The sequence below is a fragment of the Ornithodoros turicata genome, chromosome 7 (genome assembly GCF_037126465.1).
Source record: "Ornithodoros turicata isolate Travis chromosome 7, ASM3712646v1, whole genome shotgun sequence".
Classification (NCBI taxonomy): Eukaryota; Metazoa; Arthropoda; class Arachnida; order Ixodida; family Argasidae; genus Ornithodoros; species Ornithodoros turicata.
The window spans coordinates 17,264,310-17,396,935 of NC_088207.1; the positions used below are offsets into that span (position 1 = coordinate 17,264,310).

The 132,626-nt window shown below is 45.7% G+C and overlaps 1 protein-coding gene across 3 annotated transcripts; it reads right to left on the minus strand.

Moving 5' to 3' along the window:
• Window positions 1-19,299: 19,299 nt before the first annotated feature.
• Window positions 19,300-101,224, minus strand: LOC135399604 (phospholipid scramblase 3-like). Of its 3 annotated transcripts, none has more exons than XM_064631328.1 (7): window positions 101,149-101,224; window positions 94,016-94,096; window positions 84,831-84,893; window positions 76,060-76,214; window positions 60,173-60,343; window positions 38,755-38,877; window positions 19,300-19,477 (listed from the first exon to the last, which is right to left on the minus strand). In XM_064631328.1, exons 1-7 carry the CDS (start codon window positions 101,177-101,179, stop codon window positions 19,370-19,372), a joined length of 732 nt encoding a protein of 243 aa, XP_064487398.1. In that variant the 5' UTR covers window positions 101,180-101,224; the 3' UTR covers window positions 19,300-19,369. The 3 variants fall into 3 exon arrangements, with proteins under 3 accessions (XP_064487398.1, XP_064487400.1, XP_064487399.1); XM_064631330.1 differs by having other exon boundaries at window positions 101,113-101,220; XM_064631329.1 differs by lacking the exon at window positions 84,831-84,893.
• Window positions 101,225-132,626: the final 31,402 nt, after the last annotated feature.

Below are 132,626 nucleotides of genomic sequence, written 5' to 3' on the forward strand. Positions count from 1 at the left end.
ACCAAAATACCGGAAAAAGTATTTAAAATACTGTACTTTAAGTACGTACTCAAGATACGTACAAGTCTGGTATCATCCCAGTGGAATTAGATATGCGGACAATGAGACACGTTCCCGATACAAGATTTTTCAGTTTAAATGGAGCAAAATGGTTGTGTACAGTTTGCTATGTTTGCTTTTTGGAAAGATCCAAATGGATATCTACATTTGAATTAATTAGCCACGAAACAGTAATCATATGAATTGTCGTTTATTATACTGATCCAGGATCCCAGTGCAAGTTTGTTTTCTGACAGACTTACAGGGTGCTTTTGGGTGTCACAATAAGAAAATTCTGTGTATTTTTATATTCATCTGTTGCAGCTGATTGCACTTCTACATACTCATGAAATGCGTCGGCTCAGTCAAGAGGTACTGAATACTCTGTCACAGCCCCTGCGACCTTTCATACCTCAAGCTAACTTACCGATGCGTACCGGATAACCCGAAAGTTTAGTTCGCACATGCACTCATCCGTGCACAGTAGAAGTAATTGTGAAGAGGTTTTCATTACAATATACAAGGTATAAAAAAACAATGCGTCACAAACTAAACGACAAAGCAGTGTCCTAGGTAGAAGACACCTTTGAAGGGGGGGGGGGGTTTGTCGAGGCATAGCACCCAGGCGTGGATCTGGGGGGGGGGGGTCCAAGTGTCCGAAACCCCCTTAATTCCAGACTTGAACATACGGTTCAGCGGACCAACCCCAGCATGCACCAGCAGACCTCCCCCCCCCCTTCCTCGGGAAAATCCTAGATCTGCCACTGGTAGCACCCTAATATATTCCATGGCCAATACCTCTCAATGTGGTGGTCAATAATTTATGTGTAACTCTTTTGCACAACCAATGTAATATGCAAAATTACTTTCACGTCGGGCAACAACGGTTAGGACTTTTTGGTCGGCCATCTTGGTGGAGTCAGGATTTGGGAGTTGCGTATGGGACGCCGGCCGGTTCAGCTGGCGGCCGAAATGACTGAACTGCGACCTTTCCCTATGTATGATGACAACATGTGGAAAAACGACTTAGGCGCCCTGCCACACCTGTCAGAGGACACGTTACAGAGTTTTTGTGCTCTTTCGGCACCGCCGTGACGGTATCAAAAGAAGTCCTACCCCTTTGCCGTGGAAGCGTACACACTGCCTTCTTCATTACTCACGAACAACTGTGACTCGAGATACGTGAACTGCTGTTTTGTAGTGGAGCACCTTGTCCACAATATTGAGTAGCACGCGCAATCGAGCTCGAGCAACCGCCCGGTATTCGGTGTTTTAGTGCATGCGCCATTCACGTGTGTTCGAAGTGACGGCTGTTTTCCTTCTTCACCACTACGGTAAAATGTGCGTCCGCCGAAGTTTCTCGACACACTTTTGTGTATCGTACGCTATACGTAAGCGCTCTTTCTATGACGTTCTGAGTTTACAAAAAAAGAGAAAAGCAAAATAAACACTGTGCTATCAGCGCAAGGATGTGAAGAGTGTGTTGGTTGAAATTACACATAGCTATTAACGAGAAAGACAGAGGTGGGCACGGATAGCCCATGTCCGTCTGTCTCTTTCTGTCATCGTATGCTATGAACTTCGTGTGACTAAGTTACGTCTCGCTTGATGGCAATAATCCACTTTTTGTTTAGTGTCTCACCATTTGAAAAACGGTGAAAGGACACCTACAGAAGACAGAACACTGTTAGCATGTAACATGTTTTGCGTGCCAGCTAGGCTCGAGCAGAACAACAATTGTATTTATTATTTCGTTCTGAATAAGCTGCCCTTGTAGAAGCCCTGTTTGCGCGAACCATCCACAACGAGGTCCGCACATAAATGCCTTAGTTAACACAGCATCGCAACATTGCGCGATCGCAAAATTCCCCTCCTATTCAACACCTATCTTTTCATTCGCGTGCGTCACGTGATACGTGACCGTTATGCGCGATCGCTCGATCATAGCCTCCTATATACTCAATATAAAGGAGGCTATGGCTCCATGAGAGCAGCAGACGTTCTGGGGAGAAGCTCAAGTACATTTGTAAGACAAAGGCACAAGCTAACTGACACACGAGACAGCACGTAACACAAGTACTAGCTGTTTTTCTGGCTAGCCCTGTTTCCTTATGTTCGGTATTATCAACGTACACCACCCTCATCACTAACAAAAAAAAAAAAAAAACGAAAAAAAAAAAAACGTGGTATACTGCGTGCGTACCATTCACTGCATTTCACGGCCGCTTCTTGGGTTACTGCCAGGCACACTGAACAGAAGTGAAGGAAGGGAGTTGCCTCAGGACAGAAGCCATCTGCCGGTTCGCTGGATTTCTACCCATTTCTGAACAGAAGTGAGTGATATATACCAACCCTGTTCCCGTTGCAGTCTTTGGTTCCACGTTTACACAACGGAACGCAGCAGTGCGTGGGCATTCTTGTGTCAATAAATAAATAAATAAATAAAATAACTAAAAAAAGGTACGATCCCGCAGTGTATGTGCACATGCAGGACGATACAGCAGCAGCCTAACGCGCGCGTTTCTTGACTCTACCAATATGGCCGCCCTAGTTACAACCGTTACCATGAGATGGAGCGTCGCATTTTGCATATCGCCTATTGGGCAAAGATAAAAATTGGAAAGCTGCCGGTCATGAGAAGCATCCACCTGAGTCAATTTTGTCAGCACGCGCCTTTGCGTAGCAAACTTTTTTTCATGAAATGAGGAAATCGCAAGTACGTAAAAAGTAATCAACAATGGGACAAGCTTTCTATGCAGTTCTAGTGTGTGCAAAGTACATGAAAAGCAGCATATACCTTAACACAAGGAAATCAATTAAACCTCTGTATGCAATAAGGGGGTAAGTCGAAAAATCCCAAATAGAGAAAATTTAAAGTGAATATACAGGGTGTTCAAAATTAAGCTTTCACTAGCACTTTATAAATAGGCGAAACAAAAGAAAACTGGTGCTATTTTTCTGTTCCTTGAGTAAGAAACAGGTGCTACATAATTAGCAGCACCTGTTTCTTACACAAGTAGCGTAAAGTTACAGTATCATCCGGTTTCCTGTCATTGCTGTGTTTGCGTAGCGCTCGTGAAGGCTTAATTTTGAACACCCTCTACGGAAAAGTACTTATAGCTGGGATTCCTTGAATAATGCAAATGCAAAATGGATGACATATATGTGTGTGGTTATTCTACATGCATGTTCTGTTAGCATGGATTTTGGGTCTGTGACTTAGCACAAATTGAACTAATTTCAGGAACATGACATACCCCCTTTTTCAATGTAACACCACATGCACAGGATTATTGTGTAGAAACAGTTTTCAATGCAGGTAATGCATGGTGGGGTGAAGTCATTAGTATGTAGCGGAGAGGGCTTATCGCACAGCTAAACGAGCACATTCTTAAAAATAATGAGTAGTGGTATATGTACCGCTACTATAATGTCCAGATGACAAGCACAATATGACGTATATCAGAGTCAAGCTGAACTGGCCGTAACTGGAGACTGAAATGGCACCAGTTGAAGCTGGACCAGTCGATACTTTTTGGGTAGTTTCGGTTCCGGTACGGGGACAGGTTTGCAATAATATCTACGAAGATTGCAAGACGAAGTTAGAGGAACGGTTAGAAAGTAACTTTATAGTAGAAAAAATCAGATTTCAATTTCTATAAGGTTAGTTAGCGTTAAAGAAAGCTAATTTGGAATTATATTTGTATTTTGCGCGTTCCTCCTCCCGTGATGGATGATGCGTTTGAAGGACATTATGGTGTTACGGGCGTTTGCTTCGCTCGCTGATGCAGCGTTCGTCATCACCTGACGTGTTTTGACTTTTTGCGTTCGTCTCAGCATGCATGGACTGAGATTTTTGTTCTTTATGTTCTTAGCGTGATCTGCGACATAGACGTTGTATCACCTGAAGGATTTCTCTGCAAGATAGGAGACTGCGTCGATAAAAAGTACAATGAGTATCAGCGGCTTCAGTATACGGACGGGTGTCATGGGATTACAGCTCAGCTACAACTGTGGAGACCGCTTTGCTTTATCATGAGTACAATGCAGAAGTGCTTTTTTTTTTGTATCATTCAGAAATGTTTCCTCCGTGAGAACCTATTCTATATTTGTTCCGCATCACATTCGTGGCATCTGCAAGTGCATGCCGTTGTACGATTAACATCCGGTTCAACTTAACTTACCAAATTATTTTTTTTTTCACAACGGCGTACGTTCATTTTCGTGTTTCAGATCTTTGATACAAAAAAAAAACGAAAAAAACAACAACAACAACAACAAAGACGGATTGCTCTCAAACCAGGTTTGCGCGCCAGGCACGCACTACGAGTTACATGTTTCAATGGTAGATATGCGTATTTATTTGTGTCGTTTCACTTTTCCAGATACCTAAATCTGTTGGGGCTCAAAGAAATATATCTACAGTATTCATCATGTGCTATTCGGAACATGTCAAATACTCTGTTGGACGCAAGATTCAAGATGCGCACAAGGCGATCAAGCCAGGGACCAACCAATAAGTATTATCTATGCCATGTAACGTTGTACTTCCTCAAGTGCTCCCAGTTAATTACGTTATGGTTACGCTATATGTACATCAGAATATGTAATGTTTTGACTCAAATAAGATGCGTTGCAGTTCCTTGGATCTGCCTTTGTTGGGAACAGGGATCCTGCAAAGGGGTGCCGGTTACGTACCAATTGGGCTGGTACATGATAAACTGTGTTATTTTTATTTGTAATACTTCTGGAGTTTGACTCGCCGTGGAAAGAACAGGGGCCACTTAGACAGGTCTCAGCTCAGCAATCAGTTCTGCAACCTGTCCCAGTTTCAGCTGTTACCAGTTGAGACTGGGGCCGGTTGTAAACCGAGGTTAGGTCTCTCTCTAAAAGGAGAGCCTTTTACGCATTTCACGCGTTGGCGAGTGTGTCGGTTCATGTAAAAGGCGCGTCTCTATAGGTTTGGCTACTGGCTTCGTCAATGTTTGAAACTCAGCATAGGAAAAAAAAAAGTGAGTGAGTGTGGAAGTTTATGGCGGAGAGTATATGCGAAATTTCATACTCACGTGAGTCTGCTTGAAACAAAGCATTTTCCCTTGTGCTGTACCAGAGAACGAAGTGAGCAGATTGTCGATGCGTTGTTTTTAGTGCAAACCTGGCTGTGTGCTCTACCGCAAAAGGAACATTTGCCTGGTCCTCTGGACAATTCCGTGCTCATGGAGCCAGTGCAGGGAGTTGTCCTTGGTTTGCAAAAGCACGCCCAACTCTATCAGGTCGATGATGGTCGCAGAAAAAGGACAGACGCGTGCTTGTCGTCTGCGGTCTGCGTTCTTTCGGGTGTTCTTCCTTCTTATTTGATATTGCCACGTATCGTCTTTGGGGCGACCACGCGCAACAACAGCAGGCAACGAGGCGTCGAAAGACGGGCTGGGGCACGCGACACGTCGCGGTACATGGCAAGCGATCCTTCTGGAAGCATCTGCTCCTGCTCCTTCGCTCACATCAAGCTCAAGGACGGGCCGACGACCTTGAGAGGTTTTTGTATTTCCTCCTCTCCACCGACGCGCGCTTTCTACAATGTTCGCCGCTGTGCATAAAAGCTTGTGAGCTCCCAGTCGTAGCATTATTCTTTAGCTTAGCTCTGTTTAAGAGCTATTCCTCTGGTATTATTCAGCTAAGCCGCTCAACAAAGCGTTCGCCGATTATTCGCCGTCTGGCTCGTCTGTTTTCATCCGTGACATATCTGATGGGGGTGCGGGGCAATCCCTGCTCAACGGCCTGGAAGAACAGCAACGACTGAGTCGAAGAAAGCATGGTCTACCTGCGGAATTCGGCCCATTGGGACCCCCAACCCGCAAGATGACGACAGCGGACAGCACGACCCAAACGGCGCAGCCGGTCACCGCGCCTATCGCCCCTGCACGATCGCCGAAAACATTTACCGGAGAACTTTACGACGACGTTGACGACTGGCTAGACCATTTCGAGGGGATCGCTGGGTTTAACAGGCGGAACGGCGACCAGAAGCTCGTCAACATCTACTTCTTTCTTGACGCGACGGCACGGACCTGGTTCGAGAACACGGAAACCTCTCTTACGTCATGGAACGTATTTAAAGGTACTGTAAAGCAGTAGACAAGCATGATATGCCGGTGATGTGACTAGATATTTTGTTGCTTCTAAATACCATATGCGGAACCATACCACCGACAACTAGCTATAAATATTTTTAATTTGCCATTAAAGTTGCGGCGTAGTGGAGCGGTGCGACGCCTGGTGTCAAACAACCCCCTGTACAGCGGGCAACACTGAAAATTGGTATTACACACTATTACATCGGCACTTCGTTATTTTAGTAACCATATTATTAGTTTTCCTGTTTACCTATGCATTCTGTAACCCCTGTTAACAGTGTTTTTTTGCGGAGTATCCCAGCGCTGGCCGCTGTTCGATGGAGGCTCTCCCTACTTCTCTGCTGCGCCTGCGCGCTCCTTCTGTTCGAGGCCTCTTTCGAACGAACAAACTCTCTCTGTGAACCTCGGTGAACAAACAAGTCCCGACGCTGTCGGGCTTCTTGAACGTCTGACACATTTTTTTCAACGGCTCAGCATTTCATTTCAGTTCGCTTATCAGTTTATCCTCAGATGCGGATCGTTGTGTGGATTGCAGAGGCGGATTTTATGGTGGATTGTTATGTCGGGCCCAGTGTTATACGCATGCAATGTGGTTGCCGCCGTATGTGTCAGGAGTACGGATTCATTTCGAATACCTAGTGTTACCCGTAATCTTTAATTGTAATTTTCTAATTAATTGCACCGTCGATTGGAATGAAACTTGCGCAGTTTTTGTCCTAGTGACTTGGACTATCGAATAGCCACACTAAATGACATTTGATCGGTGCTGCTTTACAGTACCTTTAAAGACGCTCCGCGAGGCGTTCACTTTTGAGCAACGAACGAACTCGCCGAACAACTGCTCCAGAGTCGGGTACAGCTACCAAACGAAAAAGTCACCGGCTTCGTTGAAGATGTCCTGCGGCTTTTCAAACGAACTGACCCCGAAAGCCTCCGAAGAAAAGAAAGTTCACCGGCTCATGAGAGGTGTGAAAGAGGAGATTATTCACGCCCTATCCCGTAACCCACCCACGACGACAGAAGCTTTCCTGACCGAAGCCTTCAGGATTGAGAGGGCTTTACTCTCTCGGTCCACCATAGGACAGTGACCTCAGGACTACCAAGCCTTCGCCGCGCTTGCAGCCTTCGACGTACACTCCCTCAGGCAATTGATCGAAGAGGTGGTTCGTGAGGAAGTACGAGCTCTCCGAAGAAACTGGAGCTCCTTTGGCCTCCATCGGGGCGGTAATCAAGGAGGAGGTGCAGCAGGCACTCCATGCGTCGCCACCCGTTGACGAGGTACCGAAGTCAACCTACGCCGCCGCACTACGACAGCCACCAACAGCACTGGGGTACGGCAACAGCTGGGCGCATTCGCGACCCGCTCAACCTCCACCAGATATGTCACGGATGAAAACAGACGAGCGAGACGGCGAATAATCTGCGAACGCTTTATTAAGCGGCTTAGCTGATTAATACCAGAGGAATAGCTCTTAAACAGACCTAAGGTAAAGAATAATGCTCGGACTGGGAGCTCACAAGCTTTTATGCACAGCGGCGAACATTGTAGAAAGCGCGCGTCGGTGGAGAGGAGGAAATACAAAAGCCTCTCGCGGCCCGTCCTTGAGATTGATGTGAGCGAAGGAGCAGATGCTTCCAGAAGGATCGCTTGCCATGTAGCGAGACGTGTTGCGGGCCCCAGCCCGTCGTTCGACGCCTCGTTGCCCGTTGTTGCGTGTGGTCGCCCCAAAGACTGATACGTGGCAATATTGTGCTCTCTACACTAAAGAGGCCGCTGTCGCGCTTCCGGATGCGCAGTTCCGGTGTTTCTGCTCCTCATCAAACATGGCGAATTGTCTTCAGGGAATCGGTGATAATTCTATATGTTTTACAGGACAATGCTCGGGTGTAGTTCCGTATCGGGACCACGCGTTTTTAAAAATTAGTGAAATGGTTAGGAAGGTAAATATTGCATAGAAGTGGAAGCAGATCATATATATCATATCTAACAACGTAATATTAAAATTCTGTGGACTAGAAGTTTTTTTTTATATGCATTTAAACAACCCTATCTGATTCACTTTTAGGGGAGGAGAAACACGGGAATGCTAAGCGTAACGGATTCGAAACTTGCCGTCTTGCGAAAGGTAGGGTCGTTGAAATGGGCTAAATCACCTCACTGCAGTGAGGTTAGGTTAAGTTAGGTTCTACAGATTTGGGGGGTCTGGGGGAGCGCCCCCCCCCCCTAGTTACGCACTAGGCGGTGCGGGCGTCGAGACTGTGCCTCGGGTTAAGTCAGAAGGTTCTCAGCCAAGATGGGGGATCGCGTTCAAGACACCGGCGATAAAATTTAATTTTTATACGTTTCACGCAATATACGAGGGTCATTCCTGTTTAATTTGGTTACTAATTAGCTCCTCTTTCACGTAAATGCGTTTGATTTTTGTTTTTATTCCTTCTTCTGTTGAAAGAGCCAGTGGTCCCGATACGGAGCTACATCCCAAAGCTCCTTTATGTGGTCGTATTTTGTCTCTCATTTTTTGCTGTTTCGAGTAAAAGCATTTCTTTTTGTTGTTTGTGTCCTCCTTTAAAAAATGGCAGTGGTCCCGATACGGAACTACATCCCAAAGCTCCTTTATGTGGTCGTATTTTGTCTCTCATTTTTTGCTGTTTCGAGTAAAAGCATTTCTTTTTGTTGTTTGTGTCCTCCTTTAAAAAATGGCAGTGGTCCCGATACGGAGCTACATCCCAAAGCTCCTTTATGTGGTCGTATTTTGTCTCTCATTTTTTGCTGTTTCGAGTAAAAGCATTTCTTTTTGTTGTTTGTGTCCTCCTTTAAAAAATGGCAGTGGTCCCGATACGGAACTACATCCCAAAGCTCCTTTATGTGGTCGTATTTTGTCTCTCATTTTTTGCTGTTTCGAGTAAAAGCATTTCTTTTTGTTGTTTGTGTCCTCCTTTAAAAAATGGCAGTGGTCCAGATACGGAGCTACATCCCAAAGCTCCTTTATGTGGTCGTATTTTGGCTCTCATTTTTTGCTGTTTCGAGTAAAAGCATTTCTTTTTGTTGTTTGTGTCCTCCTTTAAAAAATGGCAGTGGTCCCGATACGGAACTACATCCCAAAGCTCCTTTATGTGGTCGTATTTGGTCTCTCATTTTTTGCTGTTTCGAGTAAAAGCATTTCTTTTTGTTGTTTGTGTCCTCCTTTAAAAAATGGCAGTGGTCCCGATACGGAGCTACATCCCAAAGCTCCTTTATGTGGTCGTATTTTGTCTCTCATTTTTTGCTGTTTCGAGTAAAAGCATTTCTTTTTGTTGTTTGTGTCCTCCTTTAAAAAATGGCAGTGGTCCCGATACGGAACTACATCCCAAAGCTCCTTTATGTGGTCGTATTTTGTCTCTCATTTTTTGCTGTTTCGAGTAAAAGCATTTCTTTTTGTTGTTTGTGTCCTCCTTTAAAAAATGGCAGTGGTCCCGATACGGAGCTACATCCCAAAGCTCCTTTATGTGGTCGTATTTTGTCTCTCATTTTTTGCTGTTTCGAGTAAAAGCATTTCTTTTTGTTGTTTGTGTCCTCCTTTAAAAAATGGCAGTGGTCCCGATACGGAACTACATCCCAAAGCTCCTTTATGTGGTCGTATTTTGTCTCTCATTTTTTGCTGTTTCGAGTAAAAGCATTTCTTTTTGTTGTTTGTGTCCTCCTTTAAAAAATGGCAGTGGTCCCGATACGGAACTACATCCCAAAGCTCCTTTATGTGGTCGTATTTTGTCTCTCATTTTTTGCTGTTTCGAGTAAAAGCATTTCTTTTTGTTGTTTGTGTCCTCCTTTAAAAAATGGCAGTGGTCCCGATACGGAGCTACATCCCAAAGCTCCTTTATGTGGTCGTATTTTGTCTCTCATTTTTTGCTGTTTCGAGTAAAAGCATTTCTTTTTGTTGTTTGTGTCCTCCTTTAAAAAATGGCAGTGGTCCCGATACGGAACTACATCCCAAAGCTCCTTTATGTGGTCGTATTTTGTCTCTCATTTTTTGCTGTTTCGAGTAAAAGCATTTCTTTTTGTTGTTTGTGTCCTCCTTTAAAAAATGGCAGTGGTCCCGATACGGAACTACATCCCAAAGCTCCTTTATGTGGTCGTATTTTGTCTCTCATTTTTTGCTGTTTCGAGTAAAAGCATTTCTTTTTGTTGTTTGTGTCCTCCTTTAAAAAATGGCAGTGGTCCCGATACGGAGCTACATCCCAAAGCTCCTTTATGTGGTCGTATTTTGTCTCTCATTTTTTGCTGTTTCGAGTAAAAGCATTTCTTTTTGTTGTTTGTGTCCTCCTTTAAAAAATGGCAGTGGTCCTGATACGGAACTACATCCCAAAGCTCCTTTATGTGGTCGTATTTTGTCTCTCATTTTTTGCTGTTTCGAGTAAAAGCATTTCTTTTTGTTGTTTGTGTCCTCCTTTAAAAAATGGCAGTGGTCCCGATACGGAGCTACATCCCAAAGCTCCTTTATGTGGTCGTATTTTGTCTCTCATTTTTTGCTGTTTCGAGTAAAAGCATTTCTTTTTGTTGTTTGTGTCCTCCTTTAAAAAATGGCAGTGGTCCCGATACGGAACTACATCCCAAAGCTCCTTTATGTGGTCGTATTTTGTCTCTCATTTTTTGCTGTTTCGAGTAAAAGCATTTCTTTTTGTTGTTTGTGTCCTCCTTTAAAAAATGGCAGTGGTCCCGATACGGAGCTACATCCCAAAGCTCCTTTATGTGGTCGTATTTTGTCTCTCATTTTTTGCTGTTTCGAGTAAAAGCATTTCTTTTTGTTGTTTGTGTCCTCCTTTAAAAAATGGCAGTGGTCCCGATACGGAACTACATCCCAAAGCTCCTTTATGTGGTCGTATTTTGTCTCTCATTTTTTGCTGTTTCGAGTAAAAGCATTTCTTTTTGTTGTTTGTGTCCTCCTTTAAAAAATGGCAGTGGTCCCGATACGGAGCTACATCCCAAAGCTCCTTTATGTGGTCGTATTTTGTCTCTCATTTTTTGCTGTTTCGAGTAAAAGCATTTCTTTTTGTTGTTTGTGTCCTCCTTTAAAAAATGGCAGTGGTCCCGATACGGAGCTACATCCCAAAGCTCCTTTATGTGGTCGTATTTTGTCTCTCATTTTTTGCTGTTTCGAGTAAAAGCATTTCTTTTTGTTGTTTGTGTCCTCCTTTAAAAAATGGCAGTGGTCCCGATACGGAGCTACATCCCAAAGCTCCTTTATGTGGTCGTATTTTGTCTCTCATTTTTTGCTGTTTCGAGTAAAAGCATTTCTTTTTGTTGTTTGTGTCCTCCTTTAAAAAATGGCAGTGGTCCCGATACGGAACTACATCCCAAAGCTCCTTTATGTGGTCGTATTTTGTCTCTCATTTTTTGCTGTTTCGAGTAAAAGCATTTCTTTTTGTTGTTTGTGTCCTCCTTTAAAAAATGGCAGTGGTCCCGATACGGAACTACATCCGAGGGCAAGTAAAATACCGTTGCCAATGAAGGAATACATATACATGAGCGCGATACTACGAGCATTGGGACGAATTTATCTCTTCTCTAAGCTGAGTAAGTAAGCTAAGTAAAAAATAACCACGTACTTTATGCGTGTCTTAGTTGCCGTCCATGCGTTCCCATTCGTACTTCACGGGCAGCGAACGTTGATAAACTGAGCACTTAAGCGGAACGTTGCCCGTCACAGGAACTTCGTTCTCGTTCACGTTTTCACGTGTAACGCTCCGTTATCTACTCGTAAATTTGGACGACAAATCTTGAACGACACACCAATCAGTAATAACTAGTAATTGGGAGTAATACCCCTGTCACACGGGCATTTCGATCCTTCTCGATTCCGATCTGCATCGAACTTCCCGAGCACGCTCGAGTTTTGACGCTGCTACACGGCCACTTTCAATGCGCATTGAATGGTTGACCTGTGCAAATGAATAAACGGAACTCATTAATTTCGCGTTTCCTATATAACAGCGATATTAGTGGTAATTTATCGTATACCGATGTAAGCATCATTTGTAGCTTCGCGCGCATGTCTGTCTTAAGTTATGACAGTTCACCGGGGTCGAGGATGCAAATGGCGGCCGTCGAGCCGTCTTGAAATTCTCAATCCTGTTATGGGAACTGTCTTGAGTCAAGCAGGATCAAAGTTCGATCCTGCTTGGAAGCGGCCGTGTAGCACCATCCGATCTGCATTGGGTTCAAGCAGGTTCGGTCGAGCAGGATCGAAAATGCCCGTGTGACAGGGGTATAAGATCAGTATCGGCACACAGGGCGGCCCATTCACTACTAACAATTTAAACAGCGGTGGGACAGCCAGAACTAGAATAAGCATTCAAGAGGAACCTTACGGAGACTCAATCCAATCTTTGGGATTACTATACAAAACATAGAAATCAATAATCACCCTGTTCATAGTAAGTTTTCAACGAGAAAACGTATGCTATGGATGACGTGGTGGAAAGCCTGACCAGGATAATCCAACCCAAGCTGCACAATGTACAACATACTGAAAGTCGAGTGCAATTGGAGTAGACTGGTAGTGGAAGGCCTTGAACAGACCTCTGAAACTAAAGAACATTGATAAGACGCATACCGTCCAACCCCATTGCACTCGACTTTCGGTACATTGTGTTGCTTGGGAATGTAATGCCTCTTCAGCAGCCCACTGAAACATCTTATCTCCTCCGCACACGCCGGTCACGAGTTTACGTCGTTTACAACAGGGATCTCTAACTTTATGAAACCTGCGCCTTCCCAAGCAGCACAATGTACTGAAAGTCGAGTGCAATAGGGGTGGACGGGTAGGTGGAAGGCCTTGAACAGACTTGTGAAACCAAAGAACATTGATAAAACACATACCGGCCACCCCTATTGCACTCGACTTTCAGTACATTGTGCTGCTTGGGTTCATTCTTTTTTTTTATGAATTCGAAGCATGTTATTCTAATCGTTCTGGAGACAAGGCTCGTGATCGTGTACTGTAGTGTAAACAAGTATGTGGTAAAGGAGAACGCACTCGCCCTCCTCCAGAATGCCGTGCTGAAATGCGGGGTTTCATTGCGTACATTCATCTGGGTTCAACACTTGACCCAACAGATTATTCTTGGGACGACGAGCGGCATATGGACAAAGAGCTTGGTAACAAGAGAACTATCGTCACCAACGTTTCCACCACTTTTTATTAGCTGCGCCTTTCCAAAAACTCTATGAGAACGGCATAGGAAGATTACGGACAGTAATAACCGCACAGAAGACAGGTTCAACCAGCAACTGGTTTAGGCAAACATTCTGCAGATGGGTTATGTGGCAAGGCGGACATTATCTCGAGGGGCGTATGTAGACGGTTAACTACGCGAAACTCATTAATAAAGTATTTCATTTGGGGATTCCGAAAAGAAAAGTGATACAGATGATTGCGATACCCCGGACGACGCAGGTCATGCGCTCTTGAGACGTGCGTTTTCGATTTCGGTTCATTGCCATTGTAAAATTCCGCGATGGAATTTCAATGTAGGTGCTCGATTCAGGATGCTTTTTTTTAAAAAAACAGATTGGCTTTGAACGAGGATCGCCTCCCACTCTGCTATGTTTATTTTGCCCGATCTCCTAATTATGAAGTTAATGAGTGAATTTAGATAATTAGTCATTTCTATCTACATACACTCTTCGAGAGGATGACCACAGGCCGCATAACTCGAAAACTGTAATCACGAATTCATGTCGAACAACAACAACTTTATTTGAATGATACTGGGCGTGGAATTTCACTTCAATAGAGAGTTTTAGTGACCGTACGCTACTGCCCTTGCGTACGTACGGAATAGCGTTGATGGTTCTGCATACGTCCATAGCTGAGAGACAGTTTCGCGCAGTGCTCTGAACCACCAACTTAGGAAGCTTCAGTGTTGTTTTTTTAAATAATTGTCAGCAATTTATGGAGAAAAAAAAAAGGATACATTTTTGCGCAGGTATGAAGTATGCATAGGCAGCCGCTAAGTGGCTGCTACGCGCCGAGGCTCTGGGCGGACTTTTCTCAGCACATTCTTCGCCATGCCATACTGGCACCAAGTTTGCGCAACCGCATGCACGCCAGCTTTATTAAATGTTTCATTGGTTAAGCCTGCTTTGTTTTTTTTTAATCTCTCTCAGTTAAATCGAAACCACGTGAGAAATTGTGTCATAAGTAGACTTCGCCCGATTTGAAAAAAAAAAAAGAAAGGAGAAAGAGAACGGAAATATTCTAGTGCTTTTTGGTGTTCCGGGTTCTAACACTAGACTCCCGAGGTGTTTGTGATGTGTACGCCAAAGTTGCCCGGTGCGATACCAGGGTGATTCTAGTGTTGTCGGGATCTCCTGATGTGCACACAAGACTGACATGCTGTTTTTGATGTCTATGATTATTGTGCCTTCTACTACTGGTGTAGCGTTTTGGTGTGACCGTTAGAGCTGTTTCTCTGTGGGGTAACTTCGCCCATAACCCTGGTGATTACCGTGGTACAGGGAAGCATTCCAATGAAGACTGCTGAGGGATGCTCGCATGGTTTCTGTGGTGCCGTAAAATCCCAGTGCAAGAGCGTTAGCACACCCCTCTCTCTCCTGTGCCACCATCATCTCTCCCCTCCCTCTTTTACCCTCCTCTATTCTCCCTCCCCCGTACACCGAGCCGCCACACCAGAGCAGGCTCACCGCACCTTCCCCAACATCCCCCCCGCACAACCACGACATTAGAGCTATTTAGTGTGGTTCACATACACCAGACATACTAGGGCCAGATTACGTGCACTACGCGTTGTTACCATGAAAAAACGCAATTTCCAATCATCACAAATAATTATGAGGCCGTTAGAGCCAACTTCTTTTAGTAAAGGAATTATAATTCGCTTCGCAAAGAAGCCCATCGTCTGTGAAAATTTAGACGTTGTCGCAGATTTCAGTCGAGTTTGAAAATGAAACGTTGCACCCTCATTGTCACATAGGATGTGGCGCCGTCGGCATAGGACGTGGTGATGGGCAACACTTTGGTATCTGTTCTTCCTCAGGAAAGAAAGAGCTGTTTGATTCTAGTGGTCGCGGGCATATTGCGAGCTTTTATGGCTCTCCCCAACGCCATTACCCTACGTCGCGAGAAAACTGAGTATGAATACGAGCGATGCCTCAGGACTGCTTTGGCCTAACTTGGCACAATGCAGGCTGGCTTATGCTTGGCAAGTCATTGGTCAGGGTACAGATCTGTATCATGAAACAAGCTTCTTGGCCGATAATACATCAACCGAGGCCGGGTAGGCCAGTCTCGCTATTGCCAAGCTTGGCCCAACCTGTGTTGCTTGGGCATAGTTGGCCCATCGTTGCTGTTAATCGGTGGGCCGCCATCTAGCCGACAAAGAACCGGGCAAAGAAATGGTCTAAGATGGTCGGATTATGCCTCGCTGCAGCATGTGCTCAAATTCGCGCCGGACGATCTGCAGCTTTCCAGGTGACAGTCGACAGGGTCGTGCAAATGTCGGCGGTTCGTTGGTCTCGTTGTGGTAGCTGATATCGTGGCTGACAGGAAGCTCAGTGTTTACAGGACGGGTGAGAGACGGGTACTCTTCCAAGATGTTGGAAAACGTGTTTGAAAGACCAGGACGGATGGTAGTGAGATTCAATGAAAGAAGGCGTGATAGCGCGCCAGGTGTAGTCATAGATGTCATTGAATCTAGTAGTCGATTTTGGCGAATGTCCACTAGTAGTCCAAAATAGCGTAGAAAGTCTACTCCGATGATGGCGTACGGAATGTCAGCAACCACAAAGGTCCAACGGAATGCTCGTCGCAGGCCAATGTCCAAAGTAAGGGAACGCTCACCGTACGTGTGGATCGCAGAGCCGTTCACAGCGTAGAGTTCGGGTGCAGCCGGTTTGTCACGGGATCCGTTGTTGACGCCGGGATGATGCTCACTAGCGTACCTGTGTCGACGAGGAACTGCTGTTTGGTGGCGCGAACCGTGACATGAAAGAGTCGGCGGCGGGTGACCAGCTTCGCTTATCGCCGTCAGCTGCTGGCCATCCCGTTTCCCGCTCACGAGCACGGTGTTTGGCACTGTCTGGCGTTGTCGCCGAATGTTTGGTGATGCCAGCAAAGTGCATTGCTGTTGTTGCTCGGTGCTGGAGACTGTCGTCGGGCTGGCGCTGGTCGGCTACGACTTCGCTGCGTTGGGCCGAGCGACTGCACCATCTTGACGAGGTTGGTCATCTCGGCGCGGAGGTTATCAATGGAGTGGCTGTCACGTGCTGCAAACGTGTCTTTTAGGTCCATGATGTCCTTCCGGAGCTCCATAATGAACGGGGGTTCGTATTGGGGTCCGACGGCAGCGATGACCGGGGAGCCAACGTCCATGATGTTGTCGGCCATGTTGGCGATGTCCGACAACGTTGTGCTCTTCGCTGACGCCAGTATCATACGAACGCTGGCCGGGGAGGCGCTGAAAGAAAAGCTCCCGCAATAAAGTCTCATCAGTGGGGCTGGCATTTTCTCCGAGCAGTTGTTGCAGAGACGGAGAAGTTGAGTATAGGCTAATTGTCGCCTAGCTCCTCCGATGTGAGCAGCTGTTGTATACGGCGATGTTCTCACGCTGATGTCCGGCTGATCATTTGTTCTTTCAGCGTGTCGTATGGTTTTTCAGCTGGTGCCGAAAGAAGTATGATGATACGTTGATAGATATGATGATAGTGTGATGATCCCGAAGAACACACTGCCATCCCCAGGGATATCCTAAGAACACCACGCAGGGACAGGCATAATATCCCCAGGAGGGTCAAATCTGATCCTCAAATCGTCCTCATTGTGTCAACGTGGCATGATTTGTGGCGTACTCAGAATGTCCTCAGACGTTCCTCGAGGATAATTTCAGGACAGAGTGGTAACACATCAGGGACGAAACCTAGTCTCACTTTATTGTATTTTCTTTTCACGTGCTCTGACAGGATAAATGATACGAAACCACATGCAATCTTAATAACTTCTGTTTTTCCATACGTCTTCGTTAACTTTAGCAATAAAGTCTGTCTGTTCGTTTGTAGTACAATCTATAACAGACAAAATGCGCAATGGATTAGAAAGAAAGCAGAGAGAAATATTTAAGACCCAGCAGTAAGTCCGAACTCACTCCGAACGGTACTAGAATTCTTTTCCGAAGCCAAAACAGATACTATTTCTTGCTTATAACGACACCCTTCGTAAAGTCGAGAGTCCTCCTCGCCAGCGACACAAAACGAAGGGTGAGCTGTCCATGTTTCTTTCAATTACGAAAGAAAAAATACTCAAAGCGAGGAATCGATTGAAGTATTAGCTTTAGATCACTGCAAGGTGTATGTTTCTTACTCGTTTTGGTTTGGGACATTCAGGTAGGGCCTTTGAAAGTCAAAAGCAGTGCGACAGAATCGCGCGTTTCTGTCCTTTCCTCGAGAAATGCTCCATGTATCATAGACAGTCACCTCTTTTGAAGCCAGATAATTTTACGCTGGGCCACCCTTTATTTCAGAAAAATGTCAATCAGGTCCCAGGATCGGTCCAAAGTACAAAAGAGAGGGAGCCTGAGCAGGTAAACTGAACAAAGTAATATTTCTGGTCCCGCTAGCTACCCACTGCGACAGGCATAGGGTGTACCTGAATGACTCTTCAGGGACAGTCCGCGAGTGTCATCCTCAGGAGATTCTGTGGTACATCTCGAAGGACGAGGACACGAAGACACTATGAGGACATCCTGAGTATTATGTGTGTTCTTGGGGATATGTTCCGTAGTGCAAACTGTGCCTCCACTTGGGTGAACCATACTTTAGGGTCGTTTGGCCAGAATTCCGGGAGTTTTATCTGAATGGTAGAGTTGTCAGCAGGTGCTTGTTGAGTGGCCATTGATGTAGAGTTGACATAGACAGAAGGCAAGTCCAAAACCGGGTTACCAATATGTCGGGTCGTCACAAGTAAAGGCACAGAGAACACGGAAGCAGTTGAGTGTGTTTAAAAGCAATCTATTTACTTCAAGAGTCGGAGACCCACTGGTCTGTATTTACAGCTTTTTAGCCGCAGGGCGTGAGAGAAGCGTATACGAAGAGGGGAGTCAAGTCCTGTAGATCACATAAACAGAAGCCGACACTGAAGATTTTTGTTTAAGTTTAATTTGTACAAGCTTTCGCGTGGAGGTCCACGCTTCCTCAGGTAGGTAGGTACCTGAGGAAGCGTGGACCTCCACGCGAAAGCTTGTACAAATTAAACTTAGACAAAAATCTTCAGTGTCGGCTTCCGCAGGGCGTGGCAAGGGAAAAAGGGAAGCGAGAGGAAGGAAAGAGAGAACGGGAGAGCAGTGTTTTCTGAAAAGGAGAAAAGAGAAAGTAAAGGTAAAGAAAACCGTTTTACATCTTGCAGTGCGACCGTACTTGGCGAGTGGCTACAGCGGAATCCGTCCTATGGGGCATCGATCGCAACTATAGCGACGGGAGGAGAGGGGGCATCACGCCTCCCCGACCGTCCCGGTGCGACATGTTCTTTGACGTCGCCACTGCTTCACGGTTCTCGGCATAACCAAAATGGTCGACGTAGTCGCTGGCGTGTGCGGGATGTTGTGCCTTGTCCATACCTCTTTTGCATAACCTCCATTGACAGACTCGCCAGACTGAGTCAACCTACGTGACACCTAGTCAATTCACAGTGCCTACACTGGACGTGGCCGCCAGAGCCCTCAGGGTAGTTCGGATAGAAACCAGCATGAGACAGAGTCAAACAAGGTTGTAATAAGAAACTTTACTGTGAGCATGGGTAACCCTCGGGGCAGACATCGCAACGCCAGCAACCACGCAACCCAGAGCCGTAGGCAAGAACCCGGTGGAGCACACCAGCAGCCAGAACCTGGTAGGGCAGACCCGCAGCCAGAACCAGAAACCCAGGACCAGGTGGACGTTGAAACCCAGAGCCAGGCGGTAGGCCGATGACGATGACGATGACCAGACGATGCCGACAGTCAGCCAGGAATCTTCTCTTCCAGAACACAATCGCCCGTGCACCTCCTTCCGTGCCCGTTACGTCACACCTTCACAGCTTGCGCGTTTTCCCCCGAGCTTCTTCTGTCCCCAGGAGTGACCACAACCATGACAACTAGTGGCACTGAATGTCAGAACTTAATTTTAATGTTCCACAGTAAGGAAGTTTCACAGTAGCAGGAGAAACGTCTCATGTGTCATGCTCGTCTAAGTAGTTCGATACAGCACCTGGCGCCAGCATGTAGTAACACCAGCAGAAGAAGTCAAAGGTACAGGTTTCCTTGCTAAACATGTACGACTGTTGATGGAAAAGAGAGTTTGTTTTAAAGAGTTGCTGCTAAATTCATTCCCCTCTAACTCATATATTTAGGTCACAACTTTCGTTCATTCTATCTCTTGTGTGAGCTCAATCTTATGCTCCAATCATCCTTCTAGACTCGGACTTCGATTTGGACACTGCACGTCGCTAACATTCTGTGTTTTTGCCTTGCCTGTTTTTTTGTTTTTTTTTTTGCTTTGCCTTTGCATATGACTTGCCTATTTCTTTGCGGTCCCATCGGAACGACAAGTTTCCAACGGTTCTGTGCTCCTCTGGTTCACAGCATATATAGGTATTTTTACTTTTTCAGCAGTTGGCATGCCACCGGCCCTTTTCCATTATTTCCCTTCCGAATGTCTCCTATTCCTCTTAGTTCATGTGAGTACGTTGGAGCAATCTAGGGCATGCAAGCGGCACTTTCAGGGGTACCAGTAGCTGTTGAGCGAATGCTAACGGAGACGTGCTGGATTTTCACCGACCGCCTGCACTGACACTGGGAGAGGAAGGCATTCCTAGTGAGGAATCGAAAGCTGCTGCAAGAGGGCCCGTACGGCCCTCAAGATACAACATATAATTTCTCATATAGCACATAGCAGGATAATACAGTCAAACCTCGCTTTACGAACACCCCTCGTTTCTCAGAAAATCGTTCGTAAATCGAGGTATTCGTAAATCGAGGTCCGAGGTGTGCAGTGCACAGATACCTCACAAAACCACGGGAAATTGATTTGAATAAGCTTTTTTGAAAATACTGCGTAGTTGTGCTTTGCACCATACTTTCGGCAGGGTCTGTCCTGTTTAGAAGAGATGACAGAAGTCTGACACTTGACTCATCCACCCGGTCCACAAAGTACCGTATCGCGCGCGGATGAGACTGTTTCCAACGGCAAATATCACGCTTGTCACCGGCTCTCAGGACTGAACGCCTTCTCTTGGAATGGCAAGATGTTTCCATCTCGGCTACCTGGTCCAAACTCACAACCGTTCGGCTATAAACGCCAGAATTATTCTTTCAGGGAATGGTGAATCATGTTTGTGGAACCTAGTGGCTTTGGAACATTGTTTGTTTGACCTTGGCAGCATGTACTGAGGAACTTTCATTATCCTCCGGTCCACTAGCCTGTCCTCTGTACATTCATCAAGCCCGTTCGTATATCGAGGTCAGAATGGCTTGGCTACTTTGGGTCCGTTCCCTAATAATCCGTTCATAGTTCGGATATCGAGGGTTCGTAAAACGAGGTCAAAATACACGGAAAAAGTTTGGTTCCCTGTGGAGCCGTTCGTAAGTTGAGGGAATTCGTATATCGAGGGTTCATAAAACGAGGGCCGACTGTATATGTCTAAACATTGTCTAACTTGAGGCTAAGTCTGTCTACTAGACCTCTACGGGGTTAAATGTTTAGCGGATTGCTGCACGAAGACGTCTACTATATTTCTAGTCGGTTATATTCTGTAAACACATCCATTTTGAAGTTTATTCGCCTCTACGGAATTTACCGTAATTTCACGCGTATAACCGGCGGAGTATGCGCAATTTTTTCCCCAAAGGTGTCTTTCGGCTTATCTGTTGACTTTCTTCCCCATGGCAGTTGTAGCCCTACAGTCGTCACTGACCAATGCACGCCTCCGAGAGGAAACTGATCTCCTGTTTTGGTTATACACCGCGCAGTCCCAAGAATGAGTCCTCTTGCGATTCGCCAGCCTAGGTGTTCCTTTTTCCACTTTGCGGGAACTTCCTCGAAATGAGTTCATTACACGTGCCATGACGTTACAAATGCACTACCCAAGTGGCCACCGTCATTTCACGACAAGACAGCACTTCCGGCTAGTTGTCCGACACGGCACTTCAAAGCCGAGGGCCCACTGACGTGGGCCAACAGTATTGTTAAAATGAATAACTAAAATAAATAAATGGAATGATAGGCATTGCCCCAAGGCGGCAGCACAGCTACGACAGCGGCTTCAAGCTGTAAGCTGTGAACTTCGTGCTGCAGTTTGGAAACATGGCAGCGGACAGGGAGTATAGAGTCGACGAGCTCAGCGTCAGGAACTGAAGAAAAATGGCGTCAACCTTGGAGGAGGTTCCGCAAACGACGAAGGCGCTGCGTCGTTGACCTCCTATGTGGCGCTGGATTAAAACCAATGTTGATTTTGTAGTTGCATGAGCTTGCCTGTGGTTCAACATACGATTCAGTTTCGGCATAGTGCACGCGGCTAATCTACTCGTGTGACTTATGTGCAGAAAAAAATGTCAAATCATCCCCCAAAACAGGCGCCATGGCTTCTCTGCGATGTGGCTTGCACGCGTGAAATTACGGCAGATATCTAAAAAAAAATGAGTACTAGACAAGCTTAGATGTTCCATTGTAAAACTCTGCTTTCCGCGACGTGTAAGAGCACGTATGAACTGTAGACCACACTAAGACATTCTCTCCGTGTCGTTAAAATTAGTATGGAGAGGGGGAAGTGGTATGTTGAGTTAAAATACGGCGGAGAGGCGATCACAGTTATGGCTGTACACCAGACAGCTATGACTGCAGGCAGCATATATTCAGGCATATAAGTCACTGGAACACTCGGGTAGTCACAGTCAAACAGTGCCTGGCAACGTCGTGGCGCAGTCAAAGCCGAGAAACCCAACCCATGTCCGTCAGCAATCATAGCAAGGCGTCTATCGCAAAGCGTCCGGATGCTGGATTCTTCCAGGGACATAGAAGAACTTTCAGATGCTTTCATATGCGGGTACTATTTCTTATTTGGAATTTATATTGCAATTGATCCACTATCTCTGGCTATTTCAAGATGTTTCTTATATATACTGCAATTTTCCCACAGGAGAGGAACTCGGGAGAAAAGCTCGATACCTCTCTCCAATGTTCTCTGAGCTTGCGGGACACTGGTGTCGACCAGGACCAGCGAGAAAAATTGTGGACCCCGGGGATGGGTCATACACGGACCCGCTCTCACGTCTCGATAACACTGTCTAGTCTAAAAGTGTTTCTTCTTAATATGATTACGACGGGCCTTGAGCCGTGCGGGCCCCTGAAGCGGCCTGGGCCCCGCGGTGTCATCCCCGGCTGCCTTCTTTCGCCGGTACAGGACTGTCAACAGTGATGTTGTTTAAGATGATCTAGTGGTGCCCATGCCATCTGTATCGGGTGGACATCGCAGATTTTTTTTACTGCGCCTTCCTGCCTGGAGCTCTAATAGTTTCCTCGTATCTTGACGTGTCCCATTCCATTTTCTCCACTTGCAATCTCTTTCTCGTATATTCGTCGGCACGGAATCCGAGTGTGTCCGTTAATGAGATTGTGTCACTTATATGAAATATATGCTATATTTGTTTCTCGGGCACATCCGCAGCTTTTGGCAGATAGCAACAAAATTACGCCATCAACGATAACAATGTAGCTTCACTCCAATCGAGCTGAAAACAGGGTTGAAGCTTGTGCATTGACCTGTCCCTGGAACCCGATAAAATCACCTATGCAGCACTGCGCAACCTTGACGGGTGGTCCCTCAAAGTTCTTGTGCATAATATGTCTTGGCAACAGGGATCTTTACTACCTATCTTGAAGGAGGCATTATTTACTCCCGTACTTAAACTTCACAGAGATAGCAGCATGGAGACCGCAAAATTCGCAAAAGTTAGTATTTGAACCCTTTCATATGTGCCAGTGCCGTCGCCAGGCGCTGGTGCAAAAATTATGATGATACAAAAAAAAAAAAAAAAAACGATGAAAAAAAGGTTTTAAACTTCCTAGAGATTGCAGCATTGGTGGCCGCAAAATTCGAACAAGGTAACACCAGACCACCTCAATATGGACTAGTGCTCTCGTATCGCTGGTGCAAAAGTCATGATGAAAGCAGAAAACGTGCTCAACTTCGTAAGAGTTGCAGCACTAAAGACCGCAAAATTCGCAAAAGTAGCATCGAATCTCTTTAATACGTGCAAGTGCCCTCGCATCGCTGGTGCAAAAATCATGATGATACAAAAAAGTTTTAAACGTAACAGAGATTGCAGCACAGGAGACTGCTGTATTCCCAAAAAGTAGCATCGGATCCCTTTAATATGGGCGACTGCCCTCGCATCGCTGGTGCAAACATCATGATGATACAAAAAAGAAAAAAGAAAAACGTTTTAAACTTCCTAGAGATTGCAGAAGTGGTGGCCGCAAAACTCGAAGAAGGTAGCACCGGAACACCTTAATATGGACTAGTGCTCTCGTATCGCTGGTGCAAAAGCCATGATAAAAAAAAAGAAGAAAAAGAACGTCCTCAACTTCGTAAGAGTTGGAGCTCTGAAGACCGCAAAATTCGCAAAAAGTAGCATCGGATCCCTTTAATATAGACTTGCCCTCGTAGCGCTCGTGCCAAAGTCATAGTCATCAATAAATTTTTAAACTTCACAGGGATTGCAGCAGTGGAGGCAGTAAAATTCGCAAAAAGAAGCTCCGGACCCTTTTACTATGGACTAGTGCCCTCGTACCGCTCGTGCCAAAGTTTTGATGATACAAGAAACAAGAAAGAAAATAGAAACGTTTTAAATTTCACAGGGTTCATAGCAACGGAGGGCGCACAATTCGCAAAACGTAGCACCGAACCACTTAAATATAGACTAGTGCCCTCGTACCGCTTGTGCCAAAGTCATCTTGATAAAAAAAAGTTTTAAACTTCACAGGGATTGAGCAGAGGAGGCCGCTAACTTCGCAAAAAGTAGCACCGGACCCCTTTAACAAGGACTAGTGCCCTCGTAACGCTCGTGGCAAAGTCATAGTGATAAAAAAACGTTTTAAGCTTAGCAGTGGAGGCCGCAAAATTCGCAAAAAGTAGCACCGGACTCCTCTAATATGGACCAGTCCTCTCGTACCGCTCGTGCCAAAAGTCATAGTGACAAAAAAAAAGTTTTAAACTTCACAAGGATTGCAGCAGTGGAGGTCGCAAAATTTGCAAAATGTAGCGATGAACCCCTTTAATATGGACTAGTGCCCTCATATCGCTGGTGCAGAAGTCATGTCCATAAAAAAAATTTAAGCTTCACAGGGATTGCAGCAATGGAGGCCACAAAATTCGCAAAAAAAGTAGCAAATGACTCTTTAATATGGACAGTGCCTTCGTATCGCTGGTGCAGAAATTATGATCACAAGAACAAAAAATAAAAAAAATAAAATGGATGTTTTAAACTTCGCAGGGATTGGAGCAGCGGACCAGCAAAATTCGGAAAGAGTAACACCGGAACCGTTTAATACGAGTATAAACTACCGCCGTCATATCGCTGGTTCCAAAGTCATGAAGATGACAGAAGAAACGGACTTCACACGGATTGCAGCAGTGGAGGCCGCAAATTCGCGAACTAGCCCAATAACTTCACCTACAATGTCCATCAAACTGACCACAACCTGAAAACGCATCACACGGACTAGAACTTCAGAACTCATCACAATACATGACAGACAGCCATTCAAGATAGAATTGCGTAAATGCAGAATAGTTGGTGGATAACCTCAACATCACATCACATCATAGCCGTTCATTCAACTTGAATATCACATCGCATCATAGCCCTTCGTTCAATTTCAACATCACATCACCTTATAGCCGTTTATTCAACTTCAACTTCACCTCACCTCACGTCATAGTGCTTCATTCAACTTCAACATCACCTCACCACACCTGATGGCCCTTCATTCAAGCTCACATCATTTCTCATGATGTGATGGTGAATGGGGTCGGTGATGGCCATCATCAATGAATTCGCCGACCTATGGATGTCCTGGGCTGTGATGTTGAATATGATGTGATGGGCTTTGTCGTTGGTGTGAATGATGGGTTATGATTTGATGGGCTGTGATGGTGATATGAGTAGTAAGTACTGGACACGAGCTGTGCACAACGCTTAACTGTCCTGAACACGATTAATTTATTAATTAGAGCTAATTGGGAGCCCCCACATTAGTCAGCACCCTCCAGGGAGCCACCACACTAATTGGGAAGCATTTAGCTCGTGTCCAGACCAGCTGAGAGATAGAGTGGAGAGAAGGAACGACACCATCTTGAAGAAAGCGGTCCGGAACGGCCGCTGACCATCGCTGGGCGACGGAGCACAGAGGCAGGTTGGAAAGAATCACAGCTGTGACCCACTAGTTCTGGACATCCTGTGACGTCAGCTGTGACGTCATCATGGCATGTCTGGGCAGGTTAGGATAGCTCTGGACATGCAAGGACAGAAACACTCATAATACAGAGGCTATGAAAGCAAGAGTAAATATGCTAACCATTAATAGCTAACAACAAAAGGAATTAGTTCCACAACAAATGAGCCCACCACGGCAGCAGTCACGGGGAGCGCAGAAGGATGAGTTTGCTCCATCCGACAGCCAGGCACAGAACTGAATTGTAATGCTTTTTTCTCCTCCATAAAGTCACACATCTGCACCCCCTAGTGGTTACTTTCTCAACTAATTTCATGGCAAAATTATTAAGAATCACGCCAGCGCTGTTCTCGTTCCCAAGGCAGCTTTTACGGAAGATAGAAAATGGCGGGGATGCCTGGACAACAGCAACCCGCGCCTGACATGCACGGGCATGAAAGCCGCAAACAAAGCGGGGACAAAGCTATCACGTACGAAAGAATTAGTTACACAGCAAATCAGCCCACCACAATGGCAGTCACAGGAGCGCAGAACGATACGTCCATTCCACCCGAGAGCCAGGCACAGGACTGAATAGTAATGCCTTTTTTCCCCTCTGTAAAGTCATGCATCTGTTCCTCTTGTAGTTACTTTCTCAACTATTTTAATCGCAACATTATTAAGAATATTTCTAGCCCTATTCCCATTCAAATCAAGGGTGTGGCAGCACTAGTGTCATCGTCAAGACAAGAACGATAAACATGAATCTTTCTCACCCAAAAAAGAAAAAATACAAAGCTAGATGCGTCAACAGAGGAAAGCATGCAGGTCGGGACATGTCAGGAGATTGGTCAACGAGCACTGTTACACAAGAAAAAATCGCACAGAGGCAACAGAGGAAAGCAAACACAGAAAAACACTTGAAACAGAGAGAAAAAGACACTCACCATCATTTTTTACGTACACCGCATTCCCTCATTGTAAATCTGCCCATCACAAAATCCACCACAATCGTCACACACCATTGAATCCTTGCGCCCTCGGCAGGCTTTGCTCATTGGTCGTGACGTCATCCTATTGTCTCAGGGCTACACTGTTTTTTCCCACTAATGTCCAACCCATCATCTCTGGACAAGGTCCACCTGAAACAATAGAGTCGCGGTATGACGTCATCACCCAAGCATGCAGCTGCGTGGCTCAAGGACGCGTACGCTCTAGACAGGGGACCTGTTATTTATTGAATCACTATCCCACAATTATTTCCTTTATTCTAATATAATGATTGCATAGGAAACAGAAAAACTATCGCAGAAAAGCACCACACATGAGAGGTGATTGTAGGAATTAAGCATTTCATTCTCAAAGTCTTACTACATGAGACTTATGAATACAGGAAAAACAAAATATCCTAACAAGTAAGACCATCATTGGCTACATACAATGAGCTAATCGAGACATGCACGTCCCATACGAGAGCAAGGTAGATAACTGAATAATGACTCTTTGTTCCTCTTGAATAAAGCCACACACCTGTCCACCTTGTGACTACCTAAACGAATAGCAAAATTATTAGGCTCTACTTATTACTACTCTAATTATTAGGCTCTACTAGGAGTTTTAGCTATACTCCCTAAAGCTACTGGGCAGCACTATCGATGGGACATTGGTTCAACTAGAATGTTCCTTGTCAAAAAGAAAAAAAAATACAGCACTACATGTAAAAGGAAGTACATGACAGAACAGGTCTTGGCATGTCAGGACATTGCTTAATGACCACGGTCACGCCAGGAAAAGTCGCATGTTTGTCAGACAACACGGGGGAAAAGAGCGAAGAGAAACACTTGAACAAGGCAGAAAACACACTCCCCAGCATCAAACTATTTCTAAACACACACACACACTCCTCTTATTCAAAAACAATGCTCATCGTAAATCCCCCCAGGACAATGCACACCATTGACCAACCTCCCATTTTCTGCCGCTGAACTTTTCTACAGTAACGGTCAAGGCATTGCTACATGCACCTGAAACACTGCGCCACGTCAGTCTGAAGAAGGCAGTGGCAAAGACAAACAGTCCTACTATTGATTGAATGGCAAGGTTATTTCCGTTGTCCGACTCCCTCATGGCATGTCTGGACTTGTTTAGCAATGCCTTTCTTGTTGCAGTTTTACCAGCCGCTAGTATGTTGTTGCTGTCATGTTGTGTTAGCCATTGAGTTTCGTAGCGATAAGCAGTGATTCTCCGATTATTCCTGTGCGGTTCGACTTAAGCCTTTTCCCTGCTCACTTAAGAAAATTTGTGTACCCCTGTCCAGTGCTCTCTTTATGCAGGGACAATGCAACTGTGTATGTAGCAATATGCGAGAATTATCTGGTGGCAGAAATGTGTGCCTTTTTGTCAGTTTATTAGCGTATACTTCGGTTTTTGAAGTCATACCAATTCCAGCACAAGTGCGTGCAATTTCTCCCTGCTCTTTCCTCAGACCACTGCTTTTGAGCAGAAGAAAGCAGTGTCCAGCCACTTCGTAAAGCTGACTTCATGAGAAGTGGGTTTCTCTGCTTGTCTGTTAGATGTTATTATGAGCTCGGTATGTTGAAGAAGTAAGCTGTTTGCAGTTATAGGGTCATGTATTACATAAGCCTGGTGATGTTGAGTGTTCTAGGGTCTCAATTATTATTATTTTAAAGAGCAGTGGTAGTTTACTGCTGTTGTGATTCTAATGACTGAAAGTACCATGATAAACCTTTGAGTGAAAATTGCTAAGATCAAGATTCATGCACGGTGTTTTTTAAATTTTAATGTAAGAGTGAACATCATTAAGAGTTGGACAAAGGAAATAACCTTGCGACTCAATAAATAATTAATAGGAGTGTTTGTGTTTGCCACTGCCTTCTTCAGACAGGATGTGATGACGTCACGCAGTGTTTCAGGTGCATGTAGAAAATGCATTGACCGTTACTGTAGAAAAGTTCAGCGGCAGAAAATGGGAGCTTGGTCGATGGTGTGCATTGTCCTGGAGGGATTTACGATGAGCATTGTTTTTGAGTAAGAGGAGTGCGTGTGTGTGTTTTGAAATAGTTTGATGCTGGGGAGTGTGTTTTCTGCTTTGTTTGAAGTGTTTCTCTTCGCTTTTATCCCCCTTGTTGTCTGACAAACATGCGACTTTTCCTGGCGTGACAGTGGTCGTTAAGCAATGTCCTGACATGACAAGACCTGTCTTGTCATGTACTTTCCTTCTACATGTAGTGCTGTATTTTTTTTTTCTTTTTGACAAGGAACATTCTAGTTGAACCAATGTCCCATCGATAGTGCTGCCCAGAATGGGAGTAGAGCTAAAACGATTCCTAATAATTTTGCTATTCGTTTAGTTAGTCACAAGGGGGACAGGTGTGTGGCTTTATTCAAGAATGGGAGTAGAGATAAAACGATTCCTAATAATATTGCTATTCGTTTAGTTAGTCACAAGGGGGACAGGTGTGTGGCTTTATTCAAGAATGGGAGTAGAGCTAAAACGATTCCTAATAATTTTGCTATTCGTTTAGTTAGTCACAAGGGGGACAGGTGTGTGGCTTTATTCAAGAATGGGAGTAGAGCTAAAACGATTCCTAATAATTTTGCTATTCGTTTAGTTAGTCACAAGGGGGACAGGTGTGTGGCTTTATTCAAGAATGGGAGTAGAGCTAAAACGATTCCTAATAATATTGCTATTCGTTTAGTTAGTCACAAGGGGGACAGGTGTGTGGCTTTATTCAAGAGGAACAAAGCGTCATTATTCAGTTATCTGCCTGGCTCTCGGTTGGGACGGACATGTCTCGATTAGCTCGTTGTATGTAGCCAATGATGGTGTTACTTCTTAGGATATTTCGTTTTTTTCTGCATTCGTCATGAAAGCGTCAAAATGATGGTGAGTGTCTTTTTCACTCTGTTCAAGTGCTGTTCTGTGTTTGCTTTCCTCTGTTGCCCAGCGCTCGTGCGATTTTTCCTCGTGTAACAGCGCTCGTTGACCAATCTCCTGAAATATCCCGACCTGCATGCTTTCCTGTGTTGACGCATCTAGCTTTGTATTTTTCTTTTTTTGGATGAGAAAGATTCATGTTGATCGTTCTTGTCTTGACGATGACACTAGTGCTACCACACCCTTGCTTTGAATGGGAATAGTGCTAGAACGATTCTTAATAATGTTGCGATTAAATTTGTTCAGAAAGTAACCGCAAGAGGGACAGATGCATGACTTTATAGAGGAGAAAAAAGCAGTACAATTCAGTTCTGTGCCTGGCTCTCGGATGGAATGGTCGTATCGTTCTGCACTCCTGTGACTGCCATTGTGGTGGGCTGATTTGTTGTGTTACTAATTCTTTCGCACGTAATAGCTTTGTCCCCGCTTTGTTTGCGGCTTTCATGCCCGTGCATGTCAGGCGCGGGTTGCTGTTGTCCAGGCATCCCCGCCATTTTCTATCTTCCGTAAAAGCTGCCTTGGGAATGAGAGTAGCGCTGGCGTGATTCTTAATAATTTTGTCATGAAATTAGTTGAGAAAGTAACCGCTAGGGGGGTGCAGATGCGTGACTTTATAGAGGAGAAAAAAGCATTACGATTCAGTTCTGTGCCTGGCTGTCGGATGGAGCAGTCGCATCCCTCTGCGCTCCCTGTGACTGCCGTAGTGGTGCGCATGACTGTGTCAACATGAAAAAAAAGCAGGCAATATCCACAAAAAGCCTATGAAAGTCTTAACATGAGGTGTGCATAACTACGGTCTAAACTTTTCTGGTTGAACAAATTCCTCCTGATCATTCGTCCTAAATCATCATCAAAAGAATTCGCGGTTAAGCCCAATTTCACTAATTTGAAACACGTTTCAATCGTTAAATAAACTAGGTGCGCGCTATTTGGTAGCAGCACCAGCACGCAAGTCTGATAGAAATATTATTTGAGTGTCGGAATAAAGTCTGCGAAGCACATTTTACGACACAATATTTGCTGCTGATGACTAATTCTGGAGCAATATAGGTTTCACCATGATATGCACCCTAGCAAGTGGCTAGACAGAAAAGAAACCGGCGATACCTGAATGTATTAGCACGACCCGATTGCACTGTGAAGTTCGCAAAATGGCAACTCTATTTCCCTTTACACAAACCCCAACAACACACAAACGTCCTGTGATTGTCCTCAGGATGTCAACCCCGGACGATGATGACATCCTCAGGAAGTCATCAACTGGTCCTCCCAGTGTTCCCTCAGTGTTAAAGTGGGACTCCCGGTCACATCACCTACACATCCTCAGGGTGTCAACCTGGAACCCTCGCAGGACCTTGTGAGGACGACTTCACCTGCACCCACCTGTCGTTATTTGTACTAGCTATAACCCTGAATAGTGTTTCTTTTTTATTGAATACAAAGCGTTTCACAGAGAGAGTAATAAAAGGAGACCCGAGGCTGTCTTTGTGGTACTTACGAACACAAGTACCATGATGACAGCCTCCGGTTTCCTTTTATATAAATGATATGAAACCACACGCCGTCCTGATAACTTCTGTTTTCCAATATATTTTGATTAACTTTCGCAATAAAACCTCGCTGTTCGTTTCTAGTGCAATCCATAACGGACAATGAGGGCAGCGGTTTAAAAAGAAATCAAAGAAATATGAAAAATTCAGAAAAAAATCTTGTCACTGGCACTAAGTCTGAGAAACCCATTCGGAAAGGTAGTACATGTACTGTCATCGAAGGTACTAGAATTCTCTTCGGAATCCACAACAGAATAATATTTATTATTTATACCTCGACGCTCCATAAATTCGAGAGTCCTGCTCGCCTGCGATACAAGACGAAGGGTGAGCTGTCCACGTTTCTTTCGATTACGCAAAGAAAAGTACTCAAAGCGAGGAATTGATTGAAGTATTAGGTCCGCATCAATGCAAAGTCTATGTTTCTTACTCCTTTTCGTTTGAGACATTCATGTAGGACCTTTGAAAGTCAAAAGCAGTGCGACAGAATCGCGCGTTTCTCTTCTTTCCACCAGAAATGCTGCAGGTATCATAGACAGTCATCCTTTTTGGAGGCAGAGAACTTTACGGTGGACCACCCTTTATTTCAGAAAAAAGTCAATCAGGTCCCAGGGTTGGCCCCCAAAAAACAAAGAAATGTGCTTAGACCCCAACAACACCGAATATCCCCTGGATGTACGAATAATGTCCTAACGAATTCGTACGTCCGATGGATATCCCTCAGATATCCAACGGACGTACGAATCCGTTAGGACGTTATTCGTACGTCCAGAGGATATTCGGTGCTGTTGGGGGAGAGTCTGAGCAGGTAAACGAAACACGTCCCGCAGGCTACATACAGGGACGGGCACAGGACGTACGGGAATGACTCTTCACGGACAGTCCGAGATCGTTATCCTCAGGACGTTCTGGGGATAACCTCGAAGGACGAGGAGACGATGACACTGTGAGGACATCCAAAGGACCACGTGTGTTCTTGGGGAAGTGTTCAGGGAAATGCGTTCAACCCGAAACCCAAGCAGCGCAGCCTGTCGGCAGCGGCGTGGACCGATGACGGGCGAAGACCCTGACAAATCAGACGCGCGTCACCTCCCAGCAACGGTCCTACGTACGTTTTGCGACACCGGGAGGACAAAGGCACGGTCAGGATTCCTGGTACGTGTTCCCGACTCTTTCCCGACAGCGTCCGATTACCTTGCCTTCCACGCGTTCTGCCGTAGGTTTTAAACTTTTTTGTTTGATTTATTTATGCAATTTGATGAACGATAAGCACAAGTAATCTGAAGAATGTCATTAAGACACGATGCACTACAGCTATGTTACAATTACACAACAGGATGAGGACATTTCAGAAAGATATCGCAAGTGCACCTTACGTTTAAATCCTTAAGTTGAAGTTTTGAGATTCAAAGTGTTTACTATCGGCTCAGAGGGAGGACAGGAAGCCTAAAGAGCTATGGCATCACAAGAGGCGAAGTGACTGCTCAAAAACCACAGTAACTTCATAGGGCTATATGTTATCACACCAGAAACTCTTTTAGAATTACCGCTATAAGGATGCTGCAAACAAATGACCAGCTGTACGAACCCTCTGAAATATGTTGCCAAGCGGATCCAGATCCTTTAGACGCAATAAACACCCACGTGTTGCAGCAAGCACACTTGCAAAAACATGAACACTAACTTGATTGTGTCTCAGTTCACAATTCGCCAAGCGTGATAACAATGGAAACTAACAGCTGTTGGCAAGTCTCATGGGGGAGAATTTTCGGCGTACTCGGCATGGAGTTTCCGTAGTTCTGCTTTCGTGCAGCTGGAAAAACGAAGTAATCAAAAAGCTCTGTTTTAGCACCGCAAAGCTGAGCCCATTCATGACAGACGGTCATTCTACAGACCAGGTGCACTGATACCGTTCTGAGGTCTACATCTTGTCTTTATTCACTGTGCTCTGGGTGGAGGACTGGGGGGAACGATCTCGAACGGATGCCTGTGGCCTGCAATGAAATTCAACAGAAAGTAGAATGACGAAACACGAGTCTATGCCAAAAGTAACGCAAATACATACAGACACAAGGAACCCGATCTGGGGATAACCTCGAAGGAGTGCTGCGAACCAGCGAGCAAGCAACATTATCAGTTAGAGTCATCACTCAAACACAAGTGATGCGTCCGGGCAGGTGCATCCTGTCTACGAAGGGAATTCTGCTTTTCAGCAGCACACACAGACTCCAAATCTGTTGAACAGCAACTGATAATGGCAAAATCGACATACTTACATCATCGGTACTTCGTGATCTTGGCTCCGAGAACACGGAAACTTCTCCATGACCGTACGCCGTTCCTCGTTCCCGCCGACAATGGAACGGTAGACAACGGCGCCCAGCGCAGCGCACGCACCCTGTCACGGTCCGACCCAGCTGCGACTGTGCTATGTTAGAATCACATGGTTGCATTCCTTCAGCATTGCGGGTAGTCACGTTTCCTATGTGTGAGAACTTCCGCAGCACACCGAACCGCCAGGTAACGGCAAAACCCCATGTAACCGGGAACAGAACGACTCGGAACCGTCTTCGGCTGTGCGTTTGCGGGCACTGGCGAGCGGACGTACAGGAGTAGGTCGGGAGAGAATCTTATGTCCTGACTCTCATGCTTCTCCTCTCATGCTATCGGGAAGCAGCCGGGAAAATGTTAACGAGAGGATAGTTAGGGAAAACGTTGTCGATATCCGCCAATTCTGAGCCAACAGTCCAGTTGCGACCAGGAGCTTACCCCGGTCGGCTGCGCTGCTTGGGAAAGGTAAGGTATTAGACATAAATCAGAGGAACGCACTGGCATCCATACAAACAGCAGCGTTGTCCTTTCTGTATGCAGTTTGTCCACGAGGAGTGGTTGTGTGGAATAGCAAGAAAGAAGGAACTTTTACAACCTGATTTGACAAGGCTATTTTTCATTTGTGACACTGCATCGAAGGTGCTGGCTGACACGCGACAAAGCTATCATGAGCTATATCATATATCAAAGCTATATCATTAATGATCCTACCGCGTATTCATGCCAACGGAAACTCGCTGCATTAGGCATCCGTCGTTGACCTACCCACTTCACTGAAAACATTCACTAACCGTGGTCTCATGTTCTCGGGAGCAAGGTACATAGATGTTGGAAGAGCTTGCACATTGCTTCTCGTGCGTTTTGCTCATCAGCCGTTCAGTAACATACCTGAACACAAACATGGCGCCACATAGCTGCCACCATTGCGTGTACGTATATCAATGCATCTTGTTTCCATGATTTTCCGCTGCCGCCGCCTGTCTTTATCGCTGAGAGTTTCAAAATACGCTCCGTGGGACCCCATTCGCGACAACTCTGGGAGCTCAATCTCATTCCACACCCCCGAACCACTCCCCTCCGCCGCTCCAGCCCTTCACTGGAATATGTCTGACTTGCAAAGCGCTTGACAATTCCATCATGCAGCAGCTCTACTCGCTGCGATAACCGCATGCCTTGTAACCACATTCCCCTCGTATATGTCCTATCCGTCCTCCTTCTCCTCCTCCTCCTCCTCCTAGCGGTTTCGCTGCGGATTTCACCGTAAACGCAGCTCCGCGGCTGCAGGAGTCAGTAGTCAGGCAGTCCGAGGCTGATCGAGACGAAGACGCAGACGAAACCAAGCGGTTGCGAGTGGCCGCTCTGGCTGCGTGTGAGCAGCGCATAAGTAGAGAAGAAAGACTACAAGAAGAAGGGCACAGGCCCCATGGGGTCATGCGAGGATGGTGTGGGCCGTCCGCGGGCTGGTTTCTCTGACCGCTCCCCCCCTTTTTTATTTACGCAGTGACAGTGCAGCAATACCATATGGTCAATTATCACGATAAAGAAAAACATTTCTGTATGTGAAAACAGAAAAGAAAAAAAAAAGAAGATATGATCGTAGTTAGTGTGGACACGCCGCATATGTGGAGGGTAGAACAGATCCAGATCCTTTGGTTTAGCTATTTATGAAATACCAACTTGATCGGAGTGTGTCTTCGTCACATGTTGCCACGAGCTACGGTCACTTTTATCAATCTTCTGTCGCAATAAATTGAGTTTTGTGTTTGAATGCCTTTTCCATCTTGAGTTCCACGTTTCCTATATGTGATGTCAGGAAGCGACAGCGTAGAAAGATCTCGCCGCTACCCGAACAGGAAGCGTAAATATCTTTTCCGCTACCGATGTAACATGGAACACGATGTTCAACTTGTCGTTACCTCATAACGCGCGTTAAATCCATCACTTCGGCCCGTGATTCGCCATGAGCATTGTGCGAGCCTACCAAAGCGGCTTTCGAGCGTGTAAAATTTTAAAGGGGCACTAAAATGCAAAAGCAAGTTCACTTCAAATTACGTTACACGCTATGTTAATTTCGTACTTGTTATCATAATTCAAAAACGTTTATTCCGTTACAGAGCTACAATCAAAATTATACCGAACTCTTCCTTGCTTCGACTTTAAGCAGAGAACGTCGCTTCAGCACGTGGATCGGTGTTTTTAGTCCGCGCTGCGCGTGCACGCGCGTGCCACGCCATGGAGCAGTCCCGGTGGAAAACAGTGCGCGTTGCGAAGAGGAACTGCGCGCTGTCCCAATGACGTGAAGATATACAGGGTTATTCTAGCAAACGTTACACATTTCGATCGCATTGTAAAAATATAAGACTAGGTTTCGCCCATCCCAAACTTTGCGGACTGATAGCCATTTATCTGAAGTTTCATTCGAATTTTTTGTAAGCGCTATGGTCATGCAGAAAGAAAATTAAAAATAAAGCAAAATCTCGCCCCATGCATTTTCAATGGCCTATCCCACACAAACACCGCCATTTTTTCTTGTGTCTCCTTCACATTCACATCACGTCACACAGGTAGCGCTGCCTACAATGATGTGAGATAACGATTCTGATGTTATCCACCAATCCTCTTGTTCCAGTCTTGCTCTGTATGCTGGTGCCACCTGTGTGTGGTGAAATGAAAATGAAGCGCGCACAGCAGAAAATGGCGACTTTTGAGTGAGATAGGCCATAGAAAATGCATAGAGTGAAATTTTTCTTGATTTTTAATTTTTCTTCTACAGGACCATAATGCTCACAAAAAATTCCAACAAAACTTCAGACAAATGGCTACCAGTTTGCAAACTTTGGTGTTGGATAAATCCCGTCTTCTATTTTTACGATGTGATCAAAATGTGTAACGCTTGCTAGACTAACCCTGTATGTCAGTGGAACATTCGCGAGAACTGTTGTAGGCTACAATTCAGTGAATCGGTAAAATGCAGCAGTGCGCATCATGCGGCGCATATACGGGAACACTACGATCGTGCCCGTTCCAAATCCACACACGCCCACGATAGATATGCGTGCGCTTCTCCTGCTGTCAAATTGGATGCCGCCAACCTTGGGATCTCGTTCCTGGGGATCTCATTCGTTGCCGCCAAAGGCAGCGCTGTTTTCATTGCGTTTTTCTTGGAAACAGTACACAGTAAACTTTTTTACACTTTTTTGGTGTAAATGACTTGTCCCATGGCGCACACCTTTTTGGTGTTGCCTTTACACTCAAATGATGGGTGTTTTCTAATACACCCTTTAGTTAAGTGTATTCCTAATAAAACACTGTTATAATGGAAGGGAGTTGCCTCAGGACAGAAGCCGCCGATATTTCGAACAAAGCAGCCATTCACTCCCGCCGTAAAAACCCGTACGGACCTTTCTTCCCTCCGGGCTGTTGACCCACAATTCGCATGAACCTTTAAACACGTCACACCTAACCCTTTAAATACCATGCCAATGATGAGGACGGTGCCCAGAAGAAGAACAGTCTCTGTTCGAAATATCGGCGGCTTCTGTCCTGAGGCAACTCCCTTCCTACATCTCTACCGGTTCGCTGGATTTCTACCCATCTACTGTTATAATGGGTGTTTAAAAACAAAAAACACCCTTAAAATGGGAGTATTCTATTGAAAACACCTTTTATGATGGGATTATTTGCTAGCAAATATTCCCTCGCAAATAGTGTAATAGAAGCCTCCGCGGCAGCATACCGACATCACTGGCCGAAACATACAGTTCGACGTTCTTGCTTCTATGGCAAGGAGCACCGCGAACACGGCAGACTTCCAGCCGTGGTTCCATCGTGGAACGTAAACCGTAGTGCAATGCGTCGCAGGCACGCCTCGTTAGCTTGTTAACACTGTGGGACCAACGTGAGTGCAGAGGCATAAAGAGACCTCGGGCACCCTCAGTAGCCTATATTGGCGTGTCGGATGGATCATATACTGAAATAAAATTTGTTGGGGCACGTTGGTTACATGTGGTGGGGCGGGAAACGTTTGTAACGGTGGCGGGAATGTGTTTTTGCAATTAACACCCACGCTTGCAACGAGTCAAAGATATAAGCTAAATTTCTAACATCCCTCCCTGTCAAATACCGTGTTTTTAACTCAGGTTATCGTCTATAATGTGATTACTTGCTGAGCGCAGCTGTGAAACCATCATAATTTTTCTCTCACGAAATAAAACACCATTTTTAACACCATATTCCCAATTCAAATGGGATGTAAAAAAAGGTGTATTCGACGGTAAACACCTGTTTCAACGCTCGACTTTACACCCTTAATGATCAACATTGGATAAAACGCGGTGTATGTCGATATTACACCTTTAGTAATGCTCTTGTTGCACCCTTTGCGGAATAGAAAAGGGTGTTTTTATAAGGATACACCTTTTTTGAGCAAATAAAGGTGTAAAATGATTTACTGTGTAGCGTTGTATGAACTAATTTTGTTGAATTGCACCAATTGAAACACGGCCTTTCATTTGAGAGGAAGTTGTTTTTCCTTTTAATACCCCTTTAAATAAACAATAACGATCGCTATGTGGAAGTTAATGGTCGGACCATGTACGGGGTTCGGTGCTCCGTTGTCGAAAAAAAAAAGTTGTGAATACGATAACGGCATTAATAATAGTCCCTCAGGGTCAAACAATGTTAACACCCATGAATTAATTGGCGTAATGAACGCCTTGTGTGGCACAATGAAGTTTATACGGGTTAAGAGAGGATAATAACCGCACAAACGAACTACCATTCGGAGAGACACATTAACTGAAACGGCACAGCACGATATCTTCGTTATTTATGTGTTCCTCCGATGTTTCCATGGTGACGGTGCCCACACATGATTATTATTATTATTATTTTATTTTGATAGTATAGTCAAAATGAACAAAACTAACGCAGTATTTTAGCTAGGTGTGAACGTGTGATCACAAACTGTAAATGTAAAATTTAGAAGTTCTGCCCTTTCGCGTACGATAAGACGCCTGGATGGTACTGAATGACTGATCCAGGAAAAGTTGTTGCACAAACGGACAAAACGATTGGACATTTTCAAGAGACAATTTCCCACAAAACAGATGGAAGGAGACAACGGTGCATGTCAACTGCAGCAAGTAATCTGGGAATACTCTAATAACTAATTTAGCTCTAGATTTCTGAAAATTATTTTCCGCCACTGCAGTAACGTAAAGTAAACCGTTTTGTAAAAAATTCCCACACATGAAAACGTTGCTGGCACTTATTGAAAACACTTACGATCAAAACTGAGCAGGCGATGAGACATCCTTTCAAATAGACATCTAAGTTGACGGGGAATGAGACAATGGCTCTCCCGTTGGTCCTTATCACGCCCACTGAAGTACCAGCCATTGTAAGCACCTGAAAAATGTCATAAAACACTGATTGGCTTTGTATTTTACGGTGCTGTGTGTGCTAATTTAAAAAAGATGTATCTTCGCACATTTTGTTGTCTTGCCAGCAAGGAACATTTCATTGCCTGCAACAAAAATGTAGTTACGTTGGACGGGACAACTCTAATTACTCTTCCGAATAAACCACGTTTCCTTCTAAGCAGTCTTGGCAGGGTTGTACCCTGCCTTGGCCAATTTCCCGTTATTTACGTTGGCTTCATATCCCCATGCCGAAAGACGAAGAAAAACCACCTCGGCAAATGTAACTGTTTTCTGACGTAGTGGCTCTACGAGGAGAACAAGTATACACTGGATGAAGTCAGGTTCTCAACTCTTTATTCGGTACCAGCGTGAGCCGGATCAATCCTGCCGCTCGCTTACGTACCACAACTACGTCCCCCCCCCCCCTCCTGGAGTTGAACAGTATGGTACGGTAGGGTAGGGTAGGGTTGGTAGGGTAGGGTTGAACAGTATGGGTAACCCTTTAACCCGTGAGACTACAATTTTCCTACAAACTGCACTGTGGAATTAAACTTAAGCAGTCTTCAGTATGACTGTTCTCTTATAAAATTTCAGTACCTCATTCTGGTCACCTACGGGCTTGAGCGCCGCGGAGACAACACCTGGTCCCGTCCACATAACAGACATTAACACTTTGTTTCAGTGGATCTCATACGACAATATGTGGGACAGAAATCCAATACAGGCGTACCGTGATTGGTCCCTTCCTTCAGTCGTGCCAGGCGTGGCCCACCATCTCCCGGAGAGGCGCTATAGACTCCGTGCGCTAACCAGAGGGCGCGGCGAAAATTTAACACGCGCGCCACTTGTGCAGAAAATCGGTATGACTGAACTGAGCGCTGGCTGCTGTCGTGTCTTGCGCAGTGGCGAACGCAGCAGCTAGCATCAAGCTCAGATGCGACTTGCGACCTAAAGAAGCAAGTTTTTGTTGTTGTTGTACAATGGTACAACTGTAAAGCAAGGAAGGCTTTATGGGTGCGGACACGTTTCTGAAGTGGGAGATGTCTTCGAACACCCGGTAGGGGAGAGTGCGGTAATAGCAACGTGCCCTTTCTCAACTAGTCTTCCCGTTTCAGCTTCATGCATATCTCAGACGTATAGGTTTTGTGGTTTTCGACATTTTCCGAAAAATGTCGAAAAGCACACCCCGAATTATTATTTTTTTCAGCTTCTGCATATTCCGAAGAAGTGGACCGCTATGTGGACGTGAGTATGCTCGTACACCCTTGCATTTATTACAACAAAACATAGGTTTTCCTTGTTTGCCTGTTTTGTACTGAGTATAAACAGGATAGTTCATTTAGTATTTGCTAGTCGATTGTTTCCCTCACTCACAAAATAGGCATTTCGCGTGCAATTAAATCGACGCTCGCATTCGGACATCCCGTCCGCACCGACGGAACATAGCTGAAGCAAAAAATCTAATTTTTCATAAACCATATAAATGTCGATAAACACACCCTGAATTGGCTTGAAAGTAAATGCCGAAAACCACAAACCCATGAAGTGTAAACCCATGAGACTGTAAAGCGGGAGTGGCGCTGCACTGGCGATATTCCTCAATATGCACGAATTTGCGTCTGTCACCGATTTGCCATAGTGGCTGGTATCAATCCCAATCTCGAAAGGAACTAACAGATGCCTGATGGTTTTCAGCGCCAGTTATTTTCTGCTACGATGAAACTGGTGTGTAAACATTATGCACAGCAGGTGACGTGTGTGCATTCCCTCGATTTATGAACCTTCGGTTTATGAATTCCCTCGTTTTATGAACAGGAGCACAAGGAACCAAACTTTTTAGATGCATTTTTGCCTCGTTTTATGAACCTCGAAATCCGAATAATGAATGGAATTTCTGGGAACCAACTAGGAGTTCCCCAGCGTTTTTGCCCTCAATTTATAAACGGATCGTTCCGAGGTCAACAGAAATCTTCAAAGGGATTATTTCGTGGTCTTATGAATGATGCCGGAGCGGACGAAACTTTTTCCAGGTATTGCACCCTGGGCTTTAACCCCTCGAAATCCGAACAACAAACGGGTTTTCCGGGGACGCATTAGGGACGACCAAGTGTACAGCAGAAGGCATGGTCGAAAGCAAAATTACACATTATATTGCATTATAAACACAATCCCAACTCGCAAATACTGCTTCATCAGCTGACTTAACGGAACTTTCGATTTATGAATCACTCGATTTATGAACGATTTTTCCGGGAACCGAGGGTGTTCATAAATCGAGGGTTGACTGTACTTGCATGTGTTTTACCTCGATGCTTCTGATACAACGTAGTAAAATAAATGATATGCGGACTGCACAAATGAAGACGTTCACATTCACTACAGAACAGGACGGATGTATATCATGAGTAGAACTTGCAGGATGGATCATATTTCGTTGTCGCGCCAAATGACGTGTATCCAGCGTCGGCTGCGGACGCGCTTGTAAAACCGGGCAGGGAAACGATAAAACCTCATACTTCCCTCGGTTCTCGGAGCTGCAAAGACACAGCAACACGAGCCATGCGGATTATGGGTACCCGAAACGTACTGGTCATTGCAAAAGTCGAAAAAAATCAACAGCAGCTGCATACGGCAGGAAGGTGAGAGCGGATTCGCCTTCTGTGCCGTTTCGCACCTCCTCGCCGCTTGGGTGGCTTGGGGCGCTGCCTTCGCCCCCTCGAAACACTAGCGCACGGAGCCTATACCGGGTCCCCCGCTAAAAACTCTATCATCGTAAACCCCCTTTTTTTGCTTCTTGGAGGACAACGGGAATGACAACCCGCGGTCCTCACGGCCCCTTCAATGTCATGGAGGGGGCTGCCTTTCCCTGGGCGAGGGACGCGCAGTTCGGGAGGGGGCAGCTGGGGCATCACGTCACCACTTGGACAGTGTTGGTGGGCATCTCTACGGTGAACTGGTTTCCAGAAGCAATAGACCTCAACCTTTGACGCAGCATGACGTTGGTAGACACACCGAAACCGAAACAAATCGGAAGGGGAGGGCTGGGTTCTACGAATAGGCACTTGTTCGCTGCCTCCTATTGAAAGAAAAGTAGTCAAGGTCGCGTCCCTTTGAGGGACTATCGTAATCCCCTCAAGACCATGGCTTTCCGGCGCGACCTTGTTCGCCCCTAGCTAGCATAGTTCAAGCATAGTTCGACTCTACCAAATTGGTAGCGCTGTCCAATAGCATGAGGTCATTTGTTTACAAACAGGGAGAGATCTATTGGACATTATATGGAGATCCTTCGGACATTGAGGTAGAGTTGCAGTACAAAGAAGGACAGACAGGAGAGAGGACAAACACTGTGCTGGACAGAAAATTTATTGACAACCAAACAACAACTTTCTGTCTGTCTTGCGTTGTGTTTCTTGTTTGCTGAGAGGAGACCGTCGTTCCATTCTGCCACACCTTGTGACACTCCTGGCTTCCCGCCAATGGACAACCGACATTCTTCCCCCATCTATGTTGAGCAGAGTTGATCCTACGCTCGCTTTCCGCATGCCACGAAACATCTCTCGTCAAGATGCTGCATTAATACAGCGAATGCGACTCGATGTGGCCTTTACAGCTCAGTGGCGTTACCGCTTGAGACACGTTGACTCTCCCACCTGGTGCCACTGTGGTGCTCTAGAGGATCTGGAGCACATTCTTCTTCATTGCACCCACTATCACTACCAACCTTCCCGAACCACACTCTCCGAGTCTCTTAGTCAGCTGGGCTCTTGCCCCTTCTCCCTATCGAAATTGCTTGGTCCCTGGCCCAATCCAGTCCAACAACGATCTGCGCTCAAAGCTCTTTTGACATTTCTGGACACCATGGGACTTCGATCGTTATTGTGAAGGGGCTCAGTATTTCATTCCCCACATCCCCAGCAGCAATGGGGTAGAGTATCGCCTCTGGCGATGAACCTCCCCACTCTCCACATCAAAATAAAGTTGTTGTTGTTCTTGTTTGCGATTCATTCATACAAACGTGCCCGCTTTACCACCATTACGCAGGTCCTCCGTACTCCATTGCAGAGCCGTTTCGGGGTCTCAGGCTACAAGGCAGACACTATGCTGAGCCTCCAGCGGTGTATTCCTCAGAACAGCTGGCTGGTGTGGAAACTTACAACTTACACTTACGCACTTACAACTTACAACCTAAAACTTAGCGATAAGAACTGCCACGTTGATAGTGACTTTCCTTGGGTAAAACTGCCTTTCCGTACGCTGTGATTATCGTTATTGAAATGCAGAATATACAGTTACTGTCACAAAATATATCAGCATATCATTCAACATGCCTTAACAATACGTGCTTACATGCATCCGCAGTAAGTTCTTGAAGTGTGAGGAGGAGGAGTACTATTGGAGTCGCACGCATGACTCGTTAGTCATTCCATGTAAGCTCTCGAAGCTTGACTAAGGCTATACGTCAGGGTGTATTGGCAACTGTACGATACAAGGCTACACGTCAGGTGCACGAGATGGAACTCTCAGGAATGAGATGTTCCCCTCTGATTTTGCGGAGTCTGTCTAACACCACTTTGGATGGGGTATTACGGGAGAGAGAAGATACAAAGGTGCGTCAAGAGAACTGCTTAGCTTGTTTTCGCGTCTATCTGGCATGTGCTCTTGCCGTTTTAAACAGTACGAGATTTGGTGTTGTGGAGTACCCCAAAATGTACCCCACGCCCATTTTTGAAGTTCGCGAGCTTTCTCGCATTCACTATTCCACCAGTGTTTATGTCGCTTTGGGAGACGACCTTACGTTGCACAGACTTCCTAGAACCCTCATGTGTTCTATTGCTGGCTTTACAAGTAGGTACGCTTTCAGTCCTCTCAAGACATAGATTTTCTCTTAGCTTGAACGCCCCTTGAAGGACAGGCGTAGTCCTGTGGTCCCTACGATTTGGAAGTATACTTAATCTGGTCCGTGTAGCCTTCGTGCTGGTGGTCGAAGACCGTGACGCTTGAAATGTTCCTAGAACAGTTTTTCCAAAATGACTGTTTCGTCAGCTGCAGAGTCTAGCTTGAATCGTTACTACGAAGGCTACGCCTTCCACAGAGATAGTGATGTCCCATTTACGAAACCTAGGTCTTGTGTATCAAGTGAGCGTACTGCCCCTGAAGACCTGCCGACGTTGGCGAAGTGGCCCTTTTTTCCGCATCTGCTGCATGTCTCTTCTTGTGCCCGACACAATTTCCGTGTGTGGCCATCTTTGCTGCACCTTGCAGTTCTCTTACACCTGTGAGCCCTGCCCCCCCAGTGATCGCTTCGCATAGTTTTGACGAGGCTGTGCTCCGTACTTCTGACGAGACACTCTACTGATGGAGGCTTCTATGTCGGTCGGCGTCCTTATTTCGTTCTGTTGACGGCGAACTTCTTTACGCTGTCTCGCCGCAAGCTGGGCCTTGCGCAAATCCAGCTGTGTCTCTATTGAAGACCTTCCAAGAGCTCATTGTCCCTGAGTCCGGCTAAGAGACAGTCTCTGATGAATTCTTCTCGGAGATCTCCGTGCTGTAACAAAGTCTTCGACTGATTCCCCTTACAAATGGTCGCGGTTGTTGAACCTGGTCCTATGACATTTCTCCTTGAAATATTCATCAAACTTCTTACTTGGAACTTCTTCGGTATGGTTACGTATGTGTGGGCAAGTAGTACGGTAATCACTGAGCTCGAAGCGCCACTCGCCCGAGCTGCTTCTCCATTTTGGCTCCACTTTCGTTTCTTTGTGCGTTTATTTGAAATCGCTCTATAAAGAAGTGCACACTGCGGTCGCGTCCCCATACTGATGAATACGCGGAAATGTTCAATTACTAGTCTTTGTAAACTTGTCCCTGTATCCACGCTTCTTGGGAAGGAGTGGAGGAGGACTGTTTCAAAAACCAAACTGTCATGTTCCATGTTGTAACCAAACCAGAAAACCAAGCAAAAGCTGTGACCGTTCACTTTGTTTCTCAGCTTTTTCGTTACTGGAAAAACCTGGAGCAGGGTAGAGATATCTGTCCACTCCCTTACCTGGTATTCTTCCAGATGCATGACGGGAGGGGAGATGTCCATCAGGTGGGGGACGGTGAAAATTTTGAGGCGACCAACCCCCTTCTGAGCTCTTCTGAAAGCCTTCTCTCTGCAGTAGGATGCTCACTTTATTCCTGACTTTCAGGTTCTTTTTCACAGAAGGTAGGACAGGCTTCCCATTTATTTTATTGAACAGTTCCAATTCGCTTTTGGGAGTGACATCGGACGGGCTGATGCCCAACATGCCCAACATTCTGTGTGTGGTGGTGTAGTAGTCATGCACGACTTTGGGAAGCGCGGAAGTGAAGTGGTATTTTCCGATTACCTTAAAATAGTAGAATATCTGGAGCGCAAAGTTCTTATGACTCGTTTGGCTAGTGAAGCTCGTATTATAGAGGACAAGGTGGAATACATGGAGACCTTTTGCGCGAGGTACTCCTTGACGGTCTTCTTGTAGAATTCCCCTTCTGTATCGCGAAACATGCGTATAGGAACGTTAGCACCCCGAAGAGGCCGTGTCATCGCCTTTACCTTTTCAGCAGGACATTTCATCTTTAGCAGGAGGGTACGCGAAAATTTTTAGAGGGAATCTATCACCACGAGAATGTAATGGTACCCTCCTTTGAACCTCTTGTAGTCTGAAAAGTTGGCAAGATTCATCTGCCAGACGCCGTTTATCTGTAGGGCGATGATGTGTCTCCTGTTAAACTTCCTTCTCACCACATGGTGTAGAGCTTATCTGTAAGCTTATCTGTGACACGCTTACCTGTAATGTTCCACGCCACCCAGTCCTCCCTCGGGTTTATCATATTCCTCCATAAGTTGTGCACGCTATTGAAGCTGGCTGCTGTGGCTCACGAGATTTGGGAGGGGAAATGAGACGCGATAGTTTCAAGACTTTTGGGGAACCAAGGATGTTTCTTCCCAGACTGATGTTGCAACGAATCGTTGACCAGTTGGTAAAGAGAGGAATGCCTGATGAGCTGCCCGAAGCGGAGACACACTTCTCGTGATCCCAGGAGATGACATTTTAAATTATGAAACATCCTTTCGCCGAAGGAGAGTGACGACGTCAACGTGCGACTCATAACTTAGGCGCTCTATCATATACCAGATGCAATCTCTGCGACAATAAAAACACGATGCTCGATGCTATAAATGACTTCGACTATTCGCTCCTCCTTCCAGAGGCCAACGAACAGGACGTCATGTATAGCATCGAGCATCATGTTTTTATTGTCGCAGGGATTGAATCTGCATTGCATGAGTATAAGATAGAGCGCCTAAGTTATGAGTTCTACTTTGACGTCGTCACTCTCTTTTGACGAAAGAATGTTTCCGATGAAGTTGGTCACTTCAATTATCTTGGCCATTGGAAGGGGCAAAAGGTATAGCACGGCGGAAAGCAGGAGAGGAACCACCGACGAAAGAACGCCCTGCCCTCACTGCTGAGACAAACAGGGCTTCAAGCTTTGCAGATACCTGCAAATCTTTTTGTAGGCTACCCGACATAAAAGCCAGTTGTGCTTCTTCAAATACGTGAACGTATCTGGAGCCAACAATATCTTTCCATTCAATACATTGAGACAAATTTCAGAGAGGTCTTTCATGCCAGATGAGGAAGTTTAAAGGAACTTTAAGTAAGGCGAGGTGACGACAGATTCACTTTGAAGTGTAGATTTATGACGATTCTGGAACGATATTGCTACATAACCTTTGATCCTCGTGCGTATAGTTGTGAAGATCCATGAGTAAATAAGCATGAAGTGATGACACTGCTTTTTTTATAGGCGTCCAAAAATAGTCAAATCTTTTTCTACCAAACAGTTGTGTTGCCTAAAATGTTCCATATGAGGAACGCTGCGAAAGGTGCACCACAGGACGCCGTACTTGGCGTTGCAGGATATAGTTATAACGTGGCTGCTGTTGAAAATGATGTTTTGAAAGAGTAAGAATATCCACGCATCGCTGTGGTGAAAACCCCGAAGAAAAAGATAGGTAGCCTCCTTCAAGGAATTGGCATCGGCCATGTGATTGTCGATGACGATTAGCATAGTGCGTGACGTATCCCACTTTCGTGGTAGCTCCTTGGTAAATTTTGAACAGTCCACAGATTCATGCTGGATTCTCAGTTAAGCATATTTTTGCATGTAGAATATTTCCGACGTCGTTCCGGTTCTTCAACACGTTTGCTACAAACACGGATTTACCGCACGTGGAGGGGCCTTAAAATACAGTGGAAAGGATGCTGGAAACAAAGGTTCAGGGGAAGACATGATGTGCATGTCTAGACTTTGCGCAAAAAAAACAGAGGAAACTGAGTCTTGTAGAGAAATGCATCTCTTTTATAAAACATGATCCTGTATATCCGAACTGAGTTCCCAATACAGATTATCCTGAGTAACGCTGGACTTCTCATTCGTCAGTCTCCCTGCCGCTAAGATGCCGTCGAGCGTCCTCATCTTGTCCTGGCACATTTCTTGATATGTTTGCAACCATTCCAGGCAGTCGAATTCAAAGGTCCCCACGAAACAGCAAATAAGTTCACAATGTACACTGTAAACTGAAAAACACCCTTATTGGTGTAAATGGCTTGTCCTATAACTGACACCTCTTTTTACACCATATGGTCTTAGAACACCCTTTTCAGAGGGCGTATTCTGTGTAAGACACCCTTTGAAAGGGTGCTTTTCCTTGAAAATGCCTTCTTTTGCACCCTTTAGACACCCTTTTAGGAGGGTGTTTAACAACTTTACACCCTCCTAAAAGGGTGTTTAAAGGGTGCAAAAGAAAGCATTCTCAAGGAAAAGCACCCTTTCAAAGGGTGTCTTACACAGAATACACCCTCTGAAAAGGGTGTTCTAAGACCATATGGTGTAAAAAGAGGTGTCAGTTATAGGACAAGCCATATACACCAATAAGGGTGTTTTTCAGTTCACAATGTACTTCCTTTTTGTCTTTTTCCGCTTTCGAGAAACACAGAAGAATACGCCGCACATGACGTTTTCCCCGTATTGGTCAGAATGATGAGGCGACTGCAGTGTGCGCTCCCTTTACAGAGTGATTTCAAATAAGCACCTGCAAAGAAACGGAGAAGCACTATGCCACGGCGGGATGCGCGAGACGGATTCTTGGCGACAGTGGTGACGTTAGTTCTTTGTTTCCTCTCGTTGAGAGCAGTCATGCGGCCGGGGGCTCCGTTGCCACGATGGATATCTCTGGCAAAGGTGAATGTCACCATGATGAAAGATGAAAGTCACTGAAAAGGTTAGCCAGCTGTAGGGATCGAACCCACATCTTCTGGATTGCCGGTCCAGGGCTCTACCAATTGAGCTAAGCTAACACGCCTCTCCAGCGACTTTCGGGGTGCGTCATCTGAAGGGACGACAAACCAGCCACTCACTCTCACTCACCCTCCTTTCACTCTTACATTTTTGCTCACTCATACACACATTCATACGACGGAAATCGACGCAAGCGGCACCTGATGAACAAGAGATAAACTGATGTTCTGAGGCTGGAACAACATAGAGGGGACAGATACAAACAAAGCCTCAAATTGCCTAAGAAATCAGAAGATGTGGCAATCCAGAAGATGTGGGTTCGATCCCTACAGCTGGCTAACCTTTTCAGTGACTTTCATCTTTCATCGTTGATTTCTTAGGCAATTTGAGGCTTTGTTTGTATCTGTCCCCTCTATGTTGTTCCAGCCTCAGAACATCAGTTTATCTCTTGATCACCATGATATTTGTAATCGCGAGTGGCTGGGCAGTGTGTGTGTTTGCCGTAGTTGAGTTACATATAGCGATGTGCGATGAGGTCTTTTCGCTGATGATGAGTGGTGTTTGTAAACGTTCTTGTTTTATATGCCTCACACTGTGATTCAGGCTGCTTTGTACGCTCTGTCACATGCTTAGAGTTGTTTAGCAAAGTATTGTTGCCCAACACTAGTATATTTTCTGTGTTCCACGCAAACTGCCATGAGCCCAAACACCGCAGTTGGTCCAAATGCCCCTTGCCTAGCGCTGCACTCGTCTTAAGCCATTTCCCCTGATGAGCAGTGTCTTATACAGGGTGTTTCATTTAACTCGAACCCCACCTTTAAAAAATAACGGCTCATTGCATCACAACGAAACCAACTGCATAGTATTACTATTAGCCTAAAGTGCTTCAGAGTATTTTTGTACCGCAATTGACTAAGTAACAAGTGGAAATTAATTTTCTAGCTTTTTAATTACGAGGATTAGAACGAAGATGACAATTGTGAAGTTGTAGGCGCTGCCATTAGAAAACGAATCCAGTAGATAGCAACCCTGTAGCTCTAACAACTCGTTTTTTTCCGAGTCTACAGAAATGGGCCCGAACTTCCGGAACTTGGACGGAGCATCTTTCCGTCGCGTCAAAAGAGCGCTCCATCGCAGAGCCCTCTCATGTCCACTTGACGAATAAGGAGATATGCGATCCATTCCACCTACACTCTTATCACCCCTGCATGGTGCCGTATCGGCTAGACTATCAGAAGGCACGCTGACCATGACAACTCGGCGCTTTGTCTTTTTATTGCTTGTTTCATTTCCTCCTCTTTTTTCATTCTTTCACCGCGAAACAACTCAAAGTATGCGACAGGGAAGGTTACCCCGCGGAAGCACCTTGAATCTGTAGCATGTGTTTACAAAAGAAAAAAAAATCAAGCAAACCAGAAAACACAAGGAAGCGCTGTCGCGGGTGGCATTTGTTCAGCCGCTCTTTTAACGTTTACGCATTTACTCATTTACAGCCACTCTCTGTAAAATGGTTTGAGGCTTTATTCCAGTGAAGAGCCAGTGGGTATGACGCTTCCCCTAAGCGCTGCACTGGAAAAACAGAAAAGAGCAAGATAAAAGTAATTGCCTCTTTTTGGTGTAACTCATTTTAATGACAACGTATTTTAAGATAGAACACCGTGACTCGGCATTTTGCAGATGTATTCCAACATAACGGAACCAATATTATGGACATTTAGAGCATGTGCTCGTAGAGGTCGCCGTGCGTCATCACACAAAATTGGCATCTCCTGATTGTCTTCTCGGTCGCCCTCCGCAACATGTCCTCGGGGATTTTACGGCAAACTTGAGTGATCTTCGCCTTGAGGGCATCAGGTGTTGTCGTGCCCTCGACGTACACGCAGTCCTTCATATATCCCCATAAGAAAAAATCCAGAGGCGTAAGGTCCGGGTACCTGGCAGGCCATGGCACTGGTCCGAACCTTCCCACCCACTGGTTTGGAAATGCGTTGTCGAGATAGGCGCGAGCTGGGCTGGAGCTGTGTGCGGGAGCGCCATCGTGCTGAAACCACAGCTGGCCATATCGGGCGAATGGGAGGCTGGCGTTGAACTCTTCCACGGGGCGCTGAAGAGCCTCGTTTAGGTATCTGTCCGCGGTCAATGTCCCATCAAGGAAGACGAGTTCAATGGGGGTCCGTCGCAAATGCCACACCAGACGTTGAGGGACCATTTGCATTGATGATGGGGCTTATGAAGCCGATGGGGATTGGTGGTACTCCAATAATGAGCGTTGTGCAGGTTCACCTTCGCATCCCGAGAGAAGTTTGCCTCGTCCGTGCAGATGACGTTACTAAAAAATTGTGGGTTCTGACCGACAGTGTGCAAAAGCCAGTTGCTATAGTGCAACCGGTTTTCGAAGTCTCCTTGCTGCAACTGTTGATGCAGTTGAACGTGGTAAGGATGGAGGCAGGACTCTTTTGCTACCCTCCACACCGTCGACAACGGAACGCCACTCTGACTGCTGGCCTCGCGGACGCTGGCTAGAGGGTGTGCCTCAAAGAACGCCAAGATGTTGGTTCGAACGTCGTCTGAAGGTGTCGATCACCAACGACGCTTGCGGGAAAACTTGCCAATTCTTTTAGCGTCTCGTACTGTTGAACAATCGTCTCAGGGCTTGGTCTCCTGCCGGTATGTCACATCTGAAAAATCTTCACTGCCTTTTTCTTATTGCTCTGTGCAGCACCTAGGGCAAGCACCATGTCAGCTCTTTCTTCGTTGGAATAGGGCATTATTTGACCCGCAGAGCACCCAACAAGGAGTGCATGTAGGGAGACGAAACTGAACAAAGAATCGAGGTGCTTCAGTTGAAAGATAACATTCTTTGTCTCATACTTTCAGTTGCATCACGGCGAAAGAAGAAAAAACAGGAGGGAATCAAACAAACAATAAAAAGACAAAGCGCCGCATTGTCATCGTCACTGATCCCTCTGATCGTCTACCAGATACGGCACCATGCAAGGATGATACGAGGGTGGTTCCGTAAGTTTCGGGCCGACCAACTTTTAATAGTCATTGAGACGAAACAAGTGTATCACTTTTCGACGTAGTCACCCTTAACTTCGATGCACTTTTGACACCTTTCAACCAGCATTCTTATACCCTTGAAAAAATAGTCAGAAGTTTTGTCCGCAAAATGCTGGAAAACTGCCTCTTGCACCGCACTTTCGTTTTGAAATCTCCGTCCTCTGAGATCCCTCTTCAAGTTTGAGAACAGGAAGTAGTCACTCGGTGCCAAGTCTGGACTGTAGTGTGGTTGGTGGGTTTCTTCGAAGCCGCACTAATTCAGTGCAGCCTTGGCAGCAGAAGCCGGCTGGACAGGAGTATTGTCCTGGAGCAACCGGACACCTCGACTCAACCTGCCTCGCCTCTTTTCCTTGATGGCGTCTCGCAGTCGGTGCAGGAGTGAAGCATAATAAGTCGCATTCACTGTGGTGTTCCTCTCTTTGAAGTCGATGCGGAGGATCCCGTGACAATCCCAAAATATTGTTGCCATGATCTTCTTTGTGGATTGTGTGACCTTGGATTTTCTTGGGGGTGCTTCTCCTGGTTTGCGCCATTCCATCGACTCCTTTTTCGAAAGGGGATCATTGTAGAGCACCATAGTCTCATCCCCTGTGACAATTGACATCAATATTTCTTCTTCGTTCTCTTGACAGAGCTCCAAAAACTCTTTGGCACAGACGACGCGCTGTTGCTTTTGAACTGACGAGAGAAGTCGCACTCATCTCGCACTGACCTTTTTCATGTGAAGGCCCTCGCCGATGATGCGAAAAACGGTTGTTTTGGAAAGCCCCCGCCTCTCTTAGATTTCCTTCACCTTCAGACGCCTGTCACTCAGCACTTCCTCCTTGACAAGAGACAAATTTTCTTGTGTCACCACTTCCACTGGACGACCATCGCGTGGATCATCTTCAATGAAGTCTCGCCCCAGTCGAAACTGCTTAGGCCAGTCTTTTACCGTTGTGTACGATGGAGAGGCTTCCCTGTACACGTTGTCCAGTGGCGCTTTAATTTCTTTAGGCGAAAGTCCCTCTTTTGTCAAGAACTTTATCACAGCGTGGTACTCGATTTTTCCCATTTTAACTGAAGAGTGCACCCTGGCTGTTTGAAATGCCGCTCTCCAACCGACAAAAGTATGGAGAGGGTTGAGGGTGGTGCTCCGGCCCTCCAACAGATGGCGCCGCGCGTCCTTAATCGCATTTTCCAATTCGCGCGCAGTTTCTACCTAGGGCCGGAAACTTATGGAACCACCCTCGTACCAAGTACACCATAATCCGTTCAGTTCAAGGGAAGATGGACAAACGTTGCCGTGAGCTCCCCTGGGTAGCCCTTGGTGCATTGCAACTGCATCGCTATATACAGTATGTATTTTATTTTTTTCGTGAGGTAAATGAAGCTGGTACGTATTTTTCATGTCGTTTTTAACACTTTCAAACTTACTATTTCACAAAAGCACTATACGTACCACTTCTGGGATGAGCGTCCCATCTTCTGCAAGGTTGGCAGCCCCGGAAGCACCTGTCACTGTGTCACAACCCAGTAGTGCCATAACACGGGAATCGAGACGCGTTGTGCCCTCGTCTTCTGGCTCTGTCCCGTCGTTGACAGTTATGCCGCCACCTCCGCCGGTACTAAAATGTAGGCGAGGTTCGCCCGTGCATTTCGGCGGACTCGGTAGCGCCAATTGCGCCACAACACCTGCTACGTGGCAGCTGTCTTGATGATGCCGCCTAGAGCATTTAGGGACGACGCTACTTCTTCCCATTTGTTGCGTCTGTCCTCCTTCGTTTCGCCTCGTTTGAACTCCCGGTTATTGCACAGCTCTGGGAACTCCTCCATGTAGGGTAGGAGCTGCATTTTCTGCGCTTCCGACATTGCCATTTCGGTTGAGCTGGAAGTACGTACATCACACATCTTTTTCGTCTTTGCCTGTCGAAACAACAGCTATGTCACAGTGGTGGTACTTCCAAATATAACTAGCCAACTTACCTGGTGCAAATTATAAACTTGCTGCAAATGGTATCTGAAATGCGCGCGAGAACCGCCTTATATAGAGATAGCAGACGATTCTTGGAACGTTCTCATTGGCTCAGGTGAAGTTACGGTTTTATAATACCGTAGTTATTATCTCAGCTCTTTGTCGGCATGTAAAATGCAACAACATTTGACAAAAGTAGGAATCACACTCAGTTACCGCAACGAAAACCATCATATCGAAAAGAGTTCCTAATTTCTGTAGCTAAAAATAGGCGTCGGGTTGCGAGAGTAGTGTCATGAGAGCGACCCGGATGTGGGGAGCGGAAGCGCAGCAGACGATGACGTGTTTGAAAGGCGTTCTTGGCTACTCGGTGCATATCGTCATGTTCTCAGCGTCGCGGTGACGATGACGAACAGCGCTGACGGCTGCACTGCGATGAGAGGGCCAAGAACGCGCCCCAAAACCTATGACTTCGACCCGCTTTCAGTTCTTCTGTTCTTCACAAGGGTTATATACAGGACGCGGTATACGACCGGAGAATAGTAGACTGCTGCTCTGAGATAATCCAGCTGCAGAGGACAGTGCAAGCAGCGCGACTTCACCTTCACCTCTACATTGCTGCAGTAAATAGACATTTTGAATTATTTGCACCTACAGCAATAAACGCGAACTTTTTCTTCCAGTCCACGAGTTAACCTTCATATGAATCTTCCCTACACTGTAAACTGAAAAACACCCTTATGGGTGTAAATGGCTTGTCCTATAACTCACACCTCTTTTTACGCCATATGGTCTGGAACAACCTTTTTAGAGGGTGTATTCTGTGTAAAACACCCTTTGAAAGGGTGCTTTTCCTTGAAAATGCCTTTTTCGCACCCTTTAAATGCCCTTTTAGGAGGGTGTAAGATTGTTAAACACCCTCCTAAAAGGGTGTAGAAAGGGTGCAAAAGAAGGCATTTTCAAGGAAAAGCACCCTTTCAAAGGGTGTTTTACACAGAATACATCCTCTAAAAAAGTTGTTCCAGACCATATGGCGTAAAAAGAGGTGTGAGTTATAGGACAAGCCATTTACACTCATAAGGGTGTTTTTCAGTTTACAGTGTAGTAGCACATGTTGTGACCTCAATGTTGCAGCAATGTTGCGAATGTTGTCCAACGTGGGGCAACGTTTATTAACATTTCACAATGTTCCTGCAACATTATCAAAAGTTGACTAAAATTACGGGACGTTCAGCAATGTTCAAGCAACATGGCAGGGCATCGATTAAGGAACGTTGTGGCCGGACGTTCGTGTTCCTGCAGAATTGTCAGATGTGGACCAACGTTACTTGACGTTCATCAATGTTCATGCAACATTGCAGAGCAACACCGGAGGAACATTGTCGCTCTACGTTTCATAAACGTTGTGTATTGACTTTCCAGCAACATAACACTGCTGTGGTATCGTTGATATTACGCAACCGCCACCTTCCTTCATCATTGCACCTTTTATTCTCTTTTTCTTGTCCATGACGATAAGCATGTCCAAAGCTCACGCGCGCGGTACATCACATATCCCCCCTGTTTTAAAAAGAAATCGTTCCCGCTGTAGGCAAAATCAATGGAGTCGGTCGTCAGCGATATCCTCTGGTACGTCGTTCTCGTTTGCCGGGTAACGGACAGGAGCGGAACGTTGTCGTGTACTTCTGCGTAGAGGTGGTATGTACTCTTGCGCCTACGGGCGGAGCTTGCACTTCAGACGTGCGCACTGTCAAACAGTTGCATTGTCGTCAATAGGCCACAAAGAGTAGCTGAAAAGGGACGGTTTGTCCGGTTGTACTTGGCCTTCGGGTGGCCTCAGCTCACCGTAAAATGGTGAACTTCGACGAATGCCATACCCTGCCGTCTTCCAGCTAGAAAGAGAGTGCACTGTAGACTGAAAAACACCCTTATGGGTGTAAATGGCTTGTCCTATAACTGACACCACTTTTTACGCCGTGTGGTCTGGAACACCCTTTTTAGTCTGTGTAATCTCTGCAAAACACCATTTGAAAGGGTGCTTTTCCTTGAAAATGCCTTCTGTTGCACCCTTTAAACACCCTTTTAGGAGGGTGTAAAATTGTTAAACGCTATGCCTTGTTAAAAGGCTATGCCTTTTGGCATAGCCTCCGCACCATTCCAGATTCCAGAGAATATTCCAGATATTCTCCGAATATTCCAGAGAACGATGGAGCAAGTTACTGCTGGACTGGACGATGTAGCATGTTACTTGGATGACATCATCGTCACTGGAACTACGTTAGAGCACCATCTTTCCAACCTAGCAAGGGTTTTCCAGCGTCTCAGTGATTTTGGTTTCACTTTAGAAAGAAAAATGCGCCTTCTTCAAGCAAGAAGTCGAGTACCTGGGCCAAATCGTTTCAAAGGAAGGCTTTCGACCATCACCCAAGAAGATTTCAGCTATACTGAATATGCTCGAACCACGTAACGTTTCGGAACTGCGAGCGCTATTGGGCATGATTCAGCACTACCGGTACATACCTGGATTGGCAGACATCTGCTCACCATTTCACGGCTTGATCCGTAAAGAGTCTCGCTGGTACTGGTCTTCCGAATGCGTCGAAGCTTTTGAGACGGTGAAGCCCAAATTATCAGCGCCCGAGTCCTTAGCGCACTACGATCCAGCAAAACCACTGTTTCTTGCTACTGACGCATCATCCGAAGGACTGGGGGCAGTCATTTTTCATAGGATTGTTGGCAAGGAGCGTCCCATCGCCCGCGCTTCCAAAACGCTCACCTCTGCCGAGAAAAAGTACGCTTAAATTGAGTGAGAAGCGCTTGCCATCATCTTCGCCGTCAAGAAGTTCCACGAGTACTTGTGGGGAAGAAGGTTAACTCTGTACACGGACCACAAGCCTTTCGTTTACAGAGGTGGACCCTCATACTAATGAGTTACCCATACGACATTATCTACAAGCCAGCGACAGATATTGGAAATGCTGACGGCTTGTCACGCCTAGCAGTACGGCCGGAGCCGCAATTCGACAAGTTGGTCCAGGAGGAGGTCAACCACGTTGATGTTCCGCCGTCTCATCTTGCCGATATCAGTTTCCCTATCTGTGCTGATGACATTGCCAGGGAAACAGCTAGAGATCCCCTCTTTTCACGCCTATACCGGTACATTCTGGAAGGGTGGCCTTCTCATGTACCTCCGGATGCTGAACCGTTTGCTGCCCGACAAACTGAGCTCACAGTGCTTAGCGACTGTATCGTCTGGGGGATGCGAACGGTGATTCCGAAGAAGTTCAGGTCTAAGGTCCTAGATGGCTTGCATTCCGGTCACACCGGCCAGACGAAGATGAAGATGCTTGCCCGGTCTTACGTGTGGTCGCCGTAGATAGACAAGGACATTGAGACCTTATGCCGTAGTTGTGAAGAATGTGCAGTGTTCAATGAACCAAAGCGGCCTGTTTCTCTCCACCAATGGGAGCCTCCAGCTGGACCATGGGTTCGCGTTCATTGTTACTTCGCTGAATTCAAACATCACTATCGACGCCTACAGCAAATGGCCTGAGGTGGCGCACATGCCGACAACTTCTGCCTCCGCCACCACGACGTCGCTGCAAGACATCTCCGTCCGCCAAGCGTTTCCTGAGCAGCTGGTTACAGACAAGGGACCCCAACTCTCCAGCCAGACCTTCAAGGACTTTGTAACAAGGCATGGTATTCAACACGTTCTTACACCGCCTTACCACCCAAAGTCAAACAGACAAGCAGAAAACTTCGTCCGCACGTTTAAGTCCGCCTTGCAGAGGGGAGGAACAACCAAGGACGGAATTCAAAAGTTCCTAACGCAGTACCGCGTCACCCCACATGCAACGACAGGCAAATCTCCATCTATGCTCCTCATGGGAAGACAAATCAGAACGGCTATTGACCTCTTGCGACCCGCCTTAGACAGACATCGCCTACACGCTGCGACCAGGCAGAAACGGAATTACGGCCGCAGTGCGCAGGACAGACCTTTTGAGGTTGGCCAACCAGTTTGGGCTGCTGATCCGATGGGGTGAGGGATCCATAACCAGTAAAGTGGGCGCGGTCATCTACGAGGTCCAATTCGCTGGTGGCCGGCAACGCAGAATTCATGCCGACCACTTGAAGACTCGCATGACAGCCGATAGCTCTGAACCGTCACAGACCCTTCCCTGGCCGGAGCCAGAGGCGTCATTGGCACCAGCCCCACCTACACAAGAGCACGGCGACCCTCCCAGACCACCAAAGGCACGCTATCCCCAAAGAACCCGGAGACATCCGTCCCGCTACGTTCCGTCGTGAGGGGAGGAATGTAGTGGATGACACATCGACAAAGAGCACGCGCCATGCGCATCAGCTGTGCCCCAGCTGATAGAACAGCTGACCGTGCAGTTGTACAACCACTTGCGGTCAGCACGCATCTGTGTTCCGACGCATGAAAAAAAAAAAGCCCTTTTGTGGTTTGTTGCAGTTGTCATGTTGCAGCGATGTTGTAAGAACATTTTCTAGCAACGTTACTAGAATGTTGCCTAAAGAGGTCATTAGCGACGTTTGTAGGAAACATTGGGGAACTTTTCCGCGACATGTGCTATGTCCTAGGTTATGCCTAGGGCTGCCTAGGCATAACGTTGCGGATGCGACGTATTTCTCGCAAGACAGCGGACATCGCGTGCACCTTTCGTCTAGGAGTTTGTTTTGCCTATTCATATAAACCGACCATCTTTATTTTATTTCAATACCTACGGCCTGTCGTCAACAGCTCTTCCTATACTGAAAACAAAACAGTCACTTTCATCCTACACGGAGTCTTTTTGATCGTGTTTAATGCCTCGTCAGCTGTCCTTATCGCGATGAAACACATTGTCTTGCATAACCAAGGGCACAACATGACGATGATGATGATTGGGAGTTTAATGGTGCATTGACAACAAAGATCATAATGCGCCATAAACTGGGGTACAAGGGCACAACAGCTCGTACTATTTTGCTGTTGCGTGGAGCACTAGAGGAAACATTGAAACATCACCTACGGCTGCTCCGGCACCCCTGTGTGTAAACCAGGGGGATGAACACGTTTTGACAACCGAAGCTGACCAAAAAGCGCTCTGGTGTACAGCTCCGCGCAAGAATTATGCAAACCAACACAGTTAGTCAACTCAATGTAACTCGACGAAATCACTAAGACGCAGGTTTCTTCTTTGACTATTTTTCGCGGAAGGCGCCGATTTAAATAAGTGAACATATGAAAATGGCCTGCTCACTTCTCAGTTCATGGCTGATGGCACAAGATCTTAACCAACAAGAAAGTTATTCGATAGCGCTACATGTTTACGAATTACTCAGTTGTAGATTTACGTGTAAGGCCTAGTATACGAGGGTGGTTCCATAAGTTTTCGGCCCGACCAACTTTTAATGGTCATAGAGACGAAACACGTGTATCACTTTTCGACATAGTCACCCTTAACTTCGATGCACTTTCGGCACCTTCCAACCAGCATTCTTATACAATTGAAAAAATAGTCCGGAGTTTTGTCCGCAAAATACTGGAAAACTGCCTCTTGCACCTCACTATCGTTTTGAAATCTCCGTCCTCTGAGATCCCTCTTCAAGTTTGAGAACAGGAAGTAGTCACTCGGTGCCAAGTCTGGACTGTAGGGTGGGTGGTGGATTTCTTCGAAGCCGCACTCCTTCAGTGCAGCCTTGACAACAGAAGCCGTGTGGACAGGGCATTGTCCTGGAGCAACCGGACACCTCGACTCAACCTGCCGCGCCCCTTTTCCTTGATGGCGTCCCGCAGTCGGTGCAGGAGTGAAGCATAATAAGTCGGTATTGTGGTCTTCCTCTCCTTGAAGTCGATGAGGAGGATCCCGTGAAAATCCAAAAATATTGTTGCCATGATCTTTGTGAATTGTGTGACCTTGGCTTTTCTTAGGGGTGCATCTCCTGGTTCGCGCCATACCATCGACTCCTTTTTCGAAAGGGGATCATAGTAGAGCACCATAGTCTTATCCCCTGCGACAATTGACTTCAATATTTCTTCTTCGTTCTTTTGACAGAGCTCCAAACACCCTTTGGCACCGACGACGCGCTGTTGCTTTTGAACTGACGAGAGAAGTCGTGGCACCCATCTCGCACTGACCTTTTTCATGTGAAGGCCTTCGCCGATGATGCGAAAAACGGTTGTTTTGGAAAGCCCTAGCCTTTCTGAGATTTCCTTCACCTTCAGACGCCTGTCGCTCAGCACTTCCTCCTCGACAAGAGACAAATTTTTTTGTGTCACCACTTCCACTGCACGACCATCGCGTGGATCATCTTCAATAGACTCTCGCCCCAATCGAAACTGCTTAGCCCAGTCTTTTACCGTTGTATACGACGGACAGGCTTCCCTGTACACGTTGTCCAGTGGCGCTTTAATTTCTCTAGGCGAAAGTCCCTCTTTTGTCAAGAACTTTATCACAGCGCGGTACTCGATTTTTTTCCATTTTAACTGAAGAGTGCACCCTGGCTCTTTGAAATGCCGCTCTCCAACCGACAAAAGCATGGAGAGGGTTGAGGCTGGTGCTCCGGCCCTCCAACAGATGGCGCCAAGCGTCCTTAATCGCATTTTCAAATTCGCGCGCATTTTCTACCTCGGGCCTGAAACTTATGGAACCACCCTGGTATACGGCGTACTGCTGTTAGTTTATCTCTCAACAACAGTGCTGTATTCCCCGCATACATTCCCTTGAAACATCCGACTAGTTCATTATGTCGAATGTTCATTGTGTAGTCGACTGACTATCACTGCAGTGTTGCTGATATTTAGCAGCACATTTTCACATCAGCCAAGTCATAACTGTTTTTCGGATTGCAGCTTTTCTTGGCACGTCAAACGTTCTTCCAGTGATCTGTTCCAAGTATTTCTCACATTACAGTCACATACCTGGAATACGGCCTCGTTCGTGCAGCAAATGTACGGGGGAAGAGTTGGGCCAATAACTTTCAATGCTGCCACGCCCTTGGCATCGCGGATAGTCAAGGACGTACCCCAGATGTTACAATCCTCCGATATAGAGGCTATTCTTCTTCCAGGAGGGCCTTCAATCTCCATATTCTGAAAAAGATAAGAGGCAGAAGAGAATAAACTCGCACCTCTAGACTTTGAATTCTAGCACTCCTACTAAAAATTCTAGATGGAAACGCAGTGGGAATTCGAGCTGAACAATTGGACTAGTTGCTGCCTGGAATACAACTGGATATATAGCTTGGAAACAGGCTGGTTCTGGCCTGGGATGTAACTGGATCTCAGTGGCGTCGGAACTATTTTTTCACAGGGGGAGCGAAAAAAAAAGCTATCGTTAACATCGTCATCATTATCTTCTTTGTTTGTTTGCCTTGAGGGACCATGTAGGCGATGCAGGGGTGGAACAGAATTTCAAAACTTCCTCCAGACATATTACGACCTGTGCATACTTGTACAGCAGACCTAAACGAACATTGCAGAAGTAATGTGTATGAATATGTCAGTGAGAAGATAACGGTAATATAATTACAAACATAATTTACACATCTTTTACACATACTTCACAAACAAACAAAGATAAACGAGCGCTACTAGCCGCGAGAGCCCGGTTTCTTTTTTTGCAGTCAAGGATATTTTTTTTTTAGCTTGTTGCCAGCGCAGCAGCTCCAATAATGGAAGACGCAACAGAAGGAACATGATATGCATGTCTGAGTGGGAGCCGCGGTACGGAACGAAGATTTCATTGCCAGTTGTCTTTAACTCTTCTCAAACTTAACTCGTAAAAAAAAGTTGTTTAAACGAAAATTCGCGCAAGAACTTGTCGCCCTGTGGCAGTGGCCTTTGACTGGGGGAGCCGTGCTACCTCATTTGTAAATGAAGGGGAGCAGCTGCTCCCCCTGCTCCCCCTGTTCCGACGCCCCTGCTGGATCTAGCATGGAAACAGGCTGCATCCAGCCGGAGGAAGAGTGGTCCAGGAGCAGTTCCACATTGGACGCAGGCTGGTACAAAGCTGAATATGCAGCATGTCTGCAGCCGGAATGCCGTCTACCGATGTAAGAGTGCTTCCACTTCAGGCTACCTTCTGCTGGAACCCACATTCCGAATCAGGAGATTCGGCAGATTCAAACGGAAGCAACTTGTACAAGCTAAATTGCTGCACAAATCAGAAACTGGAAACACGCTAATAAATGAATAAAGTGACAATCAGCAATAAATTCGAAGATTTATATTAACAAGAATAATAACACCCCATAGCAGGCGTGATAACATATATATGCTGCAGATGTTCAGTATACATGGAGAAAGAGTGACAATAAGTGTGAAGAGTGAAAATAATTGAACATCACACAGTTTGATGCGAAGTCTGATATATGCATGCGCGAAATGACAAAAGTCACTTATCAGTCGCTCTTTCTCATGTAATTGCTCGATAAAGTAAGTCCGTTCCATGGAAGCAGGGCGATGACACATCATGAAGGCAGTTCAGATAACTATATCAGGCCACTAACTGCACCTCTTGATTCAGATTTTGGACTTGAGTGTCAACCGTCTGCACATGCTGCTTACCCTTTCTCGTAATAGAGCTCGTGCACGCGTTCAAGATGAAAAGGCATAACGGAGCACGTCACAACACAAATACAAAGAGATTAACATTTTTATACGGTCTGTCGAGGTGAAAGACAGGAGGAAGCACCTAATTTACCAGTCTGCGTCTTGGACACCAAGATCCAGCACGACAACCGAAGTTTCCAAGTTCAACACAAATTCTGCGTTGATGCCGATGGCGCTTGGTCGCATGACGATGAGAGTATTATGTTTATGTATGTTAATGTATGTTAAGTTTCTGTTTGATAGACCGAGAAACCTGACGTCTCGCAAGCGTAAGGCCAGGAGGTATTGTATTGCATGATAATGTTTTGCAACCCACTCGGGTATGTGGAGTTTATTTGTTTATTTTGTAATTTTATTGATTTATTTTGTATTTTTGCTTATCTACTACTTATTTTGAGCATGAACTACTTGCGCACGTTTGTGAAATTAATTTCGGCAGCTTTTTACTTTACGCGCAGACTATCTTCATAGCCATGAATCTCGCAATCCAGCGTAGTCGCTGGAAGATCCCATTTCCAGCCCGGCTCCGGCGTGGAACCGTGGAACCGTAACATAGTAGTCCAGCACAAGCCAAAAAATGAAAGTAATACCAACATTAGCATTTACGGAAGGATATATTTTGTATCACCACTTACGCATCCCCATTGCAATCTAATGCAACCTCTCTCTGTGTTGTACTTGTGGGAAATAATGAAAGAGATACCGTTGTCACCTCAAATATATATATATATTTGTGCATTTGGAGTGATAAGTGCCCCTAAAAATAATTCGCAAAATCTGAAATTTTTGGGAGACGTGGAAATCACATTTCAGTTGCAAACATTATACATAGGCAGTGGCGCAGCCACGGGGGGCTCGAGCCCCCCCCACCTGCCACGGGTCGACGCACGCAGACCGTGCAAATCCGGTGCAAACCCCGCTATATGGGCGGGGAGGGGGGGGGGGGGGCGATGCGACGATCGCGAAAGTTCTTGTGGTTCCTGGCGTCTATCTACGTTTTTAAATGATTTTCAAAGTATGAGCCTTTAAAAATACCTCCATTTAGGAATTTGGTGACACGGCCTCATGACAGCCTAAACGTAATCGCATTGTGAGCGTTCAAATCAATTACGCTAGAGTTGTATCTCGCGGCGTGACCAAGCACGCGTGTGTTCGCGCACCCAGTATCAGCGGGTGTGTGTGTGTGTGTGGGGGGGGGGTCCGAACTGGGGCTGCCGTTCGTATCGAGCCCTCGCTACCTTGCAGGTCTGGCTACGCCACTGTACATAGGTACATAAATTTGCACATTCCTGGTCCACATGCAAAGACACCAAAATCATGAAACAATACTGTTTATACAGTCACCGAAAAGATTGGTCAAACAAAATAATCTGTGTAATATGCGACACAACTGCGAGAGGAAGGCACAATGTAAATAAACGCATTTAGAGGAATGGTAGCACTAGGGAACATGTGACTTCCAGTGCACTCACAACATCCGTCGTCTGCTCTTGTGATGTTTCGAATCACGATGTTGCAAATGTCACCCGACGCCGATGCGACTGCGACCGTCCCTTTAAGGTGAGTGAAGTGAGCGCGAAGATGGGCCGCGTGATCTTGCGGTGCGGAGCCAGCAGTCAGCAGGTCGCCAGTACAGGCGAACGGAAGACGTCTGATCACAGAGTCGGAGCTAAAACTAAGCTAAACTTAAACATCAGAGCTTGAGATGCGTTCCTTAGACCGAACGAAATACGTATGGTGCTCCTACCACTCTCATGGTCGACGCCTACGGTTCGTCGACTGACGCTTCGGCTGTCGGTCGTAGCTCGACGCTTAATGTTTTGCTTAATTCCGTGTTCGCGCCTCGAAGCAACAGTGGCTATGAGCGGCGTAGAGGCGTGGAGAAAGGACCCAGGCAGCACAATGTACTGAAAGTCGAGTGCAATAGGGGTGGACGGGTAGGTGGAAGGCCTTGAACACACTCGTGAAACTAAAGAACATTGATAAGACACATATCGTCCACCCCTATTGAACTCGACTTTCAGTACATTGTGCTGCTTGGGGAAGAGCAGGAAGGGGTTGGGAACAGATTGGGAACAGGGACGCGAGTTGACACTTGATGCGAGATTACATTGCTGTTGCAAGTTACGCTACGTCCCAGACATAACGCTATCTTCTGCGAACGTCCGAAATGGATCCCAAAGTCAATGTCCTGAACTGGATGTCTGGTGGACACCTCTGGGAGCTACATGGATGGAGTACCGGGACGGCTGTTACAGTACATTCTGCGAATGTAAGGTAACAGCCGTTTGAACAATTGTCCGAATAGGGTCCCTAAAGGATGTTACTTGGAGCATTATCGTAGGAGAGAGAGAAACATGGCAAATTGTGTCGCCGCGTGAATTAAACTTTCGATTAACCAACTGAATGCTTCAAACCAAAAGCAGTAACAAACACAGACGTTATCGTCATGGTGAGTAGTTAATCGTTACGTCAGCACTCTTTCGCGCGACCGCCAGGAACGATTCGAGCTTCATGCTCAACCTTGAGCAAGACTTACTTTCTTTCTAATATACAAAATGATGACAAAGAAGTAGCTATATACAAGTGAAAGTTGAAGACGCGTGGAAGACAAAAAATTCTCATCAATTTCCACAAACGTGGTGTTAACCTTCAACAGTGTGTTATACGATCGGCTCTATACGACCCTATACCGCGCGTTGGTGAAAGAGGGTTGATGATCAACCCCTCTCAGGACGATCAGGAAACTATAATCTCAGTTTAAGTGCTAAGTCACGGTGGACAAACCGGGCCATACTGAAGGTAACTTACGGAATAATAACTGTGTCGCACACTAGTGTGACATGCAGTTCCTGTTTGGCTACTGTTTTCCGCCAGAGCGGTGCTGAGCATGATCACAGTTACATGCCGGTTATTACAAAGACTACTTCAATGTCATGAATGTAAACTCGAAGTGAGACACTAGAAACAAATTCGTTTTCACGAATAGGGAATGTCTGTACCTTTCACGTAGGTATAGAGCAATCCTACATCATCATTTGGAATGTCAAATTCTGAGTCAGGGTAGTCAGATCAAAATACAGAAAAGCACTCGATTTTGTTCGTTTCTAAGTTGATAAGTAAATTCATATATTCGTTCGTTTCTGCTCGCTGTGCGGCTTTTCTCGAAATTATGCTGAAGATGTCAGCGACGCGACTCCAGAAAGTAGCAAAAAGTAGCCAGCTTCCGTCATATATTGCCAATTCTGTCCCAGTTGTGTGCAGGCGTCATGTCATATGGAATAAGCTTAGCTCCTCTGAGGTAATTGAACAAAATGTGCGAAACTGGCATGGGGCCAAATCATGTGTGACACACGGTGACGGATTGGTAGCGAAATCTTTAGGTCGAGCTGTTGAGGTACACGGTATTTTCACAAAATAATGACATTCAGGGTTGCGGACATTTGATATGTTCTCGCAAGCGAAGCGTGGTGAAGTGGATGGTGAACCGTGACAGCCAAAGAAAATACGAACCGAGAAATCAAAGCGAAAGGCTATTACAATTTGAGCCTTTGTGTTCATACGCCACACCACAATGATGGACCGGTAAATTAATTTAACGAGTGCTAAAGCCATAGCACATAAACAAAACATTCCCAAGGACATTCAAAAGGCCGATTATTATTGCTAAGAGGAACGGACAATGTGTACGTACCTCGGCAGTATGTGGTGCTGCGAACAACGCTATCCTCAATTAGTTGCACAGGAGTGTCAAATGTGTCACGAAGACATACCCCCACAGAACTAGCCAGTTAACAGACAAGTTGCCATTGCCCAAATTTCGGCGTCACGACTGACAGAAAGTAGCCTAATCTCGCAACTCTGGTTCTAACACCCACCCGGACAACATCAATGTCTGAGGGACGACCGGAAATATACAAATATCTAAATGCTTTTGTTGTCGGATGATGTCCTGCGGACGTCCGACGGACATGCGTCCCAAGAACACGAAATGAATGTCAGTGGAGCTTCTTAAATTGACTTCCCTAGACTTCTGAAGGATGTCCCGTCTCGCTGTTTCAAGGATTGTCCAAATCAGGTCCCTGGCGGGGTTTTACAGGAAGCATGCATCGCGGAGGAGTAGGCAACGCTGATGGTGTAGCACTAGGGAGGTTTGACTTTGGACAGACTTACTGATTGCCTCAACCCGAAAGCAGTAAAAGACAGGCGTTATTGTGATATGGAGAGAGTACTCCAGCCAATTCCTCATCACTTCGGTGTATTTTCTGTGATGAAAGAAGGAAGCCACTGAAACTGTTAGCCTGCTGTGGGACCTGAACCCACATCTTCGGGATTACCTGTCCAAGGTTTTTACGAATTGAGCTAAGCTAACACGCCTCTCCAGTGACTTCCAACCCAGACAACACAGTGACATCCCACGGACGTCAACGGATGTCCTGCATGGGAAAACGGGGATATCCTGGGGAGCTATCTGTGCGGTCTCTTAGATGACATCAGACGTCCCCGTTCGCACATCCCAGGTTGCCCGCGGAAAATCCTGGCGAAGTCGGTTTATTTCATACCTCGGACGTGTTTGGTACCATTCTATGTGGTTCCTTATTGTTGTACACACTCAAGAAAATAATTAAATACCATCATGCTGTGATGTGCTCCCGTGATACTTATTTATTTCAACCTACACGGCCACAGTACTACAAAAGCATGAAACACGTTAGACATGTGCGCGCGCATACTCAAAAAGTACACATTAACTCCAGAAGAGGAGTAAACGGCTTGTCCCAAAGCGAAACCATCCAGAGGAGTTTTTTTACCACTTCTAGAAGGAGTAAGCAGATACGCCTTCTGAACTATAATAGACATACTTGTTTCATAGCGTTCTTCGCCCATATTATATACCAAACGAGGAGTGAAGTACGAAACACCGAACGAAGGAAGCGCAACACGTCAGTTTGGCACCACAGAAAGGCAAATGCGAACTGTAACACACATTTGTTAGTCACAGAGGCATGAAACAGGTACAAAAGGTGAAATACGTCCAAATTCGAATCCCAACCGACTTGGCCATTAGTATCGAAGTCTCCAGTATATCGACCACCACACACAGCAAAAAGAAATGTAGATCCGAAAAGTCGCAGTACAGGTCCCGACAAAAGTTTACGGAACACGCGAGCGGTGTATTTTCTCCTCGGTACGACACCCTAGCGGCAAGCGGAAGCTGCCGAAATCAGGCCAGTTCACTGCCCCAGAGGGGTGGACGCCTGTGCTCTTAGCGACACACAGCGGTAGTTTCGGTATGATTACTCTTGTATATGCCCATGTGCACCCAGAGTGAGTTGGATTTCACTGTTGTGCTCGCCAACAACACGTGATTCAACGATTGTTGAGACAGGGAGCTCGCCGCTATCATCGTGATAACAAGGATGAATCATAGTGGCAACACTTTACGGTGTACTGCTTTTATTGGAAAGCCATGATATGTAGACAAGAGAAATAAAGGTATCTGGTAAACAGTTGCTTTATTATGGACGACACGTGACGAGCTGATAAACAATTGACGCTGACATTGATAATTGATTGATTGATAAACAACTGGCGTGAGTCATGAGTTGTTGACGAGCACAACAGTTAAACCCAACTCGCTTCGCGGGCACATACAACAGTAATCATACCGAAACTACCGCTGTGTGTCGCTAGGAGCGCAGTCGCCCTCCCCTCTGAGGCAGTGAACTGGCCTGATTTCGCCAGCTTCCGCTTGCCGCTAGGGTGTCGTACCGAGGAGAAAATACACCGCTCGCGTGTTCCGTAAACGTTTGTCGGGACCTGTACCTACAGAAACCACTGCACGTTCTGACACATTAATAGCACGACGTCTCTGTGCACCACTTCGTTCAAAGCATGTCTTTTGCAGCGTTCGAACGTCGAGAGGCCAATTTGCGTGATAAAACTCCAAAACAAAAGACTTACGTCGTGAGCGATTCACCACAAAAACAATGCCTGTAAAGCAACATGATCTGACCTCTGTTTCAGCGACAGTGACACGTCTCATTACCAGTCAAGCTGAAATGCAACCTGAAAATGATAAAGAATTCGACGAATTGACATCCTCGCATAAAGGTCCTACGAAACGGTTTTGTTAAGCCTTACCGTATTCAAGAACACCACTCACTTCCGTGGGCAGGCAACAACCGAATGCATTCCGAAAAGCATCGATTCCTTGATAACTCTGAGCTTTACAAATACGCAGCCCTCGGCGAAATCACGCATGATCGCGATAACCCACACTAACCGCCATCACGATTACCAAAGGGAGGAGTGTGGCTGTGATTGCAATCGTCATTGAAGTGCCCTTGCGATGATCACGGCGCGTTGAAATAACATCAGGAAAACCTGTGGTGATCGCGATCGCGCTCACGGCAGTAATCTGTATTTCGTGATTCCTGTATTGCGATAAGGATGCCGCGTCTCTGCAGGCACTCATGGGAATTACAATGTGACTGCGATCAGGCTGTTTGCCCTGAGCGCGATTATTGCGTGATCGCGCTCATCACCGCGATCATGTTGTTCTGCAAAAGCGCAAAGTATAGGGAAGCGCGCACTTTCTGGGCGCGTTCGCAACGCCGTGTGTTCAGTCCCATTCTGATTAGTTTTATATTATGGTTGATGCTCTGCTTCAGTGCTGTCTACCCTCAACATGCCCCTGCCCATAAAGTTCAAATATAAAAGACGATGTTGGCATAACGCTCGCTTTGGATGTTTTCTCAACTGTTGCTATCATGCTCCGATGTCTCTAATTTTTCTTCGCTGATCACTGTGTCGTTGTGAACCTGTTGCCGGGTGACCAGACCAAATGTCTGTTGTCACGATGACAGAATTTTGCAATGTCGGCATGTGGTGGTGTGTGTCGTGTTCTGCTTGCCGCGCTTTGCTTCGGCATGTAGACATACTGGTGATGAGAGGGCCAATGGCCACGTCAGTTAGGAAATCAGTCATAATCGGTAGCCTACATTGTGCTTCGAATACCAACTATTTATTCAGCGCGCGGAAATACATGAAGGAAGAAACATCCTCACATTGACATTGAGAAATACGTGTAGGGTAGTGAGCTTTTAATGGCTGCGTCGTGGAATTTTCTCGGCTTCCTGCCCTTTTGACCCCTTCACGCTTTCCGCAACGAGAATGACTCCACCACCAACGCCACCGGCAGTGGCCGGTATGCCAAAGCAGACCTCCGCAAGACGACCCAGCTTATGATATCGACTGGTGTCGTGTTTTCAAATTCCAAAAGGTACAGACAGCTTGCTCGTCATAGTTCTCCGCAAGATACTCGTCAAGTTCAGACGTCTGCCGAACTTCAGGCACCAGGAACGCCGTATCAAGGACACCGTGGATGCCGAGGGCTGTGGAAAGATCCACAGAGTGCTCTGACCGTGCTCGAAATTTCCCACTGCTCTTCACTTTCCAATATTTCGCGTGTTACAGTGAAGATACATCATAAATGTTTTCTCGCCGTCACTATAGAGCTGCCGAGATATTTGAAGTGGTCCTGCAGCCAATCGGGGACAGCGCAGTCACCCATGGTGTGGAGCTCGTCAGCGCGATCAGACAAGATTCTTCGCTGCAGCAGTGGCGCAACACCTGTTGCCTGCACAACCTGTGCCCAAAGGAACCCAACCCGAGCTCGAACAGCTTTTTATTGCCATTGCAATCTTTGATTTGCCTATTTTTGGCCCGAAAGCACAATCACAAGAGGAAATTCACACCCTCCCTGCCTTTGCTGTGTGCAAGGTGTCATGTGCCAACAGCGCAACTGCATGGTGATCGCGTGAGTGCGATAATGCGTAGATATCACACGAACGGCCTTTGCCTGATCGCCCCTATCGTGATCGCCCCAGACATATGTACCCCTGTCAGACGGCATGCTCGAAGGACTTCGGGGAATTTTCATTTGCAAAAAATGACCTCTGACAACCGTGTCAGTCGGCAGCTCAAAAGACCTTTCTAAGAAATGACCATCAACGCGAAAGGAGGCCCCCAACGACATTTGAGGAGCAGAAAGGAGCAATCTCGACAACAGTGTTATGCCATTGTACCCTCGCTACCTTCGCAGCTGAATGTAGGAAAACCTATAAAATGCGGATAATGGAGTGAAACTGTGTAAACGTATATCGATCCTATTTAGAGAAGTGCATATGGCTTCTGCATCTTGATTTGTGGCGCACAGACCAACTTCAAATTTCCACAGCAGACAGGGAAAACGAAACCGAAAAAGGGAGCCGGTGAGGGCAGTCAGTTGAGGAGCACTCCTTTCCCGCCTGTCTAGCAGGCGCACCCGAACAAAGGTCATTTGAGAGGCCGAAGGCCATTTCTCGCAATTGACATTTGAAATGCTGTCTGACTAGGGTATAAGATGTACGCGTTACCACATCTCCGTGAGGTTCGTACACCCCGTATATACCTTCCTCTCAAATCAAAGAGAAACAAGATGTGCCGTTACGGTTATTTGCTCATGTAGTTCATCCTTTTTCAAGGATTGCGCTCATCTGTTTCTGTGCCGCGCTGACTTCGCCGGCGGGGTAGTCTGCGGATATCCTCGGGAGGAAAGTTGCCATAGCGTGTCTCGGTAGTGGTGGGCAAAATGACTCTCTCTGGTGAATCGATTCATTTTGATTCAGTTCCCGTTTCAGTGATTCGTTCAAAGGATTCGCTCAGTGATTCAGTGACGTCACGACACCACGTGACGCGATGACATCATCAAATCATGTGACTGGTGACCTCTCATTCATTATAAAAAAAAGAGCCAAGAGAAGAGAGGCGCGCTTCCGGCTGTCTCACGTTGCCGTGGTTATCTCTGCTGGTTATACTCACAATCAGCACGGCACTCATAAGGAATAAACAAACACGAAATAAATAAAAAAGTGGACCGGCAGAGAACAGTTTAATTTTGCGTCCCCACGTGATGTACGTTGAACTTTCCTCGACTCCGCTACACTTGCTTTCACGCCCTTGTCATATATACCAGTATTGTATCACACAGTAACCAGGAATACGGACGAGCCACCAATGATGCAGGGTAATTCCGAAAATCGTCATACGCCTACTAGCGTTCACAGTTCATACAGCCCGCGCGACCACCCTGCCTTCCAAACACATGCATGAAAATTCAGTCCGCCCACCGACACAAACGCGTCGCTGAGAGCCCGGCAGCTGACAGAAGATAGCATACGTCGAGCAACATACCCCAACCTCGAACTTTAGCCTGGGACTAGCCAAGACCAAGTGTTTAACAACAAGCACGGCAACGGTTGCACCCACTTACGAACGGACGCGCCAGGGCCCCTACCTAATTAAGATGGCTCAATGCGATAGCTACTCGATAGGTACCGAACGGATCCATCCCTCGTGAAGGATGAGCCCAGGAACACCAAACAACAGCAAACCAATGTAAGCCCCGTCCTCACTGACACGATCAGGAGCGGCCAAACCATTCCGTGGATCATGCTTGGAAGTGCGAACGAACAGTGCCTGAATAGCTTTAGGAGAACGTATCATATGTCATGAATCAGCAGCTCAAGACAGCGAATTATCCCCCAGCGACAGGCGCGAGGCGAACGGATCGGAAAACTATTCAGTCAGCCCAACAAGCACAGCGCACAACCTAAACGACCAAACCGATCGACTTCCATCGCGAATGGATCACTCAATAGAGAGTTTTAGCAAACTGTCGATAACATGGCTTGCGTCGAACCGTATCAACCGGAGCCAATCAGTTGATAACATTCTGAGTCACACGTGACTGTGATTGGTTCCGATATACACGATAACCTTACCAACGGTCTGCTAAAACTGGCTAATGAATCGGTGAGCCGCACAAGCACAATCATACAAAGGTTCTCCCTCGAACGCGAACTGTCCCAAGCGAACAGATCACAACAAAAGCGAGCAGGTACAGAGGTTGGTGCCGCCTACTAAGTGTACCTCCAAAATAGTTTGGCCGAATGCACTGTATTTACGGAGAAATCAATTTCTTGGTTTGCCGTCCGATCGCCCGCTCAAACCAGTGACGTCACGGCCAGCTTTCGCTTTGGCTCGTCTTGGCTCGTTGACTTGCTCGCGGTTTCGCAATCGCCAGCAATCGTCAGGCTGAAAGCGAAATCGAAACCACCACGAGCACCGCTCTCTTCGTCTAAATTTGATCATCCTTCGGCTGGTCAGTACACGCAACTTCGTCTCAGGTGTCATCTTGTGTGAGATGCGGTGCAAGAGAATTGTGAGAATGCCGTGCTCCTCGTATTAACGAGCTGGTACGCTAACAACGAAGATGTTTCGTACCAAGTTACCAGTTGATTATGTTGAGCATGATGGGGTGATACGAAATCAGTGGTCGAGTGCTCTGAACTTATCAAGGCAAAACAACAACAACAACAACAACTTTATTTCAGGAATAAAGAATCAGTCATTGCAACAGAATTACGAGGGCGTTCACCTGACGGCCGACTGGACTCGAAAAGTCGGTGAAAAGGGCTGCGGCACCGGCCTCGTTCAACGACGACAAAGAGGATAGCACCAAAGGACCGAAATTGCAGGTAAGTGTACACACGAACTTGCACTATGGCTTGCACACAATATATGAACGACAAATGTGGGGCTGATGAGCCCTATAGGCCGCGGTTGTATGTAAAACTACGCAGTTTCTCAGAGAAGTTTCATGAGAAGTATCATGAAGTTACATGAGTTTGAAGGAGCCTGAGCCTGGGCACAGAGAAGACGAAACAGTCACAACAGCTGAAATCAGCAAGAAATTGAGGGTTCCTGTTTTGAGACGCTCTGTGTCTGCCTTCACTTCTGTATGATCACGCTCAGCCTTTTCCCAACTGTGGAACAGCCCCGTATCCCACTTACATGGCAGCATTATTGCTCCTCTTTAAACGCCGGGCTGTGTATGTGAGCGCTGTCTGTTCAAGTGGTAATGTAAAGTTATCACATGGCACAAATTCGACTGTGTTCTAGTCCTCTGAAGTTGATTCCAGCAATCAGCAGGCCTTCAATGGGTGCTCGAGTACCCTGACCAGCAAGGGATGACAGTCAACATGCTCATCACCGATAGGCACAATTAGGCTCATTCATCTTTGAATCATACCTTTGACGTGCTGCACATTGAGAGGTAATAAGCCACATTTCCTTTCTATAGTGCACACCGTCATAACACACATGTGCAGTACAGCTAGTTCGACAACATATTGCCTATTAGAAGGGGTACATTTGGGGGCAAGCTTCGCTGTTAACATTATTGATCACATTTGTAGCTTAAATGTGTAGATGCTTTTTGCACATTTTTTAGCAACGTTAGCCTTAACCGGCCTGTTTATACTGTTCTACTTCTCCTTGCTCAGGCCTCAGGAAAAAGATACATGCAGCAGCACTGGTGAAGCAACACCAGGTGCTACAAAAATGGTGCCACAGCATTGTAAACCACCTCTACTGGCGCCCATGGACACACAATGATAATGGGAAGTTGATCCTGGTAAAGTGGTTCAGATATTATCATGGATATTTGGACCATGGTATTGCTTCACATATTCATGAGAATCAAGGTCATGCAAGATGTGCACATCGAGACATTGCAGAGCAGCTTTGGCTTCATGAAGGTGATTTACAATATTTCAAGCTAGCATGGATTACTAAGCAATTGTCCTGCATTCCTCACTTACAGGGACTGAAACATTCAAACGGCTGGAGGGGATAGTGGATGTACCTCTTCTTCTGAAGGACACCCTGTTATTGTGTGCACTGCAAGTTTCCTTGCCTCAGTCATGTATCTAAGATATATCACAACACCACTTCTACCTTATCTGTGCGCCACATGCTGTGTCTACACAAAAGGAATGCATGCGGGAAAACTACTGAAATATGAAATCGCATTGTCTCTTTATTGTGCAGGCTGGTTCTGTGTGGGTTTAGGCATTCTAAGAATGCTAATTTTCATGTTGGGCTAACTCCAGGAGCTTACTGGAGCTGTGCTCAAACTCCGTGTGCGGTGTGTGTACATGAGACCCTGACCAGAAGCAAGAGGCTACACAAGCTCACCGCAAGAGATACAGTGAATGAGTCACTAAAACAGTGACAACTCTGCAAAGGATTAACAGCAAGTGGACAACAGAACATCTCCAGTGTATGTGTGCAAGCAGTTTCATACGTAGGATTTTTGGTTTTCAGCACCTGATTTGCCATCAACCGGTGGCTTCTGTAGGGATCACAGAACACCTCAACTGCACTGAGGATTTGTTCATCTTGCAGTGTCTCTGTTCACCCGTGGTGAGCATTGCGCTGATCAGTCAGGCAGTTCTATGATATCTGTTTATGGTGATAAAATTATGTGTTACGTGTGAAAGTACAGTACCTGTGGGATGCGTGGAAATATGCATTGGTACTAGAAGTAACCTGTCCATGTAAAAATGAATCTTTTTTTTGGGGGGGTGGGGGGGTGGGGGACTGCATCTCGAGCTTGCCTAGCAGTCCCTATCTAACAGTACATATTGAAGAACGTGAAGAAAAACAATGTACAAGTTTCCGGCGATGCAGAATCAAAAATAACAAAGACGGTTAAGAGCATCAACTGTTTACTATATACATAAAAACAATACTTTCGTGCAGTAGGCTGCACTGAAGAAGTGCAGCCTACTGCACGAAAGTCTTGTTTTTATGTATATAGTAAACAGTTGATGCTCTTAACCGTCTTTGTTATTTTAGTACATATTGAAGTAAGAAAAAATAAAACTTCCAACTTCCTGGCTGCTGCAACCAATATCCAGATCTAGATGTAATACTGACATGGCTAGGTGATGTATGCAAGCAACTCATTGTCATTTGTGTGTGTGTGTGTGTGGTTGATGAATGTGTTGTGTCGTGAGTGCATTGATCTTGTGAACCAGCAGAAGTGAGATTCAAAGATGTCCCTGATAATTACACTTTCACTGTGTACTTGTACTGTGCAAAGTATTACGTCTTTATTTTTCCTTCTTTCGTTTTGTCCTGCTCTTGAGCTCTCAAAAGCCATGTATGCCCTCATGTAAGTATCTTGTTGGCTATTGTACCTGGTCCTTGCTCTCTCAACAATGCATAATTTTGGCAAATACGTTCATCAAGAATCTGCCGCTAGAGTTGTCATTCATGGCTAATTCATACGTACTCGTGTGTATACGACACCATGTCGTTGCTAAGTACGACTCGTTCACACGATTATTTATAATTGCTTACTTTATAAGCAGCTTACTTATCGTTCCTGGAACGTCAAACGCCAGCCATTTGAGAGAGAGACATGTGCGTAGTGTATGACTTCGCAAGCAGCAAGCGATGCGGCGGTTACGATACGAGAATGAAGTCTCGCAATTAAGCAAGTAATTGACTTATCTGAGATAACTACAACTCCAACAAATACATCTTTCGTATGCAGGCATAGCACAGCTCGGTTGATAATACGTGACGTTCATGGTGCTCTTCGCCAGTTAGCAGCAGGTCGACAATGCGACAGCATAATTGCACGAATCCTAAGCGCACTGGTGGTATCAACAACGTGTATTGGCATTCGCAAATTATCCCACAAATAGAAAAACACTGCGATCTAGGAGCCTACGTCGATCGAGCAGACGCTCCTTGCCGCCATCGCTTGTTTACATTCACGTATGCTCCGTAGAGAGGGAGGGGGGGGGGATGTCTGAAGAATACTGATATCACTTACGTGAGCGGTATAGACCGCCTAAACCAATTCCCTCATAAAAAATGGCGGCCCCCATGTGTGTTTCGGAATGGTTAATTTACGATTATTTAATTTATGGGACCCTCTTCTGGAAACGAAGGGTGGTTTCAGACACAGTTCGATGTGGACTTCCAGCATATCGTTACAGTTTCAATAAGTCAAGGTACCCCAGGATCTGACCTTTAAGGTCACCTGACTGCGACAGCGCAGGAAGCGAGTGATACTGTAGACGTGGCCGGCCGAATTACCAATTGCAATTATGTAAGGCGACGTATGTTCCGCTCAATATGCAATCTGCCATGAGGGCCAGAAATAGCTGTTCATCGCCTTTCTAACGCCTGCTAACGAACTAGCTCCACTCCGCAACACTTCTCTCACGTCTTTTGGGAGGCCATCTTCCCCAAACAGTATTCTACGTCGAATATCCTAATGGTCTGCTTACCTGCCCAAGACAACAGCAGAAACAGCCCTTGAGGCCGCCTTGAAGCCGGACAGGGCGTTCGAAGACCATCACAACACCATACATTGGCTGTGACATCGACATTTGAAAGGATCGATTTGCAGCCCCCAAGCATATCGCACATGATATGGGACACACTGCACAAAAACAAGAGGAAAAGAAGAATATTACACGAGGAACGTTGGTAGGCAACACATCCTCCCCTAGTGGTATAGAAAGAACAACAGTGAAGGAGATGGCACTAGCCTGCGAAGATCAAGACTGGTGCTGGGCTGATCAGGCTGTTTCTATGCTGGGTGTAGTGCATCTTTAATTCTCCATTCTAAACATTAATTATACCCCTGTCACACGGGCATTTTCGATCCTGCTCGACCGAACCTGCTTGAACCCAATGCAGATCGGATGGTGCTACACGACCGCTTCCAAGCAGGATCGAACTTTGATCCTGCTTGACTCAAGACAGTTCCCATAACAGGATCGAGAATTTCAAGAGTGCTCGACGGCCGCCATTTGCATCCTCGACCCCGGTGAACTGTCATAACTTAAGACGGACATGCGCGCGAAGCTACAAATGATGCTTACATCGGTATACGATAAATTACCACTAATATCCCTGTTATATAGGAAACGCGAAATTAATGAGTTCCGTTTATTCATTTGCACAGGTCAACCATTCAATGCGCATTGAAAGTGGCCGTGTAGCAGCGTCAAAACTCGAGCGTGCTCGGGAAGTTCAATGCAGATCGGATTCGAGAAGGATCGAAATGCCCGTGTGACAGGGGTATTAGATCTGGTTCTGGTTCAGTTCAAGGACGGCAAAAACAGTGTTCCGGGAGAAAATTGTCGTTCAGTTACGGTTTTCGGTTCGATTTGGTTCCGGTTCAACATCCTGTGTAAGCTTGTTTTGTAGTCAAGTGAAGCATAAGACCAAGCCATCATTTATCCTGATGAAGTACCATGACAGCTACTGACTAGGGAGAAGGACCCCCACCATGTACGCTGCCCCGCCGCATCCTGCACACCAATACACTATTAGAAAAATTGTATAAATCAGGTACTGTAATGGGATTCTCTCCATTTTTGATAGTTTCTTCTGAAAATCTATACATTTGGAGAGCATAGAAAATGTAAAAACTGTCGATTTATGCCCACGACGCATCTGAAGGGTGTAGAAGGGGCATAATGTACAGTTGTTGTATCCTCTTTACACTCTGTAGTCCATTTTCATACTTCTCGCTGTATCGAAGCATTTGGTGAGGGAGTTCTGTATTATAGTTAAAGTAATGCTTGTTGGTTCATAACTCCTCTATTGAAAACACGAGACATGTGCAACATCATTTATTTTATAGAGTAGCTCTTCCTCTGCAAGCTGCACTTACTCAATAAAGTATCCGTAGCAACGATGCATTTGCGCCGCCTCTCAACCCTTCTTCGGGCTTCGGCTTCGGCTTCGGGCTTCGGCTTCGTTCGGCTTGCCGCTTTCACCTCCCCCGTATCCGAGAACCGTCGCCCCCGTAGGCTATCCTTCATCCTCGCGAATACGTGGAAGTTCGAGGGTGCCAGACCGGGACTGTATGGAGGATGTGCCACCAGTGACCGTCCCATCCCGTTCGCGCAGGAGCCTGCGATGTTGCAAAAGAAGTGTGTGGGCGTGCATTGCCGTGGTGCAACTGGGTTCCGTTGACCTGTTGCTTGGGTCTTTCCTTACGGACGACTGTACGAAGTTTCATAAAGGATTTGATGCAGCGTTCGCTGTTCATTGCTGTCCCACACTCGAGGAAATCAAGCAACATCACTCCCTTGTCATCCCAGTAGGCATCCAGCATAATGTTGTGTACGGTACGTTGGCTTTTCATTATCATTGGTATAGGGGAGGAGGGATGTCGCCACTCCATTGACTGATTTTTCGTCTCAGGGTCATACTGGTATGGGTAACAGCATAAAGGCAAAAAGTCACCAGCTCAGTCATTCTTTAAAAAAAAAATGTGTCATCGTGTCGACAGCGCTGTGACAACCATCAAGTTCTTAAGCGATTTCCCGGTCACAGATCCGACGGTCATTCCCAATCATTTCGTCCACGCTAATCTGCTTTGTGTAGGTGGCTGCTGTTGATGGCCTCCCACTACATGGTCTGTCTTCAGCGCTTGTTTCACATTCTTTAAACTTCGTCGGTCAACTTCGCACATTGCTCACATCAAATCTCAGTACCATACACGTTCTGGAGTCTTCGGCGGAAGTCGGCCCTTCTTTTGTCAACCCAACCCAACCCAACCCAACCCAACCCAATGGGTCAATGACAACCCATTGCTGCTCCTTCGCGTCCATGGTCCCGCGTGATTTACAATGACACCGGGGCCATTCCAGGCGAAACATTCCAGAGGTGTAGCTCACCCGCTTAGATTTTGGTAAAAAAAAAAAAAATGTGCGTGTGTTCCCTTAGGGACGTATATGCAGTGATGGCCAGTAGTTAACTACATGTAGTTAAACTACTAGTTAAACTACCTCATTGTAGTTAAAAAGTAGTTATCAACTACTTGCAGAAATGTAGTGGCAACTACTAGTTGAACTACTATTTCGAGTAGATAACTACAGTAGTTAGGTTACTGCAGGCAGCGACTACTTCCGATTTTACCGCAAGCTTTACGGCATGATTGTGCTTCCGACTTTTACCTTGAGCTAGTTGTTTGATGAGAATGGAGGTGCAGTGCCCTGCATGTGTACTAAATCTTCATTTTTATCGCTGCTTGTGATTCATATTTAGGTGTCCAAGAACACTATAGACTGGGATTGGTGTTGATGGACAACGTTAAGTAGTTATAGGTGTAGTTAAACTACATTGCAGTAGTTAAAGAAGTAGTTTTAACTACTTCCCCTGAAAAGTAGTTGAACTACTAGTTAAACTACTCCATCGCGAAGTAGTTAGTTGTTATAGTTAAACTACTGTAGAAGTAGTTAGCGGCCATCACTGCGTATATGTAGGATATAAACTTCTTTCTCGAGATTTTGTTTTCTTGAGCATTGGGGAGCCTCGAACTTGGCCCAAAGACGAAAAAGTGTTGTCCGGTCCGCGTGTCCTTTCCGACACATACAGGCGGCATTTCCGCGATTTCGTTGCCTGGTGTTAGAGGAGGTGGTTTACGCAAGTTGGCGTTCTCGCACGATCCCGAGATTATGTATGCTCACATACTACTGTGTGGAAATTAGCTTTACGTATAAACGTAATGCTGATCCATATTCATTGTTTATCTAAGCGACCGAGAAAAACGACAATTCGTAAAAAATGACACTTTTCACATACCTGAGGTCGTCCAGGAAGTGGAACGAATCGTGCCTTTTGTACAACAAATCGTCTCCCCTAACATATCGAAAACCTACAGGTGTATTATCCCTAAAACGAGAAGAAAAAAAAAACGTTTTTTTTTTCTCTCACCATACTACGCTGCAGCTAATTCGTTCGTTGAGGTCGTCTCGGAAGTAAAAAGTGATAACTTTGTGACCCTCTTCTGTGAAAAGAGGCCCGCTCCTTTAACATTTTGAAAATCAATAGGTGCATTTGTTCTTGGCTCAAGAGAGAGAGAGAGAAAAGATTCTTCAGCGCACTTGCATCCCGTCCATAATCACCCCTTGGACGAATTTCGCCTTCTGCTGTTCTGCCAAGTCCTCCTAACGTAACATTCACAGTCGCTGCTTCGTAACAGATTCCTTATCATTTATGCTTGCCTTCACATACCTGAATTCGTATGGAAAGTGAAACAATCACACCACTTCAGGAACAGAACATCGCCTATAACATATTAAAAAATCTGCTGGCGTATTTATCCTTATACGGGAAAAAAAATTCGTCAGTGCATTTGCATCCACTTTGTGGGGTACCTTTATCATCACTTTTTTTTTTTTTTTTCACTGTTTGCTGGGGATGTTACTGCGTCAGCTGACCTAAGCTACTGACTCAGAGCACGGCAGAACGCGACGTATCAGTCTTTGGAAACCGTTTTTTAAGGTCTCGCACGCACTTCTTTGTTTTAGTGGAAGTAGACGTTTTTGCTGCATATACCTAAAAAGAAGATATAGGCTCAAAGTTAAAGCACCTTCAGGAGCCCTGGATGGGGCATGCCGTATTGCGCTTCACGTTCAGTAATCTCTTTTCCAACCGTATGTTGTCGGCGGTGATCGAACCACAACGCATTCACTTTCTTCTAGCTTTTTTCCGAAATGCTACTGTTGCATGAAGTCAATATGCCGTTGTTTCAAGTACAGTTTTGTGTTCATATGTTCACTGTGCAACTGTATGTGAAGCAGATATGTGCAGTCTTTCATGTAGCTTACAACAGTAAACCATTAAGCATAAGTTATATAGCATTTATTACTCACAGGTCTATAAGCATACACTTTGAAAGAAACCTTCCATAGTAAGAACATAGGAAGTGCACCACTATGCATAGCACCGGGGACGTTGAACATGGCTGACTTTGGAAATTTTCCTTTTGTGCCTGTGTCAACATTAATCACTGAGAGCCCTTTTCTTTTTTTTGCAAAATTACATCAGTCACACCTAATTCCCAAATTACGTCTTACTGTAAGTGAAGCCTGACTACTAGGGAGTGGCGAAGGACAGTAGTAGTGTGTGTGTGTGGGGGGGGGGGGGAGGTAAGCATTCCTTCCGTGACTGTGTGTTGGATCTTTATGGAATCAAAAAAAGAGCAGTCGTAAACAATAGCGGTGGAACGCTGACCTCACGGGAACGTCCTGTGACCAAACCAGCTCCGGTGGCGCAGCGCTAACGCGTGCGCTTGGGGACTGGGAGGTCCGCGGTTCGAATCCGCGGGCCGGCTGTGCCGTCTGGGGTTTTCCCTGGGTTTCCCTCAGATAGTAGGCGTATGCCGGCACAGTTCCCTTGAAGTCGGCCCATGGACGCAGCTATCCTCCCCCCGAGCGGATTCCGCTCGGTCTTCCACTTCATCCTTTCCTGTCCTCCTCTCCACCACCTTTCCCTTCCCGAGAAACATGCCGCCTAATCAGGCAGGCAGACCTCTCGGGTTCCTCCCAACGACACTCCTCCTCCTCCTGTGACCAATCTGGAACCGGCCATTGAGAAAGAGGAATTGTGCGGAACCTTAAAATTCTATATCGTACGTGTAATGTGCGTGTAGAGATACTTTTTAGCTAGCTAGCGAAGGGAAGGTCGCCGGCGGTGGCGGTATGAGCCGTTGCACAAAGTCAGACGGTGTACACAAGGAAAAAGTCGCTGGACGATTATAGGGTAGCCGGAAATGCGAAATTTGAGCTCGGCTGCGAAGGTTGGGTTGCACACCACTGTTTCATTTTTCCACGCGTAGTACTTTCTTCATGCAGCACTCTTGCCCCAGTTGTTGAAGGTCATAATGGTTATGAGCATGTTTTATTGCACTTATATAGGCAGAAGCCACAGACCCAGCTTGGCTCATTCCAATGCTCTCGTAGCGCCGTTCTCCTTTATTTTCCTCCTGGGCTGCTCTTCGCTTTTTTTCCTCCTGCCCTCTTCACTCTTGTCGTATGCTTCCCCGCTGCATTTCTCCTCACGCTCTTCCGTTCATTCTCCGTTCATTCTGTTCATTCCGTTCATTTCTCCTCACGCTCTTCCGTTCACGCTCCGCGTTCATTCTGCCGGTTGCAACGCCGCCGCCGTTCAACCCAGGCGCTCAAGAGCTGCGCTCTAAAAGAACACGGCCAGAGACAGAAGATACAGGACACCGGGAAGTACATAAAGGAAGATGTAGCGAGTGTCCTGTGTCTTCTGTCAGTGTTTTTTTTTTTCGCTATATACTCCTTGTGATAGTGTACTAACTACCCCAAATTGCCACTATAAATTGTTGCACTAAAATTTCGCCCGGCAACCTTAGCGTCCCTGCTCTAGAGCTGACGGCCGTTCCTACACGGTCGTGTCCGGCGCGCTCCCTGAACGACCGGTCTACCGGGAACGTCATTTCTTTTTTTGGAAACCATAGCGTCAACATTTTTCCGTGCCGAAGGGCAAACGATACTTGCCTGTGTACGGACAAACGTCTTCCAATACTACGAAAAGCGGTGTCTACGCAGATTTCGGTTCGAAGCGCCCCCACACGTCGTGCAAGAGGCTTATGACTGGAATGGCATGCCTGGGAGCGGCAACCCGCAAGCCAGGTCCCCCAAACTCACCTCGGAAAAGCGTGCAACGAAGAAGGCCGCCACTAGATACCCCACTGTTGCTGTTCCGGATCACTTCAGCGCGCTAAGTTTAGCGGCAAAATGTTTTTGTTGTTTCTGCGAATGAATCTAGTCTTTATATGTCCAAATACAACGCGTTTAACAACTTTCTGTGTCGTGTTTCACTTTTTGGTCCCGTTTTTGAACGTATTGAGCGATCGGAAGGATCTAGTGCACGGCTGCATGCATCACATAGTGTACCTGTCGTACACCAGGCGCCGCAGGCGCAGTCGTCCATTTCTCCTTCGGTGACTTGGCCTGGCTTGGATTGTGCTTCAACTGGATCTTTAGCGCGCTACAATCAAACGCAAGCCAACGTCTGGTAACAATGGGGTATCTAAGGGCGGCCTCCGGCAATGCACGCATCGGGATAGGAACAAATACATGGGAAAATGGCGACCTTGGGGGACCTGCCGCAAGCGGTTCCGCATATCTCAACCGCATACGAGTACAAGCCGTGGGATAGGGATGTCACGCTTATAGTGATGCCGCTGAGCCTCGGCGACGGGAAGCGGTACTGTTGTTTAAAGATCGTTCATTTCATGTTTGAGCACTCTTCAGGTAACAAGACATCCCAAGTAGGTTTTCGGACGGCTCCGATAGAGATATCTGTTTCACTGATAGATTTACAGATGCGCCCGTCGCTTTATGGAACATGCACTGTTAAAAAAAAAGTGTTATGACGACTGGTTGTCCGTTAAAACTGACGGACGCTCGATCGCTTCGTACGAGCGGTGCATAACGTCCGTTTCCACTGGAACAGTGTGAAAAGCAGTTTTTTGACGGTGTAATCATCTCTATCTTTGTAGCACGTTGGTCCGTATGCTTCAGAAACGGGTAGAACGTCCGTATTCGCCCAGCGCTCTTTGCGTTACAGAGAGGGGTATTATCTTCGAAATCTTCCCACTAGAGGACACCGCGACTGTGCCGTTGACCTGTTTTTCTTTTCAAATTTCCAATGGCGGTGACAGCGACAGACGCGTATCGGCCTTTTGTTTTTCTTTTTTCTGCAGGGCCCTGGTACTTGGGCCCTTGAACTTCTTCAGTGCTTGCGCCACCGAAGGTAAGTAATTGACCCTGTGCTCATTGTTACTTAAATAGCACAGTGCTCATGAATGTTTATCGCAAAAACATGTCGGCTAAAATCAACATAAGCACAGACTTCTTATTCCCCAGGCTGTGGTTCGTCTCATGCGTGTTCTTATATCCTGCACTCACAACCCGCTGCAGTGTACGTTCAGAAGTTTGTGTATTTTCCTAATTGACAAAAAACGAACGACCGAATGTAATAACAATTACGCCAGACACAACTCGGCAGCATTAGTCAGCGTCTCATTTGCATGTCATTCTTGTAGTGCAGCAAAGCTCTGAGTAAATGATTGTTACCGTCTGATTGACGTGACTTTTTCTTCTTTTTGCAGACTTGGATAGAGGTAAAGTAGAACTCCTTTTCTATTTCTTATTACTTGAGTCCTGGGGAACGTGCTGCCGCAACCATTAAGGTCAGGTTCATACATTGTCGTTTCAGGTGGTGACATTTTCAGTCAGAGCACTTTTTCTTGACGTGAAACGAGCGAACCCTTTGAAGCTGTTCGGATGTTCCTTGATGCTGCGATGCTTATGTTCTCTGAATACTTTGTCCTGAACATGGAACACCCATGATGCATACGAGCTTCACTGTAATTCATTATTGAAAGGTACGTTCAAGGACAAATGAATGTAATACTTGTCCACTGATTGTTCACGAACTAAGCGGCATGCTTTCTGACACTCCAGAGCACAAGTACATCGTACCGTATACCGGGTCAGAGGCTACGATGCCCTTGTTCTATTTGTCTACACATCGTTATTCCTGCTAAACATTTATATGCGGTCTCCGTTAGTACAATTGGGTATGGGTTGAATAGCAGTACCTGTCATAAGTACCCCTCGTGTATAAGGAATGTGCGTCGTACAGGAGCTAGTCCAAAGGCGTGGAGCTTTAGAAAAAAGCTGGTACACTTCATTATAAAGGAACAATCACTAGTAAAAAAATGGTGCATCTTAACATCTCATAACGGAACATGTGCGGTAAAGGACAGTTCGCCGTACAACGTAGAACGGACAAATCTCTGCAAGTACGGCATCGGTAAGAATGTCCGTTTTTCTACGGCGCTTTCGTAACGACTTGCAACGGAGCATTTGCTTGTAAAGAAACTGTACTCCGTTGATCAGAAAACGGACAAATGCATGGCAATATCACATCGAGTAAAATTCCCGTTTTTCTACCGAATTATTTTTAACAGTGTGGGAGGCGCCGAAAGCCTACGGAAGCAGCTTTATTGACCCACGAGATTGAATGACTCTCCTGCGCACCGGCTTTGAGCTCAGCACTCGTACTTCGTTATGCCAATACGTGTCCCAGGGCCTGTAAACATAAGATGTGCTCCTCCTCCTTTTCTGCACATTTTTTCTTCGAGTTCATTCATGATCCTCGCGAACCCATGCGAAGAAACTAGAAGACCGGAATATTAGCAGTTAGGAGGACTCACCCTCTTCCAGATAAAACAGGACGTTGTGCATGTAGTCCCCCACGACAAACTTCCATAGACCGTCTGTGCGAAAAGGAAGGGTAAAATTAATGTCTGTCTTATTATGGATGAACGTTCACTTGTATGACCGCATGACGTTTTTCCTCATGGGGTACTGCTCAGAAGAAATAACCGTCGAAAATACGTAGAGACGCTGCAGCGCCTCTGAAAATATTATTCGAGAATGGAGTTTTTATGATTAAACGTATGGGCATGCCCAGCCCGGTGCAGGCGGCCGCCACATTAGTTGTGAGAACATAATCGGCTTCAAGGTTACCTGGACGTTTGGGGCCCAGACTTGACCACGTTTTGTACTCGTCAAACGTGGTCTTGCGCGTTTTCATGATGCGTTTTCATGCGCATCATGAAACGCGTTTTCATGATGCGCATGAAACGCGCATGAAACGCATGATTTCATGCGTTTTCATGATTTACGCATTTTTCTTGGTATTTTCTCTTGCGGCTTTCCCATGCGACGCGCCAGTTCGTATGAGCGCCGCTACGACTACTCGGGAGACCACGGAGACCGACGTTCTGCAGATAGGGTATGCTTGACTTTTGTACTGAATTAAAGGCAACGTTTGCGCAGAATGAAGACATTTATACCGGCTAGCTGATGGAGGGATGTCCGGAAGAACGAGCTTGACAGTGGACCCACGAAAAGCTTTGATGACATTTACTTCTTCTACTGGCAATTTCTAGGAACTCCCGAAACACTCTCCCGTGGGTGAATGGTTCCCACGAAAGCACATCCGTGTCCCCAAAACGGGGTTGACGGTCTCTACATTCTTTGAGGTGACCGACGAGTTCTGAGCAGACAGACGCTATGTGCTCTCTAATCCCTTCATTCAGACGCCAACTTATTTATCCATGAATAGAGTACACAACATGACGTCTACAAGACATCAAAGGCTTTCTGTGCGTGGCCCAATATAATTATGTCGATTAAAGCAGGATAGAGTCGGCTTAGTTTAAAATCACTAAAACAATTCAAATGTCATATAATTTTCGCAGCATCTTAGCATTCTTAAGGAAATAAAATCAATATTTGTGGATTTCTCCTTTTGCATACCCCCCTCCCTCAAGAACACACAGGTCCTCAGTGTCATCGTGTTCTCATCCTTCGATGCATATCCGCAGAACGTCCTGAGGATAACACTCGCGGACTGTCCGTGAAGAGGTAGGTCCTGTGCCAGTCCCCGGAAAGCTAGGGGATGAGAAATATTGCTTTCTTTTGTTCAGTTTACCTGCTAAGACTCCCCAAAGTTTGAGCGAGACATTTGTTTCGTTTTTTTTTTCTTTTTTTGGGTGGTGGGGCGATCCTATGGGCTGAATGACATTTGTCCGAAACAAAGGGCGGTCCTGTGTAAGATTTCTATCCCTCCAAAACAGGTGACTGTTTGTGATACATCATTGCATTGGTATGATGCAGCATTTATCACGGAAAAGACAGAAACGCATGATTTTATCGCGCTGCTTCTGACTGTCAAAGGTCCTACCGAATGTCTCAAACCAAAAGCAGTAAGAAACACATACCTTCCCTTGATAGAGAGTATGTTTGCGTCATCGAATTAAACTTAGATAGCTCACTCTTCCTGTTGTGTCACAAGCGAGCAGGACTCTCGAGTTTATGGCAAGTCTAGCAAGAAGCAATATATATTATCGTCTCTTTTTCTGTTCAGTGTCTCAGGTTTTATCGCCGTTTTACAATGTCCCAGGACGCCTGCACCCTTGCACTTCTACAATATATTATCTGTTTTCTCAAGTAAAGGAATTCGAGTATCTTTTGAAGTGAGCTCTTCCGACTTCGTGGTTTTGTGAGCTTATATACTTCTCTCTGGTTACTTTTTAAACCGTTGCACTCTGTTCAGTATGCAAAATACAAGAACCGAACAAGCAGACTTTATTACAGCACTTCATCAAGATGAATTCACATTGATGAGTAAGATAGAAGTCTTCAGGACTAAAAAGCGATAAAAACCGGGCTGTTTGGTGGTACATCTAAAAGCGATAAAACCCCGGTGCACGGGACACAAAGAGACAACACAGACGAAGCACTGACTGACAAACAAATTTAATGGCAGGGACACATCTTAAATACACCAACTGCACACCCAACCCCTAGTGGCAGCCAAGGCCGTCATGCTGTAATCACAAATTATCACAAAGTTATCAAAAAGATATCACGCAAACACGGTGGTAACGGATACAATCCAGCAATTCATTGATAACTAACGCGAATTCTGTTTCGGGGGGCGTTTACCTGGTGCCTTGTTTGCGTGATATCTTTTTGATAACTTTGTGATAATTTGTGATTACAGCATGACGGCCTTGGCTGCCACTAGGGGTCGGGTGTGCAGTTGGTGTATTTAAGATGTGTCCCTGCCATTAAAGTTGTTTGTCAGTCAGTGCTTCGTCTGTGTTGTCTCTTTGTGTCCCTTGCACCGGGGTTTTGTCGCTTTTAGGTCTTCAGGACTGCGTGTGGTCTCTGAAGAAACGAGTAAGGTACTATACAGAGAAAGATAGATTTTTGTCTGCGATGTACCATCACCATGGTACTAAAACTGGTGTTTTGGAAGGCCTGACAACATTCTTAGTATAAAGCTGGGACGCTACATAGTGCGACATTGACACATTGACTACGATTTGAGGATCAGATTTGACCCTCCTGGGGATGCCATACCCATCCACGCATGATGATCTTAGGATATCCCTGGTACGACAGTGGTATGTTGATGAAACGTAAGTGAAAACAGCTTTCCGGTTGTTCAACTGCATTTTAAGCCGTTAGAAATTCCCGGAGATTTTCATCACTAGCAGTCGCACCACTTGTAAGCTTCATGGGTTTCGGGGACGATCACTAATCCGCATTAAATCGCAAGAGCGTAGGCCTGGCTTAACCCGGACTAAACCTCCATGGTTTGTCTTATGTCGGGCGATTAGGCGAGTAAGTAATATGGAATAGAATCAATCACTGAAACAATGGGACAACATATCTACCAATACTCGCATAACTGGTTCAGAAGCGCTCGCAGCAACATATATTCAGTCGAGTGTTCCTCTTTGGGAAGACAGCCATGGGCCCGTTAAGTGGTAGGTAGTCAAAGCTTCACAGGCAGAACGACTCATAACCGCTAAACCGGGTAACCAGAAAATACCACTTCATTTCCTCGGTACACCACCACCACCACACACTACAAACATAAATATACAAACAAGAATCATCTACTGTTCTCTAAAGATGCGTGTTTGTTTGGAGCAAAGTGTCCAGCATACATCAGTAGGAATTCAGACAATTTGATAATACTAATCGCTGATTCATATACAGGGTGTTTCAAAAAACGTGTCATTCGGACTTTATAAAAAAACGGGGCGACGTAAAAAGACGGAGTAAACGGCGTTTGTGTGGCAACTGAATTTGCCACCTTGTAAAATTATTTTCATTTAATTTTAATTAAAAGAAATTGAATTTCTTTAATTGAACTCCAAAATTTCCCAAGTCAACCTACCGTTTTTTTTACAGAACTAGAGAGCCCGTAGCGAACTTAGTCAGATCCACTAAGAAATCCGCTAGATATTGCAAATGGACCTGCCCAAAAAAAGTCCCGAAGTTGAGGCTTCAGAGTTTCGGGTATTCAACGGCGCACCAAATCAGTCGGAAAAATGCGCGGAGGGCAGGACATGCGCTTGCCCCCATGAAGCTAGAACAGTTTATCGCCAAACCGGCGTGCAGCACAAGACGCGCAGATAACAAGGCAGGTGACATTCCACCATACGTTTATAAGCGGCACACAAAAATGATTCCGCCTCTTTTTTCCCGCCCTGTGTTTTTTTCGACCTTCTATCTTTCATGGGGGCAGGAGCATGCCCCCTCTCCACGAATCTTTGCGTCTGATTTGGTGCGCCGTTGAATACCCGAAACTTTGAAGCCTCAATTTCGGGACTTTTTTTGGGCAGTTCCATTTGCAATATCTAGCGGATTTCTTAGTGGATCTGACTAAGTTCGCTACGGGCTCTCTAATTCTGTAAAAAAAACGTTAGGTTGACTTGGGAAATTTTGGAGTTCAATTAAAGAAATTCAATTCGTTTTAATTAAGATCAAATGAAAATATTTTTGAAAGATGGCAAATTCAGTTGCCACACAAATGCCCTTTACCCCGTATTTTTCCGTCGCCCCGTTTTTTTATAAAGTCCGAATGACACGTTTTTTGAAACACCCTGTATACATTAATATACTTAAACATTGCAGCTCCTAAGTTATTCACAGGGAATACAACATCGTCGACTACACCATCCACAGTTCTTGTATCACTTCTCAATATAAGATGAAAAAGCTCACACTCTCCCTTCAAAACCAGTTCGGACTGGGCGTGGACTACGTTGACCATTGTTTGCTTCTGAATACAAGTATCATACTCTCCATTGTTTGATTTTTCGGGACTTGCCAGACCATTTATCTGGCGTTTGACACTTATTTCTGCTTTCCTCGCGAGGTCTTTGTCTTATCGTGCAAGCACTGAACCCGAATGCAATTGTAAACGTGGATGACACTGTGTCGCGAACGCTTTGACTTATCCCGCAATCAGTTATTTCCCCATATTATCAGGGACGACTGTGCCTTATTTCCCATATTATCAGGGACCACTGTGCCTTATTTCCCATATTATCAGGGACCACTGTGCCTTATTTCTTTATTTTTCTTGGCCCCCATTGCAAGCCTTGGTTGGCTCCTTTTCTCTGTTCAATCATACCAACGGACACAACAAAACTACGTTGACGAAAATATTTATTCTGCACTCCAATCGGGTTGCTTGTCAAAGACGTCTCCTCTTCTTTTTTTCCTCCGTCTGCCGCCTCCGGCTCAGATGCACTGCCTCTAATAGCTTCTTTCAAATGTTGTCCACCTGATTGTTTCTGTTTGTTTTTGTCCACTGTACGGATGTGTTCGGCGCAGGAGTGGTAATGCAAACTTGCGCAATGATTTAACGAATTCCCTACCCCTCTGAAACATTGGTCCCGAGTATTGTGTAAGGCTGGCAAATCCATGCCCAGGGTGGATTTTTGGGATTTCTTTAAGGAACATGTCTAAAGTGTAGAGCTAGATCTGTTTTGCCTGGACCTTTGAATTGGAGAGGTCGACCAGAGTCGTCACACAACTTAATTAAAATGAAATTTATATCATTATGCAATAGCTTAAAATATTGTATGTTTTGGAAAGCATAATGAATGTTATTTTCTTCCTTTGCAGAGTATGAGACCAATTTTAATATTGGAAACTTCTTTATACCTGAATGTGAGGATTCGATAATGTCACAATAAACTATAAAATGACGGAATAATGGTGTAAGCCTGAGGTGCATGTTTCCACTTGTACTGTTTGCGGAAGTTGTAACTAGTGTAACACCCAGCATATTAGACAATTCTGATTAATTAACAAATTCTGATAGATGAGTGGTTACACCATCAAGTGGGTTGATAGTGCAGAGCTTTGTGTCATTAGTATATGCAAGTAGAGCTTTGCCCTCTAGTTGTTTGTTAATTGTATGAAGCAGTAATTCCGGAGTTTCGTAGCGATCTTGTGGGATAGTTATCCTTTTTGTTACCAAGTACTTCGTTCTCTATAATCAAGTCATAAGTGTGTTCAAATGTATCTCCATGGTAGTAGGCTGTATCACCTTCTAATATAAAATTATTTAGTGGGAGAAGATTCTTGAGTTGTTTTGGAATAACAAAGCGACTGTATAATGATTATGATAATCTATAACCGTTCTCTCGGAATGCTACACTTGCTTCAATTTCGTGTGTTCTAAAAAAACGATTTAATGTGGCTTTGACAAAACAACCTGGAATGAAAGCGATGTAGCCAATCGGTGTAAGAATAGACATTTCTTCTAGTATGCATTGCTGTGAAGCGAATTCCTCTCGAAGGTATGTGTCCTGACGTGGCACCTTAGAACCTATTATAGTAGTGCCTTAAATGGATGGCACTCCGATAGTGTCTTGGTTTTCATATGGAAATTTAATTGAACGAATACAATGCGGCAAATGGAACGCATATCTATAGGTGGCCTCTAATTGTCTTTATAACGCGTTCAGCCAAACTCGCTTTGACTCCAGTTGTAGTAACATATGTATGTATACAATGACGCATACGCCAAGCCTGCACAACTTTGTTGAAGAACTCTTTTCCGTGATCTACGTGAAGTAGATTGGGTCTTTTTCCTGTTTTTGTAGATCCTCATAAATTTTTTTCTTCACATCTTCACTGCACATGGTCTTGAGAGGAACGGCCATGAGTTGGATCGATGAACAGTCCATCACGACAAGAATGTATAAGAATCCTTTATTGCACTTCTTGTATTGAATTAATGAGATGAGGTCTGCTTGGTGGAGGTCGTTCAGATGGATTGAGATGACTTTCCTTCTCTTAAATCTACGTCTTCCATCTTTGTGGAGTGTATAGACATCATCGGGCGTTGTAATTCGTGCAGTGCTTCTTTCCTTGTGATTTTCCGGCCCTTTTGATAACTTTTGACCCCTCAAAGCCCACTGTTAGGAGACCTATCGCGTTGGACATTGTGTCACAGAGGTAGAATTGAAAGTGATAATAAGACGTAGTGAAAACTAGATTTATTACCATCCAGTGCTTCCCCAACCATCGATTTGAGCAAATTCACTTTTCACCGACTGTCGTTTGGCCGCAATTGAGGAGACGTTCATGTGACAAAACACGCCTGTCAACATCAGGTTTTGCTTCATAAATTTCTTGATTCAGCCGCCATTTCTTATCTTCGGTTGACTCAACCTCCTCCTCCTCCTCCTGTTTCTTTCCAAAACATCGACGAAAGAGCTTCCATATAATTATTTTGGGAGGGAGAAAGCTACCGGTTTGGGGAACGAATAGGAAAATGAGGAGATGACCTTGTTTGACGTGTAATACATGTACAAGAGTGGAGAGGAGGTTGTATAATGAGGACTCGCCACATTTAAAAGTGAAAGTTTCTTCCTACCATCTCACTTCAAAGATGTCTGACCATAGCGGTAAGTTTCTGCTTCGCATTGTAGTTCTTTTTGTCATGAATATTGTCTTTCTCAGTATTTAGCAGCAGTCTCACATTCTTTTTTGAAGATGGTAAGGAAGTATAATGAATATGAAAAAAATTTAAATTTTATTTCTTGTTTTAGCTCCAGATTCACCTCCGCAAAGTTGTATGTATTATCGAAATTTGATTCATTTGACGTCAATGAGTTCCATTTCAGATGACTCTGCAAGAACAAACGATTGGATCTGTATGTACTAACATATGACTATGTTTAGTTATTATTAGTTACTGGTAGCTTTTTCAGCTAATATGCGGGTACCATCGCCGGACCCAAGAACGTGAGTAAAAGTTATAGGGTTTGATATAAACTATATCGAAACTGGGTCATTCCATGCAGAAACGTCCCAGACATTGCGCTCGACCGTACCTGATTTCTTTCAAATATAATGTGGCGCATTGATCCCATGCAGCCAATATTCTCCCGGCTTATTTCTGCCGCCAAATTTTTTTTCGAGTCGTGGCTGCCTCATGAAGATCGCGATTTGACATGTAACCTACCTGGCGAAAAAAAGTTCTAAGAAAACAGCTTTTGTGCAAATCTCAACGAAATCTCTTCTGAGTGAAGGCAATGCATAATACTTTCGTGCCAAGACACGTTGAAGTTTGATCGACACTTTTTATCGGGAGTTTATGACCCGAGTAAACTGTAGAATTTCGTGAAATTTTGGATTTTTTTATGGAACTCTGCCAATTTTTCATAGCTGTTTAAACTGTATAGCACTGTTGTGCAGGAGGCATAGAACGTGTTAAAAATATTTTGAGGTGCGCAGACTTGGAAGAGTATGCAGAAAAAAAATCATGAATTTCGGAAATATTGCTTTTTACCAGATATTCAGCCGTCAATTGCACACTGAGGTCGTCCTGATAAAAATATGACACCAATTGCATTTAATAGTACGTCCCTTGACCACTTATTTTAGAAAGTTTCATGGAAATACTTTGTTTTATCAGCAAAAAAAATTCAACTTGACCACCTCCGCTCTCATCCGGCATTGCCCTGCAAGGGTGCTTCACCCCAAGACGCGTCGCCTCCGCTGCCGCCAAACGGACACTGCAGCTGCCCAAACCGATCCGCAAGGTACATACATATCGCCCACGCGCAACCGCGCTGCCTTCCCAAGCAAGCAAGCACCAAGCACACAACGGCTTGCCGGCAGAGAAACACAGCTTGTAAAACACAGAGCGTACCTCCTCACTCTCCACCAATTGGCTGCGTCCTTTTCCACTTAGGCTGTGCTCTTTCAATACGCGGATTTGAAGGGAGACCAGAGCAGAGACCAGAGCACAGCGCACGTCAAAAGAATCCCAGGTGGTCCAAATTATTCGCATTCCTACCCTGCGGCATTGCAACATGGCACCACACTGCGCAGACAAAGATTACGTGTAGCACCAGTACCACAGTACTATTTATACTCTTTAGTAAATCTAACTACGCCTCCGAGCCTCGAGAACACATAGTGCAGAGGCGGACTAAGACCGGGCCTCAGCATGGAAACAGTCGGGTATGGGCTGGGCCCGGGCCGGCAGAGTCCAGTTCGGGCCGAGCCCGGGATGGAAATCTATAGAAGACGTCAGGCCCGGTCCGGGTGCGGATGGTAGCAGCCGGGCCTGAAAATTAGGCCCGTGCAGTGCTCTAGCGCAAACCCGTTGTCTGCATACAGTTTGGTCACCAATCACGCGCGCGGCCAACTTTCAGCAGAGGTGTGTGGTGACGCTTGCAGTGACCTGTAACAATGACAGGCTCAAAATGCATTGCCTTCGCCCAGCGCGCTTTCATCTATGGAACAATACATTAGATGAAGGCAAGTCTGTGCGTGCGAGCGTGAGCTCCCAGACAGCTCAGGCAGAGACAGGAAGCAGAGCCGAGGAAGAGCATGAGCGAGCAGTCCATGAGCTGATCACGTGAGGAGCCGCGTAAGGAGTGAGTGGGCACGAGTGAGCGAACGGAAAGCTCAGCACGGAGTGAGCGGGATGAGTGAGCCCGCGCTTACGAGAGCCGACCCCTGATTGAAGTATCACATTTTCTCAATCACATCAACTTACCTTGGTCCACAGGTACAATTTGCACTTGGTTAAGTGGCGCCAGACCTTCAAGGCCAGTCCAGTGTTGCACCGGAATGGGCCCTGAAAAAGACACATCTGTCACAAAATCGTCATGTTATAGTCTTTTGTGAATTTTTCTTATATGAATTGAATAAGCTCGTTGTATAAACTCATTTTGGTGGCATTGACAGCTTGTGTGCCACAACCTTAGGGTACATTTATGCTGCAGCATCGCTGCTCGCTGCAGCTTCAAGCACATCGCTGCTCGCATAACCGCTAGGGTGCGTTTACCCTGCAGATTGCTCAAGATGCTGCTCGCTTTCGCTATATCAGTCGCCTAGCAGCGTTCACTGTGGAAGGATGGAAACGAGGAAAAGTGGGAAGGAGGAAACCGACTTCATCACAACCAATCGCAGGTCGGATTTCAAGACGCCAGTCATCAATGATACCAGGAAGACAAACATGTTTACATTCCTAGGTGCAGCGAGCAGAGCGGCAAGCAGCGGCGAGGATAAGCGAGCAGCCAGGCTGCAGGGTAAATGCACCAACAGAAAGCTCTGTGTTTGACCTGTCATCGCCAGAAGTCAGGTAGTCCCCGGGCATGTTCAAACATGTTTGGCAGCATTGTTGTGGCGATGATCATGGCGTGCATCTTTGGCAAGCAGCGATGCTGCAGCATGAACGCGCCCACAGAGATACATGTGTTTGTTTCGTCATCGCCAAACAGCGATGTGCCATGTGCCAGCAGCGATGCTGCAGCATAAATGTACCCTTACTGTGTCCTCGAATATTTCACATGGACCGCATGTGATTTCCTGGCATGTGGCATGTGATTTCCCGGGGAAGGCATCGGGCCGCGCGTATCTATATTTCTATCAAGACAAGTATCTGCTGATATCTTGAAATTATCGTGGAAGAACTTTCCAGAACATCCGCTGCGTCGCATCTCGCCCATAGGCTGTTTTCACGTCACAGTAGGCTCCCGACATAACGGTACTTTGCCATTGGAAGGGATTGGAAGGAACGGATTTTGCCATCATTTTGGCGGCATGACAGCTTGTGTGTGACAATGTTATGGCCTCCTCGAATATTTGAGGTTAGTAGCTCTTTTGCTGGTAGTCTCTGTGGTTAATGCTTTTCATTGCTTTCGTTGTCACTGCTACCGAGCTATTCGAAATGTGATCTGTGCGTATTTATGTGCATTGTTCCTTTACAATGGCTAACGATATATCGAAATAAATTTTACGAGACCTAGCTAAAATGTTCGCTGATTTCAACGTTTACTAATTAAATCAAAGAGGATATGAAGGGAGAGTTCGTCTTTTCAAGATTCCTTTGAAACGGAACTCCGCCAATGAGCTGAGACATATCAAAACTGATCTTCAGGAGGTTAAAAAAAAATAATAATAACATGGCCACTGTTGAGAGAGAATGTGAGCCGCTCGGGACGAGAACGAAAAGCCCTGTCAATCGATCAATGATTTGTAACTCAAGGTTGCCAGTTGAGCAGATGAGCCAATACTCTAGAAATCATAATATTGAGATTCAAGGGGTTCCCGAATTTGAAAATGAGAACTGATCAGTTATCCTTACTCAACTTTGAGAAGCTATTGGAGCGTCTAGCTTGGAAGACGCAAATGACATTCAATTTGCCGTGCGACAGGGGTATTAGTGGTGAAAGCCCCATCGCGTAATGTTACTTGCACATCCTGGAAACTCACGGCTACGGCCGAGTAAGAATGGGTGAATTGAATGGCAGAATGCGCGTGGTTAAAATCGGCTATAGACTTCACTAGGTCTTCTTCTGAATGTGGCCATATCATAAATATATCACAGGAAAGCGCTTGTACAGTATTGGTTTTTGTTCCATGCTCAGGGCAGAATTTTTCTTCCAATGCAGCCATGAAAATATTTGCAGAAGTAGGCGCCATTTTGGGCCCCATAGCGGTGCCGTTGGTCTGAGAAACGGATGTTGGGACGTCAGATATGTCCACCAGCGTTAAAACTCTGCTTTTCCTGGAACATTTAAGGGGAAGTGCTTTATTGTAGATAGGGTGCGCCGCAGAAGCAGTCAACCGCGTAATACAGACATCCAGAAAGCTAGGGACGCTGGATGAAGGACTATCCGTGAGCAAGACGAGAAAGCTAGGGACGCTGGATGAAGGACTATCCGTGAGCAAGACGAGAAAGTCTGTGCCACCGCACTGCTCCTGATGATGTCAGTCATGCTTGTAGAAGTCGTTGCCGCTGTCACCATCGTCATTTGATCCTGAATAGTCGTGATGTCGATGTAAAACTGCTGCTAGTGAAGTGCCGAATTGTCTACGGGATTGCGGAATGCATAATGAAGTCAACACGAAGCAAAAGACAAAGGGACGGAGGAACAGACAGGACTAGCGTCACTTCAAAACATAGACACAAAAGGTACGCAGAAAGAAAGGAAAATACAGACAGCGCCACAGATCTCACAGGTTCAAGTACACTAGTAATATTTTTAATCTTGTACAAGGAAAAAATGTGAAAAGATATAAAGTTTCACCCATGCTGACCTTGAAGACATTGTATTTCATGCTCAGATAACGTAATCGAGGGCTTGCTGACACAGTTATCTTCATTATCAAAAATATAGTAAGCTTAAATAATTTCCCGAGTAATCTGCCATCTAGATTTCCCCCAAACAGTGGTGCTTCCAAAGTCAGGCTTAGATCCACATCTGCTACAGTGAACCGCTAAGTTCCCAGAAGGGGTACCTTTTAAGGTACGCCTTCTTTCTAAGGTACGCCTGTAATTTCTTCAAGGTGGGCACTGGTGAAACTTCATATGTTTTCACATTCATCCTTGTATAAGATTAAAAATATTACCCGTGTACTTGAACCTGTGAGATCTGCGGCGCTGTTTGTATTTTCCTTTCTTTTTCCCTACCTTTTTGTGTCAGTAAAGTTGAAGTGACGCTCGTCCAGTCTGTTCCTCCGTCCCTTTGTCTTTTGCGTCGTGTTTACTTCATTGTGCATTCGCACCAACTAGCCCAATTGCTCGTCGTCGTCGTGTTGCGGAATGGTTTCGTGGTATATATTGAAGTCGCCAAAATTGGTGTCCCGCTACATAAGTCCTGATCGGCGAGGACTGATTGCCCTGGGTGAAATACTAAAAATGTGCCCAAGCATCGGACGACAACGTTTTTCTGTTCCGTTGAGGAGAGTAGTGGCAGCGCGGCTTTTCGAATTTGCAAGCTCTGTAGCCAATAGGTTCTCCATTTACTGCGATGACTTGACGTGTTCTATTCGGCGCGGTAGTGAAAAGTACAAATTATCCAGAAGCTGAGCGTTCTGCCGGAGTTCAGTCCACTGGTTCTCCACTGCCGTCCTTAGCTCATCTGCGCTCCTGAACGTCCCGCGTCTGGCGATATTTTTTTCTTCAACAGCCCCTAGATGTCTTGGATAATATTTAGATCAGGGCTCCTTGCAGGCCACTGAAGCTGCGTAACCCCAAGGTCATCGAGACTCCTTTGCACGGTTCTTGCCATGTGTACCATGCTCCTATCTTGTGGAAGGATGAAGTAGCAATCCGGGAAGGGTCCGTCAAGTGCATAGGGCAGCAGAACGTGTTCTATGACGTCCCTGTAAACGGCTTCGTTTTAGCGTTCCTGCACTCGCTGCACACGCGGCCCCAGCACTTGGATAGAGATAGCACCCCACACACCGATGGAATGTCGCCAACTAGAAAATACTCTGTGGAGATAGGCTGGCATGAACCTAGAACAGCCAGAGCATTATAAAATGTCACGTAATTTTACGTGGAATATCACATAGTATTAAAAATGCTTGCGACATTGATACCTGTACCGAGGAGGCCTCTAGACGCGACGCCACTGATTTAAACGCGAGCAGAACGTAGATTCATCTGTGAAGATGACATTGGGCGCACTCTTGCATAGTCAAGTGTCGATGTTGTTGTGCAAAGAGAACCCTTGCGACTCTGTGTTCATCGCTGAGGCCTGTCTTTTGAGCGGCCGTAGAGCTTTTTAGTCCCGATGTAGCCAGCCTCCTCCTGACGGTGAAAACTGACGCCTGCAGACCTAATTCTCTCTTGATGTCTGCGGCAGTCATGAACGGATCGGCAGGGCTAATAAGAATGATTTGTTCGTTTTCTTCACGTGTAGTAGCTGCTGGTGGTGGCCCACTGGGAGCATCCTTGATTCAGCTTTCCACTATAACGCCCGTATAACGCGGTTGACTGTTGCCAATGCACAGCCTATCTGAGAGGCAATCTTTCGCTGGGTAACTCTGTAATTATTTATTCATAATAAGTAATTATTTAACCGTAATTATTTTAACTCTATTTTTGTAGCTAACGCGCGGAGGCATCGTTTACAGTAGCAAAAAGAATCGAAGTAGAAAAAGCTTGACGTATATCCTGGCTTACGCGTATATGTATGTCTGAGCCGCACTACCACACTATTATATGTGCCCTTGGTATAGGGCTCTCGACGTAACGTCGTCTACACCACTGTCTTATCAATACAGCACATCATTATCAGCGTGACAGGTGGTGTGAGGCATGTGCTCCTTGTCCTGTTTCAGACGGCTGTCAAGACAGACAAGGTAACACAACAGCTAACGGTCCATGACCAGTACATTCGTTCAGCATGTCTTTTCCCGAAATCCAGATGTTGGCACTCTGAGCGTTAGTGCACCAGCTAGTTCGCTACGAAATCCCTGTCCCGAACAACGACGACGACATCAGATGTCCTCATCATCAGCGATACGGACATCAGCGCGATGAGGGTTGAGGCTTTTCTCACCTCTCCTACACTTCCAAAATTAAAATTAGGGTGAAGTGATCTAGATAAGAAAAATTTTCAGAAAAAGGATTGATGTGGGACGAAAAAAAAATCAAAATTCGACCCAAGATCATGTCACTTCCCTGTGCCAGGCGGACGAGCTCCAAGTAGAGCGAAACAGCTGTCCTCGGCTGAAAGAGCACGATGAAATTAGAAACATATGCTCAATGTGCAGCCACAGAGCACAATCCAAGACAAAACAACCCCGACGCACAGACCGCGCGAGCGCAGAACACGAAATCCCCTTTCCATCTACCGCTTGCATTTCCAACCTAGTACTGTGTACAGTTGCCTCCGGCTACACGACATTGTCCTCCGCTCCCCACTACGCAACTGAGTAACTTGTTCCCTGCGTCCACCGCACACAAGGGGACGAGGGAATCCGCCAGGCATCTGCAAAGTCAGGCCTCATACCAGACACGAAACGTCAAGCGTTTATGTTCGTTCAGTGCACACTGATACACCTTTCAGTCCACACGCGTTCGCGAAGGTACGAGTCAGGACACGTACGTGAACGTCAGACATCGACTAAACGTTGTCAGCTTCAAAACGACAATGCATTGAACTTCAAAACCCACCACCCTGACTTCAACCTCAAAACCCATGACGCTGACTTCAACTTCACATCCCATCACACTGACTTCACAATCCCGTCACATCATATACCCTCATCATACCCTCGTGACTCTGTATCATTTGCCTTCACATATTTGTGGATACTCAACATCTATAAACATCTCCGATGCGAAGTAGCGGGCGTCATGCACGTCATGCCTTGGAAAATTTCGGAGTTCAATTCAAGAAATTAACTTTCCGCCAACTGAAATTAAATAAAAATATTACCAATATGTGGCAAAAGTTATGGGCAGAAAAAAAAATCCCTTGACCGCATGTCTCTCCGGGGCCTACGTTTTTTACTATGAATTTCTATCATGGCTGGTGGACCACCCTGTATATACAGGGTGTTTGCTCTAACGTGTCCAGCAATTATATTTAAAGCGAGCGATAAAAGAAAAGCAAGTGGTACTTTTCTGCTACTTGAGTAGGAAACAGGTACTGCTTCACTAGTAGCACCTGTTTCTTAGTCAGGTAGCTGAAAAGTTGCGCTCGTTTGTCTTTTATCTCTGGCTTTAATTTTTTGGACACGTTACAATTTTTGGACACGTTAGAGCAAACACCCTGTATACTCTTCTGGTGTGTGTAGGTTCCAGAACGAACCTATTTTTCTTTGTTATTTGTTATCGTTATTTGATACCTTTTACTTTCGATAACGTTTCATGTTTTTTTTTTTAAATTCCGTGTTAGCGCCGCGAAGCAACTGTATCTATGAGCGGCGTACAGACGTGGACAGATGGAGAGAGGTCAGCAGGAAGGAGTGGGGGACACGGGAATTAGTATGCGTCCTGGGGCGACTTCATGCTTTTACAGTTTGTTTTTATAGGTATGACCTCTCTTTCATGATTTGCTGAGTGTACTCTGCGTTACTCATTGCTTTCAGTTGGACTACACTGTTTTTGTCGCCATAACTTGTAGTTTCGTGTTTCATCAGCTATTTAACCACCACCTGAGCACTCTTCATTTTTTGTTATCTGAACAATATACTCACGAGACTCACGTAACATTGTGTATACCCGTGTTTCTTCCGCTCTTATGGGCTGTTCGACAGGGCTTGCCTCTCAAATCAAGTCTTCATGTATTTTAACCACGACCTACTAGATTATAACGACCATGTCACAATCAGCAAACCCTATGAGGTGCCTGTCCGCACGATCCGCCAAGGGCGCTACTGACGCACCCTGGCAGACTGGCGCACGATTGGACGATGGAAATTTGAATTTTGAACTCTCAGAAGCGTATGTACGACAACCGTAGCAGACGACAGCGATAGCTCCTATGAAAACGCGTAGAATGATGATAATAATCAACCTCAGAATTAAACATCTGTGGAAGTTCACAGCTTGTACAGAAATACTAAGGTAAGCTGAAGTACAAAGTATTGTAGAAGTTGAGGAAGCAATAACAAGGACGATCAGAAGCGCCACCGCTGCCTTCCAAAAATGCGGCGCATGGGAGGGGTGCGCCTGACGTGGTCGTTATAATCTAGTAGGTCGTGATTTTAACTATACTCTTTCTAAGCAATAAATAAACCATTAAAAACAAAGACATTTGGAATATACCAAGATGAAGATGCAACAAATACCACAGATATAGAGGTTACTTCGCTTAGATTGTAGAGATGGAACAAGTGCGGATTTACCTAATCTCGAAGCTGAAGTCCAAAATAATCACGTACTTGATAGATGTCCATGTCCGTGCGTTGCCATTATTTCTGCACGGGAAGCGGACTGAGCACAGAAGTGGAATGTCGAGCGTCACATGAACTTCTTTCTCGTTCACATTTTCTCGTATAATGCTCCGTTATTTACTAGCAAATGTGGGCGACACGTTAATCAGTAATAAGCAATATTTGGGAGCAAGGATCAGTAGCGGCAGGCTTGGCGGCACATTCACTACTAACAACCGGAACAGTGGTGGTACGGCCACAACCAGAATAAGCGGTCGTCGTGGTAGTGCTGGTAAAAGGGTTCGCCGATAGCGCCCTCACAGAGGTGGGCAACGTCACCACTGACGCCCTCGAGGAACGTGTGTCCTGATGTGGGTCTGATGAATGATTACTGTGGTCCAGCACAGTTCCCTTACAAGTCGGACCAGAATAGGCATTCGTCAGGTCCTTACACAGACCCAATCCAGAGAGCCAAGCAAAACTAAACGCCTCCACCCTCATATATGGAGCCTTCATGTACTTGGCGATAGGTGGCGCGCACTTCTTCATGAGGCGTATTAATGATTCGCTGAATGCGAAAAACTACTACTGCCGTACCCACTCGTAGAATGCACAGTTACGTCGGGCGTAAAGTGATATTCACAACTGCTCTTTGGATTAATAAATGGATTATAATATATCATGATAATATATTAATCATTGGATAATAATAATCGGATTGATTTAACGTAGTGGCCTATGAACACATGGGCCAAGAATTGACATAAGAACACCATGTGATGTAAAGGCATGTTGAATGTACTGTCTTGTGTTTGGCTGTAATGCCACATTTGGTGTAATGACGTGGACTCGGCTCCCAGGCGTGTAGTAGCTAAACAAATCTGACTTCCTTCCGTCGAAACATGCTGTGACTGCGTAACATCTACCAACCTTTTCGGTTGTCCTAGCAAAAGCAAACGTATACAGGGGGGTGTCCCAGAAAACGTGTCAGCGAATTATAATTAAAAAAAAAAAAAAACTACACCACCTAGAATCATGCGGTCTACGGCATTTGCTCTTACTAGGCTTTTGCCACCTCCTGATGTGAATGTCATGTATCGTAAGTTTAATTATGTAAATATTTGCGAACTCAACTCGGAAATTTGCCAGGGAAAGGACACTTTTTTTACCCAACCAATATGAAGAGGGTGCCGAATTCACTCAAATTCATGATAATTGCGAGTGATATTCCCGAGCTATCCCATGGGAAAAAATAGCCGAACATCATGCTTTTCGGAGCACCGGCCCATAACGCGCGATGACTTTTTGAGCGCATTCGCTCTCAGTCCGACGAAAGGAGGCTCCAAACTCAGCCCACAGAGTGAGAGTAGAAAACCTAACAGTTCCTAAAATTCCAGGGAAAGTCGGACGCGATAAGCCATGCCTGTGTTATCTCTTAATTTCTGCGATGCCGGGGTGGGCTGGGTTGCCAACCCCTTTTCGTCGGGCTGAGGACGATTTCGCTGAAAAATTCGTTGCGCTATCCTGTGGGAACTCCGTAGAACATGATGTTCGGCTATTTCTTTTCTTTTTTTTTTTTCGATGGGATGGCTTCTGAGTATCCCTGTCAATTTTCATTAATTTGAGTAAATTAGACACGCTCTTTACATTGGTGGGGTAAAAAAGTGACCTTTACTTGGCAAAACTCCGAGTTCAGTTCGCAAATATTTACGTAATTAAACTTACGATACATGACATTCACATGAGGGGGTGGCAAAAACCTAGTGAGAACATATGCCGTTGACCGCATGATTCTATGTGGCGTAGATTCTTTTATTATAACTCAATGACACGTTTCCTGGGACACCCTGTATGTACGTTCACGTGTAACAACGCTCTGAGTGTTCTCACGGCTACAAACATGGACCTACTTGATGGGGATGCAGTGCCGTGATAGCCTGATCATGACTCAGATTGGTGCTGAAAGTGGCTTTTATGTGCTTCATCTCGACGCATGAATGGCGTACCCAAAACAAAGTCAATAAAAAAGGTTCCTGCTATGTTATCAGCCTATAAACCACTTAAATGACACCATATCTCTGCACAGTAAGCAGCGTTATATATCCCTGAAGGATACACACAAACCACACAATAACACATGGTCTTATAGTAATCGAGTGATCATCGCTGGTGAGTGGTCTCTCGTGCTGGCAACGCAGGTCTTCATTGAAATCCGGATGCATGAGGCATGCTCTAAAACAAGAATTCCTGGTTTCGGTTCTCTTAATATTTCGGAAAACAAAAACAACCGAGGACACACATTCCTGCGTTTCGAGGCTGAAGTAAGACGACACGCACACACACGGGAAATGAGATCAGCAAATAAGTTTAACACGGAAGTTACGCTGGATTGCTTATTGTTCCATACTGCTAAACAAAAGCAAAGTTGACAGTGACGGGTACAACACGCAGCGAACCGGTAAGGAAGTATATAAAGAGAAGTGCCTCAAGACGAGAGCCGCCGATATTTCGAACAGAGGCTGTTCTTCTTCTTCTGGGCACCGTTTGTTCTTTTTTCTGCGCTGTGGGAAATGTATACCAAGTTGAAGAGCAAGATTCACAAAATGTTCCAAGACAAGGGAAATAAATGATTCGACACAGTTATGTTGTCGTATCCTGCAGACACGGTACGCAGCTTTGAAGTGATGCGCGAAACTTCCGGGGTACAAGTAGGACGTAAATATAAAGATTGAGATAACCGCGGCAAGGCATAAGCAGACGTTAAATCTCTTTACTGTAAGCCATTTCCGAGAAATAATTATGAAAGACACAGACAATATGCCAGGAAGCAGCATGCGACAAAGCGTGCAGTCACCACACTCGGCCAGATGCTCCGAACTGCACAGCAAACGGTACTGTTACTTTTAAGAAGCAATGGACGCGTTTGCCTGCAATGCCCAACGACGCCCATTGCAACTTTGGTCCGATTTGCCGTCGGGCCGGACGCAAAGAGTGTATGGTCACAAAGGAGGGATCGCCATTCGTCTGCATCAGTGGTATCGCATTTCGTACGCAATGGGCTAAAGGGTGCAGTGCATTTTGATATTCAGGGTGTCCACGCTAAGTGTGAACAGATTTTTTAAAAATATATATAACACCTTTTCCAAGATGAAATCAATTGCAATATAGCATATGCTGAAGGGCATTCCCTAGCAGGGCATTAGCAAAGTCCAAAGGCAATGTGTTAATTAACTTTCATTGATTAACTTTTTAATTGTAAAAGCTACAAAGTTGTCCCAATGAGAACATCTGTTCCTTTCAGTCACCTGATATCGTAGCCGTTTTCAGAACAAAAATCCGTTCTATAGATCGCCCGCAAAAAATTCGTGAAGGAACGCCATTTTTTTCTTTATTTTGTTCATTGCGCTTCTTAGAAGACGCGTATTTCCTTCATCCCCAACGGGAGAGGGGGAAGGAGCACAGTGCCGCCTCATGCGTCGAAGATGAGCTTTAACTTGCGGAAACAAAACAAAAACAAATGTATCGGGTGACTCTATCGGAACTGGCCTTATCTTGGGTAGCATTTTCTGTTTACTTTTAATCTTTTTCCAGGACGCGAGAGGCGATAGTGTGCTCTTTCTCCCTCCCACATTGGGGGTGAAAGAAGGACGCGTCTTCTAAGAAGCGCAATGAACAAAATAAAGAAAAAAATGGCGTTCCTTCACGAATTTTTTGCGGGCGATCTATCGAACGGATGTTTGTTCTGAAAACGGCTACGATATCAGGTAACCGAAAGGAACAGATGTTCTCATTGGGACAACTTTGTAGCTTTTATAATTAAAAAGTTAATTAATGAAAGTTAATTAAGACATTGCCTTCGGACTTTGCTAATGCCCTGCTAGGGAGTGCCCTTTAGCATATGCTATATTGCAATTGATTTCATCTTGGAAAAAGTGTTATATATATTTTTAAAAAAACTGTTCACACTTAGCGTGGACACACCCTGTATTTCTTCTGTCCACCAGAGAGAATGCGGCAACCGTGGCATCTTAGAACAAAACTGCAGTTTCCTGCCGACGTGAGTATATTACTGCTGCATAAAGACCTGACCGAAAATGTTTTTGCCAAATGCGCAAAGTGTGTATAACCTTCTCGTGTATCACCGTGAGCAATGGTGAACAAGCTGAGCAAGCAAGCTGCTCCAGCTGTGTGTCGTCTTCTGTCAGGCATCTCGACTGCTCCTGAGGTGATCCAGTGGTCATTGACAGGTTAACTACCCTTAAGGTTTACTTCAACTAATAGTTTTAATTAGTTGATAGGTTGGCTTAATTGGTTGAGTTGTTTGGGCTACTCCCCTTGTAACGGTGTTATCCGGGCTCCCTTGCTAAGGTTGTTTCCTTGACACGCTTCTTGCAGGTGTTCCCTTGACCGTCCTACCGAAGCACATTTCAGAGAACACTAAGCTTTTCATTCTGTCATTAAATGATGTTACTTCGGTGGCCTCTTTTTTTCTTTTGTTCAGATACTGATCTCCGTTGCACCAAGTTACAAGAACAATATTGCGCTTGCCGTAAACAAGAACATGTGCCGTGCCCGTCTTTGTCTTGTTCAAGAAAGTTCGGAACATTTTTAGGAAAACATCTTCACCAGAACAGCACACCGAAGGATACTGCCCGACGTCCCCAATTCAACCGGTGGGAGGACCGCCATGGAGCCCTTCTCCAATATATGAAGGACCAGCTTCCCTTTTGCTCTCTCCACCACGTATGCGGAGTTGAGGGGACACCAGAACATATTCCTCACAACATCCTTCAGAAGCCGAAATTGGGATTGCAGTACTGTGCGACCCGAAATTTTACAACCCGCTCCTGGACTACAAAGGGACGAGACCCTTTCGTAACGGTGACGGACATACGCCTCGTCAACTCGCACTGCATCTGCTGTAACTTCGAAGCACTTTGTGCTACAGAACGGATAACCCTTTCTATCAGTCATTGCGTTCTTTACTTGACCTGCCGCTTCCCAAGTCATTAAGAGTCCCGCCATTTTCCCTCGAATGAATCGTCCGATCGATCCGTGTGTCAATTGCAATTACAACAAGAGAGGCTACATTGCAGAGGCGACAATGCAGAGGCGACATCTTTATGAGCGCAAGAAAGCAAGGTCTATGGGCCTGCATGCTTGGAAAGTCTGAGTAGCTGACCATCAGCACGTAATGTTGGACACTTTCCAAGGATATGTGCCACCGACGCTTTTTTTGTACAGCAAGCGCTTGCGAAAAGTAAATGTCCTCTGCAAGGATAGGACAACTTTGGCCATGTCAGACACAGACTTTTTCATCTCTCTTCCCTCCCTTCACTATTTGCAAGGTGTGCCTCGCAAATCTTAACAAATGAATGTAAGTACGAGGCTGCTGCACAGTCCTGAAGAACATCATCATACATAAACATGGGGGGTGATACTATCAACCCTCCCTGAAGTGCTGCAGCACCCCGCAGTCCGAGCAGCAGTCCAAGCATCATTTGACTCCCTTTTTCTAACTTGAAGCAACACATTGCCGCAAAACCGCGGATGATTCATCGAATTATCTAAACGTTTCATAGTATTTTCGTCGTAGCGATTGCTGCCAAGTATGGTATTGGCTGGTATCTGCACAAAAGAGAAACAGGGGAAAACAAACAAACAAATAAACTTGTTACAGTTCGTGTTCGAAAGTACAGCACCCTAAGCCATGGTCTCCATACACTGCTTTATAATGTGAACGCGAAAGAAGCGATCTTCTGTGAGGAAGAGTTTTTGGGAACGCCGACATTCCACTAGTAGGCAGGTGGCCCTGTGTGGCTAACATAGGTGGGCATTTTGGTGAAACCTCACTCGCCCTCGCCCTCACGGCCCTCACGAGCACATGCCCTGACTCGCCCTCACCCTCACCGCCCTCACGAGCACATGCCCTCACTCGCCCTCGCCCTCACGGCCCTCACAGACACATGCCCTCAATCGCCCTCACCCTCACCGCCCTCACAGACACATGCCCTCAATCGCCCTCACCCTCACCGCCCTCACGAGCACAGGCCCTCACTCGCCCTCACCCTCACGGCCCTCACAGACACATGCCCTCAATCGCCCTCACCCTCACCGCTCTCACGAGCACAGGCCCTCACTCGCCCTCACCCTCACGGCACTCACAAACGCAAGCCCTGAGGGTCTTACCCTCATAATGTCTCCTGTGAGTGCACTCATGAGGTTGTGTCCCTCATGAGACCTCCTGTGAGTGCACTCATGAGGTCTGAGGGGCGCCAGGTCTCTGTGAGTGAAGTCACTGGTGAGGCCTGAGGTATGTGAGGTCAGTATGAGGGCATTCAGAAATGAGGTCAAATGACGCATGATGTGGTTCCAGCAACACAACCTCTGGCTGTGTACACTTTAAAGGGCTGGTGTGCACGTATTTAGCAATTTCGTCTACGTCGCGTTGGGAACACAGCAAAGCGTCCTGAGCTGACTGATTACTTGGCGATATGGTTCCAGCGACCCAACTACCGGGAGGGTGCACTTTAAAGGGCTGGTGTGCCCGTTTTTACCAATTTCGTCTATGTTGCGCTGGGAACACAGCAAAGCGTCATGAGCTGACTGATTACTTAGTGATATGGTTCCAGTGACCGAACTACCGGCAGGGTGCACTTTAAAGGGCTGGTGTGCTCGTTTTTAGCAATTTCGTCTACGTCGCGCTGGGAACACAGCGAGGCGTCCTGAGCTGACTGATTACTTGGCGATATGGTTCCATCAACCCATATACAGGCAGGGTGAACTTTAAAGGGCTGGTGTGCCCGTTTTGAGCAATTTCGTCTACGTCGCGCTGGGAACACAGCAAAGTCTCCTGAGCTGACTGATTACTTCGTGATATGGTTCCAGCGACCCATATACAGGCAGGGTGCACTTTAAAGGGCTGGTGTGCCCGTTTTGAGCAATTTCGTCTACGTCGCGCTGGGAACACAGCAAAGCCTCCTGAGCTGACTGATTACTTCGTGATATGGTTCCAGCGACCCATATACAGGCAGGGTGCACTTTAAAGGGCAGGTGCGCCAGTTTTTAGCAATTTCGCCTATGTCGCGCTGGGAACACAACAAAGCCTAGTACACTTGGCGGTGTTCCCAGCGCGACGTAGACGAAATTGCTAAAAACGTGCACATCAGCCCTTTAAAGTGCACCCTGCAGGTAGTTGGATCGCTGGAACCATGTCACCAAGTGATCAGTCAGCCAAGACGCTTTGCTCTTTCCCAGCGCGACATATACGAAACTGCTAAAAACGGGCACACCAGCCCTTTAAAGTGCACACTGCGTGTAGGTGGGTCGACGGAACCATATCACCAAGTAATCAATCAGCTCAGGAGGCTTTGCTGTGTTCCCAGCGCGACATAGACGAAATTGGTAAAAACGTGCACACCAGCCCTTTAAAGTGCACCCTGCCTGTAGTCGAGTCGCTGGAACCATATCACCAAGTAATTAGTCAGCTCAGGACGCGTGGCTGTGTTCCCAGAGCGACGTAGACGAAATTGCAAAAACGGGTACACCAGCCCTTTAAAGTGCACCCTGCAGGTAGTTGGATCGCTGGAACCATGTCACCAAGTGATCAGTCAGCCAAGACGCTTTGCTCTTTCCCAGCGCGACATATACGAAACTGCTAAAAACGGGCACACCAGCCCTTTAAAGTGCACACTGCGTGTAGGTGGGTCGACGGAACCATATCACCAAGTAATCAATCAGCTCAGGAGGCTTTGCTGTGTTCCCAGCGCGACATAGACGAAATTGGTAAAAACGTGCACACCAGCCCTTTAAAGTGCACCCTGCCTGTAGTCGAGTCGCTGGAACCATATCACCAAGTAATTAGTCAGCTCAGGACGCGTGGCTGTGTTCCCAGAGCGACGTAGACGAAATTGCAAAAACGGGTACACCAGCCCTTTAAAGTGCACCCTGCCGGTAGGTGGGTCGCTGGAACCATATCATGAAGTAATTAGTCAACTCAGGAGGCTTTGTTGTGTTACAAGCGCGACGTAGACGAAATTGCTAAAAACGTGCACATGGGCCCTTTAAAGTGCACCATGCCTGTAGCTGGGTCGCTGGAACCATATCACCAAGTAATCAGTCGACTCAGGACACGTGGGTGTGCTCCCAGCGCGCAGACGAAATTGCTAAAAACGGGCACACCAGCCCTTTAAAGTGCACCCTGCCGGTAGTTGGGTGGCTGGAACCACGTCACCAAGTAATCAGTCAGGCAAGACGCTTTGCTCTGTTCTCAGCGCGACATATACGAAACTGCTAAAAACGGGCACACCAGGCCTTTAAAGTGCACTCTGCCGGTAGCTGGATCGCTGGAACCATATCACTAGTGCCTTCATAATTTGCCCACGTCTCGTAAGCGTCATTTAACCTCATTTCTGAATGCACTCATACTGACCTCACACCCCTCAGGCCTCACCAGTGACTTCACTCACACAGACCTGGCGCCCCTCAGACCTCATGAGTGCACTCACAGGAGGTCTCATGAGGGGCAAAACCTCATGAGTGCACTCACGGGAGGTCTCATGAGGGGCAAAACCTCATGAGTGCACTCACGGGAGACCTCATGTGGGTAAGAACCTCATGAGTGCACTCACGGATGGCTTGATCGCGGGCTTGCCCTCACTCACCCTCACCTCAAAGGCGTGAGGTGAGGGTGAGGGGCACTCATGAGGGCCCTCATGAGTGAGTTCGCCCAGCTATGGTGGCTAAGGGCCATTTCCTTTGTGGCAGAAGAAGAAGAAGAAGAAGAAGAAGAAGGCAGGTCACCAAGGCTAAGATAGTGAACGTCCGCTGCCACTGCAGAACAAATGGACTCGCAGGGGCAGAAATTAGGACGCAAACCAAGTACGTGGTATTTCCAACCTCAGCTTACAGAACAGAGAACCCTAGCATGTTCTCATAAATGTTCATAATTCGGCAGTACTGTAACTTGCGTACGGCGCTGTTTAGACGGTTAGACTGCGGTGACGACAATTCTACCAGCGGCAAGAGCGGGAAGGCTACGTTGGGTAATGATCCGATATCGGGTTAGATGAAGATACACCCCTGGCGCACGGGGACTATTTGACCCCCTTTCCATTAGGGATGCTTTACAGCTCACAGGGGTCACAACACCTTTCCGTTAGGTGGCCCTTTGTGCAACACAACTCAAACGTGCCCGTGTGTCATTGGTGTTTAGTCAGATCACGTAAACGGACTATCGCATCCGGGAACTATGTATGATAACGACAGGGTAATGTTCGTCACCGCTAAAGAGTCAATTTGGCCAAATTTCTCTTCCCAAAGACAGCTTACATATCAAATAAACGAGTTTTAAAGGTTCTCATTCCATCTGCAGCCAACACGATGATGACGTAAGCAAGGCACACGAATGGGAACGCAGCCCAGTGATAGTCTCCGAGATCGTCTGCTTGGCGTTCGCATCGCAATATACTAAGTGAAAAGTCTTTGGTAATGATAACTTTCGCTTACTAGTGTGAGTGATAATTATTAAACGGAAGCAGCGATTTCTTGGCGCGTTGGTGGTAGCTCTAGCAGCGCCATCCTGAGTCAAGTAAGACGAGAAATCAAGGAACTCACGGCGGTTATTCGTAGGGAACTCCGTCGTGAATCGAAGGCCTTGGCTGTATTGATTAAAAACAGACATTAGTTTGGCGGATTTTAAAAGATCAATGATGAACAACGAGGTAGTCATCCACTTGCAAGAAAAAATGTTCACGAGTTTGTTTTTGATGATTTTGCGGAGGCAGCGAGCAACGGCACGAACAACGACCAGCGTTCATCCGATGACCTTCACTCTCGACAAACGTAAATTCGCAAAATGGACCTGAACAGCTACACATAGGCAGAACTACAATATCTGATTTCATCATCATCGTTTTACACACGCTTGGAGTCAGCCTTCGGAATGGAAATTAACTGGGAAACAACAATGGCAGAAGACTGAACAGAATTGTAGCCCTGCGTCTTCTGCGCTGCGCTCCAAAGACTGGTTTAGAGTCCGATGGAGCGGTGCGTAAGGACGCGCGGCGCACTGCCGCGCATCGCGACACGTCGCCGGTGTGTTCATAGTTCGACGACGCTGTGAGAAGCGGGGCGCGGCGGCAACGCGCGACGACGTCAGCCGTCGTCGGGGAAGTAGAGCAACGATCTACACCTCGGGGAGGCCAACGAGCTATGCGCGGCGTAGGCTCCGCTGGACTGGCATTTCCCAACATAGCGTCTCCCGCTGAGCTTTTGATCAAACCTGTACCAGCGGCATGGCCGAGTGGGCTAAGGCGTCCGCTCGTTGGTGGTAACCAAGGTCGTGCTGTAGACTGGGAGGTGGTGGGTTCGAATCCTACCGCCGGCTGTGCTGTCTGAGGTTTTCCCTGGGTTTTCCGAAGACTTTCCAGACGAATGTCGGCACAGTTCCCCCTGAAGTCGGCCCAGGACGCATACTAATCCCCTTGTCCCCCACTCCTTCCTGCTGTCCTCTCTCCGTCTGTCCACATCTGTACGTCGCTCATAGCCACAGTTGCTTCGCGGTGCTAACACGCAATCAAAAAAAAAAAAGATCAAACCTGTTAAGCAAAATTCGTGCCTATACAGGGTGTCCCAGAAAACGTGTCATTGAATTCTAATAAAAAAACTACGCCACCTAGAACCATGCGGTCAACGGCATTTGTTCTTACTAGGTTTTTGCCACCTCCTGGTGTGCATGTCATGTAACTTAAGTTTAATTATGTAAATTTTTGCGAAGTGAACTCAGAAATTAGCCAAGTAAAGGTCACTTTTTTACCCCACCAACATGAAGAGCGTGCCGAATTTACTCAAATTCATGATAATTGACAGTGATGTTCAGGATCTATCTTATCGGGAAAAATAGCTGAACATCATGCTTCTCGGGGCACTTCAGTATAACGCGCGAGGACGTTTTGAGCGCAATCGCTGTCAGTCCGACGAAAGGAGGTTGCAAACCCAGCCCACAGAGTGGTAGTAGAAAAAGTGACAGTTCCTGAAATTGGAGGAGGGAAGCTATGGTCCCAGCCGAAGCCGGACGCGATAAGCTATGTCTGTGTTATCTCTTTCTACCATGCCGGTGCGGGCTGAGTTTCCAACCTCCTCTCGTCGGACTGACAATTATTTCGCTGAAAAATCCGTTGCGCGCTATCCTCTGCGAGCTTCGTAAAGCATGATTTTCGGCAATTTTTTTCGATACGATAGCTCCTCAATATTCCTGTCAATTACCATTAATTTGAGTAAATCCGGCACTCGCTTCACATTGATGGGATAAAAAATTGACCGTTACTTGGCATATTTTCGAGTTGAGTTCGCAAACATTTACACAATTAAACTTAGGTTACATGGCAATGCACATCAGGAGGTGACAAAAATCTAGTAAGAACAAATGCCGTTGACCGCATGATTCTATATAGCGTAGTTTTTAAATTAAAATTCAATAACACGTTTTCTCGGACACCCTGTATATAATTTTATATTCATTTATTTTTTATAACATGGGTGACGGACTTAAGAAGATCAAGCCCACAACTGATGTGTATAGACGAGGACAATAAAGGTTCATTCTTCACGCATGCACCATCGAACAATTATTGGTCGGATTCCCATAAAGATGCATAGATATAGCGGGAGTATGCATCGCCGTGGTTTCAGCATCTTCCGATTGCGTTCAGTCGCGCTTTTCGTTTTCATTCAGGGATCGCTCAGTGTTCTATCTGGCCACATCCGGTTGCGATCAGACAAATGGCTACCTTGTTCCGGCTAAGCTTCTTCTTCCGGCTAGGCTTCAGAAGCCCCCATCCCCATACAGTCCCGGAATAGTACAAGAATAGATCCTGATACCCCATTCCTGAATAATTCCTGGTCCGTCATTCCTGCCGAATCTTGGGTTCCGTCCCTATTCAGGTCTGACCGGAGAAACCTGAGTGGTGTTGGATTCAGGAATTTTTCTACGGGTAAGCACGTGACTTTTTGTACCCTGCCTCACTGGCGGCGGCGAGGGCTGTGATGTCAGCTGCATCAGTCTTGGTAGCTGCACCGGACCACTTTCTCTGCTTCCATTGCCCTCTTCGATCTGAAACTTTCAATGCAGGTTCACATCAGTCGAAATAACCGTCCTTTAGGCTTATCTTGGATAACCTGGGATTAACCACAGGAACCCATTTCACAGCAGAATCGCTAATGGTTAATAAGCGATTCTAGCCAAAATGTCCGCTCCGTAGATGAATATTAACAGATTTTGCTAAAAGAAAGTTTTATGACAAGTGTTTTTTTCTTCTTCTTTTTTCAGTGTCTCGTCCAGTGCAACAATGGACTGGTCTTGAGAGTCTGGCACTGCTCAACCAAGTTCAAATTATTCTGGCTCAAGAAGGTAATGTATGTGATCGAGAACATGCAAAGCTCAAAATATGGACTTTGACGTAGCATTATGCAGCTTAGGTGGATTGACTGAATGGTACTCTAAAGGCTGTCCCGGTATTGTGGCATATCTCCCAGAAAACTCTCCCTCTGGCCCCGGTAAATCTTGATATTGTGAGCAATGAAGACTGACGCCATAATTTTCATGGCACGAGTGTTGCACCAGCATTGAGAGGCACGTGTAGGAATTAAGGTGTAATGAATATGACCAGTAAAAGTAACATCCGATGAATTAATGCAGCATACGGATGAGACATATTAAACTGAATTAAGCATTACTAATACGAATTATATATCTATATATAATAGGGGAAAATAGTGCCGGAGCTCTTTGGCTGCACGTAGCATATGTTTGTAAGTCAAACGTTGCCATGCCAGTTCTGGACAGCTGTTTCAGCCTACTTGGGCCTCATCAGCAATACGCAGGCAGGCAACGTTTGAGTGGATGGCGTCAGAAGGTCACGTGGCACGTGATGCCTCCCGTCAGGGTGTCCTAAGACACCTCTGAAAGCCCAGTGCAAAGCCAGTCAAGTGTATAAGGGGATTTCCCCTTTTACACTTGATTGGCTTTGCACTGGGCCTAATTTTTATAACTAAGTTTGAACCCCTTCTTTGTTACTTCCACTACTTTCGTCTTCTGTCTCCGATTTATCTCAATGTTCACTGTAATTACGTAGCTGTCCGACCCAACTTCAACAACCCAAGATATACATATGTCGTGACGACGACGAAGACTCAAAACGGCTACCCTCATCGCTACCGCGCGCGCCAACCGCTCGGCAATTTGTAGTTGACCTTCTTCCAGTTAACAGCCGAGAGTCGGTCGCACTGAGCAGTAATAAACGACTCCCCTTCTTACGACTGGCTAGGCCCCATTCTTCTCCCTCGGTTGGTGACCCGGACATTCTTCTCCCTCATATATATTGTTTGCCATCCGTTCAAACGTTGCCTGCCTGCGTACTGCTGACGATGATCCAATAATGCCGGAACTGCTGTCCAGTACTGGCAAGCGACCATATATACATTCTGGAAACTTTTGCCACCATCGAGGAAAGCTTTGGAAAATTTTTAATTGAGAATTTTTTTTTTCAATTGGACTTTGAAAATTGCAGAGGGAACCTCACTTTTTTTACAGAAACATGAAGTCCTCCACCGATAACCACGGACCCAACCAAAACTACGCACAGTATCGCAACGGAAATAGCCTTAAAAAATTAGTAAAAATTCGGCTTTAGCCCTGCCTGCTCAGTTGTCGCAAAAAAAAGCGCAAGGTACGTGCGGGGAGAGGAGTGAGTCTTCTCGCCTCTTGTTTTACCTTTCTTTTCCCCGATTTGACCTTGATGTTGGCGACAACAGACTTCTCAAAAAAAAAAGAAAGAACCGTCCTATCACAAAGAAGCCAAGACAAATGAAGACGATCATCGGCGAAAATCAAGCAGGCGGGGCTATAGCCTAGTTTTTACTGATTTTTTTTTGTGAATTTCCCCTTCATCTCCGTCTCAGACTCACTAGTTCGTTCATATATATATATATATATATAAGGTTGAGGTAAAAGGATTGTCAAACGGCCACGTAGTTTTACAGAAGCTGAAAAAAAAGACTCTGATACAGATTTTAGGGAAGTTACAAACACTAGTTTATTACATAGGGAGCCGTTAAAAAGTAAAATGGGGTCGACGTTTCGACAGTGACACTGTCTTCGTCAGGACAAATGATGGTGGTTACACATTGCTTAAATTAGGTTTGGTACGTGATGTCATAATCAGTACTCGGTACAAGCACGCCACAGGCGTTTCTCAGTAAGTCAGATTTGGGAATATTCCAGAAGGTCCAGAAGTCCTGGTGGTGATGTCCTTCGCCTTTGGTCATTGTCCGCTTTGGGGAAAATTCCTGGGCAGGGTGAGCGCTGCTTGGAGCTTTGCTGAAAAGAAGAAAAAAAGAAGCAAAGAAAGGAAGAGGAGGAAAGTTTACCTCACTAGGTGGAAATTAACAACCGTTGAATGTTTACCTAAGTTCAGCGAGATTTCTGTCCAAGTCGTCGTCACTGGAATAGATGCGCCTGTATCGAAGTGCTTGGCTGTAAGGGATGGCAAGTTTAGTATGACGCGGGTGACAACTGTTAAATGCTAGATAATGTTGATAGTCCGTAGGTTTACGGAACAGGTTTGTGGACAAGACCCCGTTGGTTAACTTCACTTGGACATCTAGGAAGTTAACAGTTAAAGGGGAATAAAAATGGGTGAACTTGATGGCCGGATGTGCTTGGTTAAAGTCGCTGATAAATGTGATTAGGTCATCTTCTGAGTGTGGCCACTGAAGATGTCGTCGAGGAACCGGCTGTAAAGCGTGGGCATCTTTACGCGTTTAGACAAATTCCTCCTCTAGAGCTCCTATAGAAATATTTGGATAGTTAGGTGCCATTTTTGTACCCATAGCCGTCCATGAACTTGCAAGTAGTGCTTACCGTCAAATTCGAAGTCGTTATTTTTCAGAATAAGATTGAGAAATGTGCATAGGACAGATGGATCGTAGGAGGTATCAGAATATTTTGAAAGCGCCCTCTCAGCTGCAGAAATGCCATCTTCGTGGGGGATGTTAGTATAGGGAGAGGAAACGTTTAGCGTGACTAGCGAACTGGAAGAAAGAGGCTGACATTCACTTAAAACCTGTAGCAAGTGATTGGTATCCTTAATGTAGCATGGTAGTTTAGGTGGTGTATCTTTAAGAAGGTGGTCAACAAAGCTTGAAATGTTCTCGGTAGCTGCATGAAACTATTGGACGCCCTAGGTTCCCAGGTTTATGAATTTTAGGGAGCATATAAAACCGGCCCGCTGCGGGGTCTTTGGGGAGAAGATACTCGTACAGGGTGGAATCTATCTTTTTACGTGCTTTTAGATCTTTTAGACTGCGGGTAATATGAGCCGTAATTTCCTCTGTAGGGTCAGCCTTGAGGAGTTTGTAGAACGATGTGCAAGATAATTTCCGGATACCCTCGTTAATGTAATTTTCTTTGTCCATTACTACGATTGCACGACCTTTATCAGCTTTGTTAATGACCATGTCACTGCGGTCCTGAAGGTCAGAGAGGCTGCGCTGCTCAGCCGGTGTTAGATTTGGCTTTGACTTGCTGTTGTATGATTTATTGTAAGCGTTAATGATATCCTTTTGAACTGCACTGATGAAGTACAGAGCCTCTTCACGGTTAGCCTCTGGCGTAAAGTTGGATAGCGGTTTGAATGGGTTAGAGTCTGGGTTGTCATGAAACTATTCCTTCAGACGTAGACGGCGGGCAAAATTAAGTCCAGTGACGCCATCCACTCAAACGTTGCCTGCCTGCGTACTGTTGATGAGGCCCAACAAGGCCGAAACAGCTGTCCAGTACTGGCATGGCGACGTTTGAGTTACAAACATATGCTATACGTGCAGCCAAAGAGCTCCGGCTGTTTTTTTTTTCCTTGTATACTTCACTGGCTTTGCACTGGGCTTTCAGTGAGTGAGTTATCTCACCCTGACGGGAGGAATCACGTGTTACGTGACCTTCTGACGCCATCCACTCAAACGTTGCCTGCCTGCGTACTGTTGATGAGGCCCAACAAAGCCGAAACAGCTGTCCAGTACTGGAATGGCGACGTTTGAGTTACAAACATATGCTATACGTGCAGCCAAAGAGCTCCAGCTATTTTTTCCTTGTATTATTATATTATATATAATTAATTATATCACTATATATATAATATAATTAATAACATTAATTATTATATATATTATATATAATACATTATAGAGATACAATGCAGGAAAAAAAGCCATTAAATAGACAAGTAAATTACACTAGACGTGTTTGTTATTCAAAATTACATATTAAGATGGCTTCTATGGCTGCACGCAGTGAAACAGATACTCATGGAACGATGCGACAGCACCAGAGGACACGTGTTTCGCCGTGTTTGCGGCTCGTCAGCTCTGGGTAGCAGCGCATCGTTCGGAATTGGCAAACCAGGGGTCACTCAGCGAGCGATCTACACCTGGGAGGGTGACTGAACGCTCCTCAATGCCACAGTGCAAGCCAGTGAATTATAATGCAGGAAAAAAAGCCATTAAATAAACAAGTGGATGACACTAGACGTGTTTGTTATTCAAAATTACATATTAAGATGGCTTCTATGGCTGCACGCACTGAAACATACTCATGGAACGATGCGACAGCACCAGAGGACACGTGTTCCGCCGTGTTTGCGGCTCGTCAGCTCTGGGTAGCTGCGCATCGTTCGGAACTGGCAAACCAGGGGTCACTCAGCGAGCGATCTACACCTGGGAGGGTGACTGAACACTCCTCAATGCCACAGTGCAAGCCAGTGAATTATAATGCAGGAAAAAAAGCCATTAAATAAACAAGTGGATGACACTAGACGCGTTTGTTACTCAAAATTACATATTAAGATGGCTTCTATGGCTGCACGCACTGAAACAGATACTCATGGAACAATGTGACAGCACCAGAGGACACGTGTTTCGCCGTATTTGCGGCTCGTCAGCTCTGGGTAGCTGCGCATCGTTCGGGATTGGCAAACTAGGGGTCACTCAGCGAGCGATCTACACCTGGGAGGGTGACTGAACACTCCTCAATGCCACAGTGCAAGCCAGTGAATTATAATGCAGGGAAAAAAAGCCATTAAATAAACAAGTAGATGACACTAGACGTGTTTGTTATTCAAAATTACATATTAATATGGCTTCTATGGCTGCACGCACTGAAACAGATACTCATGGAACGATGCGACAGCACCAGAGGACACGTGTTCCGCCGTGTTTACGGCTCGTCAGCTCTGGGTAGCTGCGCATCGTTCGGAATTTGCAAACCAGGGGTCACTCAGCGAGCGATCTACACCTGGGAGGGTGACTGAACACTCCTCAATGCCACAGTGCAAGCCAGTGAATTATAATGCAGGAAAAAAAAGCCATAAAATAAACAAGTGGATGACACTAGACGTGTTTGTTACTCAAAATTACATATTAAGATGGCTTCTATGGCTGCACGCACTGAAACAGATACTCATGGAACAATGTGACAGCAGCAGAGGACACGTGTTTCGCCATATTTGCGGCTCGTCAGCTCTGAGTAGCTGCGCATCGTTCGGAATTGGCAAACCAGGGGTCACTCAGCGAGCGATCTACACCTGGGAGGGTGACTGAACACTCCTCAATGCCACAGTGCAAGCCAGTGAATTATAATGCAGGAAAAAAAGCCATTAAATAAACAAGTAGATGACACTAGACGTGTTTGTTATTCAAAATTACATATTAAGATGGCTCCTATGGCTGCACGCAGTGAAACAGATACTCATGGAACGACGCGATAGCACCAGAGGACACGTGTTTCGCCGTGTTGGCGGCTCGTCAGCTCTGGGTAGCTGCGCATCGTTCGGAATTGGCAAACCAGGGGTCACTCAGCGAGCGATCTACACCTGGGATGGTAACTGAACACTCCTCAATGCCACAGTGCAAGCCAGTGAATTATAATGCAGGAAAACAAGCCATTAAATAAACAAGTAGATGACACTAGACGTGTTTGTTATTCAAAATTACGTATTAAGATGGCTTCTATGGCTGCACGCAGTGAAACAGATACTCATGGAACGATGCGACAGAACGAGAGGACACGTGTTTCGCCGTGTTTGCGGCTCGTCAGCTCTGAGTAGCTGCTCATCGTTCGGAATTGGCAAACCAGGGGTCACTCAGCGAGCGATCTACACCTGGGAGGGTGACTGAACGCTCCTCAATGCCACAGTGCAAGCCAGTGAATTATAATGCAGGGGAAAAAGCTTTTTTCCTGCATTATATATATCTAAATATACAGGGTGTCCCAGCTAAGTGTATACAGATTTTTTAAAAATATGTCGAACACTTTTTCCAAGATGAAATCAATTGCAATATAGCATATGCTGAAGGGCACTCCCTAGGAGGGCATTAGCAAAGTCCAAAGGCAATGTCGTAATTAACTTTCATTAATTAACTTGTTAATTATAAAAGCTACAAAGTTGTCCCAATGAGAACATCTGTTCCTTTCGGTCACCTGATATCGTAGCCGTTTCCAGAACAAAAATCCGTTCGATGGATCGCCCGCAAAAAATTCGTGAAGGAACGCCATTTTTTCTTTATTTTGTTCATTGCGCTTCTTAGAAGACGCGTCTTTCCTTCATCCCCAATGTGAGAGGGAGAAAGAGCACACTATCGCCTCTCGCGTCCTGGAAAAAGATTAAAAGGAAACAGAACATGCAACCCAAGGTAAAGCCAGTTCTGATAGTCACCAGATACATTTGTTTTGTTTTGTTTCCGCAAGTTAAAGCTCGTCTTCGACGCATGAGGCGGCACTGTGCTCCTTCCCCCTCTCACGTTGGGGATGAATGAAATACGCGTCTGCGAAGATGCGCGACGAACAAAATAAAGAAAAAAATGGCGTTCCTTCACTAATTTTTTTGCGGGCGATCTATGGAACGGATTTTTGTTCTAAAAACGGCTACGATATCAGGTGACCGAAAGGAACAGATGTTCTCATTGGGACAACTTTGTAGCTTTTATAATTAACAAATTAATTAATGAAAGTTAATTAAGACATTGCCCTTGGACTTTGCTAATGCCCTCCTAGGGAGTGCCCTTCAGCATATGCTATATTGCAATTGATTTCATCTTGGAAAAAGTGTTCTATATATTTTTAAAAAATCTGTATACACTTAGCTGGGACACCCTGTATATATATATATATAATTGAAATAAATGGGAGACAGAAGACGAAAGTAGGGGAAGTAACAAAAAAGGGGTTTATTAAAACTTAAAAATCATAAAAGTTAGGAAGGATGTCTACGTTACGGCGGAAGCTCCGCCTTCTTCGGGACAAAAGAGCTAAAAAAAAAATTTTTTTTAAGCTCTTTTGTCCCGAAGAAGGCGGAGCTTCCGCCGTAACGTAGACATCCTTCCTAACTTTTATGATTTTTAAGTTTTAATAAACCCCTTTTTTGTTACTTCCCCTACTTTCGTCTTCTGTCTCCCATTTATTTCAACTATAATTACGTAGCCGTCCGATCCAACTCCAACTTTTCAAGATATATATATATATATATATATATAATGTATATATAATGTATATATATATATATATATATATATATATACAAACATAGAAAAGGTAAAGAAGGGATTCAGAAGCCTTGAGCGAGAGTTATAAAACTGATTTATTACAACTAGTTACGGGAGAAAACTAAGTTTGATTTACATGTTACAGGGACGACGTTTCGGCGACAGCGTCGCCTTCCACAAGACTAAGGGGGATTTATAGTGGGTAGTCGCCTATAACAGGGCGGGATGGGTAACGGGGGGAGGAGAAAACCGCACGTGGAACGGGTTCTGATCTTGCGTGTTTTCCAGGATCTTTGAACTTTGTCGTCGCTGGGGAGTGGGAATCTGTAAAGGTAAAAGGAAAAAGCTGCACAAAGAACAGAAGTGGGGCGATGTGCTTAAATTTGATCATGAGCTCAGACTGCGGACGGTGGACAATATGCCCGGGTCTTCGTTTATTGTGCACTGGAATTTATAGATTAAGTAGGACTCACGTTGTTGTCTTCTGAAGGTTTGATGTGAAACCTGATTGTAAAATGAATACGGTTATGTCATTGAAGGAATGGCCGTAGATACATGGGAGCGCTGTGGGACGTGGGGACGCATGGGACGCTTGCATGAGACGTTGATGTCGAATTTGTAACCTGATGCAGACCGCGGATACAGTACGCAGTACAAATTGTAATTTCCATACAAAGATCAGTGACGATCACGACTGCAACTCCTCTGACGTCGTGTATTTAATACAGTGCAATTTTCGTAATGCACAGTACATTGGCCAAACTACAACAAGTTTCAGAATTCGATTGAATAATTATAAATCTGATATGACAACAAAAAAAATCTCCCGGTCTCCCGCCACTTTCGCGAACCCGGCCATTCCTTCAATGACATAACAGTATTTCATTTTACAGTCAGGTTTCACATCAAACCGCAGCAGACAACAAGGTGAGTACTTAAGACGTATTATCGACAGTCCGCAGCCTGAGCTCATGACCAAATTTGAGCACATCGACCCCTTCTGTTCTTTCTGCGGCTTTTTCCTTTTACCTTTACAGATTCCCCCTCCCCATCGACGACCAAGTACAAAGCTTCTGAAACAAACCCCAAGATCAGCACCCGCTCAACGTGCGGATTCCTCTTTTCCCATTTACCCTTCCCGCCCATTAATAAGTGATTACGTGAGATAGCCTCAAATTGCCTAGGAAATTAACAATGAAAGATGGAAGTCACTGAAAAGGTTAGCCAGCTGCAGGACTCGAACCCACATCTTCTGGATTTCCGGTCCAGGGCTCTACAAAATGAGCTAAGCCAACACACATCCACAGCGACTTCCAAGGGCGCGTCATTTCAAGGGACAAATCAACCACTCTCTCTCACTCATCCCCCTTTCACTCTTACATTTTTCTCACTCATACACAGAGTGATGAAGAGAGTCAGAGACAGTCATCCAGAAGATGTGGGTCTCGAGTCCTACAGCTGGCTAACCTTTTCCGTGATTTCCATCCTTCATCGTTAATTTCTTAGGCAATTTGAGGCCTTGTATGTTTTTGTCCTTTCTATGTTGTTCCAGCCTCAGAACATCAGTTATCTCACGTTCAACAGTTGCCGCTTGCATCGATCCCGTCGTATAATTGTGTGTATGAGTGAGAAAAATGTAGGAGTGAAAGGGGGATAAGTGAGAGAGAGTGGTTGATTTGTCCATTCAGATGACGCGCCCTTGGAAGTCGCTGTGGAGGTGCGTTAGCTCTGCTCAATTGGTAGAGCCCTGGACCGGAAATTCACAAGATGTGAGTTCGAGTCCTACAGCTGGCTAACCTTTTCAGTGACTTCCATCTTTCATCGTTAATAAGCGATTACCCACTACAATTCTTCTTAGTCCTGTGCAAGGCGACGCTGTAGCCGAAACCCCTGCAACATGTAAATAAAACCTAGTTCTCTTCCGTAATTAGTTGTAATAAATTATTATAAGTCTCCCTCAAGGCTTCTGAATCCCTTCTTTACGTTTTCTGCGCTTATATATTTACGTGTCCATCCGTACCCCCCTTAAATCATCAGCGTATAGAGGTACAACGAGTAGAAAAAGGAGAGGCAGACAACGAAGGTATAGTATGGTTATAGTATGGTAACCTGGAATGGGATGGTATGCTGAGCGAAGAATGTAGTCGGGTCGGGACGAAGGGCCCGCCGACAGGTGGCTACATCGGGTTGCTTGCGCGGTCGTTTCCAGCGCCCTCTCTGTCACGTGACACTGTATGTGAACAGCATCTGAGCGCGCTCTGGACAGCAGCGCATGAGAAAAATAGATGGAGTCTACGAAAAATAGAAGATAAATAAAAGCGAAGTGCGCGCGTGCTCATAGCTGTCTCATACGCACGAGCTGTGGATCGTGACACGCTGCAACAAATGCACTTGCAAAAGACAAACCGTGTTCCCTTCAAAACTTATATGGCACACATAAGCAGAAACGGTAATGTGCGAACATCATTTGCACGACTGGTAAGGCATACAAATAGAAACTTTAGACTGTCGTACGGCTTTTTACACATCAAAAAGTATACTTCTTATCAATTAAGTGAGTTATTATCGATGTGACTGTGATGGTCGGTCTGGCATTTGCAGCTGAAGCAAAGCTGAGTATCCCAAATAAAAAGTCATCATGAGGCATATTGCCTCTTTCGAACACAATTTTGGTAGAGCATCTTCGTGGATGACGAAACCAACACGAGCTGACAAACTACTGGGCAATGAAATGTCCCATGCAGTACACCTCAAAGCGTACTACGGGAGGGTTGATGTAGACACATTCACAAAAATGCACGATTTCATTTTCTCATCAAAGAGAATTGAGAGTGATGAAGAATAACAAGCATTGTGTTTTGGCCTAATGCGCACAGTGACAGTACAGATACAGGTGTGTGTTTCAGATATTCTTTTAGTATGTTCAGGAAAGGTGTGGAAGAGAGCTACTTTAACGCTTCCTCTGCGGCGATCACTTTCAACAGCTATTGGCTGCGAACGGCTAAACGAACTGCTTGCGGCGCTTAATCACAGTACAATGAAATAAGCTGCACTTCCACGGTTTCATGGTTAAGCTATCTACCAGGTGTCCCAGCTAAATGGGACCTTTTTTTTTAATATATCACTGTTTCCGAGATGAAATCAATTGCAATATAGTATATGCTGAAGGGCTCTCCCTAGAAGGGCATTAGCAGACTCCCAAGGCAATGTCTTAATTAACTTTCAATAATTCACTGTTCAATTATAAAAGCTACGAAGTTGTTCCAATGAGAACATCTGATCTCTTCGGCCACCAGACACCAAAGCCGTTTTCAGAACAAACATCCGTTCCATACATCGCATCCGCATCCGTTCCGCACCCCCCATCGTCCGCAAAAAATCGTGAAGGAACACCTTTTTTTTTTCATTATTTTGTTCATTGCGCATCTTCGAAGAAGCGGCTTTCCTTCACCCCCAGAGTAAGAGAGTGAAAGAGCACAGTGCCGCCGCCGCATGCGTGGAAGATTAGCTTTAACTTGCGGAAACAAAACAAAGACAAATGTATCGGGTGACTTTATCGCAACTGCCCTTATCTTGGGTTGCATTTTCTGTTTTCTTTTAATCTTTTTCCAGGACGCAAGAGCCGATACTGTATGAATGAATGAATTGAAACTTTCACTTTCACATTTCACATTGTAGCAAGTACATTGTGCTCTTTCATCCTCTCGTATTGGGGCCGAAGGAAAGACGCGCCTCTAGAGACGCACAATAAATGAAATAAAGAAAAAATGGTGTTCCTTCGTTCCTTCACGAATTTTTTGCGAGCGATCTGTGGAACGGATTTTTGTTCTGAAAACGGCTTTGGTATCTTTGGTATTTGATCAGATGTTCTCATTGGAACAACTTCGTAGCTTTTATAATTAAAAAGTTAATTATTGAAAGTTAATTAAGACATTGCCTTAGGAGTCTGCTAATGCCCTCCTAGTGAGTGCCCTTCAGCATATGCTATATTGCAATTGATTTCATCACGAAAAAAGTGATAGATATATTTTTAAAAAATATGGTCACATTTAGCTGGGACACCCTGTATATGGTTAGGCTGTACATGCCCTGACGAGTTTGGTTTTGGAAACTATTTTGTGGAAGACGACCTCTCAGGGTGCAACAGGGGAAAGAGGTACGGGGCTCAAACTCCTTGATCTTAATTTCACATATACATGTACATACTTCGAACATTTTTGATGTCACGTGATATTAAGCCCCAAATTTGATCAAACTCGTCACTTTGCCTTTGTGAGTGCCGTTTTGGAATTCTTGCATGATCTCCATATTTGTGTTATTACCGAAACTTGTTTGCACGAGGGAATAATGGTTTCAAAACGGCGTGTGACGTGACTGACGTCTATTTCGCATGGACGACGGAGTTTTGCCGCCGCGTTAGGGCCGTTATAGGCGTTCTACAATGCTTAGTCGGAGTTTCAGGCCTATACGCAAAAATAGGCAACCACTCCAGATTAGGCATATATAGGCATTACCTAATCGATACTGGACGGTCCCCAGCACGCAGCCCGTGCTCCTGTGTTGAAAATGCACTATTTGAACCACACGAAAAAAAGTAAGCATTTGCCTAGGGATCCGTGCTTTAGTGATGAAGAAAAACGACAGGCATTATATCCTGGCCTAATATTCACAGATATACGCAGGTCTCGCGGCAGCGCTCGCAACTATTGGGGCAGATGTGCAGTACAACTGCAACATCAATGTTTCCAGACGGCGCGATGCGAATCTGATCGTGCACTGCTAGCCCAGGACAGCTGTTCTCAGCTGTTCGTTCTACTTGGCTATTTTTCCTTTGCATACCAATTTGCTGGCTTACTCTGCAGCCCCTACAGGTGGCGCCGTCATCCTGGAATCCTCGTTTCTCTCTGAGACGCACTGCTAGTGCAGACCCAAGACCGTGTCACTTCCCTGCGCCGCTCTGACACGTTCCAAATAGAACGAAACAGCTGTTGTCGGCTGTGTGCACGATCAACCTCTAAACATATGCTCAACGTGCAACCACAGAGCTTCGGCTATTTTTCCTTTGGTTACCAATTTGCTTGCTTACTCTGCAGCCTCTACAGGTGGCGCCGTCATCCTGGAATCCTCGTTTCTCTCTGAGACGCACTGCTAGCGCAGACCCAAGACCGTGTCACTTCCCTGCGCCGGGCTGACACGTTCCAAATAGAACGAAACAGCTGTTGTCGGCTATGTGCACGATCAACCTCTAAACATATGCTCAACGTGCAACCACAGAGCTTCGGCTATTTTTCCTTTGGTTACCAATTTGCTTGCTTACTCTGCAGCCTCTACAGGTGGCGCCGTCATCCTGGAATCCTCGTTTCTCTCTGAGACGCACTGCTAGCGCAGACCCAAGACCGTGTCACTTCCCTGCGCCGGGCTGACACGTTCCAAATAGAACGAAACAGCTGTTGTCGGCTATGTGCACGATCAACCTCTAAACATATGCTCAACGTGCAACCACAGAGCTTCGGCTATTTTTCCTTTGGTTACCAATTTGCTGGCTTACTCTGCAGCCTCTACAGGTGGCGCCGTCATCCTGGAATCCTCGTTTCTCTCTGAGACGCACTGCTAGCGCAGACCCAAGACCGTGTCACTTCCCTGCGCCGGGCTGACACGTTCCAAATAGAACGAAACAGCTGTTGTCGGCTATGTGCACGATCAACCTCTAAACATATGCTCAACGTGCAACCACAGAGCTTCGGCTATTTTTCCTTTGGTTACCAATTTGCTGGCTTACTCTGCAGCCCCTACAGGTGGCGCCGTCATTCTGGAATCCTCGTTTCTCTCTGAGACGCACTGCTAGCGCAGACCCAAGACCGTGTCACTTCCCTGCGCCGGGCTGACACGTTCCAAATAGAACGAAACAGCTGTTGTCGGCTATGTGCACGATCAACCTCTAAACATATGCTCAACGTGCAACCACAGAGCTTCGGCTATTTTTCCTTTGGTTACCAATTTGCTGGCTTACTCTGCAGCCCCTACAGGTGGCGCCGTCATCCTGGAATCCTCGTTTCTCTCTGAGACGCACTGCTAGCGCAGACCCAAGACCGTGTCACTTCCCTGCGCCGGGCTGACACGTTCCAAATAGAACGAAACAGCTGTTGTCGGCTGTGTGCACGATCAACCTCTAAACATATGCTCAACGTGCAACCACAGAGCTTCGGCTATTTTTCCTTTGTATACCAATTTGCTGGCTTACTCTGCAGCCCCTACAGGTGGCGCCGTCATCCTGGAATCCTCGTTTCTCTCTGAGACGCACTGCTAGCGCAGACCCAAGACCGTGTCACTCCCCTGCGCCGGGCTGACAGGTTCCAAATAGAACGAAACAGCTGTTGTCGGCTATGTGCACGATCAACCTCTAAACATATGCTCAACGTGCAACCACAGAGCTTCGGCTATTTTTCCTTTGGTTACCAATTTGCTGGCTTACTCTGCAGCCCCTACAGGTGGCGCCGTCATCCTGGAATCCTCGTTTCTCTCTGAGGCGCACTGCTAGCGCAGACCCAAGACCGTGTCACTTCCCTGCGCCGGGCTGACACGTTCCAAATAGAACGAAACAGCTGTTGTCGGCTATATGCACGATCAACCTCTAAACATATGCTCAACGTGCAACCACAGAGCTTCGGCTATTTTTCCTTTGGTTACCAATTTGCTGGCTTACTCTGCAGCCCCTACAGGTGGCGCCGTCATCCTGGAATCCTCGTTTCTCTCTGAGACGCACTGCTAGCGCAGACCCAAGACCGTGTCACTTCCCTGCGCCGGGCTGACACGTTCCAAATAGAACGAAACAGCTGTTGTCGGCTGTGTGCACGATCAACCTCTAAACATATGCTCAACGTGCAACCACAGAGCTTCGGCTATTTTTCCTTTGTATACCAATTTGCTGGCTTACTCTGCAGCCCCTACAGGTGGCGCCGTCATCCTGGAATCCTCGTTTCTCTCTGAGACGCACTGCTAGTGCAGACCCAAGACCGTGTCACTTCCCTGCGCCGGGCTGACACGTTCCAAATAGAACGAAACAGCTGTTGTCGGCTGTGTGCACGATCAACCTCTAAACATATGCTCAACGTGCAACCACAGAGCTTCGGCTATTTTTCCTTTGTATACCAATTTGCTGGCTTACTCTGCAGCCCCTACAGGTGGCGCCGTCATCCTGAAATCCTCGTTTCTCTCTGAGACGCACTGCTAGCGCAGACCCAAGACCGTGTCACTTCCCTGCGCCGGGCTGACACGTTCCAAATAGAACGAAACAGCTGTTGTCGGCTGTGTGCACGATCAACCTCTAAACATATGCTCAACGTGCAACCACAGAGCTTCGGCTATTTTTCCTTTGTATACCAATTTGCTGGCTTACTCTGCAGCCCCTACAGGTGGCGCCGTCATCCTGGAATCCTCGTTTCTCTCTGAGACGCACTGCTAGCGCAGACCCAAGACCGTGTCACTTCCCTGCGCCGGGCTGACACGTTCCAAATAGAACGAAACAGCTGTTGTCGGCTGTGTGCACGATCAACCTCTAAACATATGCTCAACGTGCAACCACAGAGCTTCGGCTATTTTTCCTTTGTATACCAATTTGCTGGCTTACTCTGCAGCCCCTACAGGTGGCGCCGTCATCCTGGAATCCTCGTTTCTCTCTGAGACGCACTGCTAGTGCAGACCCAAGACCGTGTCACTTCCCTGCGCCGGGCTGACACGTTCCAAATAGAACGAAACAGCGGTTGTCCGCTGTGTGCACGATCAACCTCTAAACATATGCTCAACGTGCAACCACAGAGCTTCGGCTATTTTTCCTTTGTATACCAATTTGCTGGCTTACTCTGCAGCCCCTACAGGTGGCGCCGTCATCCTGGAATCCTCGTTTCTCTCTGAGACGCACTGCTAGCGCAGACCCAAGACCGTGTCACTTCCCTGCGCCGGGCTGACACGTTCCAAATAGAACGAAACAGCTGTTGTCGGCTGTGTGCACGATCAACCTCTAAACATATGCTCAACGTGCAACCACAGAGCTTCGGCTATTTTTCCTTTGTATACCAATTTGCTGGCTTGCTCTGCAGCCCCTGGCGCCGTCACCCTGGAACACTAGAAAAACAAGTTCCAGATTACCGCCAACCGCTTGGCCTGACTTGACTTCACCTCACGTAACTAGGCAACGCACCATTTCCCTTCGACGCGGATATGGCCCGCTGCTTTGACGCTCTGCGACAAATTCAATTTTATGATCTGTGCATGATCAGATTCGCACCGCGCCGTCTGGAAACTTTAACATTGGAGTCCTAGTGTAAGGTCCTACGGGAGGACATAAAAACAGTTTGGAGGTGAGATTTGTGGGTTTTGCGTAATTTTTCGACGTGCATTGGATCAATATTACACTGCGTCCAGCTTACTTGAGCCACGGGTCTCGGTAGCAGGTATACTGCACACGCAGTAGAGTAACCCAAATCCCTAAGATGCAGCGCAGATGCAACACTGGAGCTTCATTACAGTAGTATGTAGTGGGGGAGAAACTACATGGGGTCCAAACTACGGCACCCCTGCCCTGAGCCCTGCGCGTATTTTTCCCAGCGCGGCGCGTGTGCGGAGGGTTGTCCGCGTGCTTATCGGCGGGGGGAGGGCTGCGCGTGTGCTCATCGTAGCGTATTTTTCAGCCTGGGCAGACTTCTTTGGCCGTACGTGGGCCGACTTCACATATTTTTTCCGATACAACAGGTGAGCGGTTTACATGCAGAGACATGCAAAGGATAACTATACACGAAAGTACAAGTGAAAATATGTCTATTAAAATCAATAGTGCAAGGAATTATGCTGTGACTCTGTGTGAATGGGAAAAACCCAGCCAAAAAACCTGAAGCAGAAGAAACACAATACATGTAAAAAAGAATATACTTATTACAGGTACGATACAATAGCATTGAATAGGTATCACAGGTCAAACACAATATTTTTTATTAACTGTAATCACACAAGTTTTCAATGAATCAGAAGTGATAACACATTTAAAATATTCTTAATCAATATGATTACAATCAAAATTACAAGTTTTATTATAAAAAGTCTGAGATGTGAGAACCTGATAGATGTAAGTAATTTCCAGCACAATATGGAAGCTAAGTTTAATATTCCAATATGACACAAATTTAATTAATCAATTTCAATTGAAGTGAATAGCGCAGACATAAGGAAATAATTCGAATCAACACATAGCATTAATATAGAACAAATCATCCAACATGTAGGGAAATAATAGCTACACCATATCAAAACGAGAAATGATCAACACGTTTAATCAAAGAAGATATCCTTAATCAACATAATTATAAACAAAATTTTAAGTTGTGTTATAAAAAATCTAATATTCCCATACGTGAAAACCATCAATGCAATAGCGGAAAGTTCTGATAGTTGTATGTAATTGACTGTGAACAGCAGACACTCTGGAAGACTATGGGACACGAACACAAGAGGAAATAAAATCTATACCACTACAAAGAAGATATTCCTAATCAAACAACACAGTAATCTATCATTCAGAAAATCAGAAGAAAAAATCAAACTCATCAGAAAATAGACATGTTCAAAATGAACTTCACCACATAGCACGCTCCTAGCCAACAACCAGATCTGATGATATCTGCCCTGATTTGTTGTAGACGGCTGCCAATAGATGTATGGAAGACCACGGAACACGAACGACAAGAACGACACGAATACAAGAGGAAATAAAATCTATACCACTATATACAAAGAAGATATTCCTAATCAAACAACACAGTAATCTATCATTCAGAAAATCAGAAGAAAAAATCAAACTCATCAGAAAATAGACATGTTAAAAATGAACTTCACCACATAGCACGCTCCTAGCCAACAAACAGAACTAATGATATCTGCCCTGATTTATTGAAGACGGCTACCAATAGATGTATGGAAGACCACGGAACACGAACGACAAGAACACAAGAGGGCATAAAATATATACCACTACAAAGAAGATATTCCTAATCAAACAACACAGTAATCTACCATTCAGAAAATCAGAAGAAAAAATCAAACTCATCAGAAAATAGACATGTTAAAAATGAACTTCACCACATAGCACGCTCCTAGCCAACAACCAGATCTCATGATATCTGCCCTGATTTGTTGAAGACGGCTGCCAATAGATGTATGGAAGACCACGGAACACGAACGACAAGAACGACACGAATACAAGAGGAAATAAAATCTATACCACTATATACAAAGAAGATATTCCTAATCAAACAACACAGTAATCTATCATTCAGAAAATCAGAAGAAAAAATCAAACTCATCAGAAAATAGACATGTTAAAAATGAACTTCACCACATAGCACGCTCCTAGCCAACAAACAGAACTAATGATATCTGCCCTGATTTATTGAAGACGGCTGCCAACAGATGTATGGAAGACCACGGAACGCGAATGACAAGAACGACATGAACACAAGAGGAAATAAAATCTATACCACTACAAAGAAGATATTCCTAATCAAACAACACAGTAGTCTATCATTCAGAAAATCAGAAGAAAAAATCAAACTCATCAGAAAATAGACATGTTAAAAATGAACTTCACCACATAGCACGCTCCTAGCCAACAACCAGATCTGATGATATCTGCCCTGATTTGTTGAAGACGGCTGCCAATAGATGTATGGAAGACCACGGAACACGAACGACAAGAACGACACGAATACAAGAGGAAATAAAATCTATACCACTATATACAAAGAAGATATTCCTAATCAAACAACACAGTAATCTATCATTCAGAAAATCAGAAGAAAAAATCAAACTCATCAGAAAATAGACATGTTAAAAATGAACTTCACCACATAGCACGCTCCTAGCCAACAAACAGAACTAATGATATCTGCCCTGATTTATTGAAGACGGCTGCCAATAGATGTATGGAAGACCACGGAACACGAACGACAAGAACACAAGAGGGCATAAAATATATACCACTACAAAGAAGATATTCCTAATCAAACAACACAGTAATCTACCATTCAGAAAATCAGAAGAAAAAGTCAAACTCATCAGAAAATAGACATGTTAAAAATGAACTTCACCACATAGCACGCTCCTAGCCAACAACCAGATCTGATGATATCTGCCCTGATTTGTTGAAGACGGCTGCCAATAGATGTATGGAAGACCACGGAACACGAACGACAAGAACGACACGAATACAAGAGGAAATAAAATCTATACCACTATATACAAAGAAGATATTCCTAATCAAACAACACAGTAATCTATCATTCAGAAAATCAGAAGAAAAAATCAAACTCATCAGAAAATAGACATGTTAAAAATGAACTTCACCACATAGCACGCTCCTAGCCAACAAACAGAACTAATGATATCTGCCCTGATTTATTGAAGACGGCTGCCAATAGATGTATGGAAGACCACGGAACACGAACGACAAGAACACAAGAGGGCATAAAATATATACCACTACAAAGAAGATATTCCTAATCAAACAACACAGTAATCTACCATTCAGAAAATCAGAAGAAAAAGTCAAACTCATCAGAAAATAGACATGTTAAAAATGAACTTCACCACATAGCACGCTCCTAGCCAACAACCAGATCTGATGATATCTGCCCTGATTTGTTGAAGACGGCTGCCAATAGATGTATGGAAGACCACGGAACGCGAATGACAAGAACGACATGAACACAAGAGGAAATAAAATCTATACCACTACAAAGAAGATATTCCTAATCAAACAACACAGTAATCTATCATTCAGAAAATCAGAAGAAAAAATCAAACTCATCAGAAAATAGACATGTTAAAAATGAACTTCACCACATAGCACG

Coding starts and splice junctions, on each gene's coding strand:
- LOC135399604 (XM_064631328.1), bottom strand. CDS start 101,179: ATGGCAACGCACGGACATGGACATCTATCAA. Junction 94,097..101,148: donor CGGACATGGACATCTATCAA/GTACGTGATTAT, acceptor TGTCTTTTTCAG/GGCCCATTCCGGTGCAACAC. Junction 60,344..76,059: donor TCTGCTGTTGTCTTGGGCAG/GTAAGCAGACCA, acceptor TATCTTTTTCAG/AATATGGAGATTGAAGGCCC.